The following is a 144179-nucleotide window of genomic DNA, read 5'->3' as shown; positions in this document are numbered from 1 at the left end:
AGTCAGAGGACAGAAGAAACGTTAAAGTCACAAAGAGAATCCGAGGTGGAAAAAATGGGAAACTAATGGATTTCTCTCATCAAATGACTTCAACCTTCGTGACAAAGTAGATCTTGCGATCTTTAGTGATCTCAGTCTGATGGGACCATAATTCCATAGGAAATACTAACGGTTAACTGCAACTTAGCAACCTACACAGGGCAATGCTGAGTGACAGCTTTCAATAGTCACACACCGTGTAAAGGATAATTATAACATGAGCAATAGCAATGCACATGAGAGCATGCATTGAAGGTTTGCTGTGTTGGGAGCCTGTCTTAAGTGTTGCATAGAGAGGTCTATGTATACACAGGCTTCCAGTACCATTCCATTCACTACTTACATCAAACCAGGAGCTTTCACCATCACGAGTTGGAGAAACAGACACTGAGGCGTGGAGGTTGAACACCTGACTGCGGTGCGGAGGTGGCTGCGAAGGGAGGCAGGGCCCTGCCTGACATCCTGCCTCCGACAACGCAAGACGGTGCTTCCCTCAGCAGAGAGCAACAGCCCGCAGAGGTGTTCACAGAGAACTGGAGATAGGGGTGGAATAACTTGGAAAAGATAAAAAACTGCAAAAAAAGTATTGTATGCAGTAACAATGTCGTAGGAAATACATAGTGATTTTTAAACATGTAACTGGAAAAACAAGTTCTGTGTGAGTATTTTTCTCTGATTTCCAAAAATCCTGGAAAGCAAACGCAGCAGCTGCTCAAACACAGTCCTCGGAAGTCACAGCTGCTCCCTCTGGCGGCTCCCCCACATCAGGAAAGGCTTCGGGGGGCTGGAGAAGGAGCCTAACGGGGTTGGGGAGACCGAACCAGGAAGCGGCCGTGCCTGTCGCCTGGGATGTGTGATGTCTGAGAGCCCCGAGGATTCCTGCCCGGTCACAGAGGGAGTAACCCTGACCGCACCTGCCCTGCTCAGGATCACGTTGACTGCCCTTTGCAGGCCTCCATACCCCACATGAGACACCTCCCCCCACCACCTTCCTGATCTGCTTAAAAGAAGAAGCGCAAAAGGCAGATCCTCATTGCAAGTCCTGCAAGGAAGACAGAGTCACCTCCCCTTCGCTTTGAAACAACCTTTCCAGAAACTTCCTCCAGAGATCCCATGTGAGTACTTGGGAATGTACTTCCCAGCCCAGGAGCCAGAGCCTCTACTTCTTTTTTGGGGGGAAGCAGGGTCCTCACTGAGAGGAAAGAGGGGCAGGGGGACCGTGTCTGCACCCCTAAAAGGAAAACTGACTCTTCTAGAAACAGAGGAAATGCGTGTTCAGTGCACCATGTCCTCAGCACTTGGACTTTCGTTCTGAAGCCAGTTTACACACAATATGTGCTTTTAAACGTTACAACTCATCGTGTAAGGAGTTGGTCACATGGAGTCTTTTTTTGTAATTTTAAGCTTAAGTGGCAATTCTTCACTAATTATGTCTGTTCAGTCGGAATTTTCTGAGTATATGGTTTACCTTTAAATATTATTCAGCAACGTGTAAAGAAATATAATAAAGACTATCTGAGAGCCTTATGTTTAAAGAAACTTCTTTCATTGCCATTGATGGTATTTTAATTGAGGTATAAACATTAGAATCCTGTACTCTAAATGCTTTTACATCAACAAGTCTCTTTATGAAAAATATTTTCAAGCCTCCACAGACCAGAACTCATGTTCTAAGATACTTAAATAAGGAGATAGGTGGAAACCAAGATGGCTGCATAGGTAAACACCGAAGATTGCTGCCTCGCACAACCACTTCAAAAATACAACTAAAAGACGGAACAGACATCATCCAGAACCACAGGAATGTTGGCTGAGTTGAAATTCTACAACTAGAAGGAAAGAGAAAAGCATATTGAGACTCAGAGAAGCCGCAGTACAGAAGTAAAATACTAAGGTGCGGAGTGCATGTGGAGCGGGCTGGCGGCTGAGGGTGCGGTTGTCGTTTTCAATCGGGAGGGAGTCCCAGGCTCTGAGCTCCAGTTCCGGGAGAGTCTCTAGGGACCCAGACTCATACAGGAGAAGCGGGACTGTCTGGCATCGGTCAGAACCCGAGGGCAGCTTTCTCTCCGAGGGGCTTGCAGCGATTACCGGGACACTGAGAAGTAGAGCCTCTGAGGGCAGGACTGAGAGCAGCCATAATTGCTAGCCCCGCCCTGTTGATCCCATGGGACCCGCCCCGCCCAAACCCTGCAGGGAGACTTTTGCTGGATAGCTCCAGGCAAAAGCTAGATTAGCACCTCCCTAGAGATCCAGGAGCCAGGAAGCCCAGAGGTCAGAATGGGACCATCCAGTTTGCAGCTCCATGGAACCATAAAAGACACACTCAGGGGGCAGACTCAGTGAGCACCAAAGCCCTATAGAAGCAAGTATAGCCCCAGAAGGGTATCTCCAGCACAGAAGTTCTCCCACTGCAGACACAGCTGATTCTCACAGCCAATTGGCCTGGAGGTCAATTCCTCCCAGTGATAACTACAACAATCAAGGCTTAATTACAACAAGACTATGCACAAAGCCCACAAGGGGGTGCACCAAGAGTGTCTACCTCAGGTAATTGGGACACTTAGCACAGAAAGGCACTCTATCGACACAGCGAAGCATAAAAAATGCCAATACAAAGAAACAGGACACAAATGACAGAAATGGAGGAAAGCAAACTGCTAGATATAGAGTTCAAAAATCACACTTTTAAGGTCTTTAAAGAACTGTCTAGAAGCTGCCAATAAATTTAGTAAGGCCCTCGAAAAGACTGGTGAGACCACCGATAAATGTAGTGAGATCCTCAAGAAATCTAGTGAAACCCTCGATGTTGTGATAAAGAACCAACTAGAAATTAAGCATACACTGACTGAAATAAAGAATATTATACAGACTCCCAACAGCAGACCAGAGGAGCACAAGAATCAAGTCAAAGATTTGAAATACGAAGAAGTAAAAAACACCCAACCAGAAAAGCAACATGAAAAAAGAATCCAAAAATACGAAGATAGTGGGACAGCTTCAAGCGTACCAACATCCGAATTATAGGGGTGCCAGAAGAAGAGAGAGAGCAATATATTGAAAACCTATTTGAAGAAATAATGACAGAAAACTTCCCCCACCTGGTGAAAGAAATAGACTTACAAGTCCAGGAAGCGCAGAGAACCTCAAACAAAAGGAATCCAAAGAGGACCACACCAAGACACATCATCATTAAAATGCCAAGAGCAAAAGACAAAGAGAGAATCTTAAAAGCAGCAAGAGAAAGAAAATCAGTTACCTACAAGGGAGTACCCATATGACTGTCAGCTGATTTCTCAACAGAAACTTTGCAGGCCAGAAGGGAGTGGCAAGAAATATTCAAAGTGATGAATACCAAGAACCTACAACCAAGACTACTCTATCCAGCAAAGCTATCATTCAGAAGTGAAGGTCAGATAAAGAGCTTCACAGATAAGGAAAAGCTAAAGGAGTTCATCACCACCAAACCAGTATTATATGAAACGCTGAAAGGTATCCTTTAAGAAGAGGAAGAAGAAGAAAAAGGTAAAGATACAAATTATGAAAAACAAATACACATCTATTAACAAGTGAATCTAAAAATCAAGTGAATGAATAATCTGATGAACAGTATGAACTGGTGATTGTAATAGAATCAGGGACATAGAAAGGGAATGGACTGACTATTCTTGGGGGGGGGGGGGTGTGGGGGGTGAGGGAAGAGATTGGACAATAATCCTGCCCCTATGGATGAGGACAGTGGGTGGGGAGTGAGGGCGGAGGGTGGGGTGGGAACTGGGTGGAGGGGAGTTATGGTGGGAAAAAAGAGGAACCAATGTAATAATCTGAACAATAAAGATTTAGTTAAAAAAAAAAAGAAGATAGGTAATCAAGTCTATATGCATAGCAACTATGTAAATTAAAGCAATAGATATATACCTACATGCTGTACTGTCATGTGCTTGGTGGTTAGAAACTTTCTTCTAGTAGCAAAGGAAAGCACACAGCCCTAACCGGTTTGGCTCAGTGGAGAGAGCGTCGGCCTGCAGACTGAAGGGTACCAGGTTCCATTCAGGTCAAGGGCATGGACCTTGGTTGCAGGCTTGATCCCCATTAGGGGGCGTGCAGGGGGCAGCTGATGGATGAGTCTCTCTCATGGACGTTTCTATCTCTCTCCCTCTCCCTTTCTCGCTCTAAAAAAAATCAATAAAAATATTTTTTAAAGGAAAGCACCTAATAAAGAAGTACATGACCACCGAACTATGACCAAAACCACTACCTTCACTTACACACTCACTTGTAAGAGAGTTTTACCAACACGTGAGGGCCGACAGCAGCTGCACGAAGAAGAAAAGATACGCAACAGCCACTCTGACTCAGAGCTCTGGGAACTCGTCACAAAACAAGTGTCATATATGACAACATAAACACGCAGGGCAACGCCAAGCAGGAAACATACAACCCAGAGTCACACTTCATGTGGGAAAGCATAATATTTACCTCAGCGGGGTCTCCCCGTATCAAATTCAAGTTATTGCCAAGTTTTCTAACCTAACAAAATCCTTTCAAAAACCATTTTTAGGTTCCTTTTAAATTCATCATTCTAGTCCAGTGATGGCGAGCCTATGATACGCGTGTCAGAGGTGACACACGAACTCATTTTTTTGGTTGATTTTTCTTTGTTAAATGGCATTTAAATATATAAAATAAATATCAAAAATATAAGTCTTTGTTTTACTATGGTTGCAAAGATCAAAAAATTTCTATATGTGACACGGCACCAGAGCTAAGTTAGGGTTTTTCAAAATGCTGACACGCCGAGCTCAAGAGATTTGCCATCACTGTTCTAGTCCATGATTACTTCAAGACATGTTATCTATATTCCATTGAGTCCTGAAACTGAAGGGGGAATGATATCTTTGAAAATTTATCGGAGTATGAAAGTTTAATTTGGGGCCTATAGGCTGATAAAGTGATACAAAACATTCAAAGGGGCTGTAGAGTATGAACAGTAGTAGGTAAATACAGAAATTAACATTATAGACGTAAGAGAAGCTTTAAAATGCTGAACGGAAGAAACACATTTGTCTGCTTTTGGTGACCATGGGATCTTGTTGTAGGACATTATGACACTTCTACTTGGTTCTTCTCTCTATCAGGGAGGCTGGATTGGGCCTTTTATTTATTTTTTATTTTTTTAAGGTACAGCCAGATATCTTTAAGGATTTGTTTTCCTGCCAATGACTAGATCAAAACTCTGTGGGACATGTGACTCCTGTTCAATGAATGATGCCAGCAGTTGGTGCTGCTGGTCCAATTGTTTGCCTATCACTCTAGCCGGTATTTGTTGGTTGTGCACTATTTCAACTGGAATCATCTATTGTTACTAAATTTAAAAATAATAGTAATGATTTATGAATTGAAAAACTGCTTTTGTACTAAACTATAGTTTTCATAACACTGATTTATTCTATCCTTATGAATTAATTTCCTGATGTCAGTTATATCTACATTATTCAATTCAAAGGATAACTGGACAGGATGACAAACTACTGGCAAGAAAAGCCAACTTCAAAAGGCTTTATTTATTCCAAGCAATCTATTCCCCAGCAACCTAACAAAATCATCAGTGTGTTACAGAACGGTTCTTCAGGAATGGTTCATTAAATTCAGTGTCAGAAATTTTTGACTTCAACTGATATCTCTACCTAGTAGAAAAAGAAAAAAGCAAACAGCCAAAAACAAGAAAGAAAGAAGAAAGAAGAAAAAAGAAAGAAGAAAGAAAGAAAGAAAGAAAGAAAGAAAGAAAGAAAGCAAATAGGATAGACAATATGAAAAGAGAAAGGAAGTACTCAGAATAGGTTATTTTTAAAATCTTACCTATTAGGAGAACTTAAATAAGTTGAATTATAATATTGATTAAAATGGGTTAATGATATCATTAGTTTATTTTTGCTCTGTAGTTTCAGGGTAGTTCAGACCTCACAGAATGAAATTTCAAGTATGCCCTCCCTCCTGGTAAATTTTCTAGAAAAGTTCATGTAAAATTGGTATTATTTCTCCTTTAAATGCTTGGTAGAGTTCACCGGTGAAAACATCTGGGGCTGAGGTTTGCTTTGTGGGGAAGTTATAATTACAAAATCCCATTTTAAAAATAGGGCTACTTAGGGTATCTATCTCTTCTTTTTAAAAAAAATATTCTTCATTGTTTAAAGAATTACATGAGTCTCCTTTTTCCCCCCCATTGACTTCTCCCCCACCCCCCTCCCCCCAGCACATGCCCTCAGCACCCTACTGTCTGTGTCCATTGGTTATGCTCATATGCATGCATACAAGTCCTTTGGTTGATCTCTTTCCCCTCAAACCCCGCCTTTCCTCACAGGTTGTAAGGTCTGCTCGATGCTTCTATGTCTCTGGTTCTATTTTTGTTCATCAGTTTATGTTATTCATTATATTCCACAAATGAGTGAGGTCATGTGATATTTATCTTTCTCTGACATATTTCGCTTAGCATAATGCTCTCCAGTTCCATCCATGCTGTTGCAAATGGTAAGAGTTCCTTCTTTTTTACAGCAGCGTAATATTCCATCGTGTAGATGTACCACAGTTTTCTAATCCACTCATCTGCTGATGTCCACTTAGGCTGTTTCCAGATCTTAGCTATGGTGAATTGTGCTGCTATGAACATAGGGGTGCATATGTCCTTTCTGATTGGTGTTTCTGGTTTCTTGGGATATATTCCTAGAAGTGGGATCACTGGGTCAAATGGGAGTTCCATTTTTAGTTTTTTGAGGAAACTCCATACTGTTCTCCACAGTGGCTGTACCAGTCTGCATTCCCACCAGCAGTGCACGAGGGTTCCTTTTTCTCCACATCCTCTCCAGCACTTGTCGTTTGTGGATTTGTTGATGATAGCCATTCTGACAGGTGTGAGATGGTACCACATTTTCATTTTGATTTGCATCTCTCAGATGATTAGTGACTTTGAGCATATTTTCATATGTCTCTCGGCCTTCTGTATGTCCTCTTTTGAAAAGTGTCTATTTAGGTCCTTTGCCCATTTTTTGATTGGATTGTTTATCTTCTTTTTGTTAAGGTGTATGAGTTCCCTGTAAATGTTGGAGATTAAGCCCTTATCGGAGATAATATTGGCAAATATGTTCTCCCATGCAGTGGGCTTTCTTGTTGTTTTGTTGATGGTTTCTTTTGCTGTGCAGAAGCTTTTTATTTTGATGTAGTCCCATTTGTTTATTTTCTCCTTAGTTTCCATTGTCCTAGGAGCTGTGTCTGTGAAGATATTGCTATGACCAATGTCTGCTATTTTACTGCCTATGGCTTCTTCTAGAATTTTTATGGTTTCCTATCTTCCATTTAAGTCCTTTGTCCATTTTGAGTTTATTTTTGTGTATGGTGTATGTTGGTGGTCTAGTTTCATTTTTTGGCATGTATCTGTCCAATTTCTCCAACACCATTTATTGAAGAGACCATCTTGACTCCATTGTATGTTCTTGCCTCCTTTGTCAAATATTAATTGAGCATAATGGCTTGGGTTGATCTCTGGGTTCTCTGTTCTGTTTCATTGGTCTATATGTCTGTTCTTGTGCCAGTACCAGGCAGTTTTGAGAGCAGTGGCTTTGTGATATAGCTTGATATCTGGTAGTGTGATCCCTCCAACATTGTTCTTTCTCAATACTGTTGCAGCTATTCAGGATCTTTTTTTACTCCAGATAAATTTTTGGTGAGTTCATTCTAGGTCTGTGAAATATTCTGTTGGTATTTTAATGGAGATTGCATTGAATGTATAGATTTCTGTGGGTAGTATGGACATTTTAATGATTTTGATTCTACCAATCCATGAACACGATATATTCTTCCATTTGTTTATATCTTCTTCTATCTCTTTTTTCAGCGTCCTGTAATGTTTTGAGTACAGGTACTTTACCTTCTTAGTTAAATTTATTCCTAGGTATCTTAATTTTTTTGTTGCAAGGGTAAATGGGATCTTTTTTTTTTAAGTTTCTCTTTATTTCTTCTTTGAGTGAGCTTTGGTAGCTTGTCTCTTTCAAGAATCTGGTCCATTTTATATAAATTGTCAAATTTGTTGGCATAAAGTTCTTCATAATAATTCTTTATTACTAGAACCTTAGAAACTGCTGTTTCTTAACATTAGTAATCTGTGCCTCTTCTCATTTTTTTCTTATCAGTCTACATTGAGGTAAGTCAATTTTATGCATTTTGTAAAAGACTGTCTTTGCTTTCATTTACTTTCTCTGTTGCTTTTACATTTTTATATTATTGACATAATATAAGATCATTTCTTGCTATAATTTCTCGCGAAATATTACATCAGCTGTGTTTTGATATGCCATGTTTTTATTGTTATTTTCTTAATGATTTTATCAGAAACCCATGAAGAATATTATTCGGGGGTTTTTCAAATACCTTTCTTATACATGTTCATACAATGAAACCTTAAATTCACCATTTCTACAAAATGATTATTTTATCTCAGATTAGCCATTCATTTGTTTATGTTTTTCTGATAACAGTGGCTGTTTGGGGAGCTAATACCTCCCTGTCCTCTATTTTAGGTGACAAACTCTAAAGCTTAAAACCAGTTGTCACTTGCTCAACAGGCATTTCCAAAACTATGAATGTTCAGTGTTCTTTACCCAGAGTCTCAAGAGTTTATGACAAAGTAAAGATTGCCCTTCCTGATATAACCTCTTATCACAACTTCTCATCCTCTTCTTTCTTCCCTTGCTTCCTGGCTACCTCCCAGATGGAGAGCTGGGGAAGGGTCATCGAAAGCACAATGACAACTTCCCCTTTTTATAGAAGGAGAACTAGTTTCAGGTGCTTTCTGCTCAATCATTTATACCATTAGAGTCAAACAGATAATCCCAGATGATAAATGTCACAATATATACTGAGCATGAGAATTTGGTTGGAATGATGTGAGAGCGTGTGCATCCTGCCTCTTACTTGAGCTCCGTGGTTCTCACCTCAGCTGGAGGCCACGAGGAAACAGGTCCACAGTAATGGAATCGGTAGGGCACCCACAGCCCCGCGCGAGGGTGGGTTATGAACAGATGGTGAGAAAAGCGATTCACCTGAAACACACCCAGGCCCTCCTTGCCCTGCCAGTTAGTTTATCCAGGTTCTGACTTCTCTCCTTGAGGGTGCTTCTCTCTTAAGGAATCGCTGAAGCATGTGTTTCATGAGGGAAGATGTTTAATCGGGAGAATTTAGTTGAGTCTCGGTCCCCCTGGCAAGAGAGATTTCTGTATGTGGCCAACTCTGGGTGCAACTCCTTTAGACCCATGTTAAGTCCGCACTCATTCATTTTAGTCCTTAAAGAAGGTGAAAGGTTCCTGAGGCACCAGGTTTGCCATGTCACCATGATGTCAGCGTCACTGCCCGCCACCACTTCCTGGTTTCATATCATCATCCCTCATCAGAGGCCAGAGAGATGCACTGACCAACTGCCCTCTCACAGGCACCTAAGGACTCACCTGAACTGATGTGAGCAAGAGGGCGTTCATGCAGGGCCTCTAAAACACACATGGAAAAAGCCTCTGCCCAGTGCGTTTGCGCTTCAGAGGGAATCCGTAGCTTTTCTCCTGTCTCCCAGGAGCTCACCTATCACCACGAAAGGCGGGTCTGAGACATGATTGAATATCTAAGAAAACAGCACATAGAGTATGATAAAAAGTAGTGTCTATTGTTTGTCCCAAAAATAAAGATTTCAAAGGCAGATACAGTGGACGTGGGGGAGGAAGAGTGGGGTGCAGAGATAAGCTATCCTATGGGCAAAAAAATAAAACAAAAGCATAGAGAAAAGATCTTTTTGAGAAGCTAAGCCAGGAAAGAAATGGAATTATTTTAAGATCTCTTTTAATTCTATCTTTACACTTGAATAAGCAGATTCCATTTTTAACATCTGCAACGCTGAGCATTAATTATATGCTTTTTAAAATATTAGACCCTTTGCATTTAGCAACAATGTACAATGTGGTAAATTTACGAATTAACCTAATTCTTCACATTTGAAGTAGCTCCCCAAAATAGGACCTCTGGTCTCCCTTCTCAGAAAATTACAGTTAAAGGAATTAGGCAGGTGTTTAACGAGAAAGTGTTATTTGATTCTCAGGTATGTGACTATGTGTTAGGTAGAGGTTAGCTAGCCAAGCGGGGGGAAAGGCAATTTGGACAAACTAACTGGTCTTTCTAAAAATGTAAAATAATGAACATTCCATGGGAGGGACGGGGAGAAAAAGATAAATGTTTACTGGATGCGATGAATGGAAAAGGAAGTGGCACCAATAGCCGTAAGTTCTCTGGGTCAGTGGTTGTTTTCCATGAGGGTGACAGTTCACAGTCTGAGAGGCAGTGGCTGAAGTTCCACATCAAATGGCTCCTGGAGGGCTGTGACTCAGCCACCTGTTCCCCCCGCCCCCGCCCCGTTCCTTTAGGAGTGACTCAGAGCAGAGGAAGTCAGGGCGCCATCTGAACACACGTGTGTGGTCACCAACAGCCGCCGTTCCAGCCTGGAACTGAGCTCAGGCCAGGATACGTTTCGTTAGACTATCAGCCTCCCCAGTGTTTCCCAGCAGAATGACTGTCACTGAGTGAATCATTCACTACCGGCTCGTCACGTTTAGGACACTTTGGCTGATATTTGGAACACAAGCAAACACACAAGATGACTGAGACAACATTTTTGAAAGTTGAAAAAAAAGACAAAAATGCCCCACAATCCACTGACATTGTGTGCCTTCCTTTACTGAAGTGTATTTTTCTGCATGAACACCACGTTTTGCTTAGTACAGTGGTCGGCAAACCATGGCTCGCGAGCCACATGCGGCTCTTTGGCCCCTTGAGTGTGGCTCTTCCACAAAATACCACATGCGGGAGCACGTACAGTGTGATTGAAACTTCATGGCCCATGCGCAGAAGTCGGTATTTTGTGGAAGAGCAGGTATTTTTTGTGGAAGAGCCACACTCAAGGGGCCAAAGAGCCACATGTGGCTCGCGAGCCGCAGTTTGCCAAGCCGCAGTTTGCTGACCACTGGCTTAGTAGATCTCTACAGGCTGGGTGATTCACACACATCGTCATGGGTCATCACCACAAGTGGGGTATAATACATACCCTCGTTTAAGGGACAAGAAACTTGAATCTCACAGATGGTTAAAACTTTCTCTAGTTAACAACCAGAAAGCACCTGCCGATGCTCAGATGCCATCTTTCTCCTTCCTTATCCGTTGGTTCCTTTCTCTTTCGCCATGCTGTCTCGCCCTACAGTTGAGATGATGTGAATGTGGTTATTTGCTCCATCTCATCTGATTTTAATTCTTAAATTATTTTGAAAGAACAAACAGTAGCGTTTGGCCCTCTGTGGATGTCTGGCCCACACCCCTTTCTACAGACCAGCCATTGACCTGTCTCTGTACAGGTGTCTACCCCTGTCCCACCAGGCAAGTCAGCCTTGGCCATCCGGACAGGTGTGAGGTGGTACCTCGTTGTGATTTTAGTTTGCATTTCTCTGATGATTAGTGACGTTGAGCATCTTGTCATACGTCTGTTGGCCATCTGTATGTCCGCTTCAAAGAAGTGTCTGTTCAGGTCCTTTGTCCATTTCTTTAATTGAATGGTGTGGGCTGTTTTCTCATTTTAGTGCCATAGATAAATAACCCTGATGCCAAAATAATGCGTGTAGTGATGACTCCGCGTCCCAGGAACGGGGGTTCCAGGGGCAGCTGACAGAAGTCAAGGAGGCCTGTGCCCACTTGGTGGGATTTGGCATGCGGCCAGCGTGCCTGGAGCCGCCTTCGACCTCTCTGGGGACACCGCCCAAACACGTGCGCTCCCACCACGTACCTACTCAGAAAACACTGTTTCCTGAGAAAACCCCGCCTCTCAAGCCTCTCACTGAGCTGATGCACGTAAAGGGAATCCGTCCAGGAACAAGGGTTGAAGGTCTAGTACAGTAGGAAGTGCTTTTAAGAAGAATCTGTGTCCAGACCCTCATCATTATGAATATTTATGTTTCCCACTGAGAACACTCCTGATGAAAAGTGAACTTCTAAACATGGAGAGTGTGTAGAAAACCATTAGAGTCCCTGCAGCCTGTTTGGTCTCCCTCCTCTCATCACAGCTTCATTCTACAGTTTCCTTCTTCACTCACTCTCTTGGGATCAGAGAGCTGCAAACTCACACGGAGTGAGAAGCGGCCCAGCAAGCACGTAGGTGAGAGACCAAATCAGGCTCCGGGTTTTAGTGGGCAGAGGGCAGGCTCCTGGGGCTCAGCCCAATTGAGCGGATGGAAGTAATAAATGCCACCATAACAACAGTAGCCACTGCTGAGCAGGAAACTGGAATTATCCTTCAGGTTGTGTTTTTCTTTTCCTCTCTTTTCCTGATTGTCAGGTTTTGTCTGTCATCGCCACACCACACATAAAGCAGCAGCCAAAACACAATTTCTTTCTCTGAGACATGGCAAAGAACTCAGTCGGTTTAGAGGTTAAATAGTAAAACTTCTACAAAGAAAAACTTCAACAGTATATGATAAAGGAGATCTGAACTAGGAAGTTTAAATGATAGAAGCCCCGTGCTGATCATATAGACATACACACAGTAGGTGCTTTTCCAGATTTATTTAAAGGTGACAAAATAAGGAGCATGGGCCCCCAAAACGAATGACAGAACAGATCAATAGCTGTTTGCTCGTGGTCCCAGGCCTTCCCCAGAGTGACGTACTAGACGCCTAAGGCCACAGTCCTCGCCTGCTAGTGGTCTTTCCCATGACCGGCGGGCTTTTTGCATTGAGGGTCCTGCCCATAGTTCTCATCCGCATTGAACCCCCTGGCCATTCCCTGGAGTGGTCCTGCCCTTCCAGTCACAAAGGTCATTACCCAAGTCCTCCCAGCTCCAGTGGGCACGGACCCCTTCCCCACGTTTGGCTCCTGACTTCCTAGGCTCATACAGTCCACCCCCCTTTCTTCCACACATTCTCTTGAGAATATTAAAATCACATATAAATGGTTAAATAGCAAACCACACTTTTTGGGGGGAAACTTCTTAATAATGCTTGCCATCCAGAGAAGAGGCTGCGCTGCCTCCATGTTAAATCAGAGCCCATGGTTGCCAGCTTCTCCTCATCTCCTCTCACATCACCGTGTACCCCGACCAGAACCCGCATTTTGCCAGATAAGAATATCACCCATTGGAGAGTGAGAATGGGCCGGCAGCTCCTCGATGGTTACACAGAGTGACAATCTGATCTAACAATCCTACCCACAGGTAGACGTGCCCGAGAGAAATGAAGACATATATGCACACGAAAATTTGCACATAAATGTTTAGGACTGCATGATTCATAATTTCCAAAACGTGGGGAGAGAGTGCCTCTGTTCATAAACCAATGAATGGACAAGTGGCTTGTGGTGCGTCTATACAACAGAACTTTCCAGCAACAAAACGGAAATGGGCTGCAGCATGGCTATGCCTTGAAAACAGTCTACTAAATAGAGAAGCCAGACACCAAAGGTCAAAGTCCTACCTTGTATTCTTCTTGCGTGAAATGTCTGTAATTAGGCAATAGAGACAGAAAGAAGGTCCATGGTTTCCTGGGGATGTGGGAACGGGGACATTGGGGGGACTTTTGAATAATGCAAATGCCCTAACATTGACTGGGGTGGTGATTGTACAGCTCTGTGGATGGGCACGCTCATCGGTATTGCATGATTAAGAAATCAAGCTTTAAATTTTAAAAATTGGTGCTCATCAAAAGATACTTATATGAGAATGAAAAGATAAGCCACAGACCTAGATAAAAATCTTTATGATATAGATTTGGCAAAGAACTAATTCCTAATATGTAAAGGTCTCCTATAACTCAACAATGAAAAGATTTTAAAAACTTTGTGGCGGGGGGGGGAGCCAGGTTATTGGAACAGAGAATAACAGCGAGATTAGGGGTGATTTTTTTTTTTAAATAAGGAGTTTAAAGAGCTTGTGAGGAGAGGAGAGCTGACAGGTTCTGACTGAAAGAAGGGAGCCTGCATCCCAATGGCTCCTAGAAGATGCTCCCATGACAGAAACAGCAACTCAGAGCACAAAATCCGGAACGAGTACCGGTTCAAGAGTCAGCGGTTTGAATGGAGCCAAGGAACTGGGGAGAGGCGTTCAGGAAGCTGGGTAATTTGGGGGAGACTGACAGGAAGTGGAGCTGAAAGGAGAGCTCAGAAGAACTGAAGGGGCCCCTGGCCTTTCCCTCCGAAATGATCTTTCCTCATCGGGGTGATGATACCCCACACGTCGCCCAGCCCTGCCTCCCCTCCTTCCCGGCCCTTCGCAGGCGCACACATTCTGCTAACGCAGTCTGTCCAGGACGCACTTTACCCCTAAGTGCACAGTGACTGATGCTTGTATCAACTCACCTACTCGCATGACTAGCGTGACTCTTCACTTCGGAATCCTCTACCCTCGTGTCCTATAAATCCTCAACTCCTCAACCTTATCCATACTTAACTCAGAGTCCCTCACAGCTGCCCTTCCTTATGGTTCCACTAAGGCCCTTGTTCATAACTTCAATCCTCTGAAACATTCTAGCTGCTAGTTCCACTTACGTTTCCCTCTCAACATCTTGTTGCATACCCTGGATTTAATTATTTTTATTTTTTTTATTGATTTCAGACAGGGAAAGATAGAAACATCAATGATGCAAGAGAATCATTGATCAGCTGCCTCCTGCATGCCCCAACTTGGGGATCAAGCTTGAAACCCAGGCATGTGCCCCGACCAGGAATCCAAATGTGACCTCCTGGTTCATAGGTCGATGCTCAACCCCTGAGCTACACCGGCCAGGCCTATTCTGGATTTTATTAAGGCACAAAGCACGTCAGACTTTTTCAGTATTTTTCTGGTTCAGAAAATCTACTGACTCTTTCTAATCTATAACTTTATTTCTCAAGATAAGTTCCAAAAATATATTATGGGAACATAGCCCCTTGTCATGTTTGTTTGGAAACACATTTACTTAGCAAGAGACTTTGAAGCCAATACATCAAAGAGAGGTGCCCACCCCCAAAACTGGTCTGACCACTTATTGATCAAGGCCCAAAAATTATACTTGGTTTTGAAAAGAAGACAATGGACCATCTATCCTGACTTAGATGTTTGGAGAAGATACTAATAATTTCCATCCTTTAAATTTTCTTTAGAACAAACAGGTCCTCTGTAACAGATAAATTCGAATAAATGCCTGGAGCAACCTGGGCTGGCTGTCACAATGTGTCTTGTAAGTCACACATAACAGATGGTTTGGAGGGAGAAGTTTGAAGGAGACGTGATGGCGCCCACTTGGGCCGACTCATTAGGACCCTGTGTTATAAATGTGCCGGCCACTGATGGGTGGCCGTGCCTGGGCTGCCATGCCTGCATTAAGCGCTCTGCCCGAGGAAGGTTTAAATAAATCATAAGAGTCAGATCACTGAACAGTTATAAACTCTAGAGCAGTGGTTCTCAACCTGTGGGTCGCGACCCCTTTGAGGGTCGAATGACCCTTTCACAGGGGTCGCCTAAGACCATCGGAAAACACATATATAATGACATATTGTTTTTGTGATTAATCACTATGCTTTAATTATGTTCAATCTGTAACAATGAAAATACATCCTGCATATCAGATATTTACATGACGATTCATAACAGTAGCAACATTACAGTTATGAAGTAGCCACGAAAATAATTTTATGGTCGGGGGTCACCACCACATGAGGAGCTGTATGAAAGGGTCGCGGCATTAGGAAGGTTGAGAACCGCTGCTCTAGAGTTTATAACTGTTCAGTGATCTGACTCTTATGATTTATTTAAACCTTCCTCGGGCAGAGCGCTTAATGCAGGCATGGCAGCCAGGCACGGCCACCCATCAGTGGCCGGCACATGTCTAACACAGGGTCCTAAGTGTGCAAGTCCTTTTGGAGGAGACGCTAGTGTCGTCTGAGCAATAACACATCCATCATACGGAAAGCAAGTAAAATAATAAAACTTATAATTCTGTAGAAAAAAAAATGAGGTAAATAATCTTACAGCAGGAAACTAGTCAAACAGTCAGGGAAACATTCCAGCGGTGCTTGTACACTGATGGAGGCTGATCTGTGGGCCTGCTGTACACTCAGCGGTGGTTTCCAAAGTCAGCACCTCTCCCAGCCGATCCTCATGATGTGACCTAAGACCCCAACACCAACTGGGACCCGCCGAGCGGGCATCGCCCCGCGATGACTGTCTAAGGACACAGCAGCCATGAGGGCTCGGGGCTGGGCCCTGACTCCAGGCGGTTCTGAGCTCCAGCTTCGAACCTGCGCTTATGACCTTTTGACCAGAACTGTCGAGCTGGCTTCTGATTCTTGCAACCAAGAAAGTCTAAAACCACTAAAACGGCTCTGGCCGGTGTGGCTCAGTTGGATGGGTGTCGTCCTGAGCACCAGGAGGTCGCACAGGCCCGGGCTGTGGGCTCCATCCCCAGTGGGGGTTGCGCAGGAGGCAGCCAGTCGATGCTGCTCTCTCACATCAGTGTTTCTCTCTCTCCCTCTCTCTCTCAAAATCAGTGAACTATTCTTCAAAAAAATATATAAAATTAAAAAATTAAACTACTAACATTGGACAATACTGTAGGCCTCCACTTTTAAAGACACTAAGTTGGTGGGTTTAGACCCCATATTCGCATCCTGCTCCTCAGCAGGCATCTGACCCCAGCTGCTCAGCACGGACAGAAGCCCCTGCTGCCACTCACACTCGGCACAGGACAGGACTGCACTCGGGCAACCCAACCGACGCAGAGCCCTGCAAACCACTTTCCAACAATAGGACAGAGATGGGAAGCTCCGCCAACAGGCTCTTCAAAAACGACACATGCAGCCACACAGACACATACATGTATGCTGGTGGACTCGAGTGGAGTCTGCCGTGACTTAGAAAGTATAGAATCCTGCTCCTGCCTACAAAGCAGATAGGTCTTCCCATTTCCAGAGGGCTGCGAGGAAGTCGGTTACACCTTCATCAGTGCCATTAAGGAAGCTTCCAGCAAAACGGCATGTATGGCTGTTATTTCCCACGTGGCCCCGAGCCTTGGAGCTGTGAGCTGTAGCTGCATATGCTATGGACGCACACGAGATCGCCGACGTGTGCTGGACAGAGCACTGTCCCTGCGTTCGCAGGCTTGTGGGGGAAGGTCTCTTTCCTCCCTGCCTTTGGAGTATCAGGGCCAGACGGCATGTGCCCTCCTGGTCTCTTCCCACAATGCCACTTGAACACAGCAGGTGTCTTCTTACCTTTGATTCCGAGGAAGAAATGGCGTTTACAAATTATTATGGGATGCTTTCCCACTGCTTTTTGCTCTGGCTCTTCCCATCGTTTCGAACAGGAAATGTCACTCTCTCGCTAGATCTGCTTCCCTCGGCGTCAGTGTGTTCGCCCATCATTTCCAACCACTCCCCCTGGGCCAATCCTGCACCAGACGACACCCCCCAAGGGAGGGGAAGAGCTGGGAGAAGGGACCAGCCAGATGCTCTGTTCGCGGTTTCACAGGAGGCCTGGTCAGGGAACTGGTTCAAAAAACAGAAATGTATTTTCACGGAAACAAAGGTGAAATTTTAGAAAATGTGTTTCTTTTTTTAAAAAAGAGCCAGAGCAAAGGGAAAGACAGATCAGGGAATGAAAGTTGGATTCATAGAAAATGCAAGGGAAATGGCAACGTACTTCTCCCTGAGAAAGGAGAGCAGCTCTGAGGGCGACATGGCAAACGGACCGCCAGTGACAACGGGTCTTTCTGTGGGGGAGAGAGGAGTGCGCTGCGTATCTTTATTTTATAATTAATACTGCCTCTCAGCTGTTGCAGGGAGTGTTCCTCAGGATGAGAATCTGCTGGAAACCTTTGGTTCTGTCCTCGCTGATCATCTCCATGCACATGCAGCCGGGTGACCAGCAAGCACCATGTCTCCCAGTATCGCCATTTTAAGTGGCATTTTCAAGTTGCACTGGGACCCGTGTACTTGAGTATGATTCACTGTGTTCCCTAGGTGTGTGAGCCCCGACATTTGTGGACGGAGAGGACAGGAGACCCGTGAGAGGCCAGGCAATTGGAGGAGGCCTGTGATTCCTGCTCGTCCTGCTCTAGCTCGCGGTTTGCCATAACTGGTTTGTGTTACCAATGTGGTTCCCCAGGTCCAGTCTGTGCTGTAGACGTGGCTCACCAGGTCCGGTCTGTGTTACAGACGTGGCTCACCAGGTCCGGTCTGTACTGTAGACGTGGCTCACCAGGTCCGGTCTGTGTTACAGACGTGGCTCACCAGGTCCGGTCTGTGTTACAGACCTGGCTCACCAGGTCCGGTCTGTGCTGTAGACGTGGCTCACCAGGTCCGGCCTGTGTTACAGACGTGGCTCACCAGGTCTGGGCCTGTGTTATAGACGTGTCTCCCCAGGTCCAGTCTGTGTTGTAGGCATGGCTCACCAGGTCCAGCCTGTGTTGTAGACGTGGTTCACCAGGTCCCACTCTGTGTTACAGATGTGTTTCACCAGGTCTGGCCTGTGTTACAGACGTGTCTCAGAAGGTCTGGCCTGTGTTACAGACGTGTCTCAGAAGGTCTGGCCTGTGTTACAGACGTGGCTCACCAGGTCCCGGCTTGTGTTGTAGACGTGGCTCACCAGGTCCCACTCTGTGTTACAGACGTGTTTCACCAGGTCCCACTCTGTGTTACAGACGTGTTTCACCAGGTCTGGCCTGTGTTACAGACATGTCTCAGAAGGTCTGGGCCTGTGTTACAGACGTGGCTCACCAGGTCAGGCCTGTGTTACAGACGTGGCTCACCAGGTCAGGCCTGTGTTACAGACGTGGCTCACCAGGTCCGGGCCTGTGTTACAGACGTGGCTCACCAGGTCCCGGCTTGTGTTGCAGACGTGGCTCACCAGGTCAGGCCTGTGTTCTACACGTGGCTCACCATGTCTGGGCCTGTGTTACAGACGTGACTCACCAGGGCCCGGCTTGTGTTGCAGACGTGGCGCGATGAGGAAGACAACCCTCCTCTGGGCTTCCGTGTGTCTGCTGCTCAGCGGTGCCTTCCGCCCCCTGGACGCTGCTCCTGAGAAGGAGGACAAGGAGGACTCGGACGGCACAGGTAACCTGCACAGCCACCCCCCTCCACCCCCAGCTCCTGACTGTCATCGAACCTTGATGTGAAGTTCCCATTGAGCAGGAACTTGGTGGGGTGTTTGTTTCTTCCTTTGTTTTGCTTTGCTTTTAAAACTTTTCAAAGACAGTTTTTATTGATTTCAGAGAGAAGGGAGAGAGGAGAGAAATTGCTTGGCTGCCTCCTGCGCGCCCCCAGCTGGGCACCGAGCAGGACTTGAAGACCAGTGAGCGGCCTGGCTGAGCGTCTTTTCCAGTTCCCGCTGTTTTGTTTTTAATTAATCTTTTCATTAAACACGATCCCATATCCGAACCAATTCCATTTGGGAGGTACCATTTGTCACTTTAGGCCAAAGTCATTGTGCAGAATTACACTATTTAATTAAAATAATGGCCTGTTATGTTATAGAACAACATGCGTTTCTCCCAAGTCATTAGTCAACTATTTCTCATCAGGCCAACCTGCCAGGAGGACGAAATCGAGAAACTTCTCAGAAACACAAAGATGATAAGATCAACACAGTGTTGATGAACTCTAAGAGCATCCCTTGCCGGGGAGGGAGGATGGGCCGGGCATGCAGGGGGGTAAGGGGGACGGTCACCTTCACAAGGTGGGAGTCGGGCAGGCCTACTTGCCCCTGGCCTGAGCCTGCACACAGCTTTGCCGAAGGCCTGAGCTCTGTAGCTCCTGACTCCTGGCCCCTGGCACCAGGAGTAGCACCGCGCCCGGCCTTTGTTCCACCAACTGCAAAGGCACGCCTGGCTGAAGAGATCCTGTCCATGTTCCTCCTTTGTGAGAAATGCCAGCTTCCCACCGGGGAGTGAATAAACAGCCAATCCTTAGTACGTTCCTCAGGCTCTGGGCTCCCGATAAGTTCCAGGCCAGTGAGGATTCCAACAGCCAGGACACACAGTCCCCACATGCTATCACAGGCCTTCCCTCCAGCACTTGGGGGGGGGGGGTGGGGGGGGGTGGGGGGTGAGGCTATGATCCTCACAGGGTGAGGCAGAGAACAAGAAACCAGGGACAGCGACAGCCACCATGCACATGGTCTGGCTGCATCACCTTCAAGCCCCATGGCATTGCCCAGGATGCCTTCTCCAGTGTCATGGCCTTAGCTCAGTCTTGTCACTGCCCACACTTTCTCCAAGTCTCATCTCCACGTACCAGGAAAGTTTCCCGACCCTTCAAAGCTGAAGTAGCTCAGACACTTTTGCTCAGCAGTCCAACGTTTTGACTATTTCTTGAAAGGGGGCTGCTGCCACCCCGTACATTGACTCCCACATGCCTGCCAAGCCAGTACGTGCCAGACACACGTTCAACACAAGATGGTTGACTTTCAAAGAGGCTCACCTGGCCCACGCTGGTGTGGCTCAATGGATAGAGCACTGGCCTGCGGACTGAAGGGTCCTCGGTTCGATTCTGGTCACGGCACATGCCTGGGTGCAGGCTCCATCTCCAGTGTGGGGTGTGCAGGAGGCAGCTGATCCATGATTCTCATCACTGATGTTTCTACCTCTCCCTCCCTTCCTCTCTGAAATCAATAATATATATATAGATGGCTCCTCCCAAGTCTGAAATGAAAACAGGACTGACTCCCATCCCTCTTGAGTGGGATGCCAGGTACTATGTCTGCCACCCCCACCCCCAGGGTCACTGAGCTCAAGTGTGGGTCACAGGTCACTGAGCAAAATCTGGAATTCACAAAGGAAAAATACATCAAGATGGGAACGGGGAGATGAATAATTAGCTAATCATTAATAAAATGTCGTCAATGAAAGTTAGTCCTTAGTGTTTTCCTTAGGAAATTGGTGTAAAAATATCCCCTACTTTCATCATTGAAAGCTTTTCTGTTGTTTCTATAAAATGAATTTTAGAAAGAAAAACGATTGAGTGGAAATTATATGATCAAGCTGCACACGTTCCCTAAGTGCCCATTTATGACTCTCAGCCTCACAGATCTCTGACAATGTCACTGCTCACGCAGAACGCGGGAGACACCAGCTGTAACCCCAGAGGGGATATTCCCAAGTCATCACTCAGGGCGCGGATTGAGCAATTAATTTCTGCAACTTCTATTTTGTGAATTGTAACATGGAGATCACAATGCCTAGGTCATACATTTGCTGTGGTAATTAAATGATATAATTACAAACTGTCTGAGGCATAGTGATTCCTCAGTAAACATTTAGCTGTTATTCCTAGAACTACCACCAGGCTGGCCTTTCATTTTTGTGGGCACTGCTGCCACCTGGTGGCACAACTACTAAAAAGCAGGTTGAACTTGGGATGAGTAGGTATAGCCTTAATACCGAAAATGTAAAAGAATTGGCATGATGATCGGGACTACGAAATGCATCAAGAGTAAAAGCTAGAGGATCACCGGTGAGAACCAATCTCATAAATTGTTGATTTATAAGAGAACGTTTTTGTGCATATATATGACAACTTAGGTTGGGTGCTGTCTCTTGTAGGTAAAGATCTATGTGTTATTATAAATCTGGTACATGGTATCTACCTTATTAAACTTTAAGTCTGAAAGTTTACTGTTCTATAATTTCCATTGGTTCGATTTCTTTTAATGGAAAAGAATAGTCAATTCGGTTATCAAATTAGTCAAAAGGTTGAAGTAGTATTTTGTAAATGATACTCTGATTTTTTAAAAATTAAAAGCTGCCTTAGCGGTTGAGATAAACTTCACATGTCCACCCAAGGTGTCGAATGAATCAAACAGCACAATGCCCACTCAAGTCTAGGAAGCCATATTTTATCCATTCCAAGATTGCAAGGCCCACGTATCCCTTTATGACTGACACAGAAAACTAACATTTCCGTTATCTTGTTATGAAGAGTTTTTTTTTGTTTTTGTTTTTGTTTTTTGTTTTGTTTTGTTTTTTTTTAAATATATTTTATTGATTTTTTACAGAGAGGAAGGGAGAGGGATAGAGAGTTAGAAACATCGATGAGAAAGAAACATCGACCAGCTGCCTCCTGCACATCTCCTACTGGGGATGTGCCCGCAACCAATGTACGTGCCCTTGACCGGAATTGAACCCGGGACCTTTCAGTCCGCAGGCCGACGCTCTATCCACTGAGCCAAACCGGTTTCGGCTGTTATGAAGAGTTTTAACATTACTTTAATATGACTAATAATTGGCATTAACTCAACTGATTATTAGGACAAAAATATGAAGGGTAGGAGAGAACTGATAAAATTATCTAATTCAACTTTTATGATATGCATCTTTTCTCTTTAAAAAATTCAGTTTTGAAACTATAGGAAATCTAAAATTGATTTTCCTTCTACATGATCATACATGTACAAACTTATCTTTTATATCATGTTTTTAAAATGTTTTATGTAAAAATATTAAAGTGACATGCATCCATGTTTCTTTTTTCAAAGTAAATTATTTGTGGTGCAGTAAGACACTTTTTTGAATGTATTTATAGTTATCAGTTTTAGTTTAACAGAACACTGCTGCCCCCTAAAGGGAAAATGGTTACGTCCTTTTTCCCCAATTACAGTTTTCACTGTCTTACTTATAGATTCTATAAACAACTGCCATTGACTTAAAATTAGGCTTCTGCTAATAATATTAAATTGATAAAAATCAAATTTAAAAATGTTATTGGGTTTTCTGTATGTGGGGATAGAGGGAATAAATGGTAATGGGAAATATATTTTTTAAATAGCTGAATTTAAAAAGAGGTCTCTACTTATTTATAAAGCCAACACATTACCTTACAATCACTACTCAATTCAATCAGCCCATGGGTACAGGTGCGAGCGATGACAAGAGTCTAGAAAAATTATTCTATATTATTCTTTAATAGTTGATTAATTAATTAGTAAAAATTAGCTAAACATTAATAATATTTATTAATTTGTTATTAATAATAATTATTATTAACTAGAGGCCCAGTGCACGAAATCCATGCACGGGGGCAGAAGGGCTCCCCTTAGCCCAGCCTGCATCCTCTCCAATCCGGGACCCCTCGGGGGATGTCTGCCGGCCTTGTCGCCCCTCACTGACCCCCTCTGCCAGCCTGATTGCCCCTCACTAACCCCCCTGCCGGCCTGGTTGCTCCATGCAGCCTGCTATTTGTTGTTACTGTGAGGGCGTCCTGACCAATTTGCATATTACCCTTTTATTAGTATAGATTGGTATTAATTGAGTAGCTAATTAATTGACTGTTGAAGTTTCGTAGTTGATAAAACCTCTCTCCCTTGGTGAGTTGAGAAGCTTCACCCCTGTGACAGCTGTCAATGACACTTATGGTTTCTCACAGCAGCCTGTTTACTGTACTTTTTCTGAAGGTCAGGGCCATGGGAGAGGAAGCACTGGCCATGGGGACCATGCAGGGAGGGCCCGTGTGACAGCTGCTTCTCTGCAGGACCTGTGCCCCCCGCAGCGGGCCTGGTGCATCAGTTCTGTGCATACAGAGCGGACCCCGGCCCCTGCAAAGCCTTGCTCCCAAAATTCTTCTTCAATGTGTTCTCAGGCCAGTGCGAGGCCTTCATGTATGGGGGCTGCAGAGGCAACCAGAACCGCTTCAAGAGCCAGGAGGCGTGCAGAGAGCGATGCATTGCAGGTAGCAGCCGGGTGCTGTCCCCAGGAGGTGACACGCCTTTAAGGCCTTTCCATCTCGTCATAGGTTTGATCATTTTAGAATAAGATAAGTGTCCACCATTCTAACCTTTCAAGGACTCTCTCTCACGTCTTTCACATCTTCAGCATTCCTGCTCACTACTTTCAGGTCACTACAAAACAGAGCAAGCCCCATTGTTATCTGACGCTCTTCCTCAGAATAAGATGGCAGAGATAACTTCTAGTTTGCAGAACAGGGTTTACATCTGCAAGGAAGTGAGTGTACCTCAGCAGCTATGAGTTGAAGGACAGACATTATTAGTCACATGGAATTAGACTTTATCAAGACAGGAAGAGGGACATGGGAACAAAGAACAGATGGAAAGCAGAAAACAAACAGCTCTGATTTCTATGGAACCTGAGCGACCATGACAGTACCATGCAACGCTGCAGTCACTCCAATGAACAGCCGTCTATTAGACTTAATACAAACAATCAAGAACTAACTACAGGAAAGATATCCTATGTAATAAAAGCCTAGGTGGCATCACGCCCTCTCACAACACCCTTGCGTGATGTCGTAACAAGATAGCTGCGCTCATGTCATCACAAGATGGCTGCCAGGGGAGGGAAGTTGTGGGCAGTAAGGCCAGCAGGGGAGGGTAGTTGGGGGCAAACAGGCCATCAGAGTAGGGCAGTTGGGGGAGATCAGGCCAGCAGGGGAGCAGTTAGGGGGTGATCCGGCTGGCAGGCAGAAGTGGTTAGGGGCGCTCAGGCAGGCAGGCAGGTGAGCAGTTAGGAGCCAGCAGTCCCAGATTGTGAGAGGGATGTCCAAGGGGTCCCAGATCAGAGAGGGTGCAGGCCAGACTGAGGGACTCACCGCCCCCCCTGCAAGAATTTTGTGCACTGGGCCTCTAGTTTTAAAAATAAAGACCCAGCTGTAAAAAGGGAAGGGGTGAGAGAAGGTCGACCACACAAGCACCACCCCTAAGAATGATTTAAAAACGCAGACGATAGGACAGAAACATTCATAAGAGAATGAATGTGGGCCAATGAATCAAAACACAATAATCCTCACTGGCTAAGTCTACACCTCAATCACACAACTTCAAAAGTTTCCAAGAATGCACTGTCAGAAACAGGAGAATTAGTGAATTCCTCAGTTTTAGTTAGATATTTCTTTTTTTAAAATATAGTTTTATTAATTGCAGAGAGGAAAGCAGAGGGAGAGATAGAAACATCAATGATGAGAGAAAATCATGGATAAGCTGCCTCCTAATCGCCCCAACTGGGAATGGAGCCCGCAACCCACGCCTGTGCCCTGATCGGGAATCGAACCATGACCTCCTGGTTCATAGGCTGTCGCTCAGCCCCACTATGGTACTCCGGCCAGTCATGATGTACCTTTTAAATCAATACTAGTAGTAAAGTTCCAAGTAGATATAAGAAAGAGAGAGAGAGAGAGAGAGAGAGAGAGAGAAACAGAAATGATAAAGATCTTATAACATAGAAACCCACACTTGAAACCTCTATGTTCATGTTGACCAATGTCATCCCAATACAGTTAAGAAAACATTTAAAAAATAAAAAATACATGTAGAAATAAACTGCAATAAATAAGAAGAAATGACCAATATCAGGAAAAAGCATAAATAGGGATCTACAAATGTTAAAAAGATAAGAAGAAAATCTTACTAACAAATTGGTGCCAATACATTTAACAACTTGGAAAAAACCACAGGGAATCCTTGAAAGCCAAACATTACCCAATCTGCAACAATGCGCATCATTCTTTAAGTGAATTATCCTTAATGAACACATCTACTAAACAACACTCACCAAAACTCCTCAAATAATCCCATCGCCCTGGGTAACTGTAAATACTAGGTTCTCCACATAGAGAGGCTCCCTCCCGGGAGAACTCGGCGTTGCTGTTGAACAGAACGCCTGGGTAGCGCTCCCTCTAGTAAACAAACTAAGTTTGTGAATAAAAAACTTGCAGCAGAGAATACTGCAGGGCGAGAGGACTTGACTGGTAAATTCTGGAAAACATTTAAGGGAGCACAATACCAATGCAACAAAGACTTTCAGAAAATTGAAAAGGAGGGAACCCTTTCCAGTTCATGATATGAGTCAGCATTACCTTACTCTCACACCAAAGAAACACAATTCCAAAAAGAGAGCCACAGACCCAATGCTCCTCATAAACACAGTCATACACAAAATCTTAAAATAACAGCAACTCAAATTCAGGGCAATATAAATAGGATACATTATGACTGAGTGTGGCTTTTGCAAGGCACGTAAGATAGAGTAAATATTCAAAATTTAATCTCTGTATTAACAATGAATGAAGAAGAAACATATAAACTTCTCAAAACAAGCAAGTTTTAGTCCATAACTGCTTGAATCATCAGTATTTTGAGTAGTTTGCCATGCACTATTATTTCTGTAAATGTGTTCAACCTTTGAAGATAGGTTTAGAGACATCATTATGATAGGATGAGATGGCTTCATGGTTAAAATACTTGAAAATAATTTAATGCTTAGAGAACATCAAAAGAAAAGTATTGACATTCTTCATAATAATAATTTTAATGGTAATGAACACATCGTCCCGGAATTCACAGCATTCTTTCATCGACTGTGATAACTGATACGCATTTATTGTTTTTTCTTTCAGGTGACGAGGCGGTAAAGTCATGGACACACGGTGAACATTCTTTTGTGTGGTTATTATTATTACTAGAGGCCTGGTGCATGAAATTCATGCACTGAGGGGGGTGGTTCCTCAGCCCAGCCTGCGCCCTCTCCAACCTGGGACCCCTCAAGGGACGTTCACCTGCCTGCAAGGATCGGGCCTAAACAGGCAGTTGGACATTCCTCGCACAATCCAGGACTGCTGGCTCCTAACCACTCATCTGCCTGCCTGTTTGATTGCCCCGAACTGCTTCTGCCTGCCAGCCTGATCACCCCCTAACCACTCCCCTGTCAGCCTGATCGATGCCTAACTGCTTCCCTGCCAGCCCAATCGCCACCACCGGCCCTCCCCTGCTGGCCTGATCGCCCCCAACTGCCCTCCCCTGCCTGCATGGTCACCATCATCTGCCCTCCCCTACAGGCCTGGTCACCCCTAACTGCCCTCCCCTGCAGGATATCTTGTGGCTACATGGGGGTGGCCATCATGTGTGGTGGAGTGATGGTCAATTTGCATATTACCTCTTTATTATAACTGATAATTAGTATAAAATATTTAAACATGAAGCCATGAGTCATAGAACTCATTTATGTATTCAATTCTTATGTTTCTCTAACGTGAGATTCATGATAAATATATGTGATCTTTGAAATAGTGTTTTTATTTTTTATTATTATTTTTAAAATATATTTTTATTGAATTCAGAGAGGAAGGGCGAGGGACAGAGAGAGAAACATCAATGATGAGGGAGAATCATGGATCGGCTGCCTTCCGCAGGCCCCACACTGGGGATCGAGCCCACAACACGGGCATGTGCCCGTGACTGGAATCAAACCCGGGACCCTTCATCCCACAGGCTGAAGCTCCATCCAGTGAGCTAAACCGGCCAGGGCTGAAATATTGTCTTTAGTAGAAACAACAAGAAATTAGAAAAAACAGGCATAGTGTGTGGTAGGAAAGGCTTCACACACTGTGTTTACTCTCATCCTAATGCGTATGATATTTAGAAGCAGATTTATTACAACATGGGCCACACACATGATATTGCTACCTCTCCCACAGAGTGGCTTCGATATTGCGAGTCATAACTTAGCTCTCAGCTGTATTTCTGGAGGATCTCAGTGTTCTGTGGCGTTAGCAAATTTTATTCAATATGACCCTCAATAAATATCCGTATGTCTTTGAGTTGTCGACGATCATTAAGAAAAAGTAGAGATGTTTAACAATACATAATTGCTCTTGTTGATATTTAGTCTTTGTATACCGATTAAATAGGAATACCACTTTATATATCTAAGGACTGTGGGTATGAATTTTTTTTTGAAGGAAAGCTTAGTGGGGACAATTGCGAAATATGCAGTCTCCAACAAAATTGAAGAATGAAAATTATGTGGCTTGTGGAAGCCACTGAGAAACACCAGCTGGGCGATTGAAATTTCTTAGTGAAGCAACACATTACACTTTCCCCTCATGAGACCTTACACCTAAAAACATGAACTATTTATAGATTTTCCTAAATGTGGATACACATAAACTAAATTAAAAAAAAATAAGTAAGCCATGTTTTAGCCATTATATTGTATACTTCCCAAATGAGGGTAAAATGTCCCAGTATCTTATTCGGTGAAATCATGGACTACTTGGTAGTGAATGCCCAACCAATTGACGGCGAGAAATTTAGGGCATGGAATCCCAGTGGCAGCCACCTGCGATCATAGCTGCATCTGCCTTAGTCTACATGTCGCAGGCGATGTCACAGGTCATTGTCATGCTGTGTGGTTGCTACGTGTTCACCACTTCTTGTTAACTGTCCATGTTTGCTCCTTAAATGACCTCAGCACAACCAGTGATGTGTCCATCTATACTAACAATAGAGGAATATGCTTATTGTCCGGGATGCCCTCACAATAACAGTAACAACCGAACAGGCTGCCTGGTGTGACCAGGCCAGCAGAGGGGTCAGTGAGGGACGACCTAATGACTGAACAGCAGGCTGCGTGGGACAACCAGGCCGGCAGGGGAGGGCAGTTGGTTGCGACCAGGACAGCAGAGGGGGGTTTGGGCAGTTGGGGGTGACCAGGCCAGCAGGCAGAGGTGGTTAGGAGTGATCAGGCTGGCAGGGGGCGGGGAATAGTTAGGGGCGATCAGGCAGGCAGGCAGGTGAGCAGTTAGGAGCCAGCAGTCCCAGCTTGTGAGAGGAATGTCCAACTGCTAGGACTGGGCCTAAACTGGCAGTTGGACATCTCCCAAGGAGTCCCTGATTGGAGAGGGTGCAGGCTGGGCTGAGGGGACCCCCACCCATGCACAATTTCGTGCACTGGATCTCTAGTTTAATAGAAATAAGTAACTTACTCCAAGGAGAACTCTCTGACACACGTGCAACCCCCAGGGCGGCCCGGCTTCTGCTTCCTGGACGGGGACATGGGGCCCTGCCGCTTATACTTCAGGAACTACTTCTACAACCACCGCTCCGGGCGCTGTGAGGAGTTCGTGTATGGAGGCTGCAAGGGGAACCTAAACAACTTTGAAAGCAAGGCAGCATGCCAGCACTTCTGTGGGGACCCGGGTGCGTCTGTGCTCCTCTCCCTTCACTGTGTTTCCTGGCGTTTCCAACATAAGGTGTCCTGAGGACAGATGTGCCTGGCCTGTGTGTTCCCAGACCAGTGGGATGCAGTCGTTTCCCCTGAATCTGATAGAAACGAGTCAGGATGTGAAAGAAATGTGTTAAAGCACAGATAGCAACAAACCTGACTTCAGGGCCATGGCTTCCCTAGATGGACATTACATTTTTCATTCTCCGTTATTTCGTTTTCTTTCCCGAGAAAACCGTTGTCTCTAAGGGGTGAGAGTGGGGCTCTGAACTCCTGACCTTCACGGCCATTTCAGGACAGAGAACCTTCCACCTTGAAAACTGATCGTTTGATGTGCCCATGACACGCATATCAGAGGGACAATCATGAACCCTCATACCTTTGTTTCGGTAACAACCACAAAATTGCTCCTGGAGATATTGTCTCAGTTTATATAAGTAGCATAGAGATGTTTAAAGCCCCACTGTGCGCTGATTTCACAGAGCCTGTGAACAAGCTTTCTGGAAGTTCACTTTTCTCAACATGCCTGCTGGGGTGGCCTTCCTGTGAGCATGAGCTGTGCCCGTTTCTCGCGTGTTAACTGGCTGCATTCTTCCCGCAGATGACAGTGCCCACACTGCCTCCTCCACTCCCGGCCCTGCCAAGAAGAATGCCGCAGTCTGGGGTAAGAACGTTATTTTTTTGAAATTGCTACCAGAAAGATAACATGTTAACAACAGAAGTGGGATGGACATTAGAACTGTGCTTGTAAACAATTACACCAGCTTTTCAGACTCTCAGAGTCTGTCAGCACTTTTCCCATAGTCCTGGAAGAGGGCGCGGTGAGCTCGATCACGTCTCTGTCTCTGTGGCTTGCCCAGCGGATCCCGCCTGCCTCATGAGACCTCACACCTAAAAACATGAACTATTTATAGATTTTCCTAAATGTAGATACACATAAACTTAATAAAAAAAAATAAGTAAACCATGTTTTAGCCATTATATTGTATACTTCCCAAATGAGGGTAAAATGTCCCAGTATCTGATTCAGTCAAATCATGGACTACTTGGTAGTGATTGCCCCACCAATTGAGGCTAGAAATTTAGGACATGGAATCCCAGTGGCAGCCACCTGCGATCAGAGCTGCATCTGCCTTGGTCTACATGTCGCAGGCGATGTCACAGGTCATTGTCACGCTGTGTGGTTTTTCCATGTTCTACTCTTGTTGTTAACTGTCCATGTTTGCTCCTTAAATGACCTCAGCACAACCAGTGATGTGTCCATCTATACTAACAATAGAGGAATATGCATATTGTCCGGGATGCCCTCACAGTAACAGTAACATCCAAACAGGCTGGGTGGTGCGACGAAGCCAGCAGAGGGGTTAGTGAGGGACGACCAAATGACTGAACAGCAGGCTGCGTGGGACAACCGGGCTGGCGAGGGAGGGCAGTTGGTGGCGACCAGGACAGCAAGGGGGGGCGCAGTTGGGGTGACGAGGCCAGCAGGCAGAGGTGGTTAGGAGTGATCAGGCTGGCAGGGGGCGGGGAATAGTTAGGGGCGATCAGGCAGGCAGGCAGGTGAGCAGTTAGGAGCCAGCAGTCCCAGATTGTGAGAGGAATGTCCAACTGCTAGGACTGGGCCTAAACTGGCAGTTGGACATCCCCCAAGGAGTCCCTGATTGGAGAGGGTGCAGGCTGGGCTGAGGGGACCCCCACCCATGCACAATTTCGTGCACTGGATCTCTAGTTTTATAGAAATAAGTAACTTACTCCAAGGAGAACTCTCTGACACACGTGCAACCCCCAGGGCGGCCCGGCTTCTGCTTCCTGGATGCGGACATGGGGCCCTGCCGCTTATACTTCAGGAACTACTTCTACAACCACCGCTCCGGGCGCTGTGAGGAGTTCGTGTATGGAGGCTGCAAGGGGAACCTAAACAACTTCGAAAGCAAGGCAGCATGCCAGCACTTCTGTGGGGACCCGGGTGCGTCTGTGCTCCTCTCCCTTCACTGTGTTTCCTGGCGTTTCCAACATAAGGTGTCCTGAGGACAGATGTGCCTGGCCTGTGTGTTCCCAGACCAGTGGGATGCAGTCGTTTCCCCTGAATCTGATAGAAACGAGTCAGGATGTGAAAGAAATGTGTTAAAGCACAGATAGCAACAAACCTGACTTCAGGGCCATGGCTTCCCTAGATGGACATTACATTTTTCATTCTCCGTTATTTCGTTTTCTTTCCCGAGAAAACCGTTGTCTCTAAGGGGTGAGAGTGGGGCTCTGAACTCCTGACCTTCACGGCCATTTCAGGACAGAGAACCTTCCACCTTGAAAATTGATCGTTTGATGTGCCCATGACACGCATATCAGAGGGACAATCATGAACCCTCATACCTTTGTTTCGGTAACAACCACAAAATTGCTCCTGGAGATATTGTCTCAGTTTATATAAGTAGCATAGAGATGTTTAAAGCCCCACTGTGCGCTGATTTCACAGAGCCTGTGAACAAGCTTTCTGGAAGTTCACTTTTCTCAACACGCCTGCTGGCGTGGCCTTCCTGTGAGCATGAGCTGTGCCCGTTTCTCGCGTGTTAACTGGCTGCACTCTTCCCGCAGATGACAGTGCCCACACTGCCTCCTCCACTCCCGGCCCTGCCAAGAAGAATGCCGCAGTCTGGGGTAAGAACGTTATTTTTTTGAAATTGCTACCAGAAAGATAACATGTTAACAACAGAAGTGGGATGGACATTAGAACTGTGCTTGTAAACAATTACACCAGCTTTTCAGACTCTCAGAGTCTGTCAGCACTTTTCCCATAGTCCTGGAAGAGGGCGCGGTGAGCTCGATCACGTCTCTGTCTCTGTGGCTTGCCCAGCGGATCCCGCCTGCCTCATGAGACCTCACACCTAAAAACATGAACTATTTATAGATTTTCCTAAATGTAGATACACATAAACTTAATAAAAAAAAATAAGTAAACCATGTTTTAGCCATTATATTGTATACTTCCCAAATGAGGGTAAAATGTCCCAGTATCTGATTCAGTCAAATCATGGACTACTTGGTAGTGATTGCCCCACCAATTGAGGCTAGAAATTTAGGACATGGAATCCCAGTGGCAGCCACCTGCGATCAGAGCTGCATCTGCCTTGGTCTACATGTCGCAGGCGATGTCACAGGTCATTGTCACGCTGTGTGGTTTTTCCATGTTCACCTCTTGTTGTTAACTGTCCATGTTTGCTCCTTAAATGACCTCAGCACAACCAGTGATGTGTCCATCTATACTAACAATAGAGGAATATGCATATTGTCCGGGATGCCCTCACAGTAACAGTAACATCCAAACAGGCTGGGTGGTGCGACGAAGCCAGCAGAGGGGTTAGTGAGGGACGACCAAATGACTGAACAGCAGGCTGCGTGGGACAACCGGGCTGGCGAGGGAGGGCAGTTGGTGGCGACCAGGACAGCAAGGGGGGGCGCAGTTGGGGTGACGAGGCCAGCAGGCAGAGGTGGTTAGGAGTGATCAGGCTGGCAGGGGGCGGGGAATAGTTAGGGGCGATCAGGCAGGCAGGCAGGTGAGCAGTTAGGAGCCAGCAGTCCCAGACTGTGAGAGGAATGTCCAACTGCTAGGACTGGGCCTAAACTGGCAGTTGGACATCCCCCAAGGAGTCCCTGATTGGAGAGGGTGCAGGCTGGGCTGAGGGGACCCCCACCCATGCACAATTTCTTGCACTGGGCCTCTAGTTTTATAGACATAAGTAACTTACTCCAAGGAGAACTCTCTGACACACGTGCAACCCCCAGGGCGGCCCAGCTTCTGCTTCCTGGATGCGGACATTGGGCCCTGCCGTTTCTACTTCAAGAACTACTTCTACAACCACCGCTCCAGGCGCTGTGAGGAGTTCGTGTATGGAGGCTGCTGGGGGAACCAAAACAACTTCGAAACTGAGGCAGCATGCCAGCGCTTCTGTGGGGACCCGGGTGAGTCTGCGCTCCTCTCCCTTTACTGTGTTTCCTGGCCTTTCAAACATATGGTGTCCTGAGGACAGATGTGCCTGGCCTGTGTGTTCCCAGACCAGTGGGATGCATTCGTTTCCCCTGAATCTGATAGAAACTAGTCAGGATGTGAAAGAAATGTGTTAAAGCACAGATAGCAACAAACCTGACTTCAGAGCCATGGCTTCCCTAGATGGACATTACATTTTTCATTCTCCATTATTTCGTTTTCTTTCCCAAGAAAACCGTTGTCTCTAATGGGTGAGAGTGGGGCTCTGAACTCCTGACCTTCACGGCCATTTCAGGACAGAGAACCTTCCACCTTGAAAATTGATCGTTTGATGTGCCCATGACACGCAGTAATGGAGGGACAAACATTAACCCTCAGCCTCTGTTACACTAAGAACCACAAAATTGCTCCTGGAGATATTATCTCAGTTTATATAAGTAGCATAGAGATGTTTAAAGCCCCACTGTGCGCTGATTTCACAGAGCCTGTGAACAAGCTTTCTGGAAGTTCACTTTTCTCAACACGCCTGCTGGCGTGGCCTTCCTGTGAGCATGAGCTGTGCCCGTGTCTCGCGTGTTAACTGGCTGCACTCTCCCCGCAGATGACAGCGCCCAGCCCACTGCCTCATCCACTCCCCGCCCTGCCAAGAAGAATGCCGCAGTCTGGGGTAAGAACGTTATTTTTTTTAAATTGCTACCAGAAAGATAACATGTTAACAACAGAAGTGGGATGGACATTAGAACTGTGCTTTTAAACAATTACACCAGCTTTTCAGACTCTCAGAGTCTGTCAGCACTTTTCCCATCGTCTCGGAAGAGGGCGCGGTGAGCTCGATCACGTCTCTGTCTCTGTTGCTCCTCCTGTGGCACCCGCCTGCCTCCTGAGACCTCACACCTAAAAACATGAACTATTTGTATATTTTCCTAAATGTGGATACACATAAACTTAATAAAAAAAATAAGCAAACCATGTTTTAGCCATTATATTGTATACTTCCCAACCGAGGGTAAAATGTCCCAGTATCTGATTCGGTCAAATCATGGACTACTTGGTAGTGAATGCCCCACCAATTGAGGTGAGAAATTTAGGACATGGAATCCCAGTGGCAGCCACCTGGGATCACAGTTGCATCTGCCTTAGTCTACTTGTTGCAGGCGATGTCACAGCTCAATGTCACGCTGTGTGGTTGTTCCATGTTCACCTCTTGTTGTTAACTGTCCATGTTTGCTCCTTAAATGACCTCAGCACAACCAGTGATGTGTCCATCTATACTAACAATAGAGGAATATGCATATTGTCCGGGATGCCCTCACAGTAACAGTAACAACTGAACAGGCTGCATGGGGCGACAAGGCCGGCCTGGTGGTTTGTGAGAAATGACTGAACCGCAGGCTGCGTGGTTCTACCAGGCCAGCAGAGGGGTCAGTGAGGGACGACCAAATGACTGAACAGCAGGCTGCGTGGGACAACCAGGCAGGCGGCGGAGGAGGGCAGTTGGTTGCGACCAGGACAGCAGAGGGGGTTTTGGGCAGTTGGGGGTGACCAGGCCAGCAGGCAGAGGTGGTTAGGAGTGATCAGGCTGGCAGGGGGCGGGGGTAGTTAGGGGCGATTAGGCAGGCAGCCAGGCAGGTGAGCAGTTAGGAGCCAGCAGTCCCAGACTGTGAGAGGAATGTCCAACTGCTAAGACTGGGTCTAAACTGGCAGTTGGACATCCCCCAAGGAGTCCCTGATTGGAGAGGGTGCAGGCTGGGCTGAGGGGACCCCACCCATGCACAATTGCGTGTACTGGGCATCTAGTTTTATAGACATAAGTAACTTACTCCAAGGAGAACTCTCTGACACACGTGCAACCCCCAGGGCGGCCCGGCTTCTGCTTCCTGGATGCGGACATTGGGCCCTGCCGTTTCTACTTCAAGAACTACTTCTACAACCACCGCTCCGGGCGCTGTGAGGAGTTCGTGTATGGAGGCTGCTGGGGGAACCTAAACAACTTCGAAACCAAGGCAGCATGCCAGCGCTTGTGTGGGGACCCGGGTGCGTCTGTGCTCTTCTCCCTTCACTGTGTTTCCTGGCGTTTCCAACATAAGGTGTCCTGAGGACAGATGTGCCTGGCCTGTGTGTTCCCAGACCAGTGGGATGCAGTCGTTTCCACTGAATCTGATAGAAATGAGTCAGGATGTGAAAGAAATATGTTAAAGCACAGATAGCAACAAACCTGACTTCAGGGCCATGGCTTCCCTAGATGGACATTACATTTTTCATTCTCCGTTATTTCGTTTTCTTTCCCAAGAAAACCGTTGTCTCTAAGGGGTGAGAGTGGGGCTCTGAACTCCTGACCTGCACGGCCATTTCAGGACAGAGAACCTTCCACCTTGAAAATTGATCGTTTGATGTGCCCATGACACGCAGTAACGGAGGGACAATCATGAACCCTCATAGCTTTGTTTAGTTTTTTTTGTCTGTTTTTTTTATTTTATTTTTTTATTTTTGGGTATTACATATGTGTCCTTTTTTTCCCCGCCCTTGACAATCCCCTGGCCTCCCCTATCCCCCAGTGTCTTATGTCCATTGGTTATGCTTATATGCATGCATACAAGTCCTTCGGTTGATCTCTTACCCCCTTCCCTCCTGCCCCACAACCCTCCCCAGCCTTCCCGCTGCAGTTTGACAATCTGTTTGAGGCAGCTCTGCCTCTGTATCTATTATTGTTCAAAAGTTTATAATAGTCTCTATTATCCATGAATGAGTGAGATCATGTGGTATTTTTCCTTCATTGACTGGCTTATTTCACTTAGCATAATGCTCTCCAGTTCCATCCATGCTGTTGCAAATGGTAAGAGTTCCTTCATTTTTACAGCAGCATAGTATTCCATCGTGTAGATGTACCACAGTTTTCTAATCCATTCATCTACTGATGGCACTTAGGCTGTTTCCAGATCTTAGCTATGGTGAATTGTGCTGCTTTGAACATATGGGTGCATATATCCTTTCTGATTGGTGTTTCTGGTTTCTTGGGATATAGTCCTAGAAGTGGGATCACAGGGTCAAATGCGAGTTCCATTTTTAGTTTTTTGAGGAAACTTTATACTGTCTTCCATAGTGGCTGCACCAGTCTGCATTCCCACCAGCAGTGCACGAGTGTTCCTTTTTCTCCACATCCTCTCCAGCACTTCTCCTTTGTTGATTTGTTGATGATAGCCAGTCTGACAGGTGTGGGATGGTACCTCATTGTTGTTTTGATTTGCATCTCTTTGATTAGTGACTTTGAGCATGATTAGTGACTTTGAGCATGTTTTCATATGTCTCTTGGCTTTCTGAATGTCCTCTTTTGAAAGGTGTCTATTTAGGTCCTTTGCCCATTTTTTGATTGGATTGTTTATCTTCCTTTTGTTAAGTTTTATGAGTTCCCTATAAATTTTGGAGATTAGGCCCTTATCAGATATGACATTGGCAAATATGTTTTCCCACAGTGGTTTTTCTCATTGTTTTGTTGACGGTTTCTTTTGCTGTGCAGAAGCTTTTTATTTTGATGTAGTCCCATTTGTTCATTTTCTCTTTAGTTTCAAGTGCCCTAGGTGCTGTATCAGTGAAGAAATTGCTTCGGCATATGTCTGAGATTTTGTTGCCTTTGAATTCTTCTAGAATTTTTATGGTTTCCTGTCGTACATTTAAGTCCTTTATCCATTTTGAGTTTATTTTTGTGTATGGTGTAAGTTGGTGGTCTAGTTTCATTTTCTTGCATATATCTGTCCAATTTTCCCAACACCACTTATTGAAGAGACTATCTTGGCTCCATTGAATGTTCTTTCCTCCTTTGTCAAATATTAATTGAGCATATTGGTTCGGGCCGATTTCTGGGTTCTCTGTTCTATTCCATTGATCTATATGCCTGTTCTTGTGCCAGTACCAGGCAGTTTTGAGAACAGTGGCTTTGTAATACATCTTGATATCTGGTATTGAGATCCCACCTACTTTGTTCTTTCTCAGGATCGCTGCAGCTATTCGGGGTCTTTTTTTATTCCAGATGAATTTTTGGAGAGTTCGTTCTAGATCTGTGAAGTATGCCGTTGGTATTTTAATGGGAAGTGCATTGAATTTATAGATTGCTTTGGGTAGTATGGACATTTTAATGATGTTGATTCTACCAATCCATGAACATGGTATGTTCTTCCATCTGTTTATGTCTTCCTCTATCTCTTTTTTCAATGTCCTGTAATTTTCTGAGTAGATGTCTTTTACCCCTTTAGTTAAGTTTATTCCTAGGTATCTTAATTTTTTTGGTGCGATGGTAAATGGGATTGTTTTTCTAATCTCTCTTTCTGAAAGTTCACTATTGGTGTATAGAAATGCCTCAGATTTCTTGGGGTTAATTTTGTATCCTGCTACATTGCCAAATTCATGTATTAAATCTAGTAGCTTTTTGGTGGAGTCTCTAGGGTTTTGTATGTATAATATCATGTCATCTGCAAATAAGGACAGTTTTACTTCCTCTTTTCCAATTTGGATGCCTTTTATTTCTTCTTCTTGCCTAATTGCAATGGCTAATACTTCCAGTACTATGTTGAACAGGAGTGGTGAGAGTGGGCATCCCGGTCTTGTTCCTGTTCTTAGGGGAAATGGTGTTAGTTTTTGTCCATTGAGTATGATGTTGGCTGTGGGCCTGTCATATATGGCTTTTATTATGTTGAGGTATGATCCTTCTACTCCCACCTTGCTGAGAGTTTTTATCAAAAATGGGTGTTGGATTTTGTCAAATGCTTTTTCTGCATCAATTGATATGACCATGTGGTTTTTTTCTTTCAATTTTTTATGTGATGTATCACATTTATTGATTTGCAGATGTTGTACCATCCTTGCATCCCTGGAATAATTCCTACTTGGTCATGGTGTATGATCATTCTGATGTACTGCTGGATCCGATTTGCTAAGATTTTGTTGAGGATTTTGGCATCTATGTTCATGAGGGATATTGGCCTGTAATTCTCTTTCATTGTGTTGTCTTTACCTGGTTTTGGCATTAGGGTGATGCTGGCTTCATAGAATGAGCTTGGAAGTGTTCCTTCCTCTTGAATTTTTTGTAGTAGTCTGAGGAGGATAGGTTTTAGTTCTTCCTTGAATGTTTGGTAAAACTCCCCTGTGAAGCCGTCTGGTCCTGGGCTTTTGTTTGCTGGAAGCTTTTTGATGACTGCTTCAATTTCTTCCATAGTTATTGGCCTATTGAGGTTTTTAGATTCTTCCTGATTGAGTGCTGGAATGTTGTATTTTTCTAGGAATTTGTCCATTTCCTCCAGGTTGTCTAGTTTGTTGGAGTAGAGCTGTCCATAGTATTTTTTTAACAATCATTTGTATTTCTGTGGGGTCTGTTGTTATTCCGCCTCTATCGTTTCTGATTTTGTTTATTTGGGTCCTCTCTCTTTGCTTCTTGGTGAGCCTGCCTAGAGGTTTGTCAATCTTGTTTATCCTTTCAAAGAACCAGCTCTTGGTTTCATTGATTTTCTGTATTGTTTTTTTGGTCTCTATGTCATTTATTTCTGCTCTAACCTTTATTATCTCCTTCCTTCTGCTCACTCTGCTCACTCTTGTTGCTCTCTTTCTAATTCTTTGAGTTGTAGAGTTAGATAATTTACTACCATTTTTTCCTGTTTTTTGAGATAGGCCTGTAGAGCTATAAACTTCCCTCTCAGGACTGCTTTCATTGTGTCCAGTAGGTTTTGGATTGATGTGTTTTCATTGTCATTAGTTTCCAGGATGCTTTTAATTTCTTCTTTGATCTCATTGGTAACCCAATCAATATTTAATAACATGCTATTCAGCTTTCAAGTGTTTGAGTATTTGGGGTTGTTTTTATTGTAGTTTATTTCTAATATTATGCCATCGTGGTCTGAGAAGATTTTTTTATAATTTTAATCTTCTTGAATTTGGGGAGACTTTGCTTGTGAGCCAATATGAGGTCTATTTTTTAATCTGTCCCATGAGCACTTGAGTGGAATGTATATTCCGCGGCTTTGGGGTGAAGTGTTCTGACAATGTCTATTAAGTCCATCTGATCTAGTGAGTCATTTAGGATTGCTGTTTCTTTGCTGATTGTTTGTCTAGAGGACTTATCCAGTGATGTCAGTGGTGTATTAAAGTCCCCTACTATGATTGTATTGTTGTCGATCTCTCCTTTGATATCTTCCAGGAGTTTTTCTATGTATGTGGGTGCTCCTGCATTGGGTGCATATATGTTTACCAGGGTTATATCTTCTTGTTGTATTGATCCCTTTAGTATTATGAAGTGGCCTTCCTTATCTCTTGTTATGGCCTTCACTTTGAGGTCTATTTTGTCCGATATAAGTATTGCTACCCCAGCTTTCTTTTCCTTTTCATTTGCCTGAAAGATATTTTTCCATCCCTTCACTTTCCGTCTGTGTGAGTCCCTTCTAATGAGGTGGGTCTCTTGTAGGCAGCAGATGTATGGGTCATGTTTTTTTATCCATTCAGCCACTCGATGTCTTTTGGTTGGAGCATTTAGTCCGTTTACGTTTAAAGTTATTATTGAAAGGTACTTGTTTGTAGCCATTTCTTTTTTTGTGTGGCTGTTTTCCTTCTGAGCTTTTTCTTTTTTCTTTTTACACCAGTCCCTTTAGCATTTCTTGCATTGCTGGCTTGGTGGTGATAAACTCCCTTAGACTTTTTTTTGTCTGTGAAGCTTCTTATTTCCCCTTCAATTTTGAATGATAGCCTTGCTGGATAGAGTATTCTTGGGTTCAGTCCTTTGCTTTGCATCACTTTGTAAATTTCCGTCCATTCTTTTCTGGCCTGATGTGTTTCTGTTGAGAAATCATTTGATAATCTAATGGGAGATCCCTTGTATGTAACTTTCCATCTCTCTCTTGCAGCCTGTAAGATTCTCTCTTTGTCCTGTAAATTTGCCATGGTAATTATGATGTGTCTTGGTTTGGGTCTTTTCAGGTTCACCTTGTTTGGGACTCTCTGTGCTTGTGTGACTTTTTTCTTCCCCACCTCAGGGAAGTTTTTTGATATTATTTCTTCGAGTAGGTTTTTTAATTCTTGTTCATCTTTCTGTTGTTCTGGCACCCCTATTATTCGTATGTTCTTTCGTTTCATGTTGTCCCAAAGCTCCCTTAGGCTCTCCTCCTGTCTTTTAATTTTTTTCTCCAATTGCAGTACAGTTCGGGTGTGTTTTGCTTCCTTGTCTTCTAATTCACTAATTCGGTCTTCCGCTTCTCCTAGTCTACTGTTGATGCTTTCAATGGTGTTTTTTATTGCAGCTATGTCGCTCTTCATTTCTTCTTGGGTCTTGCATAAGTTATTGATTTTTTCATCTGTTTCTTCTTGCTTCTTGCATAAGTAGTTGATTTTTTCCTCCATCCGGTTTATGCATGCTAGGACCCTTATTCTGAATTCTTTTTCTGTCATGTTGCATGCCTCTGTGTCACTTAGCTGCTTTTCTGGCGAGTCCTCCTTTTCTTTCCTTTGGGGGTTTCTTTGTCTACCCATGTTTGATCTCACCGACATATCTAGATGTTGAGTCATTCAGTGGCTGCTCCCTGGGTGGCAGTGGCTCCTTGGGCTGTGGTTGCTCCTCGTGCGGTTGCGGTAGCAGTTGCTCCTCAGTTGGCAGCAGCTCCTCTGGTGGGTGTTGTTCACAGCTGTGGTGGCTCTTCTGGCTGGTGGGGGGAGGTTTCACGTACAGCTGCTGTTCCTCAGAGGGTGTGGTGATCAGGAGGCTGCTGTTGCTTGGATCTGCTGTGTTGATTTAAAGGCACAAAATACAACACAACAAGGCACAACGTACCAGGCACAGAACAGAAATATATTCACGATATTAATAACCCCAACTAAAGGTGACCCCCCCGAATTAAGAGAATTAGGGGGTAAGGAGGAAAGAAGAGAAAAAAGATAAAAGAGAAAAAAGAAAAGAAAAATGAGAAAGAAAAAAAAAGGAGTGCAAAAATGAAATTGGGAAAAAAAGAGGGGGGGAAAAAAGAAAAAGGAAAAAAAAGAGCGAAAAGAGAGAATGAAGTAGAAGAGGGGAAGAGACTATTTATATGAGGAGAAAACTCCGATAGAACCACTACTAATCCCAACAAATTCCAGCAACAGATCCCTGGAGATGAATGCAAACTACAAATAACCAATGATATCAAGAGAGGCAAAGGAAAACAGAAGCACAAAAATAGCTGGGGGGTGGGGGAGGGGAGGGAGGGGAAAAACCAGCAGATAAAAATAAAAAGAAAAAGCAAAACAACTTCACAACCAGTCCTAAAAAAGAAAAAAAAAACAACACAAAACAAAACAAGCAAAAAAAAAACCACACAAACAAATAAACAAAAAACCAATATATTCAACAATCAAGCAAACAGCAAGAAAACAATAGAAAGATAAGAGAAAAAAATGTTTAGATAGTGAAGAAGGATAAGGGATAGCTGTATAAGGATTTAGAGCAGTGGATTGGAAATAGGATATATAAGAAGGGTGAAATTGGACAGGGGGTAAAAAGACGGAATAGGGAAAATCTAAAGCAGGAATAGGGTAAGAGAAACAGGACACCAAAAAGGGAAAAGTGAGGAAGAGGGTTTTAGCATAGAGGTAAAATTCAGGTAGGGAAAATTGATGCTAAAGGAACGATGAAAATAGAATGGAGAACACTACTCCCAAAATAAAAAAAGAGAAAATAAAATGGCACTTTAAAAAATGGTAAAATGGTAGCAGTAATAATACTGGTTAAAAATAAAAATGTAGTAATTAAAAGGGTAAAATCAGGTGATGGAAAAAGAAGAAAAAGAAAAAAATTGGTTTCTTAGTTGAAAGGCGAAAAAAGAAAAAAAAATTTGCAGTAGTGAAGGTCTTTCAGTTCTTCTACTCTTCAGCCTGGCTCGCCTTAGTCCTGCCAGGTATTCAGGAGAGTGTTAAATTTCCCTGCGATACACTGTTCCTCCGTATTGTAAATCACAGTCCTGATTTTAAAGCAGGCCGTATTTGTGATCCAGACTGCCTTAATTTGTGTTCACCTAAGAGACAGTTGTGGCTCAGCCTCTGGGTGGCAGTGTTTTGGGGTTGGCCTCTGAGGCTATATGGCTTCTCTACCCAGCAGCAAGGGTTTATTTTCTCTATTGCACTTAAAACTGGTTTTGGGAGGTCAACTGCCCAGAGCTGGTTCTTAAATAATCGTTACCCGGCTCTGCTTTGTTTTGCTAAGAACCACAAAATTGCTCCTGGAGATATTATCTCAGTTTATATAAGTAGCATAGAGATGTTTAAAGCCCCACTGTGAGCTGATTTCACAGAGCCTGTGAACAGGCTTTCTGGAAGTTTGCTTTTCTCAACACGCCTGCTGGCGTGGCCTTCCTGTGAGCATGAGCTGTGCCCGTTTCTCGCGTGTTAACTGGCTGCACTCTCCCCGCAGATGACAGCGCCCAGCCCACTGCCTCCTCCACTCCTGGCCGTGCCAAGAGGAATTCCGCAGTCTGGGGTAAGAACGTTATATTTTTGGAATTGCTGCCAGAAAGATAACGTGTTAACAACAGAAGTGGGATGGACATTAGAACTGTGCTTTTAAACAATTACACCAGCTTTTCAGACTCTCGAGTCTGTCAGCACTTTTCCCGTTGTCCCGGAAGATGGCGCGGTGAGCTCGATCATGTCTCTGTCTCTGTCACTGGCCCAGGGGCACCCCCTGCCTCTCGCCCCGCCTTGCTGTTTGTTCAGACACCAGCCCCCGCGTGTGGGCCTCAAAATGCATGTCACCCAATCTGGAACATCCACGGGAACGAAAGGAGATGCTTCAAGATGTGACTTATCGATTTTAAATATGTATGTGCTGACAGGAAAGTGGCTTTGCAATTGGATGTGTAAATTAGTTTTATCCTAACAATCTTTCAACATGTTGGGACACGATATACAAAAAAAAAAAAAAAAGCAATAGATCTCACACAGGCAAAGATATCCAGGCGGCACAGGCACCAGATGGAAAGATAGGGATGGGTGGGTGGGTAGTCACAGAGATCATACAGGACTCAGAGAGAATATGAAATAAAATATAATATAATGAAATATAACAGAATAAATATAATACAATTAATATATTAGTATAATTAGTATAATGATTATAATCACTTTGTTAATGTGTTAGTACATTAATATAATATATACAGGTCGGTAAAATAGATTAATAATAATAAATAGTACAATAATACACAAATAAAACACAAGAATAAACTCTGTTTCCCATGCTCACAGCTGTAACCTTTGCCCCCATAGACAGTGAGCTGCCGCCACAGTAGCCACCAGAATGGTTGCTCCCTCTGCAAAGCCCACTCAGCACCCCCACCGCCCCCCAGAGGCAGCCAGTGTTTCACAACGTGTCTCAGACCCAGAAGCGTGGAAACTCCCCACAGAGCCCACCCTGCCGCCCGTGTGGCAGCCGAGCCTCTGAGCAGCTGGCTCCCAAATAGACAAGACAAGACAAAAATTATACCAGGATGTGTCCAGCCCTCCTTCCTGGGAGAGCGGGCGTGACACAGAGAGAGCCCTCCTCGCCAGGTCCGCCATCCAAGCAGCCCCCCGGCCCTGGCTCCGGGCCCCTGGCTCCCCCGTTCCCTGTCCTCCTGGCCGGTCTGCTCTGTAACAGGTGGCTGGTTAGCCCCAGTCACAAGAGTTCTCCAGGGAAGTTTTTCTAAAACTTAAACAACATCAGATCCCTTTACAAGAGAAAAAACACAGGCTTCCCATTCGTAGACCAAGATGTTTGGAACGACACGCATTTTACATGAACAAGGAAGAGAGTAGGAATGCTCTCTCATGCCTGTGACTATCACACAACCTCACATCAACGCGTATCCAACAATGAACAAAATACAAACTAAAAACAAATAGATTAACAAGACTCATTGGATGCACATGTTCTTTGCTAAAATAAACTCCCTATTGTCCTACAGGTTTGGCTCATGGATAGAGCATCAGCCTTCAGACTGAAGGGTCCCAGGTTGGATTCTGGTCAAGGGCACATGCCAGGGTTGCGGACTCGATCCCCAGTAGGGGGCGTGAAGGAGGCAGCCGATCAATGATTCTCTCTCATCATTGATGTCTCTCTTTCTCTCTCTCCCCCTCTTCCTTCCTCTCTGAAATCAATAAAAATATATTTAAAATAAAATAAAATAAAGTCCCTATTGAAATGTGAATTTGGGATTGACTATATAGGACAAGTGAGGAATGGAGGAGGAAGAGGTTAGGAAAGCCTGGCTACGCATCGCTGTGTGAAAATAAATGCCCGACCTTTTCCTTCTAGAATACCGGGCAATCCCGCCGGAGTGAATTTGGGGAGCATTGCTATAAGACGGTGCTGATAGAAAAACCCCATCCTGTCTTTCCTAGGGACATTATAAAGGAATAGAGGCCCGGTGCACAGAAATTTGTGCACTGGCAGGGGGGGGTGTGTCCCTCAGCCCCACTTGTGTCCTCTCACAGTCTGGGACCCCTCAGGAGACAACGACCTGCTGGCTTAGGCCCATTCCCGGGTGGCAGAAGGCAGGCCCAATCCCTAGGTGCCTGTCCCACAGCCCGTGGTCAGACTCAGAGCAGGGCGGATCAGAGGGTTGTGGTGCCACCCCCTGTCATGCTTAGGGCAGGCCGATCTGGGAGTAGGGGCGCCGCCCCCTGACACGCACAGAGCAGGGTCAATCGGGCGGTTGGGGTGCCGACCCCTGTCACGCACAGAGCATGGCCGATCAGGGGGTTGGGGAGCTCCCCCATGTCATGAACAGAGCAGGGCAGATGGGGAGGTTGTGGCACCTTCCCCTGTCACCCACAGAGCAGGGCCGATCAGGGGGTTGGGGCGCTGCCCCCTGTCACCCACAGAGCAGGACCAATTGAGGTGCCACCCCCTGTCATGCTTAGGGCAGGTCGATCTGGGGGTTGGGGCACTGCCCCCTGTCACACTCAGGGCAGGGCTGATCAGGGAGTTGGGGTGCCATCCCCTACCACACACAGAGCAGAGCAGATCAGGGGTTGGGTTGCAGCCCCCTATCACACAGAGAGCAGGGCCGATCAGGGAATTGGGGCGCCGCCCCCTACCACACACAGAGCAGGGCCTATCAGGAAGTTGGGGCACCTTTCCCTGTCACACACGGAGCAGGGCCAATCAGGGAGTTGGGGCACCGCACTCTGTCACACTCAGGGCAGGACTGATGGGGAGGTTGTAGCACCGCCCCCTGTCAGGCACAGAGCCTGTGGTCGCTGCCTTCCTTCAGAGCCAGCCTGTGGCGACGCGGTAACCACCTCTGGAGGCTGGCACACCTGAGACAGGTTTCCGATGTCAGCGCCAGACTGACCCCCAAACACCAAGAACGTGATATATCTGATCTGCTTTACACTGAATCAAGGCACTTGAAGCTCATGGAAAGTTTTGAAACACTTTTGAAAGTAATCACTTTTTATTACTTATTCATTTTTAAAATATATTTGTATTGATTTTGGAGAGGAAGGGAAAGAAAGAGAGAAACATCAATGATGAGAGAGAATCATCGATCGGCTGCCTCCCACCCCACAGCGGGGATGGAGCCCACAACCCGGGCATGTGCCCTTGACCAGAAATGGAACATGTAACGTCCTGGTTCACAGATCGATGCTCAACCACTGAGCCACACCGGCCGGGATAATCTCTTTTTAAATCATTCTTTAAAGAACTGGCAAAATTTAGTGAAGACAAATTTATTCCTAGTACCAAAACCTTTTATTTCAATCTACAATTTGTTCTCTAATAAGTTTTAAGCAGATCCGAAGCAGCCCAAATGAGTAGTCCATCCTCATCAGTATTACTGCTGACTGTTCACTGGCTGTGGGGTAACATCGTTTATAAACCCGTGTCCCTGGGGCTCTCGGCGCGTGGGATCTGCATGCGCACAGAGGGACTAGTAACCCACGGAACTCGCCTCTCTCAGCCGCAGGTGCTGCCGCACTGAAGCCAGAGGAAGCGGTGACTTCCTTCCTCTTGGCAAATGTTTGGAATCAGAGGGCAAGACAGTTCGACTGCCCAGTAGTCTGCCTCCTGTTCACCATAGTCCCGCCCTCCAGAATGTTCCACACACTTTCTAAATCACTCCAGGGAAATTTCCAGTTCCCTAATGGGAGCAGCTGGGAGCCACCTACACGATCCATCTGGCCCAGAGATGGCCCTTTTATAGGAGAGAGGAAGACACAAACAATGACCACTTTCTACTCCGACTGCCCATCCCTGTTCAACCAGAACGCCTTCGAAGCTGCAACGCTGGGTCTATGTCAGGAGTATGTTTATTTAACTCTGCGTATCCCGTTTATGTGTCTCCGGTACAGGCCACACACACACACACTAACGCCACGCTCTCCGGGTCATTAATGATGGAGGAAATCTTTAACACCCAGGACGTCCCACCGCTTTCCTTGTCTCGACTGGCGGTCGGGAAACTGTCAGACACCACTGAAGAATGGTTAAGAATTGTGGAAGAAAACGATAAAGTTAGCCTCCGGGTCCCTCATCCCCTCTTCTGGGTGAAGGGATTGTGGGGACCCGTGAGGCCCACACGAAGGGAATTAGCATAGAGCTCGGCTCGCTGCATCAGAAGCCAATCAAACAGTAGCCACTGGCACCACAAGCCGCTGAGTATGGAACGTTTCAGATTTTAGAACGAAGTCTCTTTGGGCCATAACAATTATTCAGGCAATTAAAGGCTGAAGTAGGAACTGCTGGGTAAATTTTGTTCTGCTGAAGTAACAATTTTATAGAATGAAGAATGAAGAGCACAGAGATGAAGTGGTTTTACTGTTAACAAGATTAACTGAGGAAAAGGTAAAAAAATTATATGCATTTAATAATTTGATTTTTTTATTTGATTTTGAGATGGTTGCCTGAGAGGTGCTAATAATATTGTTAATGTGGAAACTTAAACATGGGTACAAAAGGGTAAAAATCAGTAAATGTTCTTTCGGTTTCTCTAATAAAACTGTTCATTTTTCCAACTCATTTGAAAATATTTAAATATCTTATGTTGCTTAGAAATGATATAGTAAAAATGGTCATTATTCCTTGTGTCCATTTTTCTAAACATTCGGAAACTTATCCTATCAATTATATGCACATCATATTGGAAATGTATGACGCAGCGGAGATCAGAACACAAATATGTCTGAGTAGAAAACAGCCGAGCTAGCGGTGGGGTGGACAGCGCTGTCTTCTCCAACATCTTCCTTTTCTCCGCCTGGGATTGTCTAACCCAGCGGTTCTCAACTTGTGGGGTCGAATGAACCTTTCACAGGGGTCGCCTCAGACCATCGGAAAACATATCTATAATTACATGTTGTTTTTGTGATTTAATCACTGTGCTTTAATTATGTTCAATGTGTAACAATGAAATTGGGGGTCACCACAACATGAGGAACTGTATTAAAGGGTCGCGCCATTAGGAAGGTTGAGAACCACCAGAACTGGAGCCCCAGTAACCATGTCCTTTGACTTATATTTCCTACAATTTCCTCCCTGAAGCTGTTTGCCAGGTTAAACATTACGGAAATAATGTTATAAAAAAGGAGACAGGTTTAAAAACCAAACAACTTGGGTTTCAAATTCCATTTCTACCCATTTCCAGTTGTATAAACTTACTAAGATTCTGTTCCCCCGTCTGCAACGCTGAAATGAAATCCTCACGGAGTTAAAGAAAACATGGAAAACAGCATATTTCTGGGAAAACGCTAATCATCCGAAAGGTTCTTTTTCTTCCTCAACGCCCCCTCAAACAGAACTGAAACCCAGAGAGCACCCCTAGATAGAGGTACGTGCTCAAACTAATGAACACAACCTTGAATTGAATTTGGTTTTTTTGTTTCCTTACAAATAATAATAGTAGAAAAAAAGAGCCTCCTCTTGCAGTGTTAGCAGTGTGGTCACTAACTTCACCTACATCACTTTGCTAAAAGACATGGAAATAGTTGCCAAAAAAGGTTTCTGTAGTTGCCTCCTTCCCCAGCCCTCACACCTCAACCACATCCAGCCCCACGCGAACAATGCTCAAAACTTGATTTGGACAGCATAGCCATTGCACCGAGAATAAAATACAACTTCTTTTAAAGAAAATATATACATTTGTACTGACTTCAGAGAGAGAGGGAGAGGGAGAGAGAGATTGAAACATCACTGAAGAGATAGAAACACGGATCAGCTGCCTCCTGCACGCCCCACAGTGGGATGGAGCCTACAACCAGGCATGTGCCCTGACCGGGTTCACAGGTCAGCGCTCAACCACTGAGCCACGCCGGCCGCCAGGCAGAAATATAATTTCTTACCGCAGTCTGAGGCCTGCACCGCGGTCCTGATGGCTTCCCTCGCGACTCTCTCCTGCTTCCTGGTCTCCGCGCTCTGCAGGCTCTCTCGGTGCCACCTGTGAGCAGGTGTGTGCGTCCTGTCGTCTTCCTGGTAAACGATACGTTGCTGCCCGGACCCGTGCTTTCCACTGAGCTTGTGCACCCGAGTCTTCGCTGCCGGGGGATGGACGCTCACAGCTCCCAGGATGCCTCCTGCCCCAAAGTGCCCTCAGCTGAAGGGATTACTCTCCCTGGAAACCACGTTCCTGCCGCTGCCGGAAAGGAGCTACCCTGACCCGCAGTTTACCCTCCAGGCCCCACCCCGAGCCACTCGTCCAAACCCAGGTTTCACCTGAGACGATCACGTGGTCGCTCACCTCCTCCTATTCTGACTCCCAGACTCGTTTCATTTCCCTCAGTACCGTTCCCTGAAGTCTAGAGCCCTCTCCCTCAGTCACCACGGGCACCTGGGCCCCCTCTCAGCTCTGTCCTGGGCAGCCCTGCTAAGGAAGGACCTCTTTCTAACCCAGGGAGCACCTGCTCACCCTCTTGGCTCCAGAACAACTGTCACCTGCAGAGAAAATGCTTTTCACCACAAGGAGGCCTCCCTCCAGCCCCCATCCACTCTGTCCTCATCTGTCCAGTCGCTGACCAGTCACTTCCTAGCCACCTGAGCATCTGGGCAGGAGGCAGCACAGCCTCGTTCTCTAAACCTCCACCTGGGAGTGCAAAGTCAATTCCCTGAGAGCAGGAACCAAGTCCTGATCCTCAAACTCCGTGTTCCCAGCATCTGCCCAGCGCCTGGCCCACGGCACATGACCCATTATAGGCGCCCACGGATGGCGTGGCCTATACACTCTGCTTTCTGAGGGTGCAGATGTTTAGAGAGACAGATCTCAATAATTAGAGGTAATTAACAGCCAGAGACGCCCTCAGATGTCGGCGGTGTTAGGTTAGAGCAGGATTACAGCTCATGGCTGACGTGTCTCCGAGCAGACGGGGTAGAACAGCTACTCCTCACATTTGGAGACAGGGAGCGCCTCCTTTCTTGGGTGAGACACCTTCCACGCCACCGCGAGCTTCCAGTGTCTGATTGGTGTTTCCGACGGGATGTGTAGGACTCAGCCCGCACCAGCCCAGCCAGGGCTCCGGAATTGTCTAGCGTTAGATCATTTCAAAGATTCGCGTATATAGTGCAGGACAAAAGATGGAATGTCATTTTATTTTGCAATGTTTAACTTACGTTGTAGCATTTATTTCATGATGGTTTGCCTCTGCACCTGAATATTTTATGAAACCCTTATTTTTCCCGTCGTGTGTAAATGGACGCTTTAATATGGACGCTTTAATTGTGTCGTCTGCGATGAATACCTGCACATAAACTCTAGCGATCAGGTTCTTGGGAAGCTTCCTAGACGTTGGGATTCTGAACCAATTGTCTCCTGTTTCAGTGGAGGGACGCTCTGCAGTTTGAGAATCCCGGACACTAGGTGGCAGGACGAGACTACAGATCCCCAGCTCGGAGCTAAATGCGAAAGGGATTGGTCCTCTCGGGAAGGGGCTAGGGATTCCTAGGCAAATCCACTGTGTTAGACTCTCGTATGTGCATTGCATACAGCTCCATACTCCTTCCTATTGAAAAGCGTTCACTGTACATCATAGGTTGGTGTCAAACATGCATGAACAACTGAAGAGAAAAATCAAAACTGCTGATAATTTTACAAGGTACGTAGCTGAGCCAAATCGCCTGTATGGGGGGAACATTCATACTCATTTGGCATCTTTAGAATCTTTATTAACTACATTTTCAAGCAAATCCCGGACACAGTCATTTAAGCAGGTGCTGCTCAGGCCAATAGGCGTCAGCACCAAGCTAAGTAAGTCACTGACGTCACAGTCAAGCTTGATAGCAGCAAATAAGAAGCATTTCAGAGTAAATTCACAAGAAGCGCACATGCAGGGAGAAGGGACTCTCCATCACGGCCCACGAACACGCGCCTGGAAATGGAAAAACTATTTTAACCTTTTCTGGGGACGGAGAGTTGAGATTCCCGGATACATCACTCACGCATTCCGTGTTTCTGCGCCGCTGGCCAGCACAGTGTGGGTGAGAATGGCGAGGGGACCATATGTGATTTTTTTGTCCAAACCAGGACACGTGCAGCGTGGCCCTCGGAACTGGGGCTGCCTCGCAAAAAAAAAGTTTAAAATGAATAAAGTTCCTCCCATTCATCGTGGGAAACTGAGCAAGACCTGGTGGCTCTGATTCCCAGACTCCACATTCGTGAGAGTTGGATCATAGAGTTAGTGAAGACATAGAGTTAGTGAAGACAGAGTTAGTGAAGACAGAGTTAGTGAAGACACAGAGTTAGTGCACCCATCTTCACTAACTCTGTCTTCACTAACTGTCTTCATTAACTGTCTTCATTAACTGTCTTCATTAACTCTCTGTCTTCACTAACTCTGTGTCTTCACTAACTCTATGTCTTCATTAACTCTGTGTTCATTTATGGAGAAAATGAAGAATTTCCGGGAACATTGGGAAGTATAATTCACACGCACACGCATACACACACACACACACACACACACAGGCGCGCGCGCACATACACAGGAGCGCCGCCCCGGCTCCTGTCATCCTTTGAACAGAAGGTTACATTCGACTCCCGTCCAACCTCACGCAGCTGCTGGGCGAGTTGGAGCAGAGCTCAGAGCGGGAAGCCCAAGCCTGGGCGCTGCCCGGGCGGCCGCGGCTGGGCCCCCTCGGTCAGGCTGCTTCTCGCCTGGCCTGGGGGTGAGGGGAGCGGTGCTGCCCCGGGCGCCCCTGGAGGAAGAGTCGCTGACCCGAGCGGGCGGGGCGCTGATGTCACAGGAAGCCCCGCCTCCCCTCTGGGCTGGACGGGGTGACCGGAGCCCCGCTGCTCAGAGCCGGTCCGCAGCGCAGCCAGCTCCCCTGCAGGGCCCGCGGCTCCGCCTCACCTGGGCGCAGGCTCACCCGCGTCCCCGTCCCGTCCCCGTCCCCGTCCCGGCGGGAGGAGCCCCGAGAACCAGGCCCCGCGCGTCTCCAGGACCTGCCCGCGGCGGCCGGTAAGTCAGCGCCTCCTGGAGCCCGTGTGCTGCTCGGTCCTCGGCTCAGGGGGTCCTCCCGGGGGGACGGGGCTGGCGCCCCGCATCGCCCTGCACCTCCGGGTGGAGAGGCCGCGCGCGACCCGCAGGGCGCACGGTCCGGACCGCGGGCGGGCTGTGCGGGGCGGGCGGGACCGTCCGGGAGGAACTCGGAGCGTCTGACACCAGCGATCGGTCACATCCCGGCCGGTCGGGGGCGGCTGTCCTGCGCGCGGGGCGACAGCGGGGGCCCCCACCCGGACGCGCCTCCAAACTCCCGGCGCCGCGGGCTGAGAAGGGGGCGCAGGAGTCCCCCGGGCCTCGGGTCCCCTCGGGGCTGGCGCGGAGGGGTGAGGCGGGCACAGCCCCGGGCGCTCGCGCCTCTGCGCTCGGCGCCTCTCCGTCCGCGTCTCCGGCTGCGGCGCGCACCGTCCCTGCTGCTCGGGTGCCCACCTCCCGCTGCGGTCGGACCTGCGCCCGGGCGGGGTCCCGGGTGGGCGGCCGCGGGGGAAGCACCGCCGCGCGGGGACTGGGCTCCCTGTGGGCGCTGCTCCCGGAGCCGGAGGCGCTTCCCGCTTCCTCCGCGCCTCGGAGGGGACGGGGGCTGGGGGCGGGGGGGGGACGGCGAGAGGCTGTGGGCAGAGAGCGAACGCGTCCGATTGGTAAGCGGGAAAGTAGGGGCTGTGGCCCTGGCCGGTGGGCTCAGTGGGTAGAGCCTCTGCCTGCGGACTGAAGGGTCCCGGGTTCGACTGGGGTCAAGGGCACAGGCCCGGGTCGCAGGCTCCATCCCCAGCGGGGGGCGCGCAGGAGGCACCGGATCCCTGGTTCTCTCTCATCGTGGATGTTTCCATCTCTCTCTCCTTCTCCCTTCCTCTCTGAAATCAATAAAAAATATATATATAAAGTAGAGTCCGTGCCCTAAAGGAACGGCTCCCGGGGACAGGAGGGACAGGGCGCGGGAGAGGCGAGGGACCATCCGCTGGTGCCTCTGGGCGCACAGGCTGCCCTGACACTGGGACCCAGTGCCCTCCCCGCAGCTGGTGGGACAGGGGTCCCCCACTCCACTCCTGGCCAAGAAAAGAATGGCCGTCGGGTCTGGGTTCGATCACAGATTGGCTGACCACATTCACGTGCGTTTTCCTGCCTAAGGAACGACTTTGCCAACGCCCTGCGGTGGGGCCGTCCTGCCCGGGCCACGCGGAACGGCCTACAAGCCAGGGGGCCCGTGTCTCAGAATGAGTACCAATCCCCCTGGTCGTTCTGCACTGACTTTCCCCCCAAATTTCCCCACCTCATGTCGCCTTCAAGCGAGCCGTGTGGTGGTGACTCTTTAAAACCTGTGGCTGGCTTCCTGCCTGCCTGCTGTCTATTGTTGACTGCGCCGAGTTCCCTGACACGGGGGCAGAATGGAAAAACGTGTTTTCGGACTGTGACCTTGTAAATAGCCATTCGATAATTAGAAGAGGAAATGGAAAAACACATTAAATGCTTAGCCCAATGCCATGGCTTAGCAACAAAAGTTAAAATAGCATTATTTTTATTTAGATTGTTACCTTAGAAGGAGGTTATTGTATTAATATCAAGTTTGAAACTCCCCAAACTTCTCTAATTTTTTTTAAATTGCTAACCCAAACCCCATAATTTCCCTACATAATTTAATTAAATGTTTGCAACTGTGTTAACAGTATGGATTTCATCATCTTTATTCTTAAAAAATACTGTTGTAAAACACTAGGCAATGAATATTGAGAGTCATAAGGCAAAAACTAACTATTTTGAGAAAATAATGTTAGAAATAGACATTTCAAATGTTTGAAAGTTTGCAATAAAAATTCATGTTATTCTATTCTGTTGTTTGCCTTTTTTAATGATAAGAGAATATCAGAGCATCAGAATACCAGTGTATGCTTTCAACCAAAAAGAATCAACTTATTTTTCTAGATAACAAACTAGAAAATCAGTGCAAGGAGTCTACAGCAAGTCCTAGCTGTAAAGTAAACATAGAATTGAGGCTTTGCATGAAAACATGAGCTAAATGATGTTTTACCTGCAACATCCAGTTCTATTCAAGAAACATTCTTTGGTTATTGCAAAGATATACTTTTTAAAAGTACATCTAGCACATGTGAAAATGTCATTTTTATTAGTTAAAATACAAAAATGTTTACAATATGCAAAGCCAGTCACTTTGAAAAAACAGAACAGTAAAATAAAAGAAATTCAAAGTGGGTCTGTCATTTTAAATTCATGCTAAAGAACGGCCGAGGTACCTGTATTTTTCTCACGGGTGATGCCCAGAATACAGTGAGGTTTAAGGGGAGTCAGCACCCTAGCAGGTATGTGAGAGCCTTTACCTCCCCCTTTAAGTGTTTTCATCACTATTTTTTCATGCATAACAGAAATTTGAATTTCAGTAAAAAATTCAAAATAATATTAAGACAAGAAAGATGGCCTTATATGCTTCACGTTAATGTGGAAAACCCTTTGATAAACACGTAAAAACTCGTGAGACCTCAGGTCGCCCCACGGTCCTGCATTTCTAACAGATCAGTTGGAGCCATTACAACAGTTACCCCCTTCCATCTTCATCTACACGGTTAACATTTGACACAGCGTCATTTTGAAGGATTGTTTTAGAACTTCTTTGAAAAATTAGCAAAATGATTCTTAAATGACCAAGATGTGGTTTCACTAAACAAACCTTATTTCATACTCTGTGTGCCTTCGAAGGCAGCTTGAAAAGCTAATTGGTTTTGGAAATGGAATGATTGTGGTGCCAGCATTTCAGAAAGCAAATATCTTCAGAGAATGATGTTCGAGGTCTTTGGCTTCATTGCTCATCTTTGTTCAGGATCCAGAGAAGCTTTTAACCCATAAGCGTGAGCTGCGCTGTTGCGATGGTGTTAAAGGACAGTCTCACATTTGTAGCATCTCTCTTTTCTGGACTCGCTCAGAAGGTCAGAGAAGGCACTTAAAATGGAAAATCAGCCCTGGCCGGTGTGGCTCAGTGGTTGAGTGTCAGACTGCGGACTGAAAGGTCCCAGGTTCTATTCCGGTCAAGGGCGCACACGCCCAGGTTGCAGGCTGGATCCCCAGTAGGGGGTGTTTAGGAAGCAGCTGATCCATGATTCTCTCTCATCACTGATGTTTCTATCTCTCTCTCCCTCTTCCTTCCTCTCTGAAATCAATAAAAATATAATTTTTAAAAAAAGAAAGAAAGAAAACCAGTGCCCAGCTACTTCAAACGCGTGCTAGGACTGGTCTGAAGTCCCCGTATGAATAATAAGTGTTCGGGCTCTCAGGGAAGCTCGCTCCTCTACCAAGACATCCACCAAGCTGCACCTTACATGAATCAAGAAATCCTCGCATGTCAGGTTAGAAAATGTCCTGATCAATTAGGTGGGAAATAAGTATTTGCCAGAAATGCAAGATCCGGTCTGCACACGAACAGCCATCTCATAATTTTTCTATCTACTCACATAGACAACCATTCCCATCCAAACTCCTTCATCAATAGCAGCTGTGCAACTGCAGGTACCCGGGTCACCATCACACCTTAATTTTAGTTTATCAACTGAAGAAATACTAAATATAATACATTTCATTGTAAAATGTGAAACATAAATATTTAGTGAGCGTGATGTAGTAAAAAGAACTTATGAATTAGACATGTGACAATTAAGTCAACAAAATCCATTTAAATAATAGAAAACATTCTTATACATCCTATTGCCATTCCAATTTAAACAGAAACTCCTCAATAATCTAGGTTATTTTTTATGTCTAATTAGGATGACAATACTGTTCATTAAATCAGATTAGCTCAAATAATCCCTGCCTTTTCCCATATTTGAGAAATCTTAACACCAGATTAATTTTTTAAGTTAATGTTATTTTATAAGAAAATAAATTATTTTAATTTTTAAAAACACAATAGCCCAGCCAGCGTCGCTCAGTGGTTGAGCATCAGTCCAGGAACCAGGAGGTCACTGGTTGGATTCCAGGTCAGGGCACGTGCCCGGGTTGCAGGCTCAATCTCCAGTAGGGGGCGAGCAGGAGGCAACCGATCAATGATGTTTCTCTCTCATCAATGTTTCTCTCTCTCTCTCCCTCTCCCTTCCTCTCTCTCTAAAATCAATAAAACATACCATATTTTAAAAATGCTTATAAAATCACAAAAAAAGTCTTACTTTTTATTATTAAAAAGTAAAATAGAGTCACTTGAGTTAAGGTCTACGTGTATTAAGATCCTACTGTTATGATCAGACGATAAGTTGCAAATGTTTTTGTAGAGCGTGTTTCTCCCTTTCCCCCTAATTATTCTGCCTATTTGAAAGAGACGGTGTCATGCAGAACGAGCTCACCCATCATTGCCATTTTCAAACGTGGGCACAATGTGTTTATTTTTAAAGGTAAAGTAAGGTGCATCTGCTTATTCCTTCATGGCTTAAAGTAGATGCGTGATTTTCTTTTCCCTGGCTACCACCCAAAGAACAAACATCTCAACTCAACTCGACCCAACACAGATCTTAATAAGTCACCCATGGCATTGAGTCCACAGCTCCGCACTTCATGGAAGTTGGTGGATGGGACGTATTTCTTTGTTTTGTTTTTGCTAATCCTCACCTGAGGATATTTTTCCATTGATTTTTAGAGAGTGGAAGGGAGAGGAAGAGACAGAGAGAGAGAAACATCGATGTGAGAGAGAGACACATCAGTTGGTTGCCTCCTGCTCACACTGGGACCAGGGCCAGGGATTGAGCCTGCAACCCAGGTACATGCCCTTGACCAGATTCGAACCTGGGACCCTCAGCCCCCAGGCTGATGCTCTATCTACTTAGCCAAACCAGCTAGGGCTGGAACACATTTCTTAATTTAAAAATGTTAACATAGCATAGACTTTTATATAAATCTGTAGTTGCTTCTCTACTAGGTGTAAGTTGCTCTGAGCTCCACTGTGTTTCTCGTGAAGCCAAAGCTCTGAGCACGTCCACGGTGCGTGAAGCAGCAGCGACTCCGTTAGGTGGCAGCCCCGTGGCTGATAGAGCAGCCCTGACCCCGGGTCGGGCACACGGGGGACGGAGCGCACTCCTGGGCACACGGCTTAGCCTATCGATCCACACCCAGATGCACGTGTCTCCCAGCCATGTCCTGAGTTCATTCATTTTACAAACAGAACGTCCCTTCATTCACCTGCGATCAATCGTATGCGGCTATTTGCACATAAGCATCCCCGGGCCGCCCTTCCCCGACCACCTGCAGGGAAAACTGGGCCTTGGTTAAGCGTTGGAGAAAAAGACGGGACATCAGGACAGAAAGCGAGGAGGATTCAAACTGGGGAAAGAATGTCGCTGACACAGAACTGTGATGTGTGTGTGTGGGGGCGGGGGGGCGGGGGGGGTAATTCTGTAGTTACTTTGAAATGGGAGGCAAATGAAGAGATTAGTTTTGACTCAGATCATGGAAACCTCATATCGGAGCCACACTTGTAAATGTTTTATGAGTCAATCTGCATCTGTCTCCTTTAAAAATGTACTTTCAATGAGAAGTTTTGGGTGTAAATCTTCTTTAAGAAGAAGCCAATATACTTGGTTCGAAGGCGAAAAGGAAAACCTTGGCATCTGGGCTGTGGAAGCAGGCAGAGCTGTTTGAAGTGATGCCTGGAACGGAGCACACCTTCGCGCTCACAGTGTATGTCGTCCGGACGCTGCTGCCTTTGAAACGTGTGAAACACAATTCCTTTAAACTCCCCGTTAACTAACTGTGATGGCTTGGGCCTTGTCAGGTGGATTTGGGTAAATATCGGGTGTCCCACGATAATGTAGACACACTCCGAATACTTATTCATTCCAATGGGTTAAATCTGAAAAGGAAGCAGCATGGATTGTGCCATCAGAAAACTGTCCTACACATTTTGGGGGGCATCCTGCATCTGTATTCATCTCTGCTCCCCCGGGCCTGGGCATTATCAGATGAAGGACACCTTCCTTGGCCAGCCGTCCCCCCTTCGCCAGCTGGTGTGGGGGTCGGGGGGGTGGGGGGGCTTTCCATGCTGTGCTCACAAAGAGAGCCCCTTGCTCTTCTTTTTTCCTCTTTCTTTCTTTTTAATCCTCACTGAGGATCGTTTTCCCATTGGTTTCTAGAGAGAGTGGGAGGGAAGGAGTTGGGGGCGGGGGGGCGGAGAGATCCATTGATGTGAGAGAGACACATCTACTGGTTGCCTCCCACACGCACCTCGACCTGAGCTGGGGAAACTGCAACCCAGGTACCAGGTGCGTGACCTTGATCAGGAATCAAACCCTCAACCCTTTGGTCTGCAGGCTGAAGCTCTAACCACTGAACAGCCGGCCAGGACAAGAGCACCTTTCCTCAAGGTGGCTTGCGATGGTGACATGACTTCATTTTGAGGGGCTGCCATGTGCTGTGTGCATTATCAACTCCTCAGCTCTCATCTCACTTAATCCCCCTAAAGCCCCAGAGCTCTCCTTAGCTCTGTTTGCAGATACGAAGCCCCAGCCCCCAGCACTGAGGCGCAGGGACCCTGGGTGACGGCCCCAGGTCACACAGCCCCGGTGGCCGAGCCAGGACCTGCCTCCCGGCCTGGGCTCCAGAGCTCACTCCTGGCCACGCTGGCTTCCTCTTCCCATCAGGCGGCTACCACCCCCAGTGGGAATGTGCTGCTCCCAGAGCCTTCGGTTAAAGTGTAGAACACCCCATTGTCCGAAACAATGGCCAAGTAAATCATGCCGGGTTTCCTGGCTCGTCCACCATCACTCTGCAGGAAATTATTATTATGTTTTTGTTTCCCACCTCTTTCTTATCAATGGCAAAAAAAAAAGAAAGAAAGAAAGAAAGAAAAACCCACAGTTGAAATGTAAGCTCTATTGCAGAAGTATGATGTAATGGGCGCTGGATTCAGGTCATCTACGCATGACCCCACATACACCCCTTACGCGTTCCCTTTCCCATCCATAACACGGCATTGAAAACCCGAATCTTTATAAGGAACACACGCAACAATACATGGGAAATGCTTAGCACTTGGCGCGTAGTAGGTGCTCAGCACATTTTAGTGCCCCTCAGCCATCTCTTGTGGACAGAACTGAAGCTGTAACTTGTTTCTATGCACAATCAGCAGCCAGATACAAGCTCTTCCAAAGGCCGGGGATGGAACAGTGTGTTTGTAACGAGCGTTTTGATTGGTCACGCTTTTGTGATCATGTCATATATTCTAGAACCTAATAAGAATGAGGTCGTCAATCACGATTTCTTTAAAACTTGAGCACTTAAAAGTCTCTTCATCCTAACAATTGAAAAAGGCGCATCAAACAGAAATTCTTTATTCTTCATTCTTTTACACATGAAGCTCAGAGACACGCACGGTGTGCCCAGCGTCAAACAGTTATCCTTGACAAAGCTCCGATGTTGGCTGTGTCTACTGTGACTAGACCCTAACTATTTTGTTATGCTACTGCATATGGTGTCTATCTCAGACCTCTTATTACTGATGCTACACAAACTCGAGTGAGGATAATGATCCACCAAATGTGGTAAATTTTTTGTAACGTAAGACAATAAAAGTAAGTGTATATATGTTATTTATATGGATTTTGTGGACCAGCATACATTTCAGATACATTAAGATATCTCTCCATAATTTTTCAGTTGTAACTACCGTAACAAATGTAGAAGCTCAAAATTAAAAGAACATTAAGAATGATCAAATTAAACTCTATTTGCAGGGTTCCAAAAATTTGATGCCTATTTTATTTTTACAAAAATGTCTTTTTCACAAGGACTTCTCACTACTGCCAAATGGTAGACACATACATTTTCTTAAGCATATTTCAAAAATATGTGCAACAGGATTGTCAACACCCATTTAGGCTTTGGTTTAATATAATTGACTAGAGGCCCGGTGCACGACATTCATGCACTCTGGGGAAGGGTGCCCCCAGGGTCCCCTCAGCCTGGCCTGTGCCCTTTAGCAGTCCAGGAGCCCTCAGGGGATGTCCAAGTGCTGGCTTAAGTCAGTAGTTGGACATTCTTAGCACTGCCATGGAGGCAGGAGAGGCTCCCGCCACCACCGCTGCGCTCACCAGCCGTCAGCCCGGCTTGTGGCTGAGCGGCACTCCCCCTGTGGGAGCACACTGACCACCAGGGAACAGCTCCTGCATTGAGCCTCTGCCCTCTGGTGGTCAGTGCGCATCATAGCGACCGGTCATTCCCCCTGTCTGGTCAATTTGCATATTACCCTTTAATTATATAGGATTCTAAAATTTTGTTTTGACTTCTTATGAATTATGATCCACACTGTGAATATAATGCAAACTATAAACTCTTGCCCGGTTGGTGTGGCTCAGTGGTTAAGCATCAACCTATGAACCAGGAGGTCCCCGTTCAGATCCCCTTCAGGGCACATGCCCGGGTTGCAGGCTTGATCTCCAGTGTGGGGTGTGCAGGAGGCAGCCGATTCTCTCTCTCAGTGATTCTCTCTCATCATTGATGTTTCTACCTCTCTCTCCCTCTCCCTTCCTCTCTGAAATCAATTAAAAAAACTTTAAAAAGGAAACTATAAACTCTTTTTCCAGAAAAATGAAAACTATTTTGCATTCAGAGGGACTCGCCTTTTGCATATATTTGCATGACTTTCATGGGCTCTTCCCTTCTGATGGATCCATGAAGAGTTCTTAGACTCACAGGTATAAACTGTGCTCATTAGTTCTCATGACTGTTATTCTTTTAGGACGAGGCAAACTGTAGACTCAGATACGTGGCCATCAGAAACAAGCGCCTGTAGCAATACTGTCATCACCCACGGGCAACCCGCAGAGCTCCAGGCATCACTGCCCATGGGTGGGCTCTGCAGGGGGTCATTTTTTGTCTCCCTTTTGCACCCTCTCCTACTAAATCCCCTCCCCACACCTGCCAGCCCTCCCTTCCCCTCGCCACCCCCCCCCCCCCCCCGCCACAACACAGGAGCTGCTCCTGGTCTCAGGTGGTCCCAAGTGGCACATCCTCTTCACTGTGACAAACGTGAGGCCTTCCAGAATGGCTCTTCCTCTCACCACATCAAAACCTGCTCTCGCTGCAGCATGTGGGGACTGTTCCAGTCACGCCAGGATTTAATCCTGTGAGAGAGCAGTTGTGTTTTCGCTCACATGACTACACCATGATCTTGGGGGGGAGGGTGGGGCTATGGGGTTGAACAGCATGACCCTCAGCTTAGCGAGCACCCATGGAGCCCCAGGCCCGGCTGGGCACGGGGGGTGAGCAGGACAGGACCCCTGCTCTGGCCAACAACAGCTCCACCTCCATCAAGACAGCGCCCCTTCCAGCATAAACTCCTACTGCACGCTGCTGGCTGCCACTCCTCTGCCTCTTATCACAGATCAGGGCTGAATGAACGCCTTCGCTCCTGTGTTTTCTAAAATGATAACGCTTGATAAGTTGGCTATTGCTTCTAAATCTTCATTATATTTGGAAATCTTGAATTACAGATAAAACATTTTTAAAAAACAAAGAACAATCTAATAGATTCACTGAGCAAATTGTATTTGCTTTGGTTAAAATACTCTGAAATGCCTTCTTTTAATTGTTTCTAATATAACTTTGGCCTTTCCTAATTTAACAGAAAGACTCCTTGTACCTAAATCAGAAGCTCATGCCGTGCTGTGTATCAGAAATTGCTCAATTTTAGGACAAAATATGTGGTTGGTAAAGTGATGTCCTTACGAATAAAGCTTTGAAGGAGGTTTGGTTTCATTAATTAGAACAGGAAGGTCTCAAATGAGGTGTGAGCAAGCACGAAGGCCATCTAGATTCTAGAACAAGCCGACAGGCCTGAGAGCCAGAAAGTGATGTTCCCACGCATCATTCACATTTTCAACCGAATTCTTCACAATAGTTAACTTCCTTAATTGCACGTTTTCCGAAAGGATTTTCTGTTCTGTGTTCCGTGCTATTAGCTCAAAAATTATTTAACAAGACTTACCCAGTCTTTTGATCGTAAAACTAATATATGTGCCTATTTCATGAACCAGATTCCAGTCTACTTTCTTGAAAATAAACATATCAAACTTAGCAGAGTTCATATCTGAGCTTTTGTGTAATTCAAACATCCCTCAAAAATCCATTGATCGTGCAGCCTTTCAGATTGACTCTGAGGCCAAGTTTGTTCCCGAGCCCTCGCCTGTCACCGCTGCAATGTACGCAGAGTCTGCGCGCCAAGGCCTAAGTGCTCAGCGGTCTCTGTTCTGTCCCGCACGCACCACGAACAGGCGTGTTCACCAGGTGTCACATCGCAGTCCCTGAAGCGAACAACCGCATGGGCTGTGTCCAGTGTCTCTTCACTCAGAGATGGGCCCAGGCCACCGGGGGCTCAGAGGGTTCGTTAAGGCTCGCCGTGAAAGAGGTCAGGAAGGAGCAGGTGCTTAAAGTGAGTCAGATTGTTACACTCGGACAATACTGGGCCCCTAATGACTCAAGGTTGTTTAGACTTCAGGGATTGTCCTACCTCCCCGCGCGTGTTTTTCTCCCAGACCTGAGTGCGGCATGTTACAGGCCTGGGGGGGAAACACTCCGTCAATGCAAGTTCTACGCTTCTCTGTCTGGAGAGCGATCGCAGCACATCCGCTCCAATGGGAACGATTCTTTGGAATTAAACTGTAATAAACAGCAGCGATCATCGAGCATCGTATTACGTTATTGATGTAAGATGCGGGGATGTTTATTTGGTTAAATTAACTGCGGGGCTTTCTGAGTTTATCGTGCCTTCTTGTCTCCACTATTCATTACCCAGCCAGCCTCATAGCCTCTGAAGGAGAAAACTGGCTCCCCTTTGACTTGGGGCCCAGAGTTCCTGAACCCCAGATGTCAGTGTCTCCGCTTTCGCTGAGCGCTCCCCTCCAGACGTTTCTTTGTCGCTAGGACTTCTGGTGCCAACCGGCCGCGTCTGAAGGAGAGCGGCCCAGCCCCCAGAGCAGGATTAAAATTAGCCGTGGGTTCCTTCCCATGAGCATTGGGCTCTGCTCCGGGTGTCCTTGTGCTGGTCCCTCACTCCCTGCCCCTCCCCCTGGGGCCCCTGCGCATAAAAGATATAAACTTCCCGTGGGCTCGTCCCAGTCACTGTTAGAGCCCTGCCCGGCCTTCACAGCCGGCTTGCTCATGCTCAGCTCTTTTATTCTGTCCCAGCTTCTCTTTATGACCCATCCGCCTTGCAACCAACCACCTACTGTAACTGACATGTTTTCTGTGTGATTGTTCCCTTTCTGCTCATGCTGCTAACATGTGAGCTCTACAAGTGCAAGTCGAAGCGCCTAGGTAAATGTCTGCACGTGGGAGGTGCTTGGCATTCAGTGGCTCCACGTCTGGGATTGATCCGCAGAAGCATACACACTGATTCCGAAGAATGTATGCAGCCCTGTGTTCACTGCCGCGTTATTTACGATCACCAAGTGCCTGTCCGTAGACGAGTGGGTGGGAAGGCCGCGGTACAGTCCCACGTGGAATACTACTTAGCTGCGAAAAGAAGGAAATCTCACCCTTTCGGACAGCAGTGGGCGGGGGGGGGGGGGGGGGGGGGGGGGGGGGGCGCCCAGAGGGTACTGTGCTAAGCCAGTCAGAGAAGGACCAATAGCATATGCTTCCACTTATATGTGGAATCCAATGAACAAAACAGACTCCTAGATACAGAGAGCAGACTGACAGCTATGAGAGGAGAGGGGATTTGGGGGTGTAGGTGAAGAAAAGGTGAGGGGCTTAAGCAAAACACACACAAAAACTCACAGGCACAGACAACTGTGGTGCTGACCAGTGGGGAAGGGGGAGGGGGAGACAGTTGAGGGTAAAGGGGGGTTAAATGGTGACGGAAGGAGACTTGACTTGGGCGGTGAGCACACAGTGCAATATACAGATGATGTATCTAGAACTGTACCCCTGAAACCTACATAATTTAATTAACCAATGTCACCCCAATACAGTCAATGCAAATTTCAAAAATGATTCAGTGAACGAATGTATCTTGTTACATTTGGGATTTTCTAGGCAGTGCCCAGCAGACACTGGGGCTACTAGAATCACTAACTTCGCCAAAGAGAAAATATTCAGAAACCAGTGACCATGTCATTATTCTTAGGCCAACCGAATAGGTATCCCTCCCCTGTTTTTTGTAAAGGAAAACGGATGAGCAAAGATGCCTGGGTAATGTGTCCCTGTTCGGGTTTCAGCGCATTCCAAGGGCGACCTTCCCAACGAGGGTGCATGCGGAGGCCGAGCCTTGTGCGCACACGGAATCCTGAGGCATTTCCCCAAAGGGCCGCCCAGGGGCTGGAGCTGGCGGGTGCTGTGTTGAAACTGGCAGGCCTGCCAGCTGCCGCCTCCCAGCTAACCCACTCCATCACTCACGGCCTTCCGGACAATGGCACTAATGCGTCTAGAGAAAGAGGGGAAGGAACTTAGCAGTGACATTGAGAGGGAGAAAATAAACCTTATAAGAAAGCAGTATGGCAGAATACAAATCCTGTTTAATCGCCAAAAAATTATACATCTGTCTGATATATTTTCTAAATATATTTTTATTGATTTCAGAGCGGAAGGGAGAGGGAAGGAGAGATAGAAACATCAATGGTGAGAGAGAATCATGGATCGGCTGCCTCCTGCCCGACCCCACTGGGGATCCAGCCTGCAACCTGGGCAGGTGCCCTGCCCGGGAATCACACTGGTGACCTGTTGGTTCATGGGTCGATGCTCAACCACTGAGCCACACCAGCCTGGCTTATCACGCTTTTTTAAAAGTGTTGATTTATAAATATTTAAAGATAATTGTAAAAATAATGCCAACTGTGAATAGCCTTTCATTATTGTACAGTGTGGGAAGTTTTCCATACGTAAAACCAAAGGATTATTTTATAAATTGAAATATATATTTGTCATTAAATAAAATCATGATGTGTTTTATTCATGATGGGTTATCACAAAATATTTCTTCTGAATTGACGCAATCCACAAGGTATAACAATATTTTCCTTCCCGAGTTTAGATTCTCCATGTTTGAGGCTTATAGAGCTAACTCCGTTTTCTTCTAAAACGGTTCATTGCCCTAGAAATGTCACAGTTGAGTTTTTTTCCTTCTGGTCCTAGATAGGTATGTCATTCAGGGAAATGATAACTTTCCTTTGAGAAAAAGACTGATTCTCAAAATATGTCCATAGCATTCAAGAAAATATGTACATGAAATGTGCTGAGGTTATCATTTTACTGTCCTTCAACGTATTATATAATTAGGCAGTGACTGGGTTTAAAACCATAACTAACAAACTAGTTTGGATTAAACAATTCTGTCCTAAATGCAGCGTCGCTCAAAACATGAAGTAAACTGTAAAATAACTTCTTGCACTTTCTGGCTTTGTGTGATGTGGTCACTATTGAATCGCATACTTAAAGTTACCACGATAAAATACCAATGACAATAATGCCTTAACAAACACCGTATTTTGCTTTAAGAACTTGTCTGCATTCCATGTGTTTCTAGTATTTTACCTATAACATGGCCCATAGGTAAGTCAATGCTCAACCACTGAGCCACACCTGCTGGCCTCGCTGTGAGACCCTGAGAGAGGTCTGATGTTGGCAACATTCTGACAAGAGGAAGGAAACTTTCCCACCGGATTGGTGCTGAGTCAGGCAGCGCCACCCCCACCCAACCACGCTGACCTGCCCCAAGGACACTGCACTTTGATATTTTGATCCATAAATCCACACAAATAGATCATCCCAGAGGAAGGAATCATGCTCTTCATACTGCTCTATAAACACTGTAGAAGGTTTTAAATCCCATACAGAGAGGTTGCATATTAATACACAACTTTCGTACATGAGTGCCTTGTCCCAGGGCCAGCGGGTCCACCAGGCCCCTCCCTGGTTGCCACGGGGACGTCCCGGAGATAAACTCTCATCCTAAACTTGTGCTACAGCCCTTCTTTCCTTTAAGGCTTCACCGCACATGGATGAGCTCCAAACAATTCGGTTTTGCTGTTTTTATGTTTATGGCTGAGGAAGTGGGATCATTCTGAACACTCTTCAGAGACTCGCCTCTCTCATTCAGCCCTCTGCTAGGAGGGCCCCTGTTAACGTGTGGGGCTGTGGCTCTTTGTTTGCACTGTTGTTGTTTTTTTAAATAAATCTTTATTGTTGAAAGTATTACATAAGTTCCCTTTCCCCCCAAGCCCTCGCCACCCTCCATCTGTGTCCATGGGCCATGCACATACGCACATGAGTTCTCTGGTTGATCTCTCCCCTGCCTCCACCCTCCCCTGCCTTCCCTCTGAGGTTTGACGGTCTGATCGATGTCTCCATGTCTCTGGCTCTATTTTGTTCATCAGTTTATGTTGATCATTATATCCCACAAATGAGTGAGATCATGTGATATTTATCTTCCTCCGACTGGCTTATTTCGCTTAGCATAATGCTCTCCAGGTCCATCCATGCTGTTGCAAATGGTAAGAGTTCCTTCTATGGTGTAGATGTACCACCATTTTTAATCCATTCATCTGATGATGGGCACTTGGGCTGTTTCCAGGTCTTAGCTCTTGTAAATTGTGCTGCTATGAACATAGGGGTGCATATGTCCTTTCTGATGGGGTCTCTGGACTCTCGGATCTATTCCTAGATGTGGAATCACAGAGTCCCATGGTGGGATGTAGCCCAGGGCGTGCATCCTGTCTCCTGCTGAGAGATGCTGAGACAGCACTGGGATTGCTCCCACCATGTTGCTATGACACAGCAGAACTATGTAAACAGAATCTCCAGTGTCGGGGTGTCTTTCGGGAACATACTTGCCAGAGGGATTTCGGGGTCCAAGACATTCCAAGTGCGCAGACCAGTCTGTACTCCCAGCCACAGGGTATGAGGTCCCCGTTGCACAACATCCTTTCCGATATTTTGAATTATTGTTAAACTTTTAAAATGTTTTCCAGTCCGGTGGGTGCATGTTGTATCTCACTGTGGTTTGCATTTGCATCGCCCTGATTATGAATCACAGCAAATTTATATGTAAATGAATTAAAACCTTTCTCTGAGGCATTTGTCTCTAATTGGGTAGCAGTGAGTTTGTGTAACTATGGTTAAGCCACATTTTTGCTTGTAACTATTTAAGAGAAGGACTAACTATGTCCTGTTGGTGAGGTAATCCCGGGAGTGGGGAGAATGGGTGTTATTGCTTTTAGAACAGGGATGGTCTGAACAGCATTTCTCATCATGAACAAGAACACAGAGTAATAATGCCTGGAATCAGATCCCTAACTTTCCATTTCCTCTTATTCAAAAACCCCATCAACTACACATCAAAATCCGAAACTCAGAGGAAGAAAATGAATAATTCCTTTCATTTTTTTATAGGCTACTTTTTAGAAGGATTAAGTACTGCCCTAGCAGGTTTGGCTCAGTGGATAGAGCCTCAGTCTGCAGACCAACAGGTCTCAGGTTCGATTCTGGTCAAGGGCACGTACCTCAGTTGCAGGCTCCTCCCCAGCCTGGGCAGGAGGCAACCAATCGATGTGTTTCTCTCACATGGATGTTTCTCTCTGTCTCTCCCTCTCCCTCCCACTCTCCCTGAAAATCAATGGAAAAAGATCCTCGGATGAGGATTAACAAATAAATAAAAATAATAGAGCAGTTGGTTTCCCAGCAAAATTAAAGACAAGGAACAGAGATTTCCCATGTTCCTGCCCCGCCTGCACCGCCTCCCTCCATATCCGCATCCCCCTCGGGGTGGTACATGAACCTACACTGACACAGCATGACCGTAACCTGTCGTTTACCTGAGGGTTCTCTCTCGGTGTTATATGTCCTGTGAGTTTGCACACATGTACAATGGCATGTGTTGTGCGTGTTTTTATAATCTTTTGAACATTTAAAACCATTTATTCAGCTTAAAAGTCTCTGGAAAGAGCTGTTGCCTTCCTGCCACGGTAAGAAGGGTTCCTTACTCATGGAACGTCATGGAAGGCATCGGGCTTTGTCTTGCACAGACGCTCCGCTCCCTGGGCCGTCCTCACCCCCGTTAGCTGCGTTTGAGCAACACGGTTCTTCGGGGCTCTGGTTTCCTCCTCCTGCATCGCCTGAGTTTGCACTTTTTGGTTTCGCTCATTGTTGTGCTTCACCATGGCAGCAGCAAGAAGGCTTCGCTGTACGCCGTTGGCTGTCTTTCTTCTCCGCATTTTCACGTTTGGGTTGATTCTGATTTCATTGTGGAATCACTTCCGCCAGCGGTGCTACTGACACGAAATCCGTCTGTGCTGCAGCTTGTCCTCGGTCTGTCATTCTCACAGTGTTCGCTCCGTCCCCTCTCTTCCTGGGGGCTGGCCTGTGTCCTGGTGCCATGGAGACGGACCTTTTTCCGAGGAAAGTGGAAGCCAGACCGTGATGACCCATCCAGTCTTTCGTTAATATGGGCAACACGTTTCAGGGACCACAGTGAACTCACCATCACACCTCCTGGCAGCCAGAGGGAACCGCTGGCATTCGTTTTCCTCGTTACTCTGAATCACCGAGAGGGGAGAAAGATCATTTCGTAGTATTTTCAGCCGCGATGGCAAATGAAATCTCTAGAGCTATGCAGAAAAATAAATCAGTGACACGTCATGTTATTTCTATTCCTAGTGGCATTTCCCAGCAAGTTGGGAAAACACGCAAAGTGAATTCCAGCTTTGAACCTAAAGCCTGAGACTGACAAGAGAGTTTATTTAGCTTGCAGAAAATCCAGATCCTAAATATAGTGCAGAATGTTTGTTGATGTAAAAATGCACATCTCTTTAATATGACCAGACTCTGATCCCAATTGTAACATATACTAGACCGTTTGTAATCATATATAATAAATGATTAAAATGGGAGAAGTTGTAAAAATTTACAAAGTAATTAAAATACTTTAATTATCTCTAAAATATTTGGTTGCGGAGATTGCTTTTCATGCCAGCTTTCTTAATGCGATGGGTTTTCACTTCAAGATCGCTACTGACCCCACAGAAACGCTTGGCAATTACACAGAGATTGTTAGAAGAGCAGCAAGCGATAAGTCAAGAGGGCAAGTTCAATGAAGGCATCTCAAATCCCAACATAAGCTAGCGAAGACAAATGATTTGCAGATGCTGATTTGTCATGTTTGAAGCTCTACAGGCCCCAACACTGTGCAAATGCAAAGCGAGGTGAACTAGATTAAACCTGCAGCACATTTTCACCATCCATTTGCGCCTGAAAAGATGCATAGGAAACACGTTTATAATCTTGAAGTCATTGTGAGCCGTGGACGGATCTCGCGTGTTAATGACTCTGCGTTTAAGGAAAGCGTAGTCTCATCACTGATACAGTGTGGCCTCTTTAACCAGGTTTTACCCTTCACCCTCACTAATTCCCTGCCCCCCCCCCCCCCCATCACGCCGTTTCCTCCTTCGGGTCACTGGACCACCTCACCCTCCCTCCCAGGACAGCCTTTCTCCTGAACACTTCATGGCACCCGCCCCTCCCAGTGCTGAGACCTGAGCAGCAGGGATCGTCTCCCATGGCTGAGCCCCTCACCGTCCTCATTCTTAGGGAACAAGATTCCAAGAACAAAGTCTTGTTTGCCCGCAGGTTAGCACGGTGGCAGCCTAAACGTGCCTGCCCCACTCCTCCCAACGCCCCATCAAAATGCTTCAGTGAAGACACACATGCCTATGATTTTAACAGAAAAGCCACACGAATATGTCACAGTAAGTCCTGTAACGTCCCGCTCCTCACTGACCCCGTTCTAACCAGGTTCACAGGCATGTTCCCTTGTCACCCCCGGCCCTACGGTGACACACCCGCCACGCGTGCTGCCACCTGTCAAATCCTTGGCTCGCCCTGCTCTCAGGTAGCGCATATGGTACAGAAAAATATCCATGACCTGATGAGACTGACATGTTGGATTCCTGGTGGAGTCGAGGACAATACGAACAGGTTAACCTCAGTGAGAACGAGTTCACAGAATTCCATATAACAGCCTCAAATAACTTGTGACTAAAGGAAAACTTTGAAAGTCAGTCGAACAAATACTCGTAAAGAAGGCCGTACGGACCGCTCTCAAACTCCCAGTCTCTTCCCTGGGACCTTGGGGCTGGGTTAAACCTCCTGTGCTGGCTCCGCTGGCCAGAGGACTAGGAGGGTTACATTAACTTTAATAGGTCCTATCAGATTTACTAATATTAGTAATTTGGCAATATTAGCCATAAATATCACACGCAGAGATATGTATATGCACACATATATAATGCCTGTGGCTAATTTTATAACTATAACCATATGTGTATGCTTCTATACATCTGTAGAAACCGGATTATGTTTAATTTATAAGCTAATAAGGCTAAATTCCTTGCTTCTGGAGAGTTCTTGGTTTTCTGACCCGCACAGTCACTGTTGTATTTCCATAACTGGCTGCGGACTTATTTCCCATAATCGAATACCAGCGGGCGCCACAATAAGGGAGCAGGAAGGGGGTGAGCACCTTTGAAGACGGAAGTCGCTCTAGGGCAGCGGTTCTCAACCTGTGGGTCATGACCCCTTTGGGGGTCGAAAGACCCTTTCACAGGGGTCGCCTAAGACCATCGGGAAACACATATAATTATATATTGTGTTTGCGATTAATCACTATGCTTTCATTATGTTCAATTTGTAACAATGAAAATACATCCTGCATATCAGATATTTACATGACGATTCATAACAGTAGCAACATTACAGTTATGAAGTAGCCACGAAAATAATTTTATGGTTGGGGGTCACCACCACATGAGGAACTGTATGAAAGGGTCTCGGCATTAGGAAGGTTGAGAACCGCTGCTCTAGGGACTATGTTAGAGCTCCCGGCGCAGCAGCCTGCATTTCATCCCGGGCCTTCACCTCCAGCGTCAGGGACAGTGGTGTCTCCAAAGAGATGCCCGGGCAGGGGGAGGCGACTCTTATTTATGTCCCACTCGTGCTGCAGCTCCACGCTAGCTAGGACATTATCTCTTCCATAATTATGGTGCCTCCTGGCTCCCTTTCCTACAGAAGTGAAGCGGCTCCCTGTCCTGTATTTTCAGACGCCTGAGTATTAGCAATTCCATCATGCAGCCCCCGCATACGCTGTATCAGCATTAATGAGAATCAGAGGCGCTGAACTAGTTCATCCTACATGCGAAGCCGAGTGACGTCATTTCTGATTCTTAAATCCCCCCAGTCATTCCGTCGGACCGAACACATGGGGTGCACAGGAGCCTCGGTCCTGACTTTCCGCCCTCGAGTCCTGGGGTCGGCATCCTTGTCCTGTCCTCTCCTGTGGCAGCTTCCTCTGCCCAGCGCAGCCCTGTGGCCCCGGCTCAGGAGTGAGGGGGACGCTCCGGGTGCTCCCCTCTGACAGCAGGCTCTCCCCTGCGCCCCGCCAGCCCAGCCCCATGTCAGGCTCCCTCTCCCTAATGAGGAAAGAGCCAGGGCCCGGCCTCCCTGCCTGCCCCGGCCTCCCTGCCTGCCCCGGCCTCACCCCCTGCCCCGGCCTCCCTCCCTGCCCCGGCCTCACTCCCTGCCCCAACCTCCCTGCCTGCCCCGGCCTCTCTGCCCCGGCCTCACCCCCTGCCCCGGCCTCACCCCCTGCCCCGGCCTCCCTGCCTGCCCCGGCCTCACCCCCTGCCCCGGCCTCACCCCCTGCCCCGGCCTCCCTCCCTGCCCCAGCCTCCCTGCCTGCCCCGGCCTCACCCCCTGCCCTGGCCTCCCTGCCTGCCCGCCATCGCGTGGGGACACTCCGAGGACCACATGGTACTTGTAAAGGGTCTTTCCGACTCACACATGCTGACATGTAGTGACTGGTGTGAAGGAGATACATGGGAAGTGGCTTAAAAAGAAAAGATCCAACTTTAAGCTGCGTCTCTGTCTTAGATGGGCCTCTGGCTGTCAGGGCATTGGTAAGACATACTGCTTAAAATACGAAAAATTAATATGTAGTTCTTAAAATATGTAAAATCAATAACATCTCTATTTTTGGTGAGATGTCAATTGCCCATTTTGTGATTTAAAAACTGTATTTCTAAGAAGCCAGCTGTAAGGTGGACATGTGCGCGACCAGCCTCAGCAAGAAAGAGGCTGAGAAGTTATCTGGGGGAGACAGACCCACGGCTGGGCCGGGGCTGCGTCTGCCATCACAGTAGTTTGACTCGCGTGTGGTTTAATTTTAACTTAGTGAAAGGGGCACTGATCTGAGGCCTAGGGAAGGGGACTCCCCGTCTCAGCTCCTCTCCCCTCACAGCCTGTGTGGGACGTGGGGCAGCCACCGCCCACTCCTGACTCTGCCTGTAGGTCTGCGAGGTGAGCCGCTGAGCCTGTGAGACGCCCCAGGCCCCTTCAAGCTCTCGGGCTCCGCACCTCTCAAGGCCACGGCTCTCCATGAAGATGGGAGCCAGAAATTCACCTCACCCGAAGTTCCTCGTAGCGGCTAGTGAGGTTTGCAATGCCTCAGTTCCTCCCCACGGCTTTATTTATACAATTATCCCGTAGGCTCTGGGGCTTGGCAGATAGGTAAGAGGTAGGGAAAATAAATAAGGACAATCTTTCTGGCTAAATTGAATTCTGACAATAGAAGGATTTCAAGGTATCACTGAAGTTTAACAACCTCACTGGAAAGTTGTTCTGGCTCCAAGATAGTAAAAATATTAACTTGTCACTCTCTAATAATTTAATAGGTCCATTTTCGCATTTAAATCTTAATCCAACTAATATTGAAGCTCAGATATAAGTTTTTCCCCCAGAACTGATGGACTCTTTTCATGAAGTAGGTCATCATCTCTAGCATTGATTTAAAACTTAGGTAAACTGTTATATCTACTAAACTTAATTAACGAAATTAGTTTGGATTCTAGGGTCCATTTGTTTGTTCCCAGTTGAACTTTGGAATTTCTCGTTACCATGATTACATTACACACAAACTATTTGTTGGACAATTGAGCAACTTTATGCATTTGAGTTTTGCATCTATTGATGGAAGTGTGTGGACTCTCTGCCTGCTGGGTGGGCACGGGATTCTGAGTCTAGCTCGACAGGAGCTGGCACGTCTCCCAGTCCCGGGAAAACCTGTCTTAAGTGCCGGTGTTTCCCTGGGTCTGTCCTCACCTGGGCATGCCATGGGCCATTGGCACACAGGTAGCAGAGGGCATGGGGTGCACAGGTAGCAGAGGGCGTGGGGTGTACAGGTAGCAGAGGGCATGGGGTGCACAGGTAACAGAGGGCATGGGGTGCACAGGTAGCAGAGGGCATGGGGTGCACAGGTAACAGAGGGCATGGGGTGCACAGGTAGCAGATGGCATGGGGTACACAGGTAGCAGAGGGCGTGGGGTGCACAGGTAGCAGAGGGCGTGGGGTACACAGGTAGCAGAGGGCGTGGGGTACACAGGTAGCAGAGGGCATGGGGTGCACAGGTAGCAGAGGGCGTGGGGTGTACAGGTAGCAGAGGGCATGGGGTGCACAGGTAGCAGAGGGCGTGGGGTGTACAGGTAGCAGAGGGCATGGGGTACACAGGTAGCAGATAGCATGGGGTGCACAGGTAGCAGATAGCATGGGGTATACAGGTAGCAGATAGCATGGGGTGCACAGGTAGCAGATAGCATGGGGTGCACAGGTAGCAGATAGCATGGGGTATACAGGTAGCAGATAGCATGGGGTATACAGGTAGCAGAGGGCATGGGGTGCACAGGTAGCAGAGGGCGTGGGGTGTACAGGTAGCAGAGGGCGTGGGGTGTACAGGTAGCAGAGGGCGTGGGGTGCACAGGTAGCAGAGGGCATGGGGTATACAGGTAGCAGAGGGCATGGGGTGCACAGGTAGCAGAGGGCATGGGGTACACAGGTAGCAGAAGGCATGGGGTGCACAGGCTGCCAGTCGGATGCCCTTTTTAGCCAGGACACATAGTACGTTGAGTCTGGGGATTATTTACTCTTTGTGTGTTCAGTGTCTCACAGGGTTGGCCCCTGACCATCATGGCCTGTCTTAATGCAGAGTGGATTGTACATGAGTCCGTGGGGACAGGCCCACGGTGCTGTGAGCAGGGGGTTAAAATGTGGTTATCCCCTTAGGACAGTATTATTTCCAGTAACTTTTCTATTTAAGGATGAGTCATTGCTGACTAGCCTTGACGATTTCAAAAACTTCCTTCACAAAAATGCGAATTGACTCTTTTTGGCAACAGCAGTTCCACGGCTTTCCCATGCGCACACCCTAATAAAACCTGGTAAATTAGAGTCCGCTCCTCCACAAGTTAAATGTTCACCTAAATAAAATATTTGCTGTCTGATGTCCCACCTGATGGGCTTCCCATTCCTCCCGCTGGGTGACAGTTAGTGATCTTCCTCCACAAGAAATGTGCGTCGTCCTCAGACCTGGCCGTTTCAGTGCTTACAATGGGCCGGGAAATGCTCTGAGCTCCCTACCTACTGATTTGTCCTGTGCTGCATCAGCCCCAATATGATATAATCATTCCGACTTTATATGGATATCCCGATAAGAGGGATAAAGCAATTGCCCAACTTACATAGATGCATAGATAGTATCTGTCTAAACCAGACTCAACCAGTGACTAACCCCAGGAAAAAGAACATTTCTCAGTTCTCCCACAATACAATGTGCACGCAGCTATGCTAGGTTTCCCTCTGGCTTTTTAAATATTTGCTGAGACATAAATCACAGGTTTACATAAATCGCAGGTGTCCACACGCCAGTCACAGGATGAATAAGGCCTGGGAGAAAGCTGAGGGTGGAGAAAAGCAGGAAAAAGAAAAGACTTGGGACATTTCACCCGAGTGATCACGACCATTTCGTGTGCTCTGAGCTACTTCACTTGTGCTCTCTTTAAAATGTAATCACCACTTAATTTTTAGGGAAAAGCAAATTCTATATTCCCGGGAAATGTTTGAATTATACGCTGTGTAGAACATGGAGGAAGAGAGACTGAAATGAAAAACGAGACCACGAAAGTTCAATGGTTTTGCTCGGATTCTATAACACGTGCTGAGGGAGGGCACCAGGACAGCCTAGAGGCGGGACTATCAGGAAACGTACAGAGGGTGCGCGCAATGCCTAGATCCCCGGCTGCGGGTCCCAAGGGAGGGTCCTGTGGTCCCAGGTTCGGTTCAATTAAAATCCTGGAGCTACTCATCTTCAACCTCATGACACTGGCATTTTTAAAAGGCCACCTTTTAGCTACAGACATGCTGACTGCTAAAGAAAGCTTTCATGTCAAACAGTACACACCTCTATCTCCCTGGGCCTCAGTCCTCACCGAGGCCTCGATGTTATCTCCAGGGAGGAAAGGGCAGGGGCCCAAACCACATGGCAGCGATGTGCTCAGGGAGGAAGGTCACCCTGTGGCGAGGTCCTGGCTTTCCCAGCTCTGCCCCTTCCAGGCCTGGGGACTTCCACCTGGGGACCTTCTGCACCTGCCCCTCGTCCTCGCTCTGCCCACGCCTGTCTAACTGCCTGTCACACCAGGAAACACTTTGTGATGTGTTTAAGTGCCTTTCTTTAGTTTACAAACATAAGACGGACCATTTCACCTCGTCTTTCACTCCTCCTACATACACCTTAGCTTCGCTGTGACTAGTCTTTGTAAATCATTAAAACGATGTCAATTATATGACCACGGCCGCATATTTTGTAATGGATAGTCATTCCCTTAATTTATTTAAAACTTTCGGACACACCAGGCAGTGCCCTGGACACTCAGAGGTTAGTAAGCACCCCCCACCCCCCATGGCACCCGCATCCAGTGCAGAAGGTCGAGCAGAGACCCAACAAGCCCGATGACTTCAGCCTCTCTGGGGTGTAGGCCTAACATGCAGGGGAGACTGAGACCTAAGGAGCTCAGAGAAGGTCCCCTGAGAATGGCAGGACCCCAGTTAGGTCCTGAAGAGACAGGACTCGGATCCCTCAGAAGCACTGTCCGCATTAGAGGACAAATCGTTCTATTTTCCCCAAAATTCTGCTCTTCTTACATCTGACGTTTAATGATGTTGACTCCAGTTCTCCTTCCCTGAATAGGAAATAAATGAGGGAAGCCTGCCCTTCTGTCTCCCATTTGTCTCTCACACATATGTGCCCATGTGCATGCATGTACATGCATGTACACACACACACTGCAAAAGGGGACCAAATCCCTCCTTTTCCATATACTTATAAACCTCTTGTTTTAAGTACCAACCACAGCATTACAAGCAAAGCTTGGTTTCCAAGATCAAAGGTATCAACAAGCAAACAAACAATGTTAGGTTCCCCAATACGTCCTCCTCTTTTTTCTCCCTTTTCTTTCTTTTTTTCTTTCTCTCTTTCTCTTTCTTTCTTTCTTTCTTTCTTTTTACCAACTGGTATCGTCTATCACACAGGGGCAGTCTTCCAAAGATTTCCTTCGTAAAATATGTAACAAAAATTTTAACTGAATGCTCTGTGCATCTTCCCCCGTTACAGAATGTATTCCCCCTTTTTAAAGCACGCTTTCTTGCAAATAATTTTTATAAAATAGCAAGAGCTAAAGTGAAACGTGCAATTTTACAACCTAAGGAATTACTTAGGAGCTCCGCGGCCACTTCCACGCGAATGCGCCTCATCCCAGGCCTGTGGCAGGTCAGGGCCCCCACAGGGGGCTGGGGGAGCGGGTGCTCAGATATCCCTGGGGCCTGGCATGGCCAGGGAGGCTGCCCGAGGCGGGAGAGGCTGGGCTGCAGGTCCCTGGGGAGCAGGCCCTGCACCGGGCACCGCGGGGCGCCTCTCCTCCTCCATCACTTCCTGGCCCGTGGGGGCTGGGGCAGCAAAAGTGCTTGGCCCACGGTTTCGCAGGAAAGAAAGCTATTTTAGAAGCCCTCTGGGGACATGTTTGTGAAACAGGAAAAAACATACATCGCGTTGATAATAGCTCTCGGCGAGGCTGCTGGCGGAGCGGCCACCTCCCCAGGCGGGCGGCCCTGCAGCCACGGGTCCCAGCGCCCAGGCCGGGTGCTCCGCATGGGAAAGTCTATTTCTAAGCCACAATCCAGACGGGTCCCGGGAGGAAATAAGGAGAAATAAGCCAGGTTTGAAGGGGACAGAGGAGGGCAGCTTGCAGGCTCGTCGTTCTACCTGGAGGATGGGACGCTGAGCCTGGGTCCTGACCCCCCGCATGTCCATCCTATGCCCTGGGCTCCCGCTCCGACAGCAGAAAGCCTGCCTTTCCGGGTCCAGGTACTTAACGTAGCTTTGGGGATGTGTTTGGTTTTAAATAAACATGCTTCAGTGAGTCAATAATAAATCTATTAAAATACTAAGATGGAATCCTGCTTAAGACTGTAGACATAGAAGCCCTGTAAAGAAACACATTTCAGTGCCATCAATACTCTGTTTGCTTCTCTTAAAAGTAATGGAAAATAGAGTTAGTTTTATATGAAGTGCGGCATTTACCTGAGACACACGCATCAGTTTTTCCTTCCTTCTTCCTTCCTTCCTTCCTTCCTTCCTTCCTTCCTTCCTTCCCACCTTCCTCACTTTCTCCTCTCCATCCTCCCTTTATTTCCCTTTATCTAGTAATAACTCCACACAAGGGAAAGAGTTGGGATGTAAGATTGTTAACCCTGGTACATTTTCAGAAATAAACTAAAGCTCAATAACTTCTCTTCACTTTCTTGATAATATTCCCTTCTTGTTTCTTGTTGTTATTGTTTATAATAACACAATTACCATATGTCACAAATAGAATGAAAATTTTTACTTTTTGAATATAAATTGTCCATTTTCCACGTCTATAAAAAAAGATAAAATGAAAGACTATAAAAATGAAAAAAAAAAAAACCTCTGTCAGGAAAAGAAAGAGATCCTATTTAAACCTGAGGGAAATTTCCTATGTCACCATATCTTTTGCCTCAACTATACATAATGGTTATTTTTTTATAAACTAAAATTTATTTCTCAAAGGAAATGTAATACTTTTCAGTATGAATTAAAAAGTAGGTTGTGAAGTAAAATGTCAATGAAAACATACTTTTCCTTACAAATCAAAACTGTCCCGACGTGTAAAACAGAATTCATTTACTCTTCGTTGTTACTGACTATGAGATAATGCCTCCCAGCGAGGATCCATTCAGTTTCCGTCCATGGGATGCTCTGTAAGCGAGCAAGTGGTGGGTCAATCTGTTTTGTTTTACAATGTGAATGCCATTTGCCTGTTGACAAAGGAGAGAGAGAAAACTGGGTGTTGTCCTCAGAGGAAATCTTCCCTTACATACACCAATCCCCGGCTCTGAGCTGGTGGCCTCTGCTTGGCTTCATTTCTTTAAAAATAGGTGTCCTCGCCCTAACAGGTGTGGCTCAGTGGATAGAGCGTCGGCCTGCGGACTGAAAGGTCCCAGGTTCGATTCCTGCTAAGGGCATGTACCTTGGTTGCGGGCACATCCCCAGTAGGAGGTGTGCAAGAAGCAGCTGATCGATGTTTCTCTCTCATCGATGTTTCTAACTCTCTATCCCTCTCCCTTCCTCTCTGTAAAAAATCAATAAAATATATATTTTTTAAAAATAGGTGTCCTCCTGTCCGACTGCCATGGCTCAGTGGTTGAGCATCAACCTATGAACGAGGAGGTCACGGTTTGATTCCCCGCCAGGACACATGCCTGGGTTGTGGGCTGGATCCCCAGTGTGGGGCGTGCAGGAGGCAGCTGATCCATGATTCCCTCTCCTCATGGATGTTTCTCTCTCTCTCCCTCTACCTTCCTCTCTGACATCAATTGAAAATCATATTTTAAAAGAAAAGGTGTCCTCCATATGGCAGAAAGGATCAGGGGTGGCCGGATCCTCAGGCCCTACTTGCTCTGCAGCAAGAGAACATTTTCCCTGAGAAAATGCCCGAACAGCAATGCCCCAGGGAGTGTCCTGAGGCTGGAGCCTGGGCCCCGTGTCCATGCCAGCGCCAACCCCTATGAGAGGACTGTGCTTGTCCGACCAGATTCCCTCCCCTCCGACCCTAGTGCCCAGCCTCACTTGCACCAGAGGGAACAGACCATTGGAAAGAGAGGTTCGTTTTGGGGGAGAGATGAGTTGCGCTGGGTCAGCTGCACTGCGGGCTCCCGTGCCTCCCAAATGCTGAGTGTGCCGGGAGGTGCTGTGTAACATTTTTGAGAAAGATGGAAAGCTCTAAATAACGAAAATTCCGTAACTTCGATGATGGGCTACCACCACGCCGTGTAAGGTAAAGTTCCAGCAGAATGATGTCTCTTCTGGTTTTGTTGTCTGTGGGAGAAAACCTGATTTCACAGAGAACTTGACTCCTGACTTGATGGAGAGGAAATAGGTGTCGCGCTCTGAGTCCACACAGCTGGAAAGGTGACTTTCGTTTCTAGCTCTGAGCAGGGGACACTTTCCACATTAGATCTCCATTAAGCACAAAGCTTTTTTTTTTTTCTTCCTCCGGCTCCCTCCCACCTTTTACTAATTGGGCTGAGAGTTGGCCACTTGCCTCTTTCACATATAAAGAGGGCGACCAAAATTACCGGAAAATGGTTAATTATGCCCACAATGGGAAAATTATTTCCGTAAGTGCTTCAGAGTGTAAAATCAAGTCCCAAATTTAATCACAATATTATCTCTCTTTAATAGTTATTCAGCTATTCAACCTGGAATGTTCATTAGATAAGCCCGCAAGCACAGAGTCCGTATATTCTTTTTGTTGTTTCCAATCCATTGTTAGTGAGGCTAAAAGTCAACCCAAAATTAAAAGTCAAGTTTGGAAGCTTTTATATCTTGATTTGAATTGGATTCCCGTGTGATAGTCGTTTGTGACTTTGATTATAATTTTTGCAAACAATGTGCTAGAGCTGCAGTTACATAAGCTCAGCACTAAGATGCAGATATACTAACTTGATTGACATCATGTTTGGAAAGACACTTGTGATCATTTGCTTTGCTTGACATTTTCATAACTAACTCAACTGACAATAAAAACAATCGTCATTTCTGCAGAATAAAAAATCTCAAGATGTGTATGACCCCTACCTTGAAATGGAGGGTTAATGTTACTTACAGTGCTATTGAACGTGAGGCAAATAACTGAAAACATGTGTCAGCTTATCTACATCTCTAAATATTTTAAGGTGACATAATAATAACAGCTAACATTTACTGAGGTCTAGAAGCGCATGTACATGATTTCATTTAGCCTCTGGCTTAGGGACTGCTTTGCAATGGAGAAAGCTATTTTTACAGAGATTGTTTAACTTGTAAGTATGAGGCTGAGTTGGTGTGAAAAACCAGGAAGTCTAACTCCTATGTGTAACCAGTGCAAACGCTGCCCCTGCTCGGAGTGGGTAACACACATTGCTCCTGTCATGCTATTCCATGTCAGCTGGGTGCCATTTACTTATTTCAGTATATCTCTGGGAAAAGGAAAACTGTACCATTAGTCATGGGACAATATCGACAATGTATTTTCTCAGCATGTGCAATTTAATAGTGATCATTGAATTCAGGGTGCTCTTCAAAAATACAACACTTTGTGAAAGTTCAATGAGAGTTCTAAATTGACTTTTTTTAAATTGACTATCACATGTACTTTTATATACTAGGTCATTCCTAGAGTTTTGATGAGTGAAATGGAATAACCTATTTTGTTGATTACCTTATTGGGTTTCTGCATTGTTGAGTCATTTTTTAACATGTCCTGTAATTTCTGGGACTCTGTAATTTTTAAATTGTTAGCTGGCTTACTGTCCGTTACATGCAAAAGAGACAAAAAGCCGGTGTGGCCCAAATTCAAATGGTTAGTTTCCAATCCCAGGCGTGCCGGGTCCTTTCGGTGAGGAGTTGGGCTAGGCCCAGAGGAACTGATCAGACTCCATTCCCAGAAGTCTGCACGGCTGGTGAAGAAGTGTGTCCACGTTCCTAATTCCAGGTTCCTCCGTGGAGAAGGGAGAATGAGACTTCCCCCAAATGGCCTTTCAAAAGTGAGAAGAGCTCTAAGACGAGGCAGTAGAGGAAGGGGTGGGACTGAGATGTGGGGTTTTTGGCCTGGATGCCTTTTCCTGGAGTCCAAGGAACAAAGGAACCATCCTCTCGCCAAATGGTCCAGTTTCCATGCTTCAGGCTCCAACGAAACCGATAGCAGGAGCTGGGAAGGCCTCCCGGAGCCAGAACCAACAGCGGCAGGAGCGACTGGGCTTCAGGGCTCTTTGCATTTGGGATTCTCTGAACAAAACTCTTCCTATACTAACCATTTTTTTCTTTTTATATAAACTTTGAACCTTTACCCAAGGCTTAGCGTTATCTTATCCTAGCCCCTTGTTTTACAAATGAGACACCAGGGAAGGTAGGGAATGTGTTCAAGCTCATGGGCAGAGCAGTGACAAGCCCAGGACTAATTTCTCGTCTCTAATGTTGGGGACAGCACCCTCCCTAGAATCTCATGAATGGTTCCTATGGACTGTGCTGAAAATGATGAATGAAGCCCCTAAACATAGCATCACTGTCCTCCAACTTGATAACTATTTTCGTTGAGGGCAGAAGCCTTAACGTATATTCCCTTCTATCTCCCTACATAACTTGGTGAAAGTAGATGCTCAATAAAAAGGGTAAGAGCACTGATGGAATCTCTATGTATTTCTTAATTTAGAATGCATTTGGAAGTGCTGGAATGTGAGATGGCACATACTGACTTTTTGGTACCTTACTTCCTTACCAGAATGGCAAGTTGGAGTTGCCAAGCCATTTGCTAATGGAAGACACATACATACATGCATACATACATCAAATTGAACATTACTAAGAGCAGGAATTAATACAGGAAACTGTGTGAGAAAAAAATATATAATGTGTTTGATAAATAAAAGACAAATGAAATGTGAAAATTGGATGGTTATGCAAAATAAGTGAATAAGCAACATAGAAACCTATTCTGTACTTTTCAAGCCTTCATCATCTAAAGAAATGACTCAGTCCTCTGAGTCGATATGGTTTAGGGGCAAAGCGGCCCAGATTTAGGGTCAGAGGATCTGAGTTCTTAGCTTGGGGTCAGCCCTAAGCATCTTGTATGACCTCTGCCAAGTATGTCGGACTTCCTTGGTTCATTCAGTTGAGGTGATCATTGCTGCAAATCACAGAATCCTAGATGAATAAAGATCACAGCATTCTCTAATGATTTCTAGGTATCTATTACGAAATGGGCTTTTATCTATCAGGTAATTTAACACAAAACAATCCGACGCGGTGAGTTATAGAAATTCTAGGCGGTATTGATTGAGCCACGCCCCCACTTTCAGGCCAGGGTGTAGGTTTAATGAGTTTACGTGTTGCAACAAATGGCGTGTGAAGCCACGTTTCTCTGACTCCGGCGTCTGTCTCCTACCAGGAGTGCAAGAGGAAACGAGGGTAAAGCTCACGCTCAGACCGATGAGTTTCAGAGGCAAGTGGCGGTGGGGACAGACTCACTGGGGAACTGATGTGCGTACATGCACAGCCTGGACACGGACAACAGAGTGGTGAAGGCCTGGGAGGGGGGTGCGGGGGGAGGGGGTCAATGGGAAAAAACAAAAAACAAAAAAGGGGGGGCATGTATAATACACTCAACAATAAAGATAAATTAAAAAATAAAACAAAAAAGATCAAGGTCACTACTTGTTTCCTAGTTGGGTAAACCAAGCAGCGAAGAGTTGTATTCATTTTGTCAAAATCTCACAGCCAGTTGGGGAGGGCGGGCAGGAAACCCTGCCAGCGGGGAGTGTGCTCTCAGAGGAATGGCTGCCCAGGTGGGAAGCGGAACGGAAGCGCTTCGGTTTGATGGGAAAGTATAACTTTTCGTAGCTAAGGATTTGTACTCGTTTTCTAGTCCAGCTGCAACAAATCGCCACAAATGCAGAAGCTCACGACACACAGTGACCGTCTCCCGGCTCCGTGGGCCAGGAGTCCCATGAGCTTGTCTAGTGTTCAAGGCCCCCAGGCCATAGCCACGGTGCTGGCAGGCTGTGCTCTCTCTGGGGGTTCTGGGAGGGAAGCCTCTTCCGGACTCACTCGGGTTGTTGGCAGAATTCGGTTCCTCTCGGTTGTAGAGCTGAACCCCCGCTCCCCGCCGGCTGTGAGCTTGAGGGCCACCTTCATCTGCTGGACCTCACCCCGGGCCCGTCAAGAGGAACGGGATCTAAGTTCCCGGGAGTAGAATCCAGGCCACGATCTTTCTTCCTTGACCAACTCCATCCTGTAAGTAACTTGCTCAACACGCACTTTCCGTGCGGCCTCTCTGTAGGGCGGGGGCCGCGGGTGTGGTGCACGTCCCACTCCTGCCATGTGCTCCTGCCTGTGGGGCATCCACACTCCACGCCGCTCTCACCAGCTCTGAGCCACTCGCCCTGCACGTCCCAGGCGTTCATTGTGCCTGGAGGCGTTTGCACAACACTTTTCTTCATTTACGCTTGGTAGTTCTTTTTACGACTGGCCAGGACCTAGAGACAGAGGAGTGAAGAGCGTCGGGGGGTCAGGAGGCCGGGGAGGTGCTGTCTTCCTATTGTATTTCCCCAAATTCACAGCCAAGAGTTTCCCTGTGTTCACTGAGCGTGCAGGCTCCCAGCTCCTCTCCCAGAGGTTTGGGCTCAGAGGCTCGGGGGACGCTCTGGTGGCGACGCTGAGGGCGGGGAGCGTGGGCTCCCACTTTGGTTCCTGCTGCATCAGTGACTGGGCACCTGCTCACTCCAGAGCCTAAAACATAACCCGAGCTCCAGGCGACAGTGCACAAAAGGGAGCTTAGTCTGAGGCTCTCACGGCTGTGAGAGAGCCGCAGGGAGAGGAAGCCTCTCTATGTTCTGTTTTCTTACCTCTTCGTATCTTGAAAGTATTGGGGACACCGGGCCAGGCTGGGGGTGGGAGATTAAAATCTACACGGGCATCTCTTTCTAAGAAGGTTCTGCTGGAAGGAATGACAGTTCTTTGCAAGAATAATTGTAAGACTTCGGTTTTGCCACAAAAGAAAAAGACAAGAAGAGCGAGGAGGGGGTAGAAGGCGGTGAGGATGGCGCACTTGGCGCTGTTGGCAGCGGCACCGTCTCTACCACGTGCAGTGACAGGTGGGGGTGTGGGAGGGAGACGGGGCTGAGTCCTGTTGGGGTTCAGGAGACGTGCAGCGTGTGTCATACACCATCCCCGGAGGCGCGTACAGATAGCAAACGCCTCGCTTCACTCCCACACCGGTTCAGGACACCTGATGGCAAATCAGCCATGCATGGGGAATGCTTCTTAGCCAACTTTGTAGAGACCAGATGAATAATGGAGAAGTGATATGGCTTCGGGCCTACAAAAATCAAAGATATTTTGGAAATGGAGGAGTGGAAGATGCAAGTTGTATTTTTTTCCCCCTTAATCTTGGATTGAACGTATACTTTTAGTATTAGGCTTAGGCAATTCAACTGAAAATAAGACTTATTATAAAGAAAAGGAAATTAATAGTATACACAAGAACAATAACAATCGGGGGGAAGAAGCAGGCTTGCAAGGCTTGTATGCATTTATAGGGTTTACATATTTGTGTTTGATAAATCAGTATTGTCACTTCTATTTATAATTTTATGTAGAATAAAACATGCTTTTACATGGAAATAAGTCAAGAAGACTGGTTAGAATTTGTGATTTCAGCATTAAGATCTGTGAAACGTGTCTTGTGGTGAGATCTATGACAATTTAAAAAAATGAAACCAGACTAACATTCCATAAGACCTGAGAGACTAGGATGTTATCGAAGATCTTAAAACAGTCTTTATTCCTCCAAGTTCTTTCTGTGATTAAATAAATCATTTTTATTTTCTGCTGGTGATTCTTTGGGCAAGAGGCACCGTCTGTTTAGAAATAAGCTATTCTTCATCCCATGTGTACAGTAAAGAAGAAATTATTTTGTTTCTAATAGCAGCACCAAATCTCCCAGTTTGTTTAATTTTGAGATGTGAACATAAAATAGTTCTGATGGGAAGCACGGAGCTAGCGGTTAGAAAGAGAAATTGCCAGTCACTGCTGCTCGTACCGTTGTGATGACAAAGCCACGTAAGAGTTTAAACTGAGTGTTCTCAGTTTTGATGAAGTGCTTTTCCCACCAAACAAACCTAAGCGCACTTGAAAAGAAACCCACAGTGGAGTTAGTCATTCAACCTGACCTCCTCTAGCCAAATACCTCGTCTCTTCTCAAAACTGTGCAAGCGCTACTACATTTCACAAAGAAGTTAACAAGATCTGAACGACATTTACAATGATTTGCTCAACAGCTCTGGGCAGTTACTATCAGATGTATTTCAGGAAAGATAAATTTAGAATAAGGTAAATCCTGGAGATAGAACCACTTGCTGGCCCAGCCAGCATGGGTCAGTGGTTGAGCGTCGACCTATGAACAGGAGGTCACGGTTTGATTCCCAATCAGGGCACATGCCCAGCTGGTGGGCTCGATCCCCAGTGTGGGGCATGCAGGAGGCAGCCGATCAATGATTCTCTGTTATCATTGATGTGTCTGTCTCTCTCTCCCTCTCCCTTCGTCTTTGAAATCAATAAAAATATATTTTAAAAAATAATAAAATTAAAAAGAGAGAACCACTTGCTGAATGAACACATTAGAGGCAATATGCAAAGAACCAAGAGCTAAACCGAGGAATACAGTTCAGCAAGCATCTCCTGATAGCAACCATGCCATTACATCTATGCCGCTATGGGACTCGATTTCAATGGCCCCTCAGATGTATCTGCATGGCGTCACCTGCACGATGCATCTGTTGTTGCTCTAGAGAACTCTTGGTGAAAGGGGCAATTCCTCCGGAACCACTTCTCACCGCCAAGTGTCCCCTGGCGAGGAAATTGGATTGATCCTCTGTAGAGTAGACGACTCAAGTGAATGGATCCCCAGGTACAATGGGCAGGTGCTCACCGTGTGTCTGAAAGACTGCCACCCACACTCGCTGCTGCCCCTGAGAAACCCGGGGCCCACAGACCCGCCCCCATCATTAGAGGTGCTACACGTTTACGCAGCGCAAAGAACAGCCTCATTCCCGGGGGCCCACTCTCCAGCTCGCCGGGACTTGGGAAGGAAAGCTGTGAAAGTGAAATGACTTGCAAGGATAAATATTTTGTGAGTTGAACAACGTCCTCTTAAAATATCGCAAGTGCCAGAATGATGTAGTCACACCAAGGGATGTTTCACTAGGATACCTTTTGGGACTTTGATCTCGAAGCCCACCAGATAAGCAACAAAAATAACTGCGAGTGTTGGGTGAAATATTTTTCAAATATGTTGGTTTCAGGAAAAACTCCAAACATGTTTTTGAAGCACTTTTCCCTTCAGTTATTAAAGGTAATTTAATACTTACTCATGTGTAAGTCATCAAAGAATTGTTTCATAAAAACCTATCTGATTTCCAAATAGAATAATATTTATTTACATTTATATTTGTATATTTTGGTATTATATATATTTGCTACAGAAAAATATAAAATACTCTTTTAATTTTGGCTTAATTGCTAGGATTTTCAAGTCAGTATAGTAAACTACAATTTGTTCAATATCCAACCAACCACAGAACTTGAAATCTGAGTAGTTTCAGGACTTTATTGTGTAAGAAATTAAACATGCTGCTATAAGAACCCCGCCACCCCCCAATTTCTATTGTCAGTACAGATTCCAGCGCTACGTAAAGCCTTCTGTAAGGCATTTATGAAAGCATTAGTAAAATAAATGACCATCAATAGTTATGATTAGTGTTCTTGTTTTCAAATTTAGAATCCTAAAGTGCTCTATCAATTCATTTTTTTCATTCATTTATACAACAAATGTAAGTTACCTGCCAGGCACAAAGTATAGGAAGGTCTATCAGAAATGGCTTCTGGTGCCCAGCTGGCGTGGCTCAGTGGTGAGCGTCCACCTGTGAACCAGGAGGTCAGGGCACATGCCTGGGTTGTGGGCTCGATCCCCAATGTGGAGCATGTAAGAGGCACCCGATCAATGTTTCTCTCTCATCATTGATGTTTCTATCTCTCTCCCTCCCTTCTCTCTGAAATCAATAAAAGTGTGTGTTTTTTTTAAAAAAAGAAATGGCTTCTGGCTCTGAGAAACCATACCAGCAAGGGAAAGCGAGACCCACGAAACTGACGCCACCACATCCCAAACGAAGATTAGACAAAGCACGTTATTCAAAGGAAGATTAAACTCGAGTTTAATTTTAAAATCTTCTTATCATATTAGAGTTCTTTGAAGTTTACTTGGATAAAATATTCCGTTAGATTTTTCAGGATCCCAGGTATCCTGGATAAATGAAAATTGATGTTTCTCTATCTAATGGAAAAACAACATATATGTGTGACAAATCTCAAATATAATATAAGCAAGAGACTTTTAAAAATTGGAAGAGTTTAATAAAAATATCATTTTCATAGTGGTCTTTGTTTTGAAAATTTCAATTTATCATGGAAATAATTTTGGTCCATTAAAATGATATTAATTACTATCTCACTCAATATTTTAGGTCATGACCCCAGCATTTAAGAAGTTCTTCAAGACAGTGTTGGACATGATCCAAGAGAAAATGTGATTTGAGTCTGGAGACAGCTGTGCATGTAAGTATTAGAAAATTAGATTTTTCTCATGTCAATGTAATAAAAGCTAAAATATCAGCTCATTAATTACTGAATTGTAAAAACTTGATTAATGTTTTCCTGCCGTTATGACATGCATGGTTTTTCATATCTAAAATTAATACAATGTGTCTAATTTTTGGGGTTGTATTTTTCTTAAGGTCAGCTAATAAAGCCCAATATAGCAGAGAGGAGAGAAGCCTTCTGTGGGAGACTGCTACCACTTTTTTATAAACTGCTTCCAGGTGAGTCATCGGTGAAGGGAGCAATGGCATAGACTCTATTTGCTAGTTCCTGGCGCGCTCCCATGGCACCTGATGATAAAACAATACACAGAACACATGGGCAAGGCCTCTAGGATTCTTACGCTAACCCTTGCCCTATAGTAAAAAGCATGACAACTTTCCTAACAAAATGAAATCTAAGGTTACACTTCACTGGCAAATAGCCATGGATTGAAAGTTTTTTTTTTATCTCCTTTGAAAAACATTTTTTACACATTTATCGTCATATTTTATGATGCTACCAGGACAATCTGTACCTCATCAAAAGCTGTCGGGCACCTCACAGGGAGTAAGCGTCATACACTTCACCCCGCAGTGCTGTTAGCTCAGGGTGGTGGTTAGGGACCATTTTTCATTTGTTCAGGATTCTATCCACTATTAGAAATGCTGACCAGAAATGCTTTTGTTTGGTATGTCTATCTTCTGCAACCAAATCTTAATAATGTCCATGACTTAGGGAATTGTGTATTCCCTGGTTAAAAAACAAAACAAACAAAAAACACCACAACTGTGAAGAATAATTTCTATAAAATTATAAGGCCATTTCTATAAAATTGTAAGGCCATTTTAATGAAATATGAATGTTGATTCTCAAGAAATTGGCCCAAGAGCAATTTCTTTCTGGCCCAAGTTTTAACGTAGTGAAAACTCAGAAAATTAAAAATGAGATCAATATTAATAGGAAATAAAGATAAGTTTTATAGTAAATATGCCATCAAAAGTGGTGCTTTATGTTTACTTTGATACTTTAATTATTTTATCCCAATTTTGGTGAAGGAAAAGAAAACAAGATGTTTTCTAATTACTAAAAATGTATATGCCAGAAGCTTCCCTGTGTGTAATACTAATTAAATTAAATTGAAATGTATTTAATTAAGCTCATTAGTAGTTTAAGCCACAATGCCCTTAACTTTGTAATACATAAGGCTATTCCTCAAGTCCTTAAAGCAAAGTTATTGTCATTTGAAAGAAATTTTCTGCTGAGAACCAAGTATATGTATTTCATAAATGTTGATGAATTATATTGTTTTCATTTTCTATTGCAGTTTGATTTGTATCACATACATATTTTATTGGGGCCTTGATGATGGAGAAAAGGCGTGTGCGGTGTTTTCTGTACCTCCTGCCTTTCCTCATGGTGAGCATACTTCTTCTGACACATCTGCCTCGCTATGATTATTGCTTCTCTAACTGCCCATACATCTGTCGTTGACAAAGATGCATCGCCACAAAAGGACATGCCATGATCCGATGCACAAACCAAGGACATGTTTACACCGGTCAGCAGAGCAACGATGTACTTCCCCTCCGTGTGCACTTCAAGGCCTTTGTCCCGGAGCAGGGACGGTAGGACGGTGGCTTCATTGGGTGGGGACATGTCAGAGTGAGACAAGCACATGGACACAACCATGCGAGACCCCAGAGGAAAGTGCTGCTCAGTTTGAAAACAAGCACCGGATGGCTCACAGCCCGCCGCGCACAGTAGGTCAGCTACTTCAGCCGGGCCTGTGGGGTGTGAGACAGCAGATCCCAACCTGCTGGTCTTCCTCCCATTCTGCCAGCTGATTGGCTTACGTCGAGTAAAACGCAATTTGGAATCATGCACTGGGTTTTGAGTTCACGTCCTCACCCTCTCTTTCAGATAAGCATTGTGCCGTGTCCGGGCAGGCCGGCTGCCAGCGCGGGGCAGGCGTGCACACGAGTGTGTGCAGTGGCTCTGCCGTCTCCGCAGGGGATGCGGGGCTGGGAGGGGAGGGTGGACCAGGGGGGACAAAAAAGCAACTGCTACCCTGGACGGTCATGGGCCCCACACATTTAATGTTATGTTTCTTTTTTAAAAATATATTTTTATTGACTTCAGAGAAGAAGGGAGAGGGAGGGAGAGATAAAAACATCAATGATGCGAGAGAATCATTGATCAGCTGCCTCCTGCAGGCCCCACACTGGGGATCGAGCCCGCAACCCGGGATGTGTCCTGACCGAGAATCAAACCTGGGACCCTTCAGTCCGCAGGCCAACGCTCTATCCACTGAGCCAGACCAGCCAGGGCAGCTTTTATGTTTCTTTACAGCAATATTTTGCTTATGTTTCTCTCTGCCACACATTAAAAGCTGACCGTATTAATTGGAATTTTTCTTGCAAAGATTCCAATGGAGCCCCCGAGACAGAAAGCCATGCCCGTGGGAAGGTGCAGTCCCCACCCCAGCCCGGCCCGGCGTGTCTCCCACTAGAACGTGGCCGGGCTCCCAGCTCATGCTCCGATGAGAAGCTGGGGGACATGATCTCCTCCGGTCCTGTGCCAGCAAATACTTTGCCTGTGGTTTTCCAAGCAAACCCCACAAAGACGCAAACAAAGAAACTCAACAAAAACACAGAAAACTGAACCTGAAGGAAAGCAAGGCCGCATTCCTGTCCGCATGGGAGTTGGAAAACACTCCCAGGCCAGGAGCGGTGGGCACCCTGCCCTGCTCACATGCCACCACGGGAAGCGGACCAGGACTCAGGACCCGGGACCGGCTTCAGTCCCACCGCCACCGAGCGTGGCCGCGAGCTGCCCACGCCAGCGCTGGGCTGGCAGAGACGTCCCTCACGGATTACCAACCGAATTATAAAAACGATAACAATTCTGAGTATTGTCGGGGCCACAGACGCCCCTCTGTCACCGGGGACCATGTGACCTCCGTTTACAGAGGACAGCGGAGCCAGGCTGGGGCGGACCCTCTGGCCTGCGCTCAGGGAGCAGGTGGGAAGGGGCAGGGGTGCCCGCGGCCCTGTCAGCACCCACAGCGAGTCCTGGATCAACCCCGCAGGACTCGACGGCCAGGCACAGACTGCTCTGCCCTGGACCCGCCTTGTCCATCACTTGAAATAGGACACGACACAGGAGACACTCACTGTGGAAACCGGCAGATGCGACCGAGCAGGGACTCCCCCCCAGCCAGTTGACCAAGCTCTGCCCTGTTTCCCGCCGGAACCCACTGCCTACGATCCACACTTGCACGATTCTGAAATTTTCTTTTTAATTCCTTAGATTCCTGTCGTAGCGGAACCAGAACAGAGCCATAATGAATCTAGGAAGTTGAGTGTTACCAGAAATAAAATTATGACGGCTCAATATGAATGTTACCAGAAAATTATACAAGACCCCATTCAACACACTGAAGGTAAACATGACTGTTTAATTTTCTATGCTCTGATATATTTCTAAGAGAAAACCACCCCATTCCTTCATACGGGGGTCGTAGGCCCCTTATTAAAAACGGCTGAGTTGCTCATTTTTCTGGTATCTGAACAGTTTTAATTACTTTATGAAGAACACTTTATGACATAATTTCTCTCTCCTACGAAATTCTAATCAGAATATGTGCAACAGGGATATTGTTAGTAGCAATTATTATGGTATAAAAATATTTAAAATATCCAATTAAGTCTGTGTTTTGAATTAAATAAGTGACAGTTGATCTTCAGTTTATGTAATTATGTTTTTAACGAGCTGCTGGATCGGAGTTTGCATAATAAAATGACGAACGATTTTTTTTCCTATAATTTATGCTTTGAATAGTACATTTAGTCGCAAAGTTAATGAAGTGTAAGTGCTTCTGCTCCCATTGTCAGTCTTCAGATATGTCTGAGGCATTTACTGAGCGTCTCCTAAATGCCTTATTGGCCCCAATTCTGAAGAAGTAAAGATGAGTAACACCAGCAGAGTGGCCAGACTTAGCAAAATAATAATAATAATAATAATAATAATAATAATAGAAAATAACACCTGTATTTTATCTGGCAGCCTTAACAACATGGTGTTCTTCAAATATAAAATGCAAACTCACAATACAACAAAGCAAAAGACTTTAACTATTCCTAGATTTTTAAACTATCAGTGGAAACAAAGATCTTAAAATGTTTTGAAATATTTGATATATTTATATATTATTTATATTTATATTAAAAAAGTGTTAAAAGTAGGTTGTTATTAATATTTGTAACTGTCAAGATGTACTCGCTTGTGAGAAAGAGAAAAAAAGTGTGTTTTTTTGACATTGGTCAACTTTTAAAATTTTAATATATAAGTAAACAACGTAATTTGTTTATCTTTGGAGAAGTACTTGGGTACCTCTGCTTGAACATTCTTATTAGAAGATATTTATCCAGTTAAAAATATCTTAAAAATAAGTCAGACAGACCAGTTTGGCTCAGTGGCTAGAGCGTCGGCCTGTGGACTGAAGAGTCCCAGGTTCGATTCCGGTCAAGGGCATGTACCTTGGTTGCGGGCACATCCCCAGTGGGGGGTGTGCACGAGGCAGCTGATGGATGTTTCTCTCTCATGGATGTTTCTAACTCTCTATCCCTCTCCCTTCCTCTCTGTAAAAAATCAATAAAGTATATTTTAAAAAAATAAAAATAAAATAAGTCAGACAATGACAGATGATCTGATATTAGGTCAATAGGAGTTGAATGATCAAGCATTGAACTATTTGTGTACAAATTCAGACATGTCTCATTTTAATTTGGAAGCCAGTTATTCTAACCATGACGGTGAAGTAATCCCTGCACGCTCAGGCGCCCATGGGGACGTCCCGGTCAGCGATGACCAGCAGGTGTGAAGGGTGCCATGTGGCCTGGGCCCCTGGGTTGGTGTGAGTGCACTCTGTGCTGTGGGCACAATGACAGAGTCACCCAGGGATGCATCGCTCAGACCGTGCCTGGCTACCGGCTATACATGAGTCTTCACCGTCAGTAGACAGCCAGTATTCCATGTCAGTGTGGGTCCACCACCAAGACTACGGGTAGCCCCAGCCGGTGTGGCTCAATGGATAGAGTGTCGGCCTGTGGACTGAAGGGTCCCAGGTTTGATTCACGGTCAAGGGCACATGACTGGGTTGCCAGCTCGATCCCCAGTAGGGGGAGGGAGCCGATCCATGATTCTCTCTCATCACTGCTGTTTCTATCTCTCTTCTTCTCCCTTCCTCTCTGAGATCAATAAGTATATGTATATTTTAAAAGTCTGTCCTCACGGACACCTGCTAGAGTTGGTCATTCCCGCCTTCCTCTCCCGCCCCCGCCCCAGGCATGTACTGCAACCGGACCTGGGACGGCTGGCTGTGCTGGAACTACGTGCTGGCGGGCACCGAGTCGGTGCAGCACTGCCCGGACTACTTCCAGGACTTCGACCCCTCAGGTAACGGTGCCACTGGTACGCCCTCCCCTGGACACCCCGTCAGTAAACCTGAGGCTCACGAGACTGTTCTCCTTTTCCCTTTTTCATTTTAAAGAAAAGGTTACAAAGATCTGTGACCAGGACGGACACTGGTTTAGACACCCAGACAGCAACAGAACGTGGACCGACTACACCCGGTGCAACACCAACACGCACGAGCGCTTGCAGGTAGGTCGTTCTTGTGTGGAGGGAACTGGATCTGCACTCGCTACCACACAGCGTTACCGAAAGGCACGTTGGAGAAAGCTAGCCAGCGCCCGGCCTCCGGGAAGCCTGTCCGCCGTGGCCTGGAGAAGAGCCGTAGGAAGACGATCTGTAGGAATAACGCCCGTCGAACCTGCCTCGCCCTGAGGACGCCGCTCTGCAGGGGACGGTGCCTTACAGGACCGGGTGCAGGCCCGAGCTGCCAGCTTCCCAGAGAGCACGCACGAGGACACGGAAGGGAAGCCTTGTGGTGGCGGTGGGTGGATTTCTAGAATGCCACGGAGAGATCGGCCTCAAGCGGACTAGGCCGTCCAGCGGTGACAACAGTCCTCTGTCCCTTCTGACCGGCCGTAGGGCCCTCCCCCCGCTCCTGCTTTTCACACCATCCAGTGAGTCCAGGTCATCAGTGTCTGTCACGGAATCAAGCTTTGGTGGTGCCTGGTCCATCTGCAGGTGTGTGTATGGAGAGAAAGGGACAGTTGTCCCAGTGATGGACATTGAGTCCTGCTATGACTTCCGTCCAGGCACCTGACCAGCTGGGTGACCTGCAGCAAGCCACGACCTCTCTCGGCCTCCGTGTAATAAGCAGGGATCACAATAAACCCACCCTCGGGGTTTCCGAAGGATGGACTGGCCACAGGGAAACACTCGGGAAGGGAAGGAGCGTGTAGGACAGCCCTGACAGCCGCCCGCTGTCTTTATCGTTATAAGTCATCTCTCCTTTGCTTGTGCAGAGAAGAGTTTGAAGAAAATTTTAAAAATGGACAATAAAACAGTAAGTTACAAATAAATGAATTACAGACAGATCGCCAAAGAGAACATGTCAAGACCAGGAGGACGTCAGAAGGGACTTGTGCAGACCCTACGTTCCGTCTTGAGGTGCGTCTCCGCCTCAGTCTTGTCAGAGAACAGAAGCCCAGTGGGGAAGGAACGCCTCCTACGACATCCACGTAAAGAACAAGACGGAAGTCACCAAATAGCATTGGTTTCCGGTGCACAGAGAGAGAGGCGAACACTGGCCCTGTCCTCCAAGATGGAAAATGCTGGTTTCACCTGGTACACAACCTCGACAATAACAGAATCCCTGCGTCTACTTAATACAGGCCAGTGGTTCTCAACCTTCCTGGTGCCGTGACCCTTTCATACAGCTCCTCATGTTGTGACCCAACCATAAAATTATTTTCGTTGCTACTTCATAACTGTAATGTTGCTACTGTTATGAATCGTCATGTAAATAGCTGATATGCAGGATGGATTTTCATTGTTACACATTGAACATAATGAAAGCACAGTGATTAATCACGAAAACAATCTGTAATTATATATGTGTTTTCCGATGGTCTTAGGAGACCCCCATGAAAGCGTCGTTCGACCCCCAAAGGGGTCACAACCCACAGGTTGAGAACCACTGATATAGGACGTCTAATTCTTAAATACGAAGGGCATACGAGTGATAAATGTCGATGTCACTGGATAAATTGCGTAAATATCCCTCATTCCAGATGTGTTCGGGCATGTGTTGGTTTGCAGGCTAAATGAGAAGGCCACAGATCACATGTTTGTGAACATGTAGTGCAACCATTGAATTTGATCTTCTACACGGTGGGATTGTGGGATTGACATAAGCCTTACATTTCTTTTTTATTATAAATTACAGACGGCGCTGAATTTGTTCTACCTGGCTATAATTGGACATGGATTGTCTATTGCATCGTTGCTCATCTCACTTGGCATATTCTTTTATTTCAAGTAAGTACATGGAACATAGTGTTAAATTTACCAGTTGTCTTTGGTGAATGTCGTGCCATGTAGCTGGCATGTTATGTGCCGATAAAATATGTGAAATGTAGATGATTCATAATGTTTCAAATAAACTGGATGTTTGAAATAACTTGAAATATAATATGTCGACTTTACCTTAAATCCCAACTTTACAAAATTAGTGGAAATATGAGAATGAAGTCGTATGTGACTGTTTCCACTGTTTGGAAAATGTCACATACTATAGGCCGTCTTAGTTGAATTTTCAGCTTATTGGTCAATTTTAATATCAGGATACATGGTACATTATAGGAACTGATATTTTGTGTGAATGATAGCAATAGCATTTAATATGTATTATTAAAAATAATAATATCAATGCAGTATGGTTTATTTTTTATGTAGGGGATCATTATTGAAATGATTAAATTATACATTGAATTTTACTTGAAATAACAGTTATTTGGGGGAGAGGGAGACTCAGCTCCAGTTTCTTGATACAACAAGTGATTTTTTTTTAATTAATAGGAAAGTAAATTCCCAAACACATATATATTATTTTATGCATTAACATGGTTTTCATAATTTTGATCACCACCAGTCACTATAGAATTCTATGTGAAGAGTGAGGAGCTATATGTCACTGCTTCTTCCTCACTAGTGTCATTATGATACAACCTGCAGACTCATATCTCATTTTAAAAGGGAGGCTAGAAATTCCATCTTTCCCCCAAATATTTCTCTCATGTTTCACACGTTAATAGGCCTATTTTTTCAAAGAGCAATTTCTAAAAAAATCAAGAGCGCTATATGCAGCAAGTACCTGTATCTCTGTGCTAAATTCCATGCTTTAAAAACAGAAAGATGGCGAGCACGCTACAGAGGCAAAACGGAATTAAACCCAATGAGTGTCTTGCTGATGCATGAAATGAAAATGGAAGTGTTGAAGTGATTACGTTGCTTATACTTAAAGTTCATACTGAATGGACAACTAACTGTTCATTCACTATAGTGACCTAAAAAACAAGCCCGGTAATGGCGAGTTAGCATAACAGGAGTGGACTCAATTTCAGGCGCCACTCAGTTCTAATGGGTATGCCGTGCAGTGATATAAAACGTGGAATTCACTCTAATCTTGCCATCGCCATTTAACTGATGGCGTGGACTCAGCCTGATTCCGATTTTTAGAAGCTTCAGTCTCTTTACAAATGGTCATAATACTCTTTAAAATACGGAGCAAAGACGACGCAGATGGTAGCTGGCATACAGGAATCTGTCAATACCTGGTGGGCAGACTGGACCATTAGGTTATCATTAGACTCTAGCAATCAAGTGGGTGCACAGACCTCACTATGTCATCATCTAACATCGCCGCTATATGATAGTAATACCAGGTTAAAAAAAAGTTACTGCAGAGTTCCAGAGAGCGCTGGGAAAACAGGGTGGGGGAGCAGGGGCCGGGGAGGGGGACTCATGCTGATTCTCAGAATCAGAAGACCCCGAGGTGAGGATCTCACGGAAGCCAGTGTTGAAGGATGGGGAGCCGTCCCACAGGCAGACACTGTAGAGTGTAAACTGTGCAAGAGGCAGAGATTCTGTACTCTGGTGCCCGGTTTCACGAGGTTCTCAGTGGTTAACTGAGCTCTGCAGGTTCCTCCAATCCCCACCCTCTCTGTGTGGCCTCGTCATTTTATTGGACTTTCATTGTCTTTTAAAAATGGAGAATTTGAACAAAAAGAAGCAAGGCTACAAATGAATGTTTCTTTCTTATTATCTGTTCTTGGGCTTTAGGTAAAACACGAGAAACCCTCTTCAAGTAGGACCCCAGTCGAGCATTCAATGCATCTTTATCTGTGTGGTCATTCTTACAAGAGAGAGGTTAAGGCACAGGCCAAACAGAACACCGCTCACCTGTCACCTGCTGCATAGCAGGCAACAATTCTGTTGTTTCCTAAGCCTCCATTTCACACCTTTCAAATGCAGACACTATTCGTATCTGCATCACAGATGTGGTGGAAAGACTGAGACACACATGCAGCGTGAAGCCAAGTGTCCAGTTTGGAAAACGTTGTCTAGGACTGGCATAGTTACCGCTCCTTCTTGTTCGTTCCTTAAAAGGTTTCTAGATAAATATTTAGCCCTGACAGGCATAGCATACCACTAGGCTCTTTAAAAAAGAACACGTTGCTAGTTTCATAGGTGCCACATTGATAAAGAAGTTGTTATCATGTTCATATAGAAAAATCCTATATAATAAAAGCCCAGCAACCATAATGACCGGAATGACTGCTCGACCAGTCTCTGTGAGGTGCATTGACCACCTCTCAGTCTTCCCCCTCCCCCCGGCCTGCAGGCTCCAATCACAACATGGCGAACGGGGATGGCAAACGGGGAACCACGGGGAACCGCGTGAGTGGTGGCGGGGTGGGAGTGGGGACTGGTGAGCAAGCGGAAGGCAGACCTCTTGGTCCCCCCCCCCCACCCCCGTACTCCAATCGATCAGTGGTAGCGGCGGGGCAGGACTGGGGACTGGCGAGCGGGCAGAAGATGGCCCTGATCCCAGGCTAGATCTAGGGACCCCACCCTCGCACGTTTCAAGCGCTGGGCCTCTAGTGGTTAAGTAATGAACAAAAAATGTTACAAACCAATTTAGTAGTATATTTATATCAGAAAGCAAGCTAGTCAAAAATAATAAAAACTATTTTTATGCCCACAAGATTCCATACAGCTTATTCAGTACTTGAATCATATTAAAGAATCACAGTCTTTGATGTTAAGACACTTCTAATGTCTACTCCCCAGAGCTGTCTACTCAAGCAGCACAAGCCACTCTCTGCTATAAGCAGCCACCCACTAGTGGGAAGTCACGCAAAGAAAGTCCCAACGTTAGCGTGGTAGGAGCAGGAGGGGCCTCTGCTTGGCTTCTGTGTGCCCCCCATGGCTTAGCACAGGACTTTGCACATAGTAGGCAATACGTTTTAATGAGTTTTTAATAAGTCTTTCCATAAATCTTAATCAATTTTTGAGAAATGAAGACATGAATGGACTGGGAAGCTTATTTGTATGACTGACTTTCCCATGACTTCTCGTGACCTTGGACAAGTCCCTTGCGTCTGTCCGGTCGGTCTGTCTCCATCAGCACTAGGACTCCCTAAAATTCTCGTCTGCAGAAGCATCTGTGCGACACAACATGCGAGGCTGCGGCTAGAATAAAGGGAGGCCACGGCCACCTAGGAAAAGGCTAACTTGGGTGGTTCATGAAGCATGTTCATATGTCAAGAGCAATAAAAATTTTAGTTTTCTTCCAACTAATTCCTAGAGGAGCTGGTGGTTCACATAAAATCACTGTGTGTGAAACAGAAAACCTGTCACCAGCTCCTTCCTGCTCCTACCCCAGTTCTCCGTCCTGCGCCGTGCTGGCCTCGCCTTTGGTCCAGGTAACACTTTTGTCCCCATTTGTTAATGGAGGGTCATTGATCCATCCTAATCAGAACCAGGAGCCACACACAGAGTTGGTTGAGGATACGGCTCATGTTTCCTTTAGAGAAAGGAACGCACACTCCTCATCCACGCTTTAAATTAGAAACAGAACATGGAACACTCGTTCCCAGATACACTTCAGTTTACTATTACAGCCCGTTAAAGGAAGAGGCGGCGCGGAGATGAAACGAAAGGGAGGGGACCAGAGGGACAGACCTTCGGGGCCTGCCAAGTCCTGAGAGACAATGACTCCAGCGCATAATGATCCTTGGAAAAACAAAACAGAACCCTTCGGACGAAAAGAGAAAACAAGTAAACTTTACCGGAATCAGCTATAAATTATTCTTTAATCGCTGTTTAAAATCTGAGAGCGTAGCCCATCCTGCTCTCTCTTTCAGCGGGCTCCGTCTCCTCGCACAGGCGAGGGCGTGCGCAGCATCTGACCTGTGTGAGGAGAGCGGTTCTGTTACTCACCAGCTTCATTTTGCTGGCATTTCAGGCTCGGATACCAAACAATTCAAAAGCCAATTTGCATATTTGCAACGATATCGACAATGATATCGTTTCTGGCTGGTCGAGAAAAGTTCCTAAATGAAACTCAGCACACACACACACACACACACACACACACACAAAAAGCTGCATCCAATTAGGAGGCCCAAGTTTTCTTAACGTAATAAAATAACCCTTCGATGCTTATCTATTTTTTTTTCAGGACAAGTGATCCAAACTCTCCCCTTTTTTCTTAGATCTTATCTGAATATAGTCCATCAATATTGTGAACTTTGTTCTCATTTCCAGTGTCTTCATTTAGCTCTTGAATTAGAACAATTACAGTTTTCTTCTTTAAGGTATCATTTTTCTCCTGAAACTGTTCATGATTCAATCTCTAAATCCATTTTAAGGAAAGCTGACTATTTAAAGAAATTCTGCATTGAAACCTAGAAAACAATCTTACTCTATAGATTACGCCAGGATGGCCCTGTTTTGGCAAATCAGAACATTCACAAGTTTGGTGTTTTTTTTAATCTGGCAAATTGGCCCCGTCAGAAGTTGGAGAGGCCGAGTTCAGAAGTAGTCACCGTGGCCCCGGAGTGACACTCTCCGGCCTGCGCAGACCAGCCCTGCGCCCTCAGCTCCCGTGGTGCCTTCCGTTCCTGTAAAGTGTGCTGTGCACCGGGTGCTGAGAGCGTTCCCGTTCTGTTGCACGGTTTCCTCCAGCTTAACACTGGATATTACTTAATTAACCACATTTTTCCATGTATTATTTTATCAGATTACACTTATTAGGTCTTTTTCCAAATTTATGAATGCTAATCAATGTGCTGAAAAATGCATCTCCTTCTAATGGGGCCGGTGAGGGCTGGAATATTCCTACTCGTAGCGCAAGTCTAAGCTCTGTAAATGCGTCCACGGTCATCGCGTAAGGAAAGCGCTGCCTTTCCACATTAGAGCATCAGATTCAAGCGAGGGCAGAGCGGTGCAAGAAGTCATGGTCGCTCCGGCCGCTGCGGCTCAGTTGGCTGGGCATCGTCCCAGGCGCCCAAAGGCTGCTGGTTCGATTCCAGGTCAGGGCACAGGCCCAGGTTGCGGGCTGGATCCCCGGTTGGGGGTATACGGGAGGCAGCTGATGGATGCTCCCTCTCATGTCCATCTTTCTCTTTCTCTTTCCCTCTCCCTTCCGCTCTCTCTAAAAATCTATTGAAAAAGCAAAGAAGTAATGGATTTACCCCAAAAAGACCCAGTTCTGCCATAATGTAATTGCTATTATTGGTTAATGGCAGAGTCCCAGGAATAGAAATATAAAGCAAATGAATTAACAAATTTGGACTCATTTTAAACAGTAAATTTGTTATTAAAGGCTGTAACATTATTAAAGATCATATATTTCTGTTGACAGAAGTATATTTTATCTATTTTGCTTGAGCAGTTGAAACATAAGTGCCACTTAAGCATAACTACATTTTCCTGGGAACAAAATGACAAATCATTTAAGATACCTAAGGATCCATTGTTTGGTATAAAAACTAGGTACTCATTTAAATGGATTAAAACTTTGTCATTGGAAATACAAAACATAAATAATACGACTTTTTCTTTCTCCTCGAAGTTGTAATATATCTTGCATTCTGGTTTTCCACTCGTGTTTTATAACTAAGTGGCGATTCGCGGTTTCATGGTCTGACTGAGAACAGGGCGGTTTTGTATCCCTGAGGTGAGCTTTGATGCTATTTTGTTATTTGTGGGGAAAGAAGACCAGAGAAGCTAATTGAAAGCAGTCACATGGTGACTGCGTTAGAAAAGACTGCGTGTTCACCATGTGTGGGATAGTACGCTGTGCACGAGACACGACTTACCCCACGCAACCTTCCGGCCTTTCATTCCTGGGAGCCCTATGTGACGTCCTTGTGACAGATGGGGAAGCTGAGGACGGGTTTGTAAGGAACTTGTGCGAGTCGTACTGTATGCCGGTGGCACAGTCCAGGCTCCCTCTCAGGCCAGCTTTCAAAGCCCTCTGATCCGCGTGCACCGACTCAGGCACCTGCTTCTAATTGCCCCACAAGAGGACCGAACGCACAGCATCACATACATCACATGCATCACACATGACGTGTAATGGCTTTGTCGACACATTTACGCCGACTGCCTCTGGAACTCCGCGTGTCGAACATGCATATTGAAATAATTTCTAAAATAATTATGTGGAGAGAACATGAGATGAGCACAATACAGACCCACCAACTACATTTCTTGTTCTGTGGGTTCCTCGGAGATAGAAAGGGAGATTGTAACCTTTAGACACAGGAGAGAGGGTTTGTGGTAAAATATTCTCTAAGCCTATAAAACCATTTTTCAAAAAATATTTTGAGGAGAAGAAGCACATTTAAACATTCAGAGTAGGTGAAATTGGTTGTGGGTTAACATGGGAAAGATCTGGAATGCTTTTAGGGTTTCATTAGAACAAGCCAGTGTGTGTTCCACACACATGTTTGGTTTGCTTTACAAGTAGATTTTATTGGTACGAATGTGCTCACATGTGGTAATGAATGTGCTGAGAAGAAAACAATATGCGTTTCTGGAAAGATCGGAGGCGTTCTACCGCTAGGCATTGGTGGGAAGCACACGTCAAAGGGTGTCTGTGTGCATGTAAGTCACACAGAACCCGGAGGGAGAGAGGGCAGAAGCCACGGCCACAGCTGCAGCCACACCCACAGCCACGGCCAAGGCCACAGCCACAGGCCCCCTGTGCGCTGGGCGCCCTCACACCACGAGGGGAACGGCTTGGCAGTGGTCCAGCTCATTACAAACACAGGATTCCCAAAGCGGATGTGTGGCTGGAGCTTATAGAGGGTGAATCATTTAGGTTGACTGTATTATTGGGATAATTTTGTGTTAAAAAACACACAGAATGTACTGATTTCATGAGCGCTCTTACGCATCCGCTTGGTTTTGGCCTTAAATAACTCATGGAGACGGACTTTTCGTCCATCGTTTTAAAGTGTGGTTGTCACATGGCCTTGTTTGTGTCAGGAAACTCCCTTTTGTCACCAAGGAGGGTGACAGTCTCTCTGGGGACTGTGTGCACAGAGACCACCGCTTCAGGGGAGAGGAGGCGGTCGCAGCTCTTTTTTTAAAAAAATTCTTTATTGTTGAAAGTATTACATATTTCTGCTTTTCCCCCATTGACTGCTCCCCGGTCGCCCCCCTCCCCCGGCACCTACCCTCCCCAGACAGCAGCTCCTTTCTAAGCCCTCCCTGCTGAGCCACAGGGAGGGGGGAGCGCAGCCGGCAGAAGGGAAGGAGCCTGAGAGGCATAGAAACAGACGCTCAAAGAGAGATGCCTTCCAGCGACCATGGGCAGGACCTCACTTTCCCATCCTCCGCCTTCTCCGATGGGGATATAGCACCAGTATCTGCGCTATGAACAGCTGTTCGCCTTCCGGCCTCTAGCGCCGATCGCCGGCTTCGAGAGCCCTGCAGTGTGTCCTCCATCCCCCTCACTGGTACAAGCGGCTCTGATTACTGTCTGAGCAAACCCTCTCCGTCTTTTTGTCAAATATGAAAACTATGGAATTTTGTTGTTTATGTATGTAGGTCTTAACCAATTGGCCTGGAGATTATATATATATATATATTCAGCATCGCTTCTCGGCCTTTTGGCTAAGATCAAGTGTAGTATCTGTTCTTATCAGTTTAATATATATATTCAGCAGAAAAGGGAAAAATAGCCCAGTTAAGGGAAACATTTGAGTGTTTTCCCCATGATAGTAGCCGAGTTATTTAAAGTATTACTAAAAAAGTACAGATTTTCATGGCTCAGCAGTTTTCCCCTAAACCGTAGTCGGTACTCCACGGACACTGGGTAAGCTCGGGGCAGGCATGTAAAAACCAGACCATGTGAATATATTTCATCGTCCATAATATTCACATAGAAGAATGACAAAATAAGAAATAAACCACACGTCACAGAAACGATGCACAGGGTGTTCTTCTCACACCCATTCACCCCCCTCACGCCGAGCACAGAGCTCGCGTGCTCACATCGTGGCGTGTTTGTTGGAGAAGCCGCCTTTGCCTGGGGTCCTGCCACCATGGTCAGGGGGCTCCTGCCGCTTTCTGTCAAAAACTCTCAGCAATTCTTTTTCCTAGGAAGTCTCATCTCCCCTCTGTGGCTTGACCTCTGCCTGCCCCCTCTTCCTCACGCCCTGCAGTGGGTCCCATGAGAGACGCCCCCCCTCTGTGTCCCTGGGCTCCCACGGGGCCTGGCGGGTGCGGGTGTATGACAGCCTTACAGGCACTTGCCCACCAGGGCCACCCCGCTCCTGGGGGCTCCCAGAAGCCCCCGATCGCCCACCGGTTGGATTCACCCCAGATCCTTTAAAACGCTGGAGCTACGTATGACACCGCAGACCCCCGGCTGGAAGAAATGTCCCAGACAAGACCTGCACACTGCCTTCTAAGCAGGGAAACCTTGTCATCCCTCCAACTATAACATACGGGACATGTTATTTGCATAAGTTTGTAAACACACAAATGAAGCTTTTGAGTCCCTGAGAGAAAATGATTCCCATCTCTTCCTACATAGGTGTTTGTTTTGATAGGAAATATTTAGTCTCAGAAATTCCTTTCTTTTATTTCAGTGGTTCTCAACCTTCCTGATGCCGCGACCCTTTAATACAGTTCCTCATGTAGTGGCGACCCCCAACCATAAAATTATTTTTGTTGCTACTTCATAACTGTCATTTTGCTACTGTTATGAATCGTAATGTAAATATCTGATATGCAGGATGTCTTTTCATTGTGACAAATTGAACATAATTAAAGCACAGTGATTAATCACAAAAACAATATGTAATTATATATGTGTTTTCCAATGGTCTTAGGTGACCCCTGTGAAAGGGTCATTCGACCCCCAAAGGGGTCTCGACCCACAGGTTGAGAAACGCTGTTTTATTTTAAAACTTTACCCACAACCAGCCTTCACATAAGAGCTTGAGAGCGGAGGCGGTCCTGGTCGGCCTTTGAGCGGAGGCACACGGTCAGTCACGTATGGGCGTCTCGTCGAGTGGACGTGAACGCAACCTGCCATTAAGGACAACTTCTCCTGAAACCCATTTCCGCAGGAGTCCCAGCCAGCCAGCCCTTTTATTCTGTTTTACACGTGAGGCCTCCAGTAAAGGTGGTAAATCCTAATGTCTTAACTATGATTGGACCGACAAGAGAAATTCAGGAAAGCTCAACGGACCTCATCAGTTGCTAAGTCTCTATTTTTGTCAATTCACTATTCTAATATAATGTTAGCTGTGTCATGCTTGGCCTGCGTACTCACCGCCACCACCCCCCCAGCACCACACAGAAGGGGCTACCCCAAGAGGTTAAAAAGACCCTGATCTGTATGGGAATCGGACAAATCCAAAGTTTTCAAAATTAATTAGCTGCACTTTTTTTCTTCTTTTTTTAATTGATTTCAGAAAGAAGGGGGAAGAAGGGAGATGGAAATTTCAATGATGAAAGAGAATCATGGATTAGCTGCCTCCTGCATGCCCCACACTGGGGATCAAGCCCACAACCCGGGCCTGTGTCCTGACTGGGAATCGAACCCTGACCTCCTGGTTCATGGGTTGACGCTCAACCACTGAGCCATGCCGGCTGGGCTAATTAGCTGCACTTTTTATCAATTTCACTGAGAATCTCAGTTTCTGAATTAAAATACTAATCATCCTGAGAGGTTAACAAAAGTTTATGTAGCGGCCTGGTTTAGACTCATTTCCCGTCCCTCTGTCTGTCTCCTGCTCCTGAAGCAACGTGTCGGTCTCTGTGTTTTAAGACTTTAGGCTTCCCCTAGTTGAGATTTCATCATCAGTGAATCTTGTGGGGGGAAACCATTCTTCCATGTTTGGAGCAGCTGTTACGTCCGGCGAATGTGTCTTATTTGAGTGATTATTCATTTAAAAGGTGGAGCATTGTATGATGTCATCACACGTTGTTTTCTCTTGCCTTTTAGGAGCCTCAGTTGCCAAAGGATTACTTTGCACAAAAACCTGTTCTTCTCCTTCGTGTGTAACTCTGTCATCACGATCATTCACCTCACAGCCGTGGCCAACAACCAGGCCTTGGTGGCCACGGATCCTGTAAGTAAAGCCAGTGTGTCCTCGGGTTCGAAGGGTGCGCAGGGAAGCTGGGCCAGAGCAGGGAGGTCCTGCTACATGTGCTGGGCGTGTAATTAGGTGCTCGCGTGTGCAATGTATTGTAAGGTCTGACATACAGAGAGCATGTAGAGAGCATGTAGACAGGTAAATGCAGGGGGTCCCAAAAAATGTGTATATACTTTAACAGCGGAGAGTTCAATTTGGAAAATGAAATGTATTTTAATAAACACTGCCTTTAATTATTCAAAGTGTGTATATACACTTTTTGGGACACCCTATATCTCAATATTCCTCAAGTTAAAATAATCCAGTATTAAAAGGAAGAATACATTTTTTGCTTCCATTATTTGTAAATGTTACACATACCTTCTCCTCAACTTATGGCTAGAGTCCTGCTGCTGGTAGGACATACGCGTTTATGACTATATAGCCTTTGCTCAAAAGAATCAAAACACCAGTCAACTAACCGTGTCGTCAGAAAAAAACAGTGCTTGGAAATAGAACATTTAAATTATATTTTTGGCATCCAGCTGACTTTGAAAGTTAACAAAAACAGAGAAAAATAAATTCTACATCCCCTGTATAATGTTAAACTTTATCATCACAAATTTCTGAAGGGCTCTACCAAGTCCCCACATGTCAGCAAACATTTACGAGACGTTCCCTTGCAATTCCTTTGGAAGCCGAGTTTGTAGGGCGGCTACCGAGAGATACACAACGGTAAGCACAGAGGCCGTCGTAACATAAAGCCGTGTGTTTACACCGTAAGCTGAAACTTACGTATACAAATGGACACATTTTTTGTAAGCTGTGTGTCTAGGTAAGCCACATTTAAATTAAAATATCTGCATAAATAAAAAGCATTCACGTTTTTTAAATCCTATTTTTCACCACGTTTACAAATATCTCTGCTACAGTTCGATACGGAGTTTTGGAGGGTGTGTGTATCTGCATTTGGCAGGTGGGGTTTTTAGGGATTAAGTTAACCAGTTACTGAAGTCAGGGGAGGGAGGAATTTCCACTCAGTGGGTCAATCCACACTGCTCCGTGTGTTTTCAGGGGAATTTCCAAAACCCTCACGCCCCTGCATGGCTTGCCCACGTGCATCCGGGAGGCTTAGTCCTGTGTATGTTCCCTCTAGAGCAGCGGTTCTCAACCTTCCTAATGCCACGACCCTTTAATATAGTGCCTCATGTTGTGGTGACCCCCAACCATAACATTATTTTCGTTGCTACTTCATAACTGTAATGTTGCTACTGTTATGAATCGTCATGTAAATATCTGATATGCAGGATGTATTTTCATTGTTACACATTGAACATAATGAAAGCATAGTGATTAATCACAAAAATAATATGTAATTATAGATGTGTTTTCCGATGGTCTTAGGCGACCCCTGTGAAAGGGTCGTTCGACCCCCAAAGGGGTCACGACCCACAGGTTGAGAACCGCTGCTTTAGAGCCAGGGGGTGAGGAGACAGGATTAGCCCTGTGACTCCCAGCCAGAGGAGTGGGTTTCTCTGAGCAAGGATCGAGGAGTCCCGTCCCAGCTGCACAGCGAGCGGTTCAGACCCTCCGTCCTGTGAGAGGACTTGTGCTTCACACGCAGATTGCAAACTGCATAGACGTGTGTGAACATACAACATTTTTTGTCCGTTTTGTTTTTTTTCACCAATGCTCAGCTATTTCTCTGAAGCACGCTTTAAGCTGTTTTTATTATAAGAGTTTATGGATTAATTTGGTTAATGAACTTAGGAATTAAAGACTCAGTTAGTTAGGAGTATCTGAGAACCATATGGATAAGAATTGGAAGCGGAAGGCTACCTTTTCTGTACAGCCGAGTGGAACAACTCATTCTTACCTTTGAGCGAACGTGGCTAATATGGTAATATGGTGTTATGTTTGACATCAAGGGATGTTATTTAAAATTTAGTGTCATGCAACCTGAAGATATGTTGAATGAAAGAGTAGGTTTTATAAATGTCCTTAGGCAGAAGGCACTGTGTACAGTCATGAAAACAAAATTGGAATTGTAGGACTTGTCTTCAGACTGTGTCTTTGATTGATGTTGTGCGAATATCAGGAAATCATTTAACTTTTTTAGTGCAGTTTCAATCTATGGGATATGTGATTAATAATAATTCATGCCTCAGAACCACTTTAAAGATTAAATAAAATAATATATGAAAACATGTTTAGCTAAATCATATGCAAATGTTATTATTACTATTCTGTGAGAACCCAATATTTATTTTCCAGTGTATTTCATTTCTGACTTTATTTTTAGTGAAAAGGTATTTATTTCAAGAATGGCGACAGTTGCCACTAAATACCTATTGAGTTCCAGATTGGAAGTCGGAGCTGATGGGAGTAATTGGCCCTGTGCTTCTGGGAGAGCTTTTAGTTTATTTCCCTGGTTACGAGAGTCCTGTATCTGCTCCTGCTCCGTGTTTTCTTCACCCTGTACCTGAACCTCCTCTTCCTGCCTCTTTAAGAGTCGAGAAGAGAACGTGGAGACCCCGAGACAGAGGCAGGGAAGCACTTTTCCTTCTTTTCCGACATGAAGCCCTCGGGCCCCATGTTTGGATAAGACAGCGTCTAGGCTCCGTAGCTCCTGCTTGATGAGCATTTGTGCTGCTCGCACATAATATGCAAGACTTCCCGAGTGCTTGGCACTTCTCATGAATTGCTTTTATAATTATTAATATTTTTTTCCCAACAGACTACCGTAATCGAGGAGTTCATAAAGACACAATTAAAACAAAAACAGGTGTGAAGTCATTCTTGGGTGAAACTTTTACACTTAAAATGGCATAATAAGTAAAACACATTGGAACTCACATGCATATATGCATAACCCATGGACACAGACAATAGGGTGATGAGGCCTGGGGGGGGGGGGAGAGTTCAATGGGGGAAAAGGGGACATTGTAATCCTTTCAACAATAAAGATTTAAAAATAAGCAATAAAACACACCGGGAAATGCACGCCCACTAAAGGCAGGAGAGTCAGGGCATGCACCTCCCGGTGGCAGCTCACCATCGCGCCTCGTTGGGGTCAAGGCTAAGACTCCAGAGGCGCTGTTCGATGAGCATGAAGGTGGCGTTGTGCAAACCTGGATGATTTGTGTGTGCGGTTTGGGTAGAGAAGGGCGTCCCGTGTTTCTGTATGACCGAGCTCTGCGGGACTCGCCCTGTGAACTCACAACCATCCTCGCCGCTGCTGTTCCCCCCCCCCCTCGCCCAGGTGGGCTGCAAGGTGTCCCAGTTCCTGCACCTCTACCTGATGGGCTGCAACTACTTCTGGATGCTCTGCGAAGGCGTGTACCTGCACACGCTCATCGTGGTGGCCGTGTTCGCCGAGAAGCAGCGCCTCCTGTGGTACCACGTCCTCGGCTGGGGTAAGGCCGCGCCGCTGCCCACTCGACTGCCTCATGTGTCCCGTAGAGCAAGTGTGTCAAACTCACGGCCCGCGGGCCAAGAGCCTCGTTTATTTGGCCCGTGTCAGCCTTTGAGTTTGACATGCTTGCTTTAGAGGGTGTAGCTCCTTTGTCATCTGAACATACTTAATATTCATCGTTTTAAGGACGTCCAGGTGACGAACCTGTGCTGAGGGCAGTGAAGTCAGATATTTGAATAAAACAGCGCTGGCTCACTGTGTGCGGGGGCCCCAGACAACTGCAAAGGCACAGCTTTCCTTCCCATTTAATATTCCAGTGTGGATCTTGGCTACCCGCGTGGGGACTAAAACAACAGAATTAGGGCAATGAATTGGGATCCACTGTTTGTACTTCTCTGAGTCTCCTTTTTCCCCATGTGCAAAATAAGAATGCTGGCTTAGCTAGCTTTGACCTTCCATTTTTAAAATGTTTACTTAAAAAACAACAACATTGCCATTTTATCTGAGAGTATAGGGATCAGTTCTTGAATACGAGCGTGCAAAATATCTTTTTTCCCCACACAATCCCCTGACATGGTGTCATTCACAAAGCAGACAATGATACGCTTCTAGCATTTAAAAAGAATAACAGGAATGATGTGAAATACGAAATGCTGAAAACAAATTCAATAGGACTAGTTTCCAGAAACATAACTGGAATGGCACGTTATCTCTCTACCCACCTACCTACCCACCTACCTGTCTATCTGCTTCTCTGTTTACCTCCCTACGCACCCAGTCAGACAATAGACAGACCAGTGCAGCTGTGTAGGCACACATCCGGCTTTGGCACATTCGGGTCACCTTTTAAAACGTTTCTTTGGAGATCTGATCTAGAATGCCCACACTACGCAAACTCGTGGAACATGCAGCCTCTTTCCTCTTCCTCTTTTCTCTGTGCAGTCAGTCAACCAGTCCCCACTGTCCCCACACACGAAACCCTGCCCGCGGCCGGCCACTCCCTTCCCACGGAAAACGCAGGGCTGCGGGCCTGCGCTCTGGCCTGGGCATGGGCGGCAGCGCATTCGGGCGTTCGGCTCGGGTCCATGGGCCCAGATGGCACATGTTGGAAAGTCACTCACCCTCCACCCTGGGAACCAGGAGTAGCTGAGTTAGCACGCTTACTGCCTGGCCACAGACGTCACATTTACCCCTAACCGAGCGGCGTGACGGTGCTTGGAGAGCCCCTGGGCCCCTGGGCCGCGCCGCACGGAGGTGCCCCCTCTGCGAGGTGCCTACCCACCCGCCTGTGTGTCTTTGTCCCACAGGGTTCCCGCTGATCCCCGCCTGCACGCACGCCGTGGGCAGGAGCCTGTACTACAACGACAAGTAAGACCGCCCCCTTTCTGGCTTCTCTGGGGACCAAGCGAAGCAAAACCCTCACCCCTTTCCCTCTCTCTGTTCGCCCGCAGGTGCTGGATCAGCTCGGACACGCACCTGCTCTACATCATCCACGGCCCCATCTGCGCCGCCCTGCTGGTGGGTAGCGGCTCCCCTGCTCTCACGCGTGTCTGTGTCCGGCTGTAGCCTCTCGGGGTGGGGGTGGGGGGGCACAGCACCTGCAGGTCCAGGCACCGACCCCACGCGGGGCCAGTGAGCGCGTGGAAGGGCTGCTGCTGCCGTAGCAGGGCCGGCGGGGAAGGAGCTTGTTCTTGGGGGGAGGCCCTGGGGACCCTGAGGGAAGCCCTTATCTCAGCGAGAAGGCAGGGGCTGCTAGGGTGCTGGGTGGGAGGCGGGCTGGGAGGAGCTGGGCCACGGGCAGAGGGGCGGGCGCTGCCAGACACAGCCTGGTGGGGCCTGGGAGGGTCCCTTTGTGTTGCTCTTCATCCCTGCAACTCTGTTTCTTGGCTGTGGTCACGGGGGAAGGACCCTCACAGGCTGGGGTGGGGGGGACCCTCACAAGCTAGGTGGGGGCGGGGGGCGGGGATGAGGAAGACCTCACAGGCTGGGTCAGGCTAAATGAGAGGTGTGAGCGAGGAACAGGGCGCCAGGAACATCACAGAACCTCACAGGCACGCTTTGGAAGCTCCTGGGCGGAATGACTGCCTGAGGCTCTGACTGTGTGGGGAGCGCACAGGGGGCCGCATGCAGGGCTGACACGGGAGCTCCCAGCCACCGGGGTGGGGGCCTGGGGACTGCCTGCACCAAGAGGCTGGGAAGCCGGGGAGCCCCCTCACAGGCCCAGCGGCAGGTCAGCTGCCAGTCCCCACCCTGGGAGGCCGGCTGCACCCAAGAGGGAGGCGCGGGGGGCCACCAGGACCCAGTCCAGGCTGCTCAGTGAAAAGGGAGAGAACCCGCACCCTTTGCATGAAATGTTGCTCCTCTTGTGGGCCGAGGAGCAGCTGGGAGCCTGTCTCTCTACCGGGACCGGTCGCTCTGTTCGTTCAGGCTCCGTGCCCGCACACACCCAGGTCAAGTCCCAGGTCTAGGGAGGGGCTCTCACTATTGTCCATATGGTCACGTGTCTTTACACAGCGTTTTAAAGCTGCACTTACTGGAGTGGCTTGGTTAATAGAATCATACAGGGTTCAGGAGCGCAGGTCTGTAATCCGCATCTGTACAGTGTCCCGTGCGCTTGCCACCCAAGCCGTGTCTCTGTCCATCACCATTTATGCCCCTGCACCCCTTCTGCCTCCCCTACCCCCTTTCCCTCTGCTGAGGACCCTATGTTGTCTGTGTCTATGAGGGGTGTGTGTGTGTGTGTGTGTGTGTGAGTGTGTGTATGTATGAGTGTGTGTGTGAGTGTGTGTGTGTGTGTGTGAGTGTGTGTGTGTGTGTGTGAGTATGTATGAGTGTGTGTGAGTGTGTGTGTGTGTGAGTGTTTGAGTGTGTGTATGTGTGAGTGTGTGTGAGTGAGTGTGTGAGTGTGTGTATGTGTGTGTGTGAGTGAGTGTGTGTGTGTATGAGTGTGTGTGTGTGAGTGTGTGTGTGTGTGTGTGAGTGTGTGTGTGTGAGTGTGTGTGTGTGTGTGTGTGTGAGTGTGTATGTGTATGTTTGAGTGTGTGTATGTGTGAGTGTTGTGTGTGTGAGTGTTTGGTTTTTGATAAATAAGATTTCAACCACCACCGGCTTCCTTTCCGCCTCCGCTGTCACATGGCCTCCGGAGCGGGTGCGGGCGGAGTGGCTCAGCATTTCTGAGACGCGCTAAGGAGGCTGCGGGAGACACTCTGAATTCGGGTCAGCGAGACACATTGAGGTCACTGGGTGCACAGCTCAGCGATCGCCGGCTGTTCCGGGGCAGCAGTGGCTTCTAGGCACCCTCCCGCCACCCCCGGCTGAGTCACCCCACTCCCTGCCTTCCTGTCATGCCCCCAGGGGGGCAGGCGGCAGGCAAACGCCCGTGTGCCTGCAGATGAGTGGCCGTGATGAGTGATGGTAGCAGGTCTCCTCTTCCCCCGCGTTGCTCCGAGAGAGAGGAGAGTCGGGCACAGCTCACGAAAGGTGAAATTCTTGTTCTAGTTGTTACTTAGAATAAGCGGATGTATTGGCAGGAAGTGAAGTGGGATGACTTAGTTTCTAGTTTCACACTTGAAACCAGACTTACCGCCCTGGAGAGGCATTTCCATTTAGCAATGTCCTTGCGGTGGGCATCCAAGTGGCAGCATTTCTGCTGCCTGTCGTTTCTGACCTTGCCTAGGACGATTCTGCAATCTGCATCCATAAGGAGACGAGGGGCAGCACTGTCTTGTTCTCTGTGGGCTGGTAGTCATGTCTACTTGGTCAGAACCTTAAAAACGGCCGTGAGCGCTGGGAAGGGCCTGGGGCTGGGGGACGAACAGCTGAGCCGTCACCCTCACAGCTGCTGGCGGCTCACTCGGGATTGTCATCAGGGGATAGTCCCGGGTCCGCAGCCGCTCGCTCCTCACGGACGCGTCTCCCTCAGGACGACAGGGAGCCGTATCTTCTGCAGCACGTGTCCCACTGAATTCGCTAAGGATAGGAGTGGGATATTTTTATGCCCTGTTATTTTCCTAACACATGCCTCCAGTCCGCCAATGTCTGTTACTTGTTCGCTGTTTTCTACAGGAAGTGAGGTGCCACCGTTATGTTTTGTGTTGAGTGTGCGGATAGTGATCACACATGGGCATGCGATTGGGAAATGTCCGGGTTGTAAAAGACAAGCGCAGGTGTGAATTCGGGGGAGGACACGGGACAGAGGAGCACACACTAGCAGCACCAGAGCCCCGGGCTCCTCGAGTTCATGGCCGTGGCCCCTGGAGGCGGGAGTGGGCAGAGAAAACAGACAAAAGGGAAGATAGGACTTGGCTCAGAATAGGAGAGAGATAAAGTGATACTCAGGGGGCGGGGGCATGTTTCAGCAGAACTGCCCATTTCCTGGGAAACTTAGCCACACTATATTTTTGAAGTTTTACGTCTCCATTTCAACGAAAATGTTTTCTCTTGGGGAAAATTATTAGCGCACAGTAAATATGTAATTACAGAAAGTGACTAACGTAACAGAAAGCCCTGTGGATGCCAATTTTTTTTTTAAATCTCTAGGATGACATAGATTGAATATCAACTAGTTTAAATGTGGGATTCAGTCTAGTCTAAAGATAAAAAGGATTACAGTTCTATTTTGGAGGAGGTGTGAGGATTATCACAAAAATATAAAAATAAAAGAAGACAGAAAGGATCAACCAAGAAGATGAAAATGGCTGTTATGGTGCAATATATATTTGGAACGTGCCTATGGATACACTGATACAGAAGAGGCACATGAAAACTAGACCTTGTTAAAAATAAGTCTTTCCATTGTTTGAGTTGAGACTATTTAAAAGCTTTAGTTTTTGAACCAAAATAAAACTTTGAAAAAAAATATTACCTAAGCAAATGAACTGAGAAAAACACTCCACTATCCCTCAACGAAATGTGCTCCACAATAACTCTACCATCATTTTACTTCTCTCAAATTTACGTCCTTTAAAGTCGACGTACTTGTTAAATTAATAAACCAACCTTCCGGAAATACAAAGCATGTCCTATTCCCAGACACTGAAAATACTCTAACAGTTACAATGCCAAGACCCTTCTCCCCGCTTCTCCCGTCAAACGTCCACATTGGAACCATGTGCATCTTGGAAACGATGAGAGATCACTCTCTTTTGCTTACGTTATAGTTCACTTCCTTCTCTTAGCATGTGATCAAACTTCAAGTTCGAGCCCTTTATTCCCACTTTGCTGCGAGTTTTTATCAAAAAAGAGTGTTGGATTTTGGTGATCCCACTTCTAGGAGTAGATCCCAAGAATTCAGAAACACCCATCAGAAAGGACATATGCACCCCTAGGTTCATAGCAGCGCAATTTACAATAGCTAAGATCTGGAAGCAGCCCAAGTGCCCATCAGCAGATGAGTGGATTAGAAAACTGTGGTACATCCACACCATGGGGTACTATGCTGCAGTAAAAAAGAAGGAACTCCTACCATTTGCAACAGCATGGAGGGACCTGGAGAGCATTATGCTAAGCGAAATAAGCCAGTCGGAGAAAGATAAATATCACATGATCTCACTCATTTATGGAATATCATGAACAACATAAACTAATGAATAAAAATAGAGCCAGAGACATGGAGACATCGATCAGACAGTCAAACCTCAGAGGGAAGGCAGGAGAGGGTGGGTGGGGAGAGATCAACCCAAGAACTCATGTGCGTATGTGCATGGCCCATGGACATAGATGGAGGGTGGCAAGGGCTTGGGGGGAAAGGGAACTTATGTAATACTTTCAACAATAAAGATTTATTAAAAGTAAAACTTCAAGTTCAATTTTGAAGCTAAAGAGAACACATGTTCTAACGTCTAAATCTGGGTACTTGTTGTGTGTGGCTATTTAAACGCGAGGGAATTCCCATCGCCGTGCTGCTCTCTCCCAGGTGAACCTCTTCTTCCTGCTGAACATCGTGCGCGTGCTCATCACGAAGCTGAAGGTCACGCACCAGGCGGAGTCCCACCTCTACATGAAGGCCGTGCGGGCCACGCTCATCCTCGTGCCGCTGCTGGGCATCCAGTTTGTGCTGCTCCCGTGGCGCCCCGAGGGCAGGCCCGTGGAGGAGGTGTACGACTACATCATGAACATCCTCATGCACTACCAGGTGGGCGGCCTGCCGGGCGGCGGGGGGTCCAGGGGGGGCTGTGGGGGGGAGGGCAGTGTAGGGGGGGGCGCAGAGGTGCGGCCACCTGGGCAGTAGGCGGGTTCCCAGGAGGGCACGCCCTGGCTGGGGGGCACCTAGTCGGTGTGGGGCTGACTGTACCCACAGGTTTCATTTCTGACCCCCCGGGCCGTGAGCGGGTTTTAAATCATGGACCGTATCTTTTCTGCTTGGAATCAGATTGTTCTGTTTTTCTCCTACAGGGTCTTCTGGTCTCCACAATCTTCTGCTTCTTTAATGGAGAGGTATGGTGGATGGTATTCCTTTGATGTGTTCATAGGAACAACATTTTTTTTTCTTTAAAAATAACAAACAAACAAAACCCCATGAGACAGAATTACGAATTCCCAGGAACAACTATTTCCAATAGTGTTTCCCTCGGGACAGAGCACCATGGAGTCTCTTCTCAGGCCATTTGGGGAGGTCAAGGCCAGGGACAGAGTCGGCCTCAAGGTGAGATACTCCGTCCGGGGCTCTTACTTACCGAGCCCGGGACCTGCCTTTGGAAGTGACCTGTTCCTCCGGACGCAGACCTGTGCGGGCCAGCCCCTCCCAGACCCCACAGGACCTGCACAGCCTCTCAGAGGAAGGAGAATGGGCTCATTTTATTTTCCCCTTTTCTCTGTGTTTTGTTTGTTTGTTTTTCCCTGCCTGGCCCACATGTGTTGTTTGGCAACAGCTTTATGGTAGATACAAGAGCATTTCTAAAAATTAGACTCTCGGTTATATAAGGAGGAGCTGCAGTGGATTCGGACAGCGAGAGCTGGCGTGCTGTGATTTGAAACACAGCCATGTAGTCCTGGACATTTCAGCATTTCCGTCCAAGTCTGTGCTAACGGAGGAGTTTCAGGAGTTCTAGAATCTGGTGGTGCTCGATTTCTCATGCCCACGAATGGCGTGAGGCACAGTCATTTGCACTCCATTGGCCTAGCTCTGTATGTTTTTAATCCACTTGACAAATTTTAACCTGCTGGAGGGTTCTGGCAACATGCGACCAAGTTTAGAAACCCAGGCAGCAGCTGAGCGAGCCGGGGACACTCGGTAACTGTGAGCTTATCACGGAGCTTCAGACGGAGAACAGATGGAAGCAGTTAGCATGACCTTAGAGAACCGTTCCCACCAGACAAGTCAATGCTGGCCGTCATGTGCGTCTTAGAAACAATTAGATATCGCTTTCTTTGGCTCAATATTTTTCTTCTTTCCCTTAGCAAAGAGTAAAACTTCAAGTTTAAGTTTTAAATTAAAATTGACATGTTTTAATTTGTGAACAGAGGCATCTGCTGTATATAGTGACTTACTCCTAACGGCTGTCGAACTGTCCGACAGTAGAGACTACCTTTCACATCGCTAAGTGGTATTTCCCGGATTCTTCTCTCTGGAGGGCCAGGTGCTGTTTTCTAAAGTCAGTGAGAAGTAAAGACAGAACACCCAATCAAGAAAAACAGATAAATCATTTTTGATAATAACATTCAAGTAGCAATTGTTATGTACCACTACACACTTAAGCTGAATTAGACAATTCTGTTTACTGCCTACATGGGATTTTACAATTAAACTTAGATGAGAGGGGTATGGACAACACGCAAAGAACGTGTTAAGTATGAGTAGGTACCTCTGCATCGGCAGACACACGTGTGCTTTTTATAAAGGGTAAATTGAAAAGGTACAAAACGTAATCATTAATGAAGTATGTGGTGATAGGAGGCAGCATGGAACAAAAGCACGGGCGTGGCAATGCATTTAAACCCCAAAGATCCCACTTGGTTCTGGATGGGTCCCTTGGCCAACACTCTAACCCTGAAGAAAAATAACAGCGAGTTCCTCGCACGGGGCCCCCGAGGATAAGTGGAAGCGAGGAACATAGAGTTTCAGCACCAGGGTGCACCCTCAGTGCATGCCAGGTTCCTTACTAGACTTGTCAGGTCGCCCATTTTCAAAAATACATTTTAAAAAAGGAAATATTAATCATATTGGAGTGAAATCTCAAATTGGCCCTTTAATTTAGAAAAAGCGCCCAGGGACCGGCTCACCCCTGGCCAGCGCCGAGTTGCACTCCGTCTGAGTAAGCAAACGGGGCGCAGCTTTGATCTTCTGCCACGTCCTCACATTGCGAACCCTTTGGCAGTGAAAAGTTTCAATCTTACAAAACCCGTGAGCCAAGCCGTTGCCAAATCTTTCAGTTCCTCCCATCTGCAACTTCTGTCCCATGCTCTTCGTCTCTTAAGATGTAACCCTGCTTGTGCCTGATTCATTCTCCTCTTGAGAAACACCATCCCCCGCCTTTATTGTCTCTCTCCGTCTCTCACACGCTCACAACATGGAAACCAGCTTCCGGATTCATGGTGTGCGGGTCCAACGACGTCATGCACTTCTTACGATCATTCTCAGAGGATCGTTTCCCTCTCGTGCCCCCCGTTAGGTGGAATCGCTTGCTTTGGCTCCGTATCTCTGCTCTGGTTTTACTCTCACGTGCTGTGTGTTTTATGTTTTAGGCAAAATGTCCATTTGTCTTTCTCACTAGTGAAGTAACTGTGGCCTGACAAGTGCTCGGGCGACATTCTCTCTCTTATCTCTCGTCCATGGGGACAAAGATGTGCGCTGTTTGCATAAACCAGGAACTCTCGCCACCAGCAGGGCCCTGGACAGTGAAGAACCACCATACTTGAGAGCAGTTATTTTTACAAGGTCAATAAATTGTATTGAGAACAACAGGGCCCATTTTCTGTAATGAGAACTGGGTAGAATTTTTTATTAAATATCTTTTCATTGATTTAGGTTGAGTGTAGCATTGGTTCCTTATCAGCTGCTAAGGGGTATATAGAGTTGTAATATAATATTCTAAGCAGTTGGCCTGGCTATTTATATAACACACATGTAAAACAATGAAAAACATTTCAATATCTTTAATAACATCAGGCTATCTTCCTGTCCAATGGCAATTTTCCTTGTTACTTTTCCCTGTTAAATTTTTCTTATTTAAAGTTTATTAAAAGTGGCCACTTTCACATCCTGTTGAAGGTACCCACCCAGAACCAAGTGGGAAACTACCCTCAAGTGTTGTGATGACCCAGATAACTTTGAAATTGTATTAAATGAGGCAAATGAAAAGCATCACACCTTTATGGAGAATACTACGCACAAACAGATGCCTGAAGGCCGATAGGTTTTAATTAGGCTCCTTGTTCACTTCCATGGTGTGTGTGTTTGTGTGTTTGTTTGCTGACAGGAGCCAGGGTGCTGATCTTAGTCAAGGCAGTTCAAGAGCAAACAGTCAGTTCAAAAACCGTTTCGACTTTTAGAGTTTAAGCTTTCCTTTTTAAGACTCTAAGTACTACACTCCTAGCTAAGGCATGACTCCCTGTCGGTGTCTTAGTGACACTCAGTAGAATATTTTGCACTCAGTTCCATTCTACTTCCTTCCACTCAGAAACTATAGTGACTGTCTTCAGTCAGTCCGTCCCTTAGTAACAAACACAGCGAGGGGTCTTGAATTAGCATGAAAATCAGATGTTCAGACTCTCTTTGAGGCAGTAATCAAAGGGCCAAGGAATAGGGGAGTTTGAGGAAGACTCTGTATATATATATCTCAGAGAGGAAGGGAGAGGGAGGGGGAGAGAGAAACATCCATGACGAGAGAGAATTGTTGATGGGCTGCCTCTTGCACGCCCCACGCTGGGGATCAAGCCCACAACCCAGGCATGTGCCCTTGACCGGGAATGGAACCGTGACCTCCTGGTTTGTAGGTGGATGCTCAGCCACTGAGCCAGGCCAGGCCGGGCAAGGGAGACTGTTCAAAGCTGTGCACGCTTTGAAAAGACACAGATCAGGTCGCTGGAATGTGGCTTAGAGACTTATAACAAGAAACAGATGGCCCCCAAGCCCGTCTCCTCTCTCCCCAGACACCTGGAGAGGCCCCGGGTGTCCAGGGGGAGGTGAGTCACTGGCCCTCGCTGACTCAGTCTGAAGAAAATCACACCAGTGTCGTATGCTCAGTTAAAACCAAAGTCACCATGGTATTGCCTGTCCAGTTTTTCTCAATCCTCATCTCATCTGCAATTATCTGTTCAGGACTTTTTCCCTCCGGGGAGTGAGCTCCATGCGGACAGGAGCCCTGCTCTTCCCCCCTCCCCCCTCCCCCCCAGAATGTAGCGCAACCCCTGGCGTATGCTAATCACTCAGTAAAAGGTTGCTGCTGCTGCTGGAGATGATGATGATGAAGCAGATGATGATGATGATGATGATGATGATTTATATTCCCTGTACTCCTTTTTCTTTTATCTCTTGTTCCTCTTCTTTTATACTCTCATTCATCATCTCATTCTGTTTCTAAAGATATTGTTATAAACTTCAAAGTTGCACACACAGGTTTGTAATGGCGTCTGTATTGACTATTTGTTTTACACCAATACATTCATATTCATTATGAAAGCTTAAAAAAATAAGGCATGGAAAGGAAAATATTAATGAAATCTACAAGTGCAGAGTAAGAGCAATGATTCCCTAACATGAAGATGGTTCACTCAATTTAATTTTTTAAATTAAGTTTAAAAAGCGGGGTTGGGTGTGTGGGTGGAGAGAGATTACCCAGCGAACGTACATGCCTCTAAGCATTACCCATGGACACAGGCAATAGTGTGGTGAGGGCCTGGTCGGGGGCTGGTGGGAGGTGGAGGGGTCAGTGGGGAACGAAGATGGAACATCTGCAATTCTTTCAACAATAAAGGTAATTTTTTAAAAAAAGAAAGGAAAAAGGTAATATTACTCACTAATATTAATGCCCTTTTTTTAAAGGCCTTTCTATATAACTTATGATATTACACAATATCTTCATTTCAAAAAGTGGACTGCTCTTGTTCTTTCTGTTTCCTCTTGATCGACAGGTTCAAGCGATTCTAAGGAGAAACTGGTATCAATATAAGATCCAGTTTGGAAGCAGCTTTTCGCACTCGGATGCCCTCCGCAGCGCGTCCTACACAGTGTCAACCATCAGTGACGGCACGGCGTACAGCCACGACTTCTCCAGCGAGCACTCAAATGGGAAAAGCATCCAGGACATTGAGAATGTGGTCTTAAAGCCGGAGAAGTTAAATGATTATATCTTACAATAGGGACAGGGCTGTTCAACCATAGTGTGCCACTCTATGCTCAAGGACTTAGATCCATGACTTTATAACCAGAAGACTTCCGTATAAAGTGGATTTCTTGATTGCCACAGAGAACACTCCTATGAATTCAGTCACTTGGTTTTTGTTTTATATATATATATATTTCAGAGAGGAAGGTAGAGGGAGAAAGACACAGAAACATTAATGATGAGAGAGAATCATTGATGGGCTGCCTCCTGCACGCCCCACACTGGGGATCGAGCCCACAACCCAGGCATGTGCCCTGACTGGGAATTGAACCGTGACCTCCTGGTTCCTGGGTCAATGCTCAACCACTGAGCCATGCCAGCCGGGCTTCAGTCGCTTGTTGATCAGTGTTTAACAACTAGCTCTATGGGGGGTGGGAGAAGCCCTGGTTAGTAATGTTTGCCAGCTTCTGTGGTGTCACAGTCCTACTGTGGCTGGTTTCAAGCTGCCAACCTGACATCACTGAACATGGCGTTAGGAAGCGGTGGCCACCGTCCATTCTGGTGGCTGGAACCGGCCAGTCCTAGCACACTGCGTGCCTTCACAGATGAATGAAACTGTAGCATTTCAGCTACGTGTTGGGCACGAGCCTACGTCTGCTGCCTGAAAAGGCGTACTTAAGGCCTACAGCCTTGGAGGGAAAATTAGCTTTCCATTTGTTTATTGAAACACTGTATTCCCCTGTTCACAGGTGATGCTGATTCTTCTTGTTGTTCAGAGAGTATGCTAGTCTTTTCTGTACTTGCCCTTTCCCATGGACCAGATGGAGAGCTTGTTGTTCCTGTCGGCTTACCCTCTCCTTCCCGAGCAAGCAGAATTCCTATCAGTACTCGTTCGCGGTGACACCCGTTATACCCTGTGTCATATCCGTGTTTGAGACTGGATACATAAATAGTATGTATGACATGCAGCCCTACTTTGGTGTCATTAGGGAGACATCTTGGTTGATACTACAAAACCCTCCTCAGCTCCATTGCTGTCTTGCTCCTTTCCTATCTGACCACAGGAATGGGGGGTATTGGTTTCCCTGTATCTGTAAATAAAGACTTGCCCCTTCCATCTCTACTGTGTAGACAAATTAGCAAGTATTTTACATCAAGAATGTCAATGAAGGGTTTCTTATTTCCTTGGAAGTTTATAAAAAAAATGTTGTGAAAGATGAGCTTGTAAATACTCTGTTATTCTATTTTATAGCCTCAACTCGAATACATAATGTCACAATGTATGCATCTTAACATCTGATACTGCGTCTGGGCTGATTTTATTATAAAATAGAGTCTGGAATTTTATATTTGTATAAAATGTATTAAAGACAACCAGATACCAGCATCAGAAGTTTGACAACAGAAATATTGATAAGATAGAAGATATTTATTAAAAACAAACTCAAGACCCTTGTTTTCTTAAACATATTGACTTGGTGTCTCATACCTTAGCAGGTATGTTTGACATATTTCTCTTTTTATGTTGACGATGAACTTGCATTCTAATCCAGAATATGTAAGCAACTCCTACTGTAATAAATGCTGGTTCACTACTCCTGTGGGTTTAAACCCACTAAGATATGAATTCCCTGACTTATCCTATATGAAGGTGTATGGCTTTTGAAATGTTGCAAGCTATTTTAAAAACTATAGGAATGCAATGTATATCAAAGACAATATATTAATATTTTAAGAGAGTTACGATAGATGGTGACACAAGTCGGTGAAAGATTTGAATATAGCATAAGGAGGAATTGCTGTCAGGTGTCTAAGGAATAATCAAATTGAGATGGAGGAAAGTGTTGCTAATGAATCAAAGGGACATTTAAGTGGGATTCCGTTTCTCTATTTTTTACTGAAATGGCTGACAGACAAAAAGCATCAATCAGTGAAAGTCTATTTGGGGGAGGAGACACCACGGTGTCGTGTGTGTCTACAGTGGGTCAATCACTTAACAAGGACTAAACTGGTGACTTAGTCTTCCGAGGGTGTTTAAGGTAATGCTAGCTGATCATGTGACATTTTCTAAGTCAATAATGGTGAGTTCAGAAATCATTTGAAATGTTCCAGGATAATTATCTAAATAGTAAGAATGAACACATTAAATGGGCTGGCCAATGCCTTTATAATGTGCCCATACATATGTTCAGATTTTATTGAGTTAGTTCAGGTTAGTTCAGATTTCTCAGCAAGCTCTCAGAAAAGGAACTCAGGCTGTGCTGGACAAACCGCTGCCTTAATTACACAAAAATTCCTCTGAATTAGCTCACTTTTAGCTACTTATAATTCAAAGGCAGATCCAGACTCTTCGCTGACCCAGTTTGCATATTTCAGCATTCTTCTAGATAAACGGTTCAGTCTCAACTACAAATGACAGTAGAAAATGTCACATCATCAGCTAGTATTATATTGAATTATTCTACAATTTTCAAGTATATTTTTATTGTGCTCTTATTAACTTTAGATCAGATTACCTTTATGTACAGGATTTAGCTATTGTACAGTTTTCAATTAAACCGTGTTAATTTTGTACCTGTATTTTTTTAGGGATAATATTTTTAAATATTAGACTTCTCTAAAGCTGAATGGCTAATTAAGATCACCTTTGCATCTTACTCATAAAGAAAAGGTATAATTGATATTTTTAAGAGTAAACTTTTTTGGTGTCTAAAAAATGATTTGGGGAATTTCTAACTTTTGAAATGTAGACTGCTATTTTTCTGCAAGTGCTTGTGAAAGTCACATTGTAATTTTTTGAAAAGGCCAATCTGTCATTTCTTTTCTAAAGCTATTTTCTACTGAATTTATTCATAAAATATCTGTTCTGTAATTTAGTGGTAGCTGTAGTGCTGTATTTATTGCTTAATGCTTTTTTAAAATGTGAACTTATTTTAATTTTCTCTTGGTTTTAGTCTGCTAATAGAAACCATCATTTCTTTTATCTGTAAAACATACCCAAGATATTTGATCAATTAAAACAACTCATGTTATGCCTGCTTAATGTATATCTCTCTACTTTGATTGTATGAAAATATTAAAGTTATGAGTTAAAAATCATTTTCACTCATGTTTACTGTGGTACTGAATAATATAATTTATAAACATAATTCTTAGCAATCAGTGAAATACTTCTTAGAATCCCTCACTATAACTCTATTACCCTCTTTGAAGTCTTCAATAAACCCATAAATCACTACACAAATTCTATTTTTAAAAGTTATGAATTTGATTTTTTTGATAATAAAATTCCAAATAAACTACAATGTATGCAAATTTCTTCCTAGACGAAAGAAAGAAAGAAAGAAAGAAAGAAAGAAAGAAAGAAAGAAAGAAAGAAAGGAAGGAAGGAAGGAAGGAAGGAAGGAAGGAAGGAAGGAAGAAAGAAAGGAAGGAAGGAAGAAAAGGATGCCCATAAAGAGGAAAATGAGCAAGGATTTGTCTCCTTTCTTCATTAAATTACACTAGAGGCCCAATGCATGAAATTTGTGCAGGGTATAGTCCCTAAGTCTGGCCAGTGATCAGGGCTGATCAGGGTCCCCGCCTCCCTGCCTCCCCACCTCCTCCTTCCCTCCCCACCTGCGCACCACCACCACACGGTTCCCCCCCACCACCCCCTTCCCCACCTCCTCCTTCTCTCGTTCCCTCAGTGCCCACTGCCGCTGCTGGTCACCCACCCTGTTCCGTGCCACCCCTGGTGGTCAGTGTACACCATAGTGAGCGATCGAACTTCCGGTCTCACAGTTGAACTCCCGAGGGGACACTTTGCATATTAGCCTTTTATATAGAGAGATTGTGTGATTTCGTAGTGAAAAGCAGAGAGAAAAAATAAGGAAAAGAATACTTTTAAAATACTTTTTTAAAGAGGGCATATATGTGACTCACACAAATATAAAAGGAAAACACATTAAATATTTTGCTCCATTCACCCTCCATGAAGGAACCAGTAATAGGTTACTACCATCAGAGGAGAATGAGAAACACCACACAGGCACCGGCAGATAAGAATTCTGGAATGACTGGCAGCGGAAGGGAAAGAGCTCTAACCGGGAGCGAGAGCCAATTGCACGTCCGTGGGAGGAAGGGACCTGCCTGTCCGTGGGAGGAATTGTCTGTGTGACGTGACCTGTTCTGTCGCTCACACGGCGATAGAATTTCCCCAAAAACAGCGCAAAACAAAGGTAGCCTGGGAGGCTGCACCAGAAGTGACACTTTCCATCTTTTCCATTTTTTAACCATTTTAAAGTCTTTCACAATTTTACTCATGAAATATAAGTGGAGAGAAAGAAAAAACAGGGTGGGGGGAGGTACAACCCAAACGTAGAGGGAAAGGGAGGAAGTTTGTTAAGACGGCTGTTTTTAAAACTCTGCATACCATTGCTTTCTCAGACATGTGCATTATGGTAGCCGACACGCAACAGGCAAGGCAGCTCTATTTCTCCTATTCTCCCTGCTTTACCCAGGGACTTCCCTGTAGTTATTTTTTTAAATATAATTTATTGATTTCAGAGACAGACAGAGAGACAGAAATATCAGTGGTGAGAGAGAATCATGGATCAGCTGCCTCCCGCACACCCCACACTGGGGATGGAGCCTGCACCCCGGGCGTGTGCCCTGACCGAGAATTGAACTGTGACCTCCTCATTCCTAGGTTGACGCCACACCGGTCCGGCCCTTGGAGTTACTGATGATGCACATGCCAACAGCGTTTTAATCTCAGGGCTCACAGAAACCTACTAGACCCCATTCCGGATGAGACAATGACGTTTCTGTGAGGCCTACTTTACATTAATAAGCTTGAAAATGCAGAGCCAACGCTACCCTGTGTGTATATTCACCGTCAGCTCTGAAGATGTGTTATTTGGTGAAATATCACAAAATGTGCTCCATATTAACAAATGCCATTGAATTCACAATATCGAGCTAAGCTGTTACCTTAGAGCAAGCATGTCAAACTCGCGGCCCGTGGGCCAGCCACAGGCCTCATTTTTTTGGCCCGTGTTAGCCTTTGAGTTTGACATGCTTGCCTTGGAGCAGAGTCGATTAGCAAATCCATTTCAATCAACACGGGTTGGCTCACCCATGTGGAAAGCACAATACGGGGAGCATCGCAGATCAAGAGGACTCCCCACAGAGACTGCACAACTTCCATGGGATTCTTTTCCTCGAGCCCCGGGGAGAATGGAGTCGCATTCGCTGCTTAGTGACGGAGGAAAGATATTTTAAAATCCAGTATCTCTCACCGTCGTTTCAAACAGACATTTCTGCACTGAATGCTTTGCATGGCGCCATCTTTGTTTGCAATCTACAGAAGCTACACTTCAAGCTGCACAGGTCATGTCCGACACAGCCCACAGGAGCAGGTGGGGAATTACCAGTGTTGACTCAAATCGGCATCATTGTTCCCAAGCACGAACTAAAGCTTCTTCTGTTCCAATTGGAGGCCGTCTCAACACGCCCCAGGCTCTGGCCCAGGGGCACTCCTCCCTGGGATCAAAACTCCTCCTTGCTGTGGTCCCCATGGCCTGTCAGCACGATGCTCAGCAGGGAGAAACGTCTACCCAGCTGGCAGCGTGCGAGGGGCGAAGGGTGCAAACAGAATAACTACGATGACAGAAAGTTGCCTCTGCCTCACCTCGTCCCCACGGGGAGCCTGTGCCCCGCCTGCACGCGTGTGACCAGAACTCCCCGTAAGCGACAGAGGAACCGCATCTCTGCCCCCCTCAGAGGGTGATGCCAACACCCCATTTCTGGCTGCGCATCCGTGCAAACAAAAGCAGGAGACACCCCGCAAGCAAACAACTCATTTCAACTCAAGCACCAAGGGGGTGTCTATATTTTTTTCTTTCATTTTTATTCTCTTTTTAAAATATGCTTTTTATTGATTTCAGAGAGGAAGGGAGAGGGAGAGATAGAAACATCAACGATGAGAGAGAATCATGGATCGGCTGCCCCGTGCACGCCCCACACTGGGGATGGAGCCCACAACCCGGGCCTGTGCCCTGACTGGGAATCGAACCATGACCTCCTGGTTCATAGGTCAATGCTCAACCACTAAGCCACACCAATCTGGCAAACTGTGAGGTTATTTGGGATGGGAGGCGTTCTGGCACCGTGGCCAGTGAGGACACAGGTTCCGAGGCAGTACTGTTTGAGGAACCTCAGGAAGGTGGTGGGGTGCAGGCAAGGAAGGGGCAGAAAGAGGTGAGGCCAGAGAGTCACTAGTTACCATTCACCCAGGGCCTCGTCAGCCAAGGGGTGGTTTTCGTTGCGTCCTGTGGAAGGACAGGATTTGGGGCCGGAGGAGTGCGGTGTTTGGAAAGGTTCGCCCTGACTGACATGGAGAGCCAACTAGATGGTGGCAGAGCTGGACGCCGCGTGGGAACGGGGGAAACAGGGTGGGATCAGGGGACTTCTCGGTGGCCATGGCAATTGTCTCAGCAAGAGATGACGTCAGCGCCTTAAAATAGCACGCCAGCCAAGGTCGTGGGAAGGCAAAGGATTCTGGATGTGCATGGAGCTGGAGCCAACAGGATATGCTCTCTGATTGGCTCTAAATGTAAGAGTCAAGGATGGTTTCAATTTTATTTTATTTTGTTGTTCTGTTTCCTCAAGCGTTGGGGAGAATGGAGTCACACTCACTGTTTATTAACAGGGGAGAGAATGAGACAGGACACAATAGGTAGAGAAATCAAGAGATCAGTGTTAGTCATAGAACACTTGGGTTCTTTGTAAAAAATATATTTTCATTGATTTCAGAGAGGAAGGGAGAGGGGGAGAGAGAGAGAGAGAGAGAGAGAGAGAGAGAGAAAGGAGAGAGAGAGAGAGAGAGAGAGAGAGAGAGAGAGAGAGAGAGAGAAAGAAATACCGATGATGAGAGAGAATCATTGACCGGCTGCCTCCTGCACACCCCACACTGGAGATCGAGCCCACAATCGGGGGATGTGCCCTGACCAGGAATTGAACCATGAACTCCTGGTTCATAGGTCAATGCTCAACCACTGAGCCACACCAGCCTGGCAAGACTGGGATTCCATCAGGAAACCATGCAGAGACGTGGGAGGGACTGCTCAGTCCATGAGTCTGAAGGCCAGGAGGCAGGTGTGGCCATGAGCGTGGTCAGCACACTGAGCATCGGCAACATCGAAACTGGGTGGATCCGCCCAGGGAGAGAAGGGACTCGGGGCCTCCGTTCGGGCGGGATGTGGCCCAGAAGCTGGAGAAGGAGGGAGGGGTGGGGCGTCAGTGGTGGAAGGAGACCAAGACACGAGTGTCATCTCAGAAGCAAATGGAAAAGAAATGTTTCCAAACAGATGGCGTCCCGTGTCACATGCTGCCGGGGCCGCAGCCAAAGTGAAGCTGGGAAGGTCCTTGTTCTGGGCAACGTGGGTGTCACTCGTGACACCGACAAAGGCAGCGGCAGTGGAGCTGCTGGAACAAAGTCCCAATTCGAGTGGGTCCCAGAGAAAGGGAGGATCGTAAAATACTCTTTTTGAACAACAGTAAGAAAAGTGACATAACAATGATTTGGCAGAATTCACTGTCATACATCTGGCCCCTCTAAGCAGAGGACTTCACTTCCATATTAATAGATTTTCAAGTTGGATCCCAAGTGAAGCCCTCTTTTTGAGGTCACAAAACACAGACCTGAACACACGATTCACGAGAAGAGATGAACCAAAGCTCTTATATACTTACATGCGTGTCCCAGGGACACGGGCAATAGGGGGGTGAAGGCCTGGGGGGTGGGGAGGGTCTGGGAGGAGGGGAGAGGGGGAAATGGAAGACATCTGTAATACCATCAACAATAAAAATATATACGCGTGATTCAGAGACTCTGAAAATCCCAGGCAAATCCAGAGAAACAAATGGGAAAGCCATGGTGCTGATCTGAGTACCAGGCAGGGGGACTGTAGGTTTCCTGAAAAGGTATCAGGTGAGAAAAGAGGGTGTGTCATGCTAACGGGCGCAAGTCCCAAGGGCAGCAGGGGTCCCGTGACTGTCCGCGCTGCTCTGAGTGAACAGCGGGAGCTAGAGGGCCACAGAAAAGCTGGACAACACACAGCTCCTCTTCCCTCCTCTATTGCACAGAGATATGTATTTGAATCAGGAGGGCGGCAGAGCCTTCGCCTCCTCAACAAGTATCAAGTGGACAAAAATATCAGAAGAGAAACAAGAGATACAATCAGCGTATTTAGAAAAGCCAACCCTCCAACGTACTGTCATGAAGGAAGAATGTCAAGTTCACAATCAAACATTGCATAAAAAAAGTACAACTAAAATCTTGGGAATATTGATAGATAAAAATCTATAGTAAAATACTGGCAAACAGAATTCAATGCATATTAAAAGATATTTTTGTAACCAGGACAATGTTGTCTCAGGAATGCAAAAATAAATTGATATTTAGAAAATCTATTCACTTCATACATCATATGGATGGCATGAAGGAGAAAAGATATATAGACATAGAAAACGGAGTGCTGGTTGCCAGAGGCAGATTCTGCACATAGTTTCAGTGATTTAATAGATTCACAGATACGAAACCAAACCCTGGATAACCTACTTGCACTTAAGCACCATGTGAAACCCATGGCTTCCCTTTTCAGTAAAGTAATAAAGTGACTATTCTGTCATTTCACAATTCCCTGTAAATCCTCTGCCCTCAGACCCCAGTTAGAAAGAATGTCTCTGGCCTCCTGAAAACCCAGATATTTCCATCGTATAATTTTATGTGCTTCTTAAATATTTCTGCTACTTCAATTTGTCTTTCGCAATTTCCTCCTAGCTTTGCCCTCTTCCTCTTACCTCAGGCCATGTCTGGCTTTCCAAAGGCCATTCCCCGAGTCCAGTCATGGCAGTGCAGCTGGGGTTTCCGTTGCTGCTTTCCTGCCGTTAATAACCAGTTCATGACGGGGTCTCACTCCCACCCACGTACATTGGTTGGTTCCTGCCACTCCTCCCCTTAGCAGTTTTCAACGCCCCACTGAGCTACCCTGGCTCCTCCACTGGTCCCTGCAGCCTCTGACGCCTGAGTAGCTGTAACGCCCTCCATGCCACCTGCTCAGGTGGCTGTGTCACCTTCCTGTCTGTGTTCTACTTCTTCCTCTGCAGGCTGAGCGCGAGGCACATAGCAGTCACTCAGTAAAAAGTTGACCCTCTTCCCTCCTCTATTGCACAGAGATATGTATTTGGATCAGGAGGGCAAATGTCATCGGCACCTGATTCAATAAAATGGAGTCTTTGAAAAATGGATGTCAATGTTTCCAAATTATAAAAGTGAAGACTGAGCATCGAGGTCCGTGTCGGATGGTAGAAACGGTATCGAGCGGTTCCTAACAACGAGGCCACAGAGAAGGAACCATCTGATAAGAAAGCCCCGCAGAAGACCGGTGACTGCCGCTGGGCAATCAGTGTTTGGGGAGAGAAATCAAAGAAAAGCAGCGGAAGGCGGAGATGTTTTAAACAACGCGTGGGCCACAATTCCTGTTCACAGTGTCCCATCCACACAGCAGGACGCGTTCCGTTTGGGACAGTCTCCTGCCCCTTCCGTCTTGTGATGACGGCAGACGCATCCTTTCATTCGCTCATCATCTCCTGCCTGAGTCCTTTGCCATCAGTGGCTGAAATGGAAAGAACCCCTTTCTTTGTTTGCTTTGTTCTTTTCCTTCAACTTCTATCCCCACTCGGCCCTCTCCCTGGCGGCCGGGCCAGGGCCCCCGGGCTCCCTGCCGCCCGCCGCCCCGGCCGGGACACAGGCCGGCACCGTGGACGTGAGTGGGAGACACGGCCCTGGTTGTGCTCCCTGACTTCCATTTGTTTATCAGCGGTTCTCAGCCTGTGGGTCGCGACCCCTTTGGCGGTCAAACGACCCTTTCACAGGGGTCGCCTAAGACCATCCTGCATATCAGATATTTACATGACGATTCATAACAGTAGCAACATGACAGTTATGAAGTAGCAACGAAAATAATTTTATGGTTGGGTCACAACATGGGGAACTGTATTTAAAGGGCCAGCAGGTTGAGAACCACTGGACTTTACATGATCTCTGAAGAGCTGTTTCTCACTGGGGCTAGCCGTGAGGACGGAAGGAGAATCGCTTCTCAGAGGACCTGAAGCATTCGGAGGCGTCAATTAATGGATGAAGTGGAGCCAGGATCCGCAAAGCACGCTCACAGAAGGCGACAGTGTCGGGCCCTGAAGGCTGGGCGATGAAGCAGGAACACACGCAGCCCTGCTGCTCATTTCCAGTAAATGGCTAGGTCAGCCCCCTTCACTGTCCCAGGTGTGAGGCCGTGCGGTGCTCTGAGGAGAACCAGTTATTCCGTGGCTTCCAGAACGCGTCTGATTCACATCCTGCCTCCCAGGCTGTTACAATGCATCGCATTTATCCGATGACAAGAGCAGCCTCTCAGGTGGGCTGACATCACCCATCTGGTAAGGCTTCCTTTTCCCCAGGGGCTTGTGGGGAGAATTCAAGGGATGCATGAATTTAGACTCCAAGAAAACTCATCATTTTATTGTCACGAGCTGCTGGCTGAAAGGCAAGGTCTCCTTGAATGGTGAGTGTAGGCATAAACCACAACAGCATTAGTAACATCCGGGACTTTGTCACCGATATACATAAACCACAGTCACAGTCACATGGCACGGTGCTGGTGGCCCAGATCTGGAAGTCACTTTCCTGATCACCAATATTTTATAACAATGATAGTTATTAGACTCCCCCCTGGATCCTGTTAGTTAAGTGAGTTAAAAAAGAAGCCCAAGTGCTACTGTATCACAAGTGCGTTTTTTTTAATATTTGGACAACGGAAATTAAATATTGCCTGCTTCCTTGGCAATCTACGTATTTCATCGTGGATTTTAAAGAATGTTATTCTCACAGAAGATCCACAGGCTTCGCCACACGGCCAAATGGGTCACAGATGTGGAGAGACATGGATGAAGTGAGCAAAGTTCTCAAAGCCGTGTGCGTCTGCCTCCCTGGGACAGCCCGCGAAGACCCTGAGCACAGGCCCCTCCCCAGTGCTCCCGGGTCAGCCTGTCTGGGGAAACTGGAGAACTTGCATTTGAACAAAGTTCCCAGGTGATTCAGATGTGACGGGTCCAGGGACTACCCTCTGTGGATGGCCACGACGGCGTCGCTTGGAGCCAAGCATGGGCGGCTCAACGCCTAGACTTGTCTCAAAGTCTCACATGGATGTTAGCAGGTCACCCTTCAGAGGGACTTACGGATCACAAACGTTCAAAATAGATGTTCAGGTGGCAAACCCCCTGGATGAAGATTTATACTTTAAACCACTAGTCTCCTCTCATAATGATAACAATACAAACCAATAGGAACCACCAGCCCCATTGTCAGAGGAAGACATGCTTCCCCGGATTAAGGAACGAAATCGGCTAGGAGTCAGGATGCTGTCCCAGAACCATGCCAGAGTAGATGGTCTAGTTTTAATATTTTCATCCCTAAAACTCAACGTGTCCCTAGTCTACCAGGCATGTGAAGTCTCACTTCAAAGTGATGCATGATCCAGTGTAACGACAGAGAACTCGTTCTATTCCTCATATTCCCACCCAGGTCACTTTTCAGAAACCCATTCAAGATAGACATTTTTTTAAAAAGATATTTTTATTGATTTCAGAGAGGAAGGGAGAGAGAGAGATAGAAACATCAATGATGAGAGAGAATCATGGATTGGCTGCTGCGTGCACACCCCACACCGGGGATCCAGCCCGAAATCCGGGCATGTGCCTTGTTCAGGAATCCAACTATGACCTCCTAGTTCATAGGTAGAGGCTCAACTACTGAGCCACACCAGCTGGGAAAGAGAGAAATTGTGATCCAATTATGTAAATTTGATATGAACTGATGAATAGGGAAGGGATCTTTATGTCTATGATTGATTTAAACGTTGAAGGTTGACTTTGCATTTAAACTGAGGGTTAGTCTTGCTCCACATCAGACTGGCTGCCTCTGGGTCTTTCATGGTCCCTGAGCATGTCTATCTCTTCTTGGGCAAAAGTATTACGAGAAAGTTGTACGGCGATAAACTCTTGTGTTTCATAGCCTCTCCCGGTTAGTGTGGATTTTTCATTAGCAGTCGCTCCTGTAAGTGTTAACAGAGTAGATTGTACACTTACTTAGCTGCCCTTCCTAGCAGAAAGGGACAGACGCACAGATCAAAGCTGAAAGAAAAAAGGTGGTGCCCATCAGCAGACAGGTGGATAAAAAGCTGTGGGACATCTACACCATGGAATGCGATGCAGCAGTGGAAAAGAAGGATCTCTGACCCTTTGAGACAGTATGGAGGGCCCTGGAGAGTATTATGCTGAGCGAAATAAGCCAGGCAGAGAAAGACAAGTATCACATGACCTCACTCATATGTGGAATCTAATGAACACAATAAACTGACGAACAAAATAGATCCAGAGACATGGAAGCATCGAACAGACTGTCGAACCTCAGAGGGAAGGCAGGGGAAGGGGGCATGGGAAAAGATTAACCAAAGAACTTGTATGCATGTATGCATCACCCAGGGACACAGACAATATGGGGGTGAAGGCCTGGGGAGCGGGGGAGGAATAGGGTAGAGGGAGTCAATGAGGGAAGAAGGAAGGGGCCCATCTGTAATACTCTCAACAATGAAGATAAATTTTAAAAAGAAAAAAGATGGCACCCATGGTATTCCCTACACACTGTTCTAGAAATGGATGCCCAGTTCTGAATTCTAGCATCAGCGCCTTCTCCTGGGCCCAGTGTACACAGGGTCTCTACCTACACAACCATTCCATTCAAGCTCAGCTTATATGTTAAAAAGAAGAGGTGATGTTTGTGCAGATGGGGTGTCAGAGGGAGGAAAAGTATGGGAGACCGGCATTGTGTGTGTTTGGCCAAAAGAGATGCGTCCACGCAAACATTCCAGGAAGGAGGCAGCTGCCGGCTCAGAGAGGAGCCACATCTCTAACTACGTGGGAAAATCAGCAACCAGGCGGGGTTGGTAAGTCAGACTGAAGGAACCCTGCCAGGTCTGACCACAGGCACTTAGAGCCGAGAATCCTAAGGAAGACGCCACTTAGATTCCTCCAAGGATAAGGCCGGTCATTGCACTTGGAAACGTTATTTTTTTTTACTGACAGAGAAATAAAAGCAACGGGAGGACGATTAAAACACAGATGCTGAGCTATAAAAGAAAATGATTTCTTCGTTTCCCTTTTTTAAATCAAAATAGATGAAAGCTTTCATTAGCATTCCGGATCTCCACGGCATTCCAGGATTTATTCTCCTTCCGAGAATAAGCAGCTCCGCGAGGATTTGGACAGTTGTTCTCTGTAATCTCCTCAAGTGCACAGGGCGGATGAGCACCAGTTAAGTAGTGAAGATAACAGGCAGTCATGTGATTAATTGCATATTGTTCCCTTTCATGTGAAAAGAAACAGATAAGGCAGCTCTGAAACTTACATTACAAACAAGGGCCAGATAATCATGTCATGTTTTCCAATCCATGGGATCCATTTTTTTAGAGTGATTGCTTTCTGTTAAGAGATAACTCAGCTTGTCTGTCAGAAAAATAGTTGAACTGTTAGATGAATAAAATCTTAATAAATCTAATAAAAGTCATTGATACCATGTGGTTCAGTGGTTGAGCATCGACCTATGAACCAGGAGGTCGCGTTTGGATTCCTGGTCAGGGCACATGTCTGGGATGCAGGCTCGATCCCCAGTGGGGGGCGTGCAGGAGGCAGCCAATCCATGATTCTCTCTCATCATCTATGTTTCTCTTTCTCTCTCCCTCTCCCTTCCTCTCTGATATCAATAAAAATATATCATTTTTAAAGTCACTGATTCCGCTAGAGGGGCTTTACAGCGCGGGGTCCCTTTGTGAACCTGTGTGCGAGGCTTCCCAGGAACTGAACTGGGGAGCAAATGATACAGAAGGAAAGAAGTGACCGTGCGTGGAAGGTAAACAGCAGGAAAGGAATGAACCGGAGAGGGAGGGAGCAGTGAGGAGACGCTGAAGAAGGCCTGGGTCATAGAAAATGCTTAGTCGTTCAGGGCTCTGAGTCAGAGAGGCGAGTGTCCAAACCTGGTTCTGTCACTTTCCACCTCAGCCACGTCACTTCACTTGTTTCATCTCTGTTGCTTCTGCTCCTCAACAAGAAGGCCAACGCAACAACATGGAGGACTTGGTATGAACTAGATCAGTGACGGTCATTATAGCATCCGGCGTGGCCCTGGGAAGGGAGGGCATGTGAATGCACAGTTTGAGGATGTGGAACAGCTGCTGTGTGTTATGTATTTTGCTGGACACTCCATGTTATGTCAGTAATTATTATTTATGACGACCCCCTGTGCCAAGCTCTTCCTTAGCTGTCTATATTATAAAAACCCAGTGATCCTAACGCTGTAACAACCAAAGACTGGCTCGGGTGGGCGGGGCTGTGTGATTTCACGCACTGGGCTTCTAGTTTCTTTTATATTAACTAATTTTCTCTTAATGCATAACACTGCCAGGCAGGAACTGCCATTCTTGGTTTATCTCCGCGGACCTGGAAGAAGTGAGGTCATGTGTCTGAGGTCAGTGGTTATACCTCAGCAGTGACTGGTTTAGTGTCTGTCTTCACCACACAGTGTCGTTCATCTGCGCCTCCCGTCCTGACACAATAACTGCACAGCACTTGGAGTGGATGCACGTGTACGGGAGCGTTTGCCAAAAGTTCATGCACAAATCCTTTCACAATTGGTTCACACTCTTTTCAGCTCAGTGTGACAGTGGTCAGTGTGATACTGGCTCAAAGTTTTTATGAAACTTAATATAATTATAAATGTTAAAAATAATCTATTTAGCCCTAACTGGTTTGGCTCAGCAGATAGAGCGTCGGCCTGCGGACTCAGGGGTCCCAGGTTATATTCTGATCAAGGGCATGTACCTTGGTTGCGGGCACATCCCCAGTAGGAGGTGTGCAAGAAGCAGCTGATCGATGTTTCCCTTCCATCGATGTTTCTAACTCTCTATCCCTCTCCTTTCCTCTCTGTAAAAAAAATCAATAAAATATATTTTAAAAAATAATCTATTTAAACATTTTATATGCTAAAAATAATGATGCTCACCCTTGGCTGGTGTTGCTCCATGGTTAGAGTGTGGCCAGGCATCAAAGGGTCAAGGGTTCAATTCCCGTCAAGGGTAAGTTCCTGGGTTGCAGGTTCTATCCTTGGCCCAGGTCGGGGCTCATTCGGGAGACAACCAATCAATGTGTCTCTCTCAGATCGATGTTTCTCTCTCTCTCTCTCTCTCTCTCTCTTCTCACCTCCCTCTCTCTCTCCCTCCCCTTCCTCCCTCCCTCCCACTCTCTCTAATAAGCAATGGGGGGAAATATCCTCAGTGAGAATAACAAAAACGATGACCACTAAAATAAGTTGTGTGCACCCTCCCAGGCACGCGTGGTGGCTTCATCAGCACCAACGCCCACTCTCACTCCAGGTCTGCCTCTTAGTCTCAGCTGCCAGCCTTCAGCATCGGTCACTGGTCTGCTTTCCCCTGCTCTTGCGAAGTCTACAAGTTACAGTCTATTCGTGTATAATTTTAAAATATGGCTTGAAAACCATAAGAATATTGTAATTGTGTTTTAGAGCATAAATACCCCTCAAGGAAGAATCGCTGGGCCTCCCTTAGAGAATAGAATCTGGAGCTTTAGTGACGTTTTATGGAAGGTACTGCAGGCGTTTTCGCTGTCTGTTCTGCTCCTTGCCAGTGTGAGGCTGCATCCGGGAACTCACGTTCCCAGGAGTGGCTGTGATCGGCTTCTCCTCCATCGCCATTGCGTGTCCTGCCTGGTCAGCATCACCGTCTTCTACTACTGGGTCACTATTCGCCAAGAGATCTGCAAAGCATTGTAATTCTAAAAGCGTGTCATGAAAATTCCTACAGCAAACAAATTAAAGTTTAGATAAAGAGAGAAACCAGCGCACTGTGTATAATAAGAATGAAAGGACTTAGGAAATTCCGTAGCTAAAGTACCTACTAGGTGGGGTGTGACGCTCCCAAGGATGGAGGGCGGAGGCTGGGAGGGTGTTATTTCTGCAGTTACGCCATCATGTTGTCTATCTCAAAGCAAGTGCCAATTTCACAAATCAATAACCTTGTACTAGAAATGTAGAAAGGGAAACAGACTTTCTTTTCCTTTTTCCTTACCCCCCCCCCCAATACTGTGCTACATAACAATGTAAATATCGATGTGAAACTTACCCCAGGACTGTGAACAGAGCCCTTAAAAAGCAGTTTCCAAGTCAATTCCCATGAACGTGATCTCCACGCCCCCTCACTCTATGGCTTGTAGCATTCTTTCTCCTCAGATGCATTTAGGTTCACAGATGAGAAAGAAGAGTGAGGTGAAGAAGTAAGGACTCGTAATGTAGGAATCATGAATGGGCTTCAGGACAGGAACTAATTTGCAGCATTTTTTTTTTATAGGAGAAAGAGTCAATAACATTCATTAGCTTTTCCAAGGGACATATAATTACCCAAAAGTTTAAGAACACAAAAGGGGGGGAAAGAGAGAGGGGGGAAGAGAAAGAAAGAGGGGGGGTGAGAGAGAGAGAGAGAGAGAGAGATCAGAAATGAAATAATTCCAAAGCAAGTTAAGAATACTTTTGGGGGCCAAAATAAAAAGAAAAGTTGATAGAGTCTAAAATAATCTAGGATATTTTGAAAATAACTAACTTTCAAATACGGTGCCGCATATTCCTTCTTACTATTTAGAAGAGACAAAGGAGCAATGAAAACAGCAGTGCTTGATCATTTAGCTGCTCGGGCGTCAGCTCACTTGTGGACCTGCTGGTAGAGCGACAGCTGTCAGAACCATTCCACCGGGACTGTGCTCAGTTTGTTCATGTGAACTCGACACCGAACCTGCTGGAAGGGAGCCTGACGTTGTCACTTGCATCTAGATCATCATCAAACTTACTACGGGGAAAAATATTGAAAAAATCTATATCCTTTGCTGTTCGATATTACACACCGATCATGACAATGTTTCAGAAACAAAAACCATGAGGTTAAAAATCAAATGCACCCACGTCATGGAGACCTTACTCTCCACCATGACTAGAGCGTGTTGGTCAGACTGAAGGGAACGGACACCCAGGGACACCGATCTTGAAAGCATTTTGGACACAGCACAGGCGCCTCCCCTCTCAGGCTCCGAGTTCCCCTCGCAAACAAGTGTCAGCTCCTGTCACTAAGCCACTTCCTGATGAGCAGCCAACATAAGGAAGCGAGTAACTGCCCGGCGGCCTGGTCCGGCTTCCCTTCCCGGCGGCACATGGGTGCACGGGATGTTGGCTGGAGGACAAGTCACCCGCTTTCCTCTGAGCAGCTGGGTCAGCGCAGCTCAGAAGTCACATGGTGATGGACCTGCCACAGCAGCATTCACCTGTGAGATGAGCGAAAACGGCGGATGCCCCGTGAATAAGGTTTTTAACCCTCCCCTCCCCTCCCCTCCCCCCCTCCCCACTGCCCTTTCTGTCTCATCATGTTGGAGTCACTCCCACTTTTAAAGGAGTCACAGGTCGTGTGATACTTTCCCAGCCACTGTGTGACCAGCAAATTAAACAAACACACACGTTTCCTTCTGTGTATGTGGCTCTTTGTGTGTATTAAAATAGCTTCGTTTTGTTTGACAACAATGGCTCTGACATTATTGTAAATATGTCCATGCGCATTTATACTTGATAACAGCTTCTAAGACATGGGAAAATGATGTTATAATGATTATTATGTCTCAAGTTAGAATTTACTAAACTGGAAGGAATAAAAAATTGTTGGGTTTTATATTGCTCGATTTTTAAAACAATATTATTAATTCAATAATATAAATTACAATAATATTTATATTCTTACTATTCAAAGGGAATAGTTAAATGAACTTAAGAATTATCCCCATGCTGAAAGGTATTCTCTAAGAAGAGGAAGAAGAAGAAAAAGTAAAGATAAAAAATATGAACAACAAAGTGGCAACAAATACATATCTATCAGCAATTGAATCTAAAAATCAAACAAATAAAAAATCTGATGAACAGAATAAACTGGTGAATGGAATAGAATCAGGGGCACGGAAATGGAACAGACTGACGATTTTCAGAGGGAAGGAGGTGTTGGGGGTGCAGGAAGAAATTAGACAAAGACTTTATATGCATGTATGCAGTACCTATGGACGCAGACAGTAGGGTGGCAAGGGCCTGGGCGGGGTGGGAACCGGGTGGAGGGCAGCTATGGGGGTGGGGCGGGGGCGGAGAGGGACATCTATAATAATCTCAACAATAAAGATACATTTTTAAAAATTATTCCACTTTTAACGGGACTTAAAGAAGAAATGGGTGTGTGCTGAATAGAGAAAAAGAAAAGCCAGGTAGATAAGGAGGAACTAAGGACATTGAGGTCCTCGGTCATGAACTTGGAAGTTCGAGAACAAGGGAATCTACAGCGAGGGGCAGGGTTTTTACCCAAAATGAAGGCGCACTTACTTGCAAGAACACATCATGATGTAACTCAAGTTCCCACCAGAAATTATCCTACCAGGCTGGATAGAAGGGAACCAATTAAGTAAAAACTGCCTCAGAAGAGCTGGAACATTTTGCAAGATTTCAATTATGAAAACAGTGAGGGAAGGAGACTCAGAGACGAAAATGTCAAGCCCAAGAGTCTGGAGAGATGAGAGCTGAGGTCACACAAGAGACGGGAGTGAGAGAACATTTAAAGAAAAACAGATGGTCAGAGGCCAGGCGTGACGATAGTCACAGCGGAGAGGTCGTGAGCGCCAACTTTAAAGGTATCACACGACACAGTGCCCTTTGTGCCACCAGGGTTTGCACGGCAGGTCACCCCGCCTGACTGGGTGGGAAGAGGGGCGGCTGTGGAAGAGCAGGAAGGAAGCTGCGGCCCACCCGGCGGTGAGTGAGGATGTGGACTGTGGGAAGCAAATCGGGGAAAGCGAACCCCCTTGCTTGGCGGGACCCTGTGTGCTCGGCAGGACGCTCCGTTTGCTAAATATCTTTTTCAATCTTCGCAGCACCTTTTCCGGTGATTATGTCTCCATTTTGCAGATGAAGGAACTGAGGCCCACAGAGCTTTCTTGAACTTGCCCGAGGTCACTCCTGGAGCAGAGCAGAGCGAGCCGGCGCTCAGCCCAGACGCTACGGTGAGAAGCACTGACTCCATCACAGACCCCTCCATCGATCGGGAAGCGTGGAGGGGCCTTCCCGAGAGTCACAGAATCAAACGCAATGGCCTCGCATCGCCATTCGGCGTGTGCTCACTTGGTTGGAAAGAAAATGAGTCAACAATAACCTAAACACAGTTGTGATTATAAAAAAACACGCTTGCCCCCAGGGAGGGCAACAGATATTACCTTCACGCATTGTAGTGACCACTTTGCAATATGTGCAAATACTGACTCAGTGCGTTGTACAGCAAGAACTAGTATGATGTTATATGCCCATTATGCTTCAATAAAAACCGTCTGCAAATCTGTGCACTAAGATAAATTTAGGTGACTGCTTACCTAATGTGTCCTATCTCTCAATGCTCTCTAAGTGCTTTACAACATAAGCTCCACGGGTTCTCTGACATCACAGCCTCATTCCCTAACTTGTTCTCACGTTACCAAGACCTCATACATGGCTCATACATGGTCTAGCAGTGCCATTGCATGTAGGGTTGCTACAGACCAGAGCTACTCCCAGCATTTACATCATTAACTCCGCCCGTTCTCACAGGGGCCTTGGAAAGGGAATACCATGTTAGGATCTTCCTTTCATCAGTGCAGAAAAGAAGGCACAGCGGCCAGCCTGTGTGGCTCAGTGGTGGAGCATCGACCTAAGAACCAGGAGGTCATAGTTCAACTCTCGGTCAAGAGCATATGCCGGGGTGGGGGTGGGGGGCAGGAGGCAGCTGATCAATGATTCTTTCTCATCGTTGATGTTTATATCTCTCCCTCCCTCTCCCTTCCTCTCTGAAATTAATTAAAATATATTTTAAAAAATAAATAAATAAGGCACAGTATAGTTAAGTATTTTCCTCAAGTTTCCAAGAGACGAAGAGGAAACAGATCCAGGATTTGCACGGAGGTGCTCGGGCTGGAGCCTGGGCTGCGATAGCCCATCTGTTGTGCTGACTGTGCACGGGGACCAAGGACACTCAGGGCCCAGCCCAGGGCTCTGGGAGCCGCAGGCGCCTGGAGAAGAGAACTGGTCACTGTGGAAAGTCACAGTGACTGGACCAGGACTCGAAGCCAGGGTCCTGGGTGCAACCCAGCCCTACCAACATAACACGGCTTAACACAACACGGAGGCGACTCGTGGATGTTGACGGTTCTATCTTATGAACCTAAGTGCATGAGAGGAGACTTTGCAATCGGCAAAGACAGACAGTTAATTAAGAGCACAGGTAACTCCTGTGGACGTGGCACTGAGATGCCGAGACAGGCTGTGAGGACGTCCACTCGGGCATGCCGAGGTGAGTGTCCCTCCACAGGCAGGCGGACAGGGAGGAGGATGGGAAGACACGCTTTTGCTCATGAAAATGCAAATGGCAACGCCGTCAATACCAACTGTTGCGGCCCCGTAAAGTCAGCCCGATGGGTGTTCCTTTCTGCCACACTCGGAAGGCAGAGACGCGGTTTTAGGCCTAACTCTAGACTTCACCAATCCATGTGCTGTCCTTGCGTTGCGATGATATAAAAATTCAAATCAACATTTTATGTGAGTGTTACGAAGAACATGAAAAAGTAACGCGATTCTTTAAAACTGGGTCCGCTAAATATAGACTGACCATGACACACGCTAGCTGACATTGGATTTTTATTCATAATTAACACTTAGGGTCCAAACAAATACCAGGCACAGCAATACCACACACACACCCTGGGAGCGCCTCTCCCCGAGAGGCATCAACGCCACCCTGGACCCACCCCACTCTTCGCAGTTCCCGGCCCTGACCCGCTTCCCTCCCAGCTCCCGTGCGCTGCACAGACTTTAAATAAATATTAACTCTCACTCCGCAGCACAGAGAAAAGGAAAGTTAAAACTTTCAGCTGTGCCTTTTAGGCTAACCCATTAAAATGTAGGAGAACGCTTACCTAAGAAATAGAAAGCCTGAAATGCATGATGGCTCAGTAAATGCAGGGAACATTTTCCTACCACACACATGCGAGCGTATTTCTTTTCAGTCTAAATGTGGTCAACATTTCAACACAAGAAAACACAGAATTAATTAAAATATTTTAATATCCAAAAATGTAATGCAGATTTTTATAAGGAAGATAGGATTCTGGTAAGGCACCCCCATTTATATTTATATTGTCTATAACATAAGGTATTGCCCACTTCAAATAGTCTTCAAATCCTTTTTTTGTTAAAAAACCAAAACAAAACTTTTGTTATAGGCAGTTAGACAGCCGTGAGCAGAGCAAGGACGAGGGGCAGGTGAGGTCCCAGGGCAGAGGGCCCAGGTGCCCAGCAGGAGCAGAGCTGGGAAAGCAAGGACCTCGCCACAGGGTGACCTTCCTCGGAGCATGTCCCTGGTCATGCGGGGCGGCCTTGTCATGCCCTCGTCATGCAGTTAAGACGCCCCCCTCCCGACCTTTCCTCCCCGGAGATAACATCGAGGCCTCGGCTGCACTTCAGCTCCAGGCCCAGAAAAGCAGCAAAACCAGCCAGGTGACCCGAGGCTGCCTCAGGACCAGCTGCCCTGAACAGTGACCCCCTGCCCTGGCGCCGACCAATCAGTGGGGACCACGCCCCTGACAGAGCACCCCTGGGAGCTGATGGATAGTCTACTGAGACCCTCCCCTGGGGGCTCCCCAAGATTCCCACCTGAGAGAGAGAAATTCACTCAGCATGAAGGACCAGTGAGTGCTCTCCCCCAGGGGAGCAGGGACACACCATTCCCTCCCCCAATCCCTTCCCTCTGAGGGGCCCCAGGAGACCTGCAACCAGGGGAGCAATGGGCAGCGGCAGCTCATCCCGGCAAACCCCCTGAGCCTGCCTCCAAGGCCCCCTCTTCCCTGACTCCCCGGGAATCATCAGCCCAGCCCGCTCTCCTGATGCTTCTATGTCCCTCCTTGTCTCACTGTCCTGAGTATTTTTTTGCTGCGGCCAATACATTCTCACTTTGCTGCACTTTGTCTCTTGATCAGGGGCTGGGCAGGTCCAGCCCTCGGGCCATATAAGGCCCTTAAAATCCTTTGGCCTGGCCCTGCCAAGGCATTCGGGGAGAGTTAATTAAATGTTTGACCAAATACAGCAGGCTCATGTTTAAGCTGGTAACTCTGCATATAACACGATGATGTTATACAGATCCGAATGGCCCTGGGCAGAAAAAGGGTCCCTCCCCCCCACCCCTCCACCCCCGTGCGCACGCGCTTGTTTGAAATCTTTCCTCCAAGAAGAACGGAGGTCTCGTCATCTCCCAGGCAACACTTTAGCCTTTATCTAGGTCCCTACAGCTCAGCAGACGGGAAGTAAAATTAAAGCTGGTACAACTATAAGACGGCGTCTTCTGTAAGTCATTTCAAGTGGCTGCATTAAAGTCAAGCTCAACGCTCTAGCGTAATGCATACCATAACTTCATGAATATTCATCACCATTTGCACAGGTAGGCTGACAGGGAAAACGCTCAGTTCTTTTCATCATAGCAGAGTTTGCTTCGCTGCCTGTTTCTGAAGATTGAATTGCACTGGGAAGGAATTAACGAGAGAAAACTTCCCTTGTGAAGGGGTCGGAGGAAAACGGTGAAAAGAGCGATTGTAAGTATCGGTGAAGAAGCTGGACCTGAAAAATGTTGGTCTCAAATATGCTGTGTGCTCTAGCATTGCGTCGTCACTACGAATACAGCTTGTTTTGTTCAGATTGGTAAGCATGCTCTCAAAACCACTTGAACGAATTCTGAAGTCGACCGAAGGGGTGGTCACTTTGGACTTCATTGGAAATGACTGCTAGACTAGAATACCTAGTTGTTAAAAATGAGATGCGCTTCATTGCCAACACTCTCAGATCTTCACGACATCAACGTTTCCATTAGCTTTGCTGAGGAGAGACTTTCTCAGAAAAAGTATAATTCCTGCTGTGAGATCAGCAGCTTTATGGAAACTCCAAGCGCATGGACATGGTGTCTAACAGATTCAGACTTTCGGGGAACAGGATTGATGAATTCAGAAGAGAAAGGGCCAGCCCCTCTGTTGTGATCATGGAAAAGTAAGTACAACCTCATTTAACAAAGAACTTGTGTGCATAGATGCACAGCCCAGGGACACAGACAATTGTGTGGGGAAGGCAGGGGAGGGGAAGTGTTGAGTGGAAGGGGAAGTGAGGGGAAATAGGGGACATCTGTAATACTGTCAACGATAAAAAACAAACTTAAAAAAATAATAAAATAAAACAAAAAAAGTAAAGCAACCCAAAAACAAGAATTTGCAAACATAAGCAATTTCTTACGTAATTTCTTTGCTTTTTTTGCCGTAAAGTTTTTCCTCCTATATTTAAAAATTGCTGAAAGGAAAGAATCATTACAAAAGAGTATCATACACAATAACAGTGAGAAACATTACACGTAGACATGTTCCCCAGTGGAATGTTGGTTCACTTAAAGCATGCAAAATTTCTTAGACATCAAAAGATAAAAAAATATAAAATCAGTTTATTTAAAACCTGACTAGGTTATTATTATTAAAAGGTATGACATAAAATAAAGCAAACTAGGTTTAGTTGTCAATAGAAAAGACACTTAATGCCGATAACCATTACATCTGAGAGCCAATAGATTCTTGGTGCCCTTAATCTCTCAGGCCAGCGAGTAATTTCTCCACCTCTTGCCCGGCGACTCTTCAGCAACGTCATGAGGCTGCTGTGTGTTCACACCACACACACACACACACACACACTCACACACACTCACGAGGTCTTTAGACTTTCCTGAATCCCACAACAACAAACTATTTTTATTCAGACATTTTATATGGAGAAAACTATTTTTAGGATGAATCACATCCTGGCTTTCAAAAACAATAGGATAAAACTGGGTCCCAAACCCAAGGACAATATTCCCACTGCGACAGGAAGTGTGTGTGTGTGTGCGCGCGCGCGCACATGTGTGCACACATTTCTCCAGGAGCCTGTCGGGGTGGTGAGCCCCCCCCCCCCCCCCCCCCCCCCCCCCCCCCCGGTCTCTGCCATCCGCTCCCCACAGGAGGCTGTGCGGCAGGTGAGCGCACAGGATCCAGGTTGACCTGCTTCCCCGGATTCCTCGGTAGCTCTCTCTCTTCGTGGTTGTGTTTTTCTAAGTAAAGTTCTCTTGGCCACATGAAGTGTGAGGAGGGCTCCTGTGGGTGGCTGCCTCTCCGCTGAGCGCCACTAATCTTCCCCCTCAGATCTGGGGGAGCCGGGCTCGGCACCCCGGGAGGATGGCCCCCGGGAGCCCGCACAGCCGGCAGCCCACGCGCGAGGCCACACGCGCAGAGGGCGCACCAGGGCCACCGAGCGCCTCTGAATGCAGCTCTTGTCCAGACACACATGCGAAAGGGTTTGTTGCTTTTAAAAAAAAAATACAAAGGAGTCTTGCTAAGTCAAAGCTTAAAAGAATACACATTGCAGTGAATGGGCATCTGTTTCTAATATCAGCATCATCTGCCATATTTACCCATTTTTCCTACAAACAGAAAAAAATTAAAAATTTCTACGAAAGAAGTGA

The 144179-nt window shown here is 46.2% G+C and overlaps 1 protein-coding gene and 1 pseudogene across 4 annotated transcripts; both read left to right on the top strand.

Annotated features, from left to right (window-relative positions):
• Positions 1 to 51324: 51324 nt before the first annotated feature.
• CALCRL (calcitonin receptor like receptor) lies at positions 51325 to 122463 on the top strand. Of its 4 annotated transcripts, none has more exons than XM_070421658.1 (16): positions 51325 to 51489; positions 87025 to 87115; positions 87295 to 87378; positions 88464 to 88555; positions 88636 to 88899; positions 90449 to 90581; positions 92486 to 92596; positions 92691 to 92803; positions 94497 to 94588; positions 104586 to 104712; positions 107978 to 108131; positions 109438 to 109498; positions 109582 to 109648; positions 114045 to 114263; positions 114524 to 114565; positions 119201 to 122463. In XM_070421658.1, exons 4-16 carry the CDS (start codon positions 88502 to 88504, stop codon positions 119426 to 119428), a joined length of 1665 nt encoding a protein of 554 aa, XP_070277759.1. In that variant the 5' UTR covers positions 51325 to 51489; positions 87025 to 87115; positions 87295 to 87378; positions 88464 to 88501; the 3' UTR covers positions 119429 to 122463. The 4 variants fall into 4 exon arrangements, with proteins under 4 accessions (XP_070277759.1, XP_070277761.1, XP_070277760.1 ...); XM_070421659.1 differs by lacking the exon at positions 51325 to 51489 and adding an exon at positions 82720 to 82738; XM_070421660.1 differs by lacking the exon at positions 88636 to 88899 and having other exon boundaries at positions 51328 to 51489.
• On the top strand, positions 102222 to 102329 carry LOC139015944 (U2 spliceosomal RNA; annotated as a pseudogene).
• Positions 122464 to 144179: the final 21716 nt, after the last annotated feature.

Source organism: Myotis yumanensis, unplaced genomic scaffold (assembly GCF_028538775.1).
Source record: "Myotis yumanensis isolate MYYU_CA2020_CCGP unplaced genomic scaffold, mMyoYum1.0.hap1 SCAF_8, whole genome shotgun sequence".
Taxonomy (NCBI): domain Eukaryota; kingdom Metazoa; phylum Chordata; class Mammalia; order Chiroptera; family Vespertilionidae; genus Myotis; species Myotis yumanensis.
This window is presented reverse-complemented; position numbering and strand designations above follow the sequence as displayed.

Bases quoted from the DNA above. Each gene is read 5' to 3' on its own strand.
- CALCRL (XM_070421658.1), top strand. From the start codon at position 88,502: ATGATGGAGAAAAGGCGTGTGCGGTGTTTTCTGTACCTCCTGCCTTTC. The intron at 94,589-104,585 runs GTAAGTACATGG...CTTGCCTTTTAG, and splicing joins GGCATATTCTTTTATTTCAA to GAGCCTCAGTTGCCAAAGGA. The intron at 114,566-119,200 runs GTATGGTGGATG...CTTGATCGACAG, and splicing joins TCTGCTTCTTTAATGGAGAG to GTTCAAGCGATTCTAAGGAG.